The following is a 144,179-nucleotide window of genomic DNA, read 5'->3' as shown; positions in this document are numbered from 1 at the left end:
TCTCAAATCACTCCAGAATTACTTATACAATTCCTACTTTTTATTATACCATTCTTTTTATGACAACAAATAAAAACTAGTCTCTTAACATAAACCGTAATCTGAGAACAGCTGGGCAGATAGAACACAACAAATATTGAGTGATTGATTAGAATACTTTATTAAAATGGTACAGATTTGTTTTATTTTTAAATTTATAATGGACGATGTGGAAGTTTAGAAAGAATAATCATTCTGAAGATAGAGAATGTGGTTAGTGTAAAATAACATTAAATGAGTTGTGTATTCTGTGCATACAACACTGTTTCCTTTCATGTCCTTTAGGAAGCTCCGTTTGTTAATTTCCTTTTAGAAAGGGTGGCGTGAAATTGTGGAGAAGTTAATTTCCAAATTCAATTATTTTTCTTAACTCTAACTTATTTAGTATTGTTTGCAAACCTGGATGATTTTATATTTTCCTGTCATGTACATGAGTTTTCTCTGACTGCTGTTAACAAATTACCATACTTGCTAGCTTGAAACAATACAAATTTATCATCCTACCATCTCATTGTTTGGATTTGTGGAGGTCAAAAGTCCAACATAGGTCTCCCTGGGCTAAAACCAAGATGAGGTCAGGGTTGCATTCCTTTCTGGAGGTTCTAGGACAGAACGTGTTTTCTTGCCTTCTCCAACTTCTAAAGGTTGCTCCACATCACTTGGCTCAGGCCCCCTTCCCTCTCAAAGCTGGCAATGGCTATTCAAGTCTTTTTCACATTGTGTAATTCTGACACTGACTCTTCTGCCTCCTTCTTTAAGGACCCCTTGTGATTAAATGGGCCCATCTGGATAATCCAGGATAATCTCTCTATTTTAAAGTCAGCTGATCAACAACCTTCATTCTATCTGCACAGTTAATTCCCCTTTGCCATGTAAAGCAATACATTCACAGGTTCTGAGGATTAGGATTTAGACCTCCCTTGGGGACCCATTATTCTGCTTTCCACATCATTTTGTTGGAACCATAGACTGAAATGGAATAGAGAGAATCAGAGAGATGATCAAATTTTTAAAAGATCACACTCTAAATTGTCAGTTCTTATATTATTTGTTTAAATTTTGCTTTCAAGGGAGAAAACTGTGTTCCTGATTATGAAATAAAGACAATTAAAATAAAAACAAGAGCTGGTTATTTACAAAGATACTAAATATTCTTTGAGATACATGATTTATAAAATTTACTTTGAGATGTTGACATCAGAAATATGCATAGTCCCAAACTCTATAATTATTCATATTGGTGATTATCCCTGAATTATTGCCCCCTTTTAACCAATTTATATTTTAGAGATTTCTTTTACTATATATACTTAAAAAGTAGATATATTTGCCCTTCAGATAAAAGGGTGATTTAATGCAAAATGAATAATTACTTTCTCTGAAGTATATTCTGTTGGCAAAGAATTGTTACAAACCTGTCCAGAGTCTTATTTATCTTCTCCTCTCATCACTGGTTACATCTGCTGTGGATACACTGAGATAGCTATAGTACACTTCCTTAGGCAACATCTACACAGTTCAATGTACTCTCAAAAAAAAAAAAAAAAAAAGATGTTAAGCACCCCCTGCCCCAGTTTTTCTGTTGCATGAAATAAATGGATGAAATGGAAGGCTGTGCTTGGACACCATTTGTGCTTCTCAGAGGTCTCAGGAGTCTTGTTTATACTACTCTTGGGAGCAGTAAGAACTACGGGGAGAGTGCACAAAACTTGTGGTCCTTGCACCTGTTATAGCTGTCCTTAAATCACCTACTTCATCTCTGTTTCATTTTCCTAATTTGAAAAATAGAGAGATTGATGGCCTGTACTTCAAGTTATCTTCCAGTTCTAAAATCCTATTATTTAAAGATTTTTTTTTTTTTAAGACTAAATTCTACTTAGTCTAGAAATTGACAGTTATGGTCATAGTTATCTAAATAATTCTTCTCACTATGACTATATCATCCTTACTAATTGTCAGTGGGAAGGACTACTGTCTTCTCAAAAGCGAGTGATCTAGGAGATACTTTTTTCCAGGTAAGAAAATCCCAAGCATACAGAATATCCCTTAACATGTTTTGAGCAATGGTTTTCTTGCAATTTCATGGACACTATTCCATGCCTTTGCTTTCCTAAGCTGGCCCTATCTCTGTCAGCCCAGGGAGCGACAAAACCTACCACTCATAGAGAGATCTCTGCCCTGCAGGTCTTTAAGGACAAAATCTCTCTCGGTGAAGCTTACTGTCTTTGTGGGCTTTTCCAAAAAGGAAAGCTAGCACATCCTGCCTTGAGGGTAATATTGGTCTCTGTGTGAGAAGATAAACAAGGAAAAGTTTTCAGCTTGTTTTTGGAGTTATTTGGTCAGTGTCAATAAATACATTTATCTCACTACACACACAAAACACAAAAACCAAAACAGAAAAGAAACTTTCCATTATTCATGGGAAGAAACAAGGGGGCTTTTCTATATACTGGTGCTTTCCCAGTGTGGGAGCCATGGGTGGCGGGGGGGGGGGGGGGGGGGGGCGGAATCTCTGTTCATCAGCTTTCTGGGAACCTAGGGAGAAGTATATCTTTGTTACTTCTCACATTCATGTTGCCTCTCTCCAAGATTTTAAAATTCTTTCCTTTCTGCATGTTCCAGGGATTCATTTTGCTTTTCCTTCCTGTCAGGAAAACAGCAACTACTCACTTTGTACTTAGAGGACTCCTTTCTTCACAAATTTGACTGATAGGTGGAATGCAAATATCCTTTATAGTAAACACACATTTATTCACTCATTTATTCATTTGCTTGTTCAGCTTATACCTTAACTCCCTAACTCCTTTGAGCCATTTGCTCTCTCACTACATTTTCCCTAAATGGATTTCTATTCATACCTCAAATATGCCAAGCTCCTTTTCACCTCAAATCATATCTCGTGCTATTTCAACTGTCTGGATTGCTCTTCCCTTTTGCTGTTTGCAAGGCTGACTTCTTATCCTAAATGCTACATTCATGGGAAGGGCTTCTCTGACAACCTTCCGCAGTACAATTTATCTTTATCCCTACAAGTTAGGCCTGCTATATTACCTTTCACTTTCAGGTAGAATCCTATCGGTTTATAAGATCTACCAGGTTGGCATCTCATACCTGAACACTCACTCAAGGAAGCAGGGTCGGCCTGTCTGATTTACCGAGTCTCAAGCCTTTGAAATCATCACTGAATAATGTTCCGAGATGTACTCATCTGTTCCACTTAAAGCTCTGCCAGGGATTTGTGTGACCGTAAACTCTCTATTTTTTCCCTCTTTCCATTTTCAGTGACTTTGACCTCCCTCTCCTCCTCTTTCCAAATTAGCATCATTAATTTCAGTAATACAGTGGGGTTGCATCTCAACAAACTGTTCTAACTAGGGCTCCAAAATTTCTTCCTCTGGGACAAGTTCAGAATTACCTATAATTTTATGTCTTCCTGGTTTTCACAAAAGACTGGACAGCACACTCTTCTGACCCTTCTACGAGACGAGCCTGTTTTTCTGGGGGTGTGCCCTTAACACTTTAAGAAGGTTTGTCAGGCTGTAAGAGGTAGGCCATTCTTACATAGTTTTTCCTTTCTTTAAAACAACAACAACAAAAAAAAAACTGAGTGTCTGAGGTGGTGTTTAAAAATCACTTTCTATACATCCTTCTTTACAAGAGCTCCTGGGAGACTACAGAGGAATTAGGATGGTCAGAAGCTCTATCATAACTGCGTTCATGTTATTCCCACTTGATCCTCTAGTCAAGTGCTTTATGTCTGCATAACGGCTTAAAGAAGAGACTGGAAAGTCCCCATATTAGTCACCATCTCAACTGTCTGGTATTTCCCAAGCTTGGACTAATGTTGAGAACCTATGTCACAACTCTTGCGTCTGTTCTCAAAGAATGGCATAGCCATTATTTCAAAAACTCATTGCAGCTATTTTTAGGGATGGCAGTCATTAGTCCTTGTGTAGATAGATATGCTTCACATTAGAATTAAGGACAGCTCAAGGTTGAATTTGGACGTTTTATCAAGCTCTGGGATTTAATTGTCTTGTTCAACAAACCTGAAATTGATGAGGCACAAAAACATGAATATGTTTTACTTTTTCTCTTTATCACCATTTAAAGAGGTTTATGTAGACTCTAGAACTTTCCCAATTTGATAGAAAGGTCTAGTCTGATCTAGAAGAGCTTAGCATTTTAATCTCCTTTCTGATCTAGCACTCTCTTTTCTCCTCCCCTTATTGATCAGCCTAAAACAATGATATGTGAGGGTAGGGCTGGGGAAAGCTATAATCAGAGACACTATCTCCTTCCTATTAGGTTGGGATGACAAGAGTTACCAAAAACAAAACTAAACTAACTAAAAAAAGCAAAACATCTAGTAAGATTTGAGTTTAGTACTTCCTAGTACATAGTTATGCTAATTGTTTTGTTACTGTTGATCCGAAATTCAAATTTAACTGGGCATTTTGTGTTTTATCTGGGGACCCTACTTTTATAACCTCTGGATCCTCCAGAGTGTTGGCGCTTGGAAAAGGGAAAGAAAGAGAAAAATATCTTTTGTGTAATTGAGCACATGTTAGGCGATTTCTTCTTGATAGATTCCTTAGGTTCTTCTTTGCTTACCTGAGTGGCAGAAGCTCATATCGAGGTCCTTTCATGGGGCGCATGCGGAGTCTTGGAGGCTCTGCAGGTGATGTCCCAGTGTTCAGTTCCTTGACCCAGGGAGTGAGTTCTTGTTTGACACCTACTGAGTTCCCTCAGGTCCATCCTCTGACAGGAGACCCCACAGCATAGAGGGAAGATAGCAAGTCCACTGAAAAATCAGAAGTCCAAAGTTGTTCAGAAATCCATTTCCCCTATTGACTGAATCTAATCTCTTTGAGTGGTTTTCTTAAAGTCCCCCTCACATGGTTTTGGTAGACATTAGTTTAAGTGACAATAAGAAATAGATATCACATTCAAAATGGTCAAATGAGAAGAAGTTTACAAAATTTAAAAAGGGACAAAATAACTACTCTATATTTAAGGTTGATGATATTCCATTGTGTGTGTATATGTGTGTGTGAGCGTGCACGTGTGCGCGCGCGCGCGCGTGTGTGTGTGTGTATATAAAACATTTCATAGTATTTAGCTGTGATGGGCATGGGTTGTTTCTATGTTTGTTTTAGCTATTATAAACAATGTATTAGAAACATGGGTATACGAATATTTCTTTGAGGCCTTGCTTTCAGTTCTTGTGGGTGTATACTTAGAATTACATATGGTAATTGTATTTTTGTTTTTTTAGGAACTGTCATATGTTTTCCACAGTGGCTGTACCATTTTAGATTTCTACCAACAGTGCACAGCATTCCAGTTTCTCCACATCTTCACCTGTACTTTTTTTTTTTTAATAGCCATTTTAATGGGTTGTAAGGTGATATCTCATTATGGCTTTTCATGTGTGTGTTTGGTCATTTATATATGTTCTTGGGAGAAATGTCTATATAAGCCTTTTGCTGTTTTTTTTTTTTAATTGAATTGTCTGCATTTTTGGTAGTGAGTTTTTATAGTTCTACATATTTCTGGATATTAATTCCTTATCAGATATATGACTTATAAATATTTTATCCCATTCTATGATTGCTCTTTTTAAAAAATTTATTTATTTGAACAGAGACCACAAGTAGGCAGAGAGGCAGGCAGAGAGAAAGGAAGGGAAGCAGGCTCCCCTCTGAGGAGAGAGCCGGATGCAGTACTCGATCCCAGGACCCTGGGATCATGACCTGAGCTGAAGGCAGAGGCTTTAACCCACTGAGCCATCCAGGCGCCCCTTATGATTGCTTTTTTAGAGACAGGAAGTAAACTGGTGGTTGCCAGGGTGGGTGGGAGGAGGGAAAAGGGACAGTTATTGTTTAATGTGTAGAGGGTTTCAGTTTTGCCAGATTTTATGTAAAGAGTTCTGGAACTGTATGATGGTGATGGTTGCACAATGATACAAATGTATTTGAAACCGCTGAAATGTACACCTAAAAGTGATTAAGATAGTCAATGCTGTGCATTTTTATCATTTTTATCACACACAAAAAATTAGAAAACAAAAACTCTCCTGGGAAAACCTACGGATGAGAAAGTAAGAATTTAACTTGTTATAAAATGATCAAAGTAAAACAATAAATTTCATTTACTCATTAAAACATGACTATTTAAAAAGATGTGAAAGGGATATGAGAAAATCAGAGAGAAGCATTCAGTACCCTTAAATTCTTACAGTCACTATCCCTGAGACTGAAATACTAAGGAGAAAGTGTTTGCTGACGCTGGTCATATTGATGAGCTGTGTCCTTCACCTGCTAGGTACAGTCAGCTTTTGGTAACACAATAATTCTCCTTCCTCTTGTCAATTTCAAGCTCTTTGCTCTCAACAGTGGCACCCACAATAGCCAGAAGGCCTGAGAACCCATTGATGTAGTCCACACTCGTCAACATCTCCAGGGTAGGGGTTCTGGGGTGGAGAGGAGGGGCTTGGTGATTTAGGGGTAGGGTGGAGAAGGGTTGGAAGGTGGACCTGCTGGGGAGGAGAAAAGCACATTATATTCTCTCCTTAGGCAAATGACTCTTGATTCTTACTCATTCTGTTTGTATTTTTTAGTCTGCTTTTATGTAAGTCTGTAAGGGTGTGTAATGTTTGGAACAGCAGACAGAACCGTTAGTGGGCACATGGAGATGTGTGTGTTGGCAGTCTCTACAGCGTGTGATCTTAGTACTGATAGTCCTCGGCTTTGGGACATTAGCAGAAATCTCAAACGATTGGAAGACCCTTATTCAACATCCTGATTCAGGTAAAAATTAAAAAATATATATATTATTAATACACCACTTGGAGCAAGATACACCACTTGAAGCCTGAAGTTTATCTAATTTTGTAGAAACTCTTTATGAAAAGGATATAAAAGTGTGAATACAAATGTAGCTATGAAGGAAACTACTGATATGGAATTCAAAAACCACAACACATTTTAAATAGCTGACTGATGCTGAGGACATCACAAAATCCCCACACCACTGAGATCTTGTTTTCTATCCCTTTGGGATGAATACTCTGAACACTTTTTTATTTAAGAAATTTTAAATAGTATTTTCTATAAAATACAGAAAGATAATTCAGCCCTTCCTCTGAGATAGTTGATTAAAGTTTTTTTTTTTTTTAAGATTTTTATTTATTTATTTGACAGAGAGAGATCACAAGTAGGCAGAGAGGCAGGCAGAGAGAGAGGAAGGGAAGCAGGCTCCCTGCTGAGCAGAGAGCCTGATGCGGGGCTCGATCCCAGGACCCCAAGATCATGACCCGAGCCGAAGGCAGTGGCTTAACCCACTGAGCCACCCAGGTGCCCCTAAAGTTTGTTTTTATTGATATTTTCACCACTTAGCACTGATACCATCATGCCAGTTTTTAGAATTTAAGAAAACCATTATATTGTATTTATAATTGTATGCACTTACCCATCAAGCATATTCTTGACACAAGTCAATTCTTTTTGACTAGATTCAGTCCTTCCTCTGAGATAGTTGATTAAAATTTGTTTTTATTGATATTTTCACCACTTACCATTGATAACATCATGCCAGTTTTTAGAATTTAAGAAAACCTCTACATTGTATTTATAATTGTATGCACTTACCCATCAAGCATATGCTTAATGTAAGTCAATTATTTTTGACTAGATGTCAAAGTGAATTAAATTCTCTGCCTACAATTTTAACTTACGATTAGAAAATTTTCCCACAGTCCACCTTCTGGTTGTGTACACTTCACATCTTGCTTCTTTTCTGCTCAAATACTCTGGTTCCAGGTGCTATAGAACTTGCTCACATTGTGATTTGACTTTTGGATCTGTATGTTTGTGTTATGAAACCAGGTGTGTCTATATAATAGTGTGTTCCTAAAGGCCTCTCCCAGCTGTCAATAACCTAATCACACACATGAATGATTGAGAACCACAGAAATCTATCTTATTAAACTCAATGTACCTGACTCAATTTCTACTTCATTGTATCTCAAACATGCCTGTAACCACCCCAACTCCAGAGAAGGCTGGGAAGTAAGGAAGTGGTAGTCTATAGTAGTTGAGGTTAAATATCTTATTTCTACTAAATTTCCCAAAATTCATGACATGTGAACACTTCTTTAGACTCTTTCAGCATATTGAGGGCCCTTGAAGCTTAAATCTCATTTGCTTCATGGTAAACCCATCTCTGTTTCTCGACCTTTTCATCGTGGAACACACAATTGCTTCCTGTATGGTTGGATGTGGTGAGTTCTCCTGCCATGCTCAGGTCATCTTATTATTCCAGCATCCTTTGGTGTCTTCTTCAGCCTTTATAAAGTCAGCTCTCTCAGGGAAATAGCATCTGTGAATATTGGGTCCCTTGGCTCCTCTGCTCCCAGCCCCATAGTCTTTAGCAGTTATTTAGAAGGACAAAGTTGTAAGTTTCATTTTTCCTCCAGAAGGCATTCAGCTCTCAGGTAAACCTGCAGGTATAACTTGATACTTGGGGGTGAAGTCACCTATGTAATGCAGAGATTTGATTCCTAGTCTCCTGTTGGCCAGGAAACCCAGACACATGATTGACATAGGAAACCTCAGGATGACTAAGACCAGGATGCCTCAGACTGTCTATCTGCTCAGGTGACAACCATCAGGAGGGCTCTTAGAATAATGTTGGCCAATATTGCTTATATATTGCACATCTTTATATTAATCTCATTTTTAGTCATGTGGATGAAGACTTAAATATTGAAATCACTTTGGACTACTGATGATTTTACTGTTAAGTCATTTGAATGATCTGATAATGCTTGTAATTTTAAGTGAGACCAGCATCTAAGGAATCTCAGATTAAAATTGTTGTTTCTTTATTCCGCCAAATTATGAGAAGAATATCAAAGTAAAAAAGTCTTTGATTCTGAGAATAATATGTTCCTCATCATATGAAAATCTGCTGTTGCTTATTTTGCACTTTTAAATTTGTGATTTAAATCATGATGTCATACAAATACGCAGATGTGTGCTGCATATATGACATGCATATAAAGGATTTCTGTTTTTTCAGCCTTTTAAACAAAACCAATATTATGTTCTTACTAGCAGTGAATGGTCTTCCCATACAACTAGCCATACTAGTGTTCAGATGTTTAAGACAGAGATTAAGGTGAGACCGCTAATACTTCAACTATAACTTGAGACACATATACATATAAAGTGAATTCTTTATGACTTCCCTACCAGGTTAAGTTCAGACTTTTTTCTTTCATTGTCCAGAGAAAAGAACAAGCAAAATGCTAGATGACAGCAAAAAGAAAAATTAGAATACAGGGGATGCTTAAGATGTATAATAATTACTAGCTTACCTATAATATATGGGTGTTGTGACAGTCTAATAAGGTGGAGTACATTAAAACATTTTGGAAAATGTTAAAATGCTATAGCCAAACATAACTATGCTTGTGTTTTACAATTATGTTTTGCTCTATATAAATATAAATATTGACCCAATAATCTGTGCATAGCAGGAGTTCTTATTTTAAAAATTCACAAAGATTTAAATGGATTAAAAAAATTTCTTGGAAACCTCATGGTTCTAATTATTCCCATTAAGTTGAATGTGGTTTTCTAAAAATACTTCACTTGAGAACTATGCAGATTTTAGCAAATATTATGTTTGAAGATCATTTTTACTGGGAAAAAAATTAAGACCAATAAAGACATACTTTTGAACAGGCTTGAATAAATCCAGTGGAATAAAATGCAAGGTAAAGATTTACTTCAATACAGTGTTAGCTTATGTTTTACATTTTCCACCCATTTTTATCTGCCTGCTTGTTAACAATATTGACAATGTTAATTTCCCATAAATTTTATTAAAACATTCTTCTCTGTAATGGAAGACAGTGATCACAGATGTTGATAGCTCCTGGTTATATTTTTCCCCAAACTTCACTTTGATATTCTGAATGAATTCCACAGGATTAATATCCAGAAAAAAAAAAAAAGAAAAAACTCCAATTCTGATTATTGCATATGCCTATATGTGGTTCATATGTCTACAAATTGTCAAACTTTGGATTTGGCTTACAAATTGTATAATATACACACTATTGTTAACTTTTAGTGTGCAACATAATTAATATATATTTAAATGTGGATGAATATATACATATGTATAAACAATAAATGTCTACCTATATTTGTGTAAATAAATTTTTAAACATTGGACCATAAAAGATGAGACCTCTATTTTGCTATCTTAGGATGATGTCCCAGTATTAAGAGTAAAGTATACTTTATATATAAAGCATTTTATTTATCAGATTACTTGAACTGTGGAAAAAAATAATCCCTTTGCTTAAAATTATTGAGGTCTAACACCTGTAAATACTTTTTAAACCATAAATATAACAGAGTTGCTCTCACAGCTGAAGATCAAGGGAGTGTATCAAACTAAAAAACAGACATCACATCTGATTTTTAATTCTAGCAAGACACAGTCCATATTTTGGTTTACGTCTTTTCTGATTGATCCAGCAGGCCTGATGCCGAACTGCATATAATATCACCAGTTTGATGAGGTGTGACCTGTCCTAAGGTCACTGAATAACTGTAAAAAAAAACTCTGCACATACTTTCTCAAGTCTTGGGCTTCAAAATTGGATGGTATTATTTGAAAATATATTAAAAAATGATGTTGCCAATTGCTAATCGCTTTTAAGGTTTCCTTTGCTGAAAAGAATATTCTTTGGAGTAAATAGCAATATTAGAGACAGAACCAGGGAACATTCGTAATAGGAAATATTGAATTACTGTAGTGCAGCAATGATTTTGGCATTTCATTAATGAAACAAAAATTCCTTTGCTCTAAAATAGACAGTTGAGTTAGAGAATTATGTCATTTTCTTTCTAGCTCTCAAAGTCTATAAGTAAACAATAAAGATCAATACTGTAGAAAGAAAAGCAGCAGAGCCCAATAGAGGCTTCCTTCTCATACATTGTAACTTGGATCTTTGTTCTAGCTTTCCCTTTCAAATCATGTTTTCTGTCAGTGTATTAAGTCCTGAACAAGAATCATCAAGCTTAAATCAAGCAAAAACGTGGTAATGAGATAAACCAGTAGATATTCAGAAAGGTAGCTGATGTGTTTATAGTCATATCATTTTTGTTCATTCTCCTTTGAAAATGGAGTTATTTGTATGTCACTAGCAAAATCCTTAGCAAAATAACCTCTGAATCTGTTTTAAAGTGTTGAAAGGGAAGAGCAAAAAATGATTTGATTTCCACTCTCTCTGATATTTTCCCTTCCATTAAAAAATCCATTAAAAAAGTGTTTAAAAGCTCTTGTTTTTGACAGCATTGCCAAGGCAGGTCCTACAGCTGCACTCGCACAACTGTCAGAGAGCAGGACCCAGGAGCATCTGGTTGAATAAATCTCCAGAATGATCCAAAATGATTATTTGCAACAAGTCATTTTTCCACCCTAGCATCCTGGTCTGTAGTGTAGAATGACTTTCCTGTCTGAAGATGTTTTCTAAAATCCTTGATAAGCAGAGGTGATGTGGGCAGAGATCATTATAAAAGAAGCATAATCTTCATAAAAACTATGCTAATATCCATGCTTGGAAATGGATATGATTTACTCTGATATATTTGTGTTTGCTCTCTGGTATGTCTCTCAGTTCATGCAACATTTCTAAGTTGAGCATAGAAAATAGAGCCCTAGAAGCAAAGGGGAGGAGAATTTGGTAGGAAAATTTGCATCCTAATAATAGAATAAAACACTCCCGCCTCTCTGAAATATATTTAAGTTTTGTAACCACTTCTAAGAAATAGTTAATTAAAAAAATGCCCAATGGAAAGTGATGTGCAACATTTGCACATTATCAGTTTCTTCCCTAAAGTTTTCTTGATAGAGAGATTATTTTTCTATAAAGATCAAGGAAATACTTATTATAAAAACATTCCAAGCAAGATAAATTACAAAACTGCTTAGAGTAGCATGGCCTAAAATATAATTTTATCAAGAGTATAGCACTGTAGCACTAATTTTCAATTATGAAAGTTTCAGTTATGAACATCATAGATATTAAATATACAATCTGGTAACTAAATTAAATCATCCTTAGGAATATTATTTTACCAATCTTTTGAAAATTATACAGAATATTTAGGGATTTTTGATAGGGTTTAGAAATGAGTCGGGATTGTGTCAACCCACCCATTTTGTAGATGAGAAAATTGAGATGGTGGCAAGATAAATCATCTGCCTCATATCCTAACAGGACTTGTTGTTAGGGCAACAAGACCGTTGTTCATGGATTACACTCACTCTCTACAGCAGGAATCCTTCTAGGATGTAAGACTGACATAGTAATATGTATCAAATGTAAATCCAGTGCCAGGAAATTTTTACCTAACTTCATATTGAAAATGCGTGTAATATTTCACAGTCACTCTGATGTAACATAAGTAAAATATTTTATGATTCTTATGAGGGTTTTGATTCATAGCACAATACTTTCTAAATACTGAGGTGATTTGTTATTTGAACGTTGCACACTCCTCATGTCATCGCACATTCTATTTCAGTTATCAGATGCACAGCATAAATGTGTTAGCGGATAGAAGGTATGCTTTTGCTTTTGAACTTACACCTCTTCAATGGAGAGAAAGAAATAATTTCACAATTATACAATATTTAGTATATTTAGGAGTTCGAATATTGTAATCAAATTTTAAAAAATCGTTTTGTTTGATAAGAGTATCATTTTTGGGACATGTTGGCCAAATTGTAGCTTCCTGATGCAGGTGTCCTCAGAAACTTACAATCTATTATAAATTGGAGCGTTGTAGAGAACAACAACTGAGATTTCAGATACAGTTGCTACTTCCTAAAAATCCAATAGAGAGATTAACAGGTATGTTTCCAAGCGTACTTCTCAATCCAAAGGGAAAAAAAATGAAGAATATTAAGAGGTCAGGGATTATCCAGGTAGGTTAGATATTGAAAAGAGGTGAAGTAATCTTCAGAAAGCTTCAGAAAATGGGTGGATGTTGAAAGACACAATTAGACATAAGATGGGAGATGCATTCTTGGAAGTTGTTCTAGAAGTAAGGAAGAGCTTGTGAATGGACTCAAAGGTGTTAGAAGCAAGAAAACATACTGTCAGAGAGGGTATGAAATGGAGGTTAGTGAGAAAAAAATACCATAGGAATAGAACTGTATGGGAAGGGAATTGGATGTTAGAAAAATGGGCGTCCTCTCTCATGCTCATGATTTCTAATTTCATATAATTCACATATATAATGTGACATGTAATGTCACGGAATTATGGACAACAGCAGATTCTGGGAACTTCATAACTTAAGTGCTCTTTCTAACTTTAAAATGTGGAGAACAATTCCACTTACCAAATAGTACTTTTTGAAATCTTATAATGAGCCAAGGTATAAACACTTTTCATATATCAACTTGTTAGACCTCAGGATAACTCCCCGAGGAAACTTCTAATGCTCTTGTTATGAAGATTAAAGGGACAATTAAATTTCCTGCATTTAAGTGAACGTAAAAAGTTGCCAAAAGGTTAACAGTTAGGGTCATCTTAGTGAGATGGTCTTCAAATTATAAAAGACATACATTTAATCCAAATCTAGCAAGTCATTGTTAGTCGTGATATTGCCAATGTCAAGAGAGTAAATGAACAGTTACAGCTAGAATTATTTGTGAATTTGAACTTCATTATAGTATCTGAAAGTCAAAATAAATCATCCCATCAATGTGGTGAAGCTTCACATTTGTAGGTCAACTATTTTTATTTGTTCCTTGTTTTTCAGGAAGTATCTATTTCACTGTACACAGATATGCCTTGAGGATAGGTTTTCTAATGAATACATTTTTGTTCTTGGCTAGTTGGTTCTGTTTAAAATAAATGTAATTTGCAATAAAATGTGTTAATCTTATGGTGGAATTTAGTTGATTCCTTAAGGATTTACACTCCTGTCCACAGTTGTTTTGATGATCTTTTTTCACTGTGGCAAGGCCTATCAGAAAATCTCAATCTTCATACCAGAACTCTGTGAAATAATTTGGGCCAAGGTTCTCCAACATGTTGGAACAGGTGCTGATTCTAAGGGACTGAGTGTAATGAGTTTAGATGAAGCTGAGATTTGCTTCCACATCTCTCTGGTCTGTGACATAGAGCAGCTAGGGTTAAGTAAGGTAAATATACTAATCTACTATAACATACATGAACTGGTGCCTATATCAATTGCAAATGAAGAAAAAGGCAAAGGTCAATTTCTCCTGAAGAATTACCCTAGATAAGAAAGAAATAGATTTGTCTTTCATATTAGATTTTGTGGTTTTTTTGATTGAGGTGTAATTGTCACTTTAAAATCTTTAGCTTTTTTTTGTTTTGTTTTGAGATATTGGTATATTATAATTTAGTCAGCTGAATAACTATTAATCAGTAAATGCAATATGAAGTACAAGATAAAGTGATTTGCCAATTAGGCACATGATTACTCTCTTGGAGAAAACTATAATTGTGCAAATATTAGGGATATATTTTATTTTATTTTATTTTATTTTAGAAGAATGTACCTTTTTTTATTTAGTTGAGAGAGAGCACTAGAGAGAGAGCCAGCATGAGTGGGGTACAGAGGGAAAGGGAGAAGCAGACTCCCTGCTGAGCACAGGAGCCCAACACGGGGCTCCATCCCAGGACCCTAAGATCATGACCTAAGCTAAAGGCAGACACTTAACCGACTGAGCCACCCAGGCAACACAGGATATATTTTAGATTCCTTTTCTAAGTAGGGGAATAGTATGAATCCCTGGCTACAAAATATCCTTGGAGATTATTGGGTGTTAATTAATACAATACATTCAACTCAACTATTTTTTTTTTTTGTCTATTTCTGTTATGATTACGTTGCAACTTTTTTGGGCTTAACTATTAGAGATAATATGCTAACCTGAAGAACATATTATAAAAGAGAAATTAAGCTCTGATACTTTTCAGAAACCCAAAAAATGAAGAAGAGGAAATAAATTTTGAAAGATGTTTGGCTAAAATAATGATCTGAGTAAAAATGCAGGAATAAAATATAGGTTGTGCTCCTATAAACTAGTAACCTCCTTGGCTGGGCTTCAAGTAATGCTCTTTCTGATTGAACATTTTTTCTTTAACAAGATGTAATATACGTGTTGACTTATTGGACTAATAAATCCCTCTAGAATCCATTGATGCTGATTCAACTCTTAACTCTGAGAGCATTATATGAGATCTGATATACTCATCCTGAAGGCTTTTTCATACAGAGGATGTTATCTCCATTCTTATTTTAATTTCTTTCTCGGTACAGAGAATCTATTTTGACTCAAGTGGGTTTTTTTCTAGCCTTCTTTTCAGTGTGGTCTATATTCTTTTGAGAGTGGCTCTTTCAGTTGTTGACTCACTAACTTAGTCAACTTTATAAGTCAGTTTCTACTTGGAGCCAACCTGAATTTTAAGTGGTTATACTGATGATTTTTATGCCATCCCTTTAACATCAGAATGGATGACCGCCTTCTACAGTGATACAGAGAATGTTTTGCTGCAAAGCTATATTTGAAGTTTGTACATTTTATAAGAAACAAAAACAAAACATTTGTCTTTATGAGCAATTGTATAGAATAACAATACTTTCACACATATTTCAAATACTAATTTGTCTCTAAGGATTTAAGAAATAATGTGGTTCTAGACTTCAAGATTCTTTGAAAATAATGTTCAGTCTTCTACAGTTGAAGAGGCCATATAGCAGAGTACCAAGAATAGACTTTGGAGAGAGCTCTAAGTTCAAATCGCTTCTAATGAGGCTTTCTAACCATCTGTCAGGATCCTTAAGCTCTCTGAAACTCTACTTCCTCATCTGTAAAACAGGGATTGTAGTATATCTCCCATAAAGTCATTGGGAGCATCATACGGGATATGTGTGATTAAGCAGAATAAAACAGTATAATGACAAGATATGACAGTTCTGGGAGAGAAGAAAAATTCATCAAATTACAATGACAAGTTTGCAGCTTTTTTCATTATAGAAGATATTCCATTCATACTTGGCCTTGCTCTGTGAGAATTGAGAAGTAAAGTAAATAATCTAGCTATGTGTAAACATTTTTGGAAGGCCTACAAACTACCTGTTTCTGCCTGTGGAGTGTAGTAGAGGGGAGCATTCTGTTCATATGGCTGTAGAAGTTTGTAATGAATGATTGGGCCCTGGTCTGGCTCTCAACAGAACAAAAGTGAAAACATCAATTTAAATAGGGTACCTGAATGCCTTTGACATTGTTCTAGGCAAAGAGATAGAGCAATGAATAAAAGAGACAAAATTTCCTGATTTCTCAGAGTTTATAATCAGATGAAGAGGACAAACAGTAGATAAGATAAATAGGTAATTTTAAATTTATAATAGAAATGGAAGAAGTTCTTTGAAGAAAAAACTGAACGTGGTAAGGAATGCTCATTGGGTAAAGAGGGAAGGCCTTTTGCTTAAGATGTGAAAGAGGGAAGGCGCTGGTAAATCTCTGGGGCTGTGTTCCAGACAGAAGAGCACAGGTAAATCCTCTGAGGCACAAAGGAACTGCATTCCCACCATTAGCAGGAAGAGCAACAGGGGAAGAGACTAAAGGGGATGAGGAGTAAATGCCCTCAGAGAGACTGCAGAAACTTCTAGGCCATTGTAAGGACTTCTGCTTTCACTTGGCATGAGTTAGAAACCAGAGGAGAGACCTGATAGGACTTAACATTTTAACTTAACCACAACACTCTGGCTTCTGTGTTTCAGATTCTCAGTGATCTATGAAGATGATAGGGAAGATGATTTATTTAAAATCTTAAAATTTGTGTGGTGCCTGGGTGGCTCAGTCAATTAAACGTCTGACCCATGGTTTTGGCTCCAGTCATGATCTCAGGGTCATGAGATCGAGCACTGAATTGGACTATATGCTCATTGCAGAGTCTGTTTGAGATCTCTCTCTCTCCCTCTGCCCCTCCACCTACTCACACACACACACTCTCTCTCTCTCAAATAGATAAATAAAATAAATCTTAAAAATCTTAAAATTTAAACTCGAAGAGTAAATGATAAAAGTAGTAGCATATATTTTTTTAAAGATTTACCCTATGGTTAAATCTTGCATAGATTTCATGTTACATAATCTCATTTAATCCTCACTAATGTAAGAGGTGGTGCATATATTATCCGCATTTCACAGATGGGAAAATGAGTTTACAACTCATCACAACTAAGATCATAGTGCTAATGAGTCTCATGGAGAAGATTTGATTCTAGAGTCAGGACTTGAATATGCCTCTCTTTGTAGGACATTAGGTGAGATTTTGAAATCTTATGTGTATATGTGTTTATGTGATTTATATGTATATATATTTAAATTTTTTCTTTTTTTTTAAAGATTTTATTTATTTATATGACAGATAGAGATCACAAGTAGGCAGAGAGGCAGGCAAAGAGAGAGGGGGAAGCAGGCTCCCCGCTGAGCAGAAAGCCTGATTCAGGGCTCCATCCTAGGACCCTGATATCATGACCTGAGCTGAAGGCAGAGGCTTAACCCACTGAGCAACCCAGGTGCCCCTAAATTTTTTTTTTTAATTCTATCTTCTTTCTTCTATGAGGTCTAGTTATTAGTTTTTAATAAAATACATTGTCTTTCATATTAATAACCATGAGTACATGAAAATATTTTCACATTTCCACCTAGTATATTTTGTCTCAAGGACTGAAGGTTAGCAGTTTTCTGTAAATCATATGAGATATTACTTAAATTAACATACAAATGCTAAACAACAGGAAGATATGTAAAGCATTGATTCATAAATGTATGCTCTTTATGTCTTGACAGTTGTTAGCTAGTATAGGTGAAACAGACATGCTGGGTTTTGATGTAAAGTGTATTCCTTTTTTTCATTTTGACACACAATTTGGCATCCTAATTAAGCCTTTCCAGGAAAACAGCAGATTTTGAAATGGCTTGAAGTGAATAGATATTTGCCTTTAATCTAAACCTCGTCTCATCTTTCAAATGTCTTCTGCCCAGGTTCTAGTATTATAGTTAAATTCCAAAGTGCAGTGACTGTTTTTCAAAACACTCAACGTTTTTTGAGAGCCCAGAGGAAGTGGTTTAGTTTATGTCCTAGGGAAAATATGAACATAATACCCACCATAGCTTTAAGCAAGTGGAAGGTGTATCTTACTTTGGCCTTCATACAAAAAGTTACTCTTTGTGTGCTCCATGTGGTAGGCTGAATAATATCCCCCCCTCAAAGATGTCCAAATCCTAGTCTGAACTTTGTAAATATGTTACCTTACACTGCAAAGAGGACTTTGAAGATGTAGCTAAGGATTTTAAGATGGGAAGTTTATCTGGGAGTATGTAGGTGGGACCAATGCAATCACAACGATCCTTAGAGGAGGGAGGCTGGAGATCAGAGAGGAGTAGTAGCTGTGATGACCAAAGCAACAGTTAGAGTGAGCAGAGAGTAGCCATGAGCCAAGAGAAGAAGGTGGCCTCTGGAAGCTGAACAAGGCAAGGGAAATGGATTGTCCCTTGCAGCCTACAGAAAGAATCAGCCCTGCTGACAGCTTGAGTTTAGCCCAGTGAGGCTATTGAATTCACTCCTGACTTCCAGATATGTGAGAGGATAAATTTGTGTCACTTTAAGCTGGTAAGTCTGTAGCAATTTACTATAGCAGTCTTAGGAAACTACCACACTCCTGTATTTCCCTCCAGTCTCTGTTCCAGTGTTCTCTCACCGCCGAAGTTTTTCCTGAACTTTATATATAGAATAGCCATGCTCTTCCTACCAATCCACCACCTCTGTAGCACCTTTCCTCTTCACTTGGTAGTCTGCTGTGGAGTCTCTCTTTAGTGCAGTGTAATCTTGGAAGGCAGCTTCATTTGGTTGCTTTCAGGAGTCCATGGGGTGAGGCTAGCTCAGCACAGTCACAACTTATTGTGACCCCGTTGCTGTCATCCATAGAGCGAAGCCTGCAGAGCCCACTTGAAGTTTTGTGTCTGTTTATAGCTGGCCTTAGGAAGCTTTCCAATGAGTATTTCTTGGCAATATTTGATTTCCCAAGTTCTCAAGGCCTTCAGAAATCCCCTGGGCCTTACCTCTATTTTCTCCTCAACAGTTTCAGATGCCATAGGGTTCTTCCCACTTTGGTGGTCTTGGAGCCACTGACTCATATTTTGGGATTTGTAATGATACTCTATCACTTCGTTTTGTTATAGATATTGTCTGAGGGTTTTGAGTCTTTGCTTGTTGTTTGTGGGGGATTCAGGGAGATTCCAAAACTATGCCTCCGCTACCATCTCTTCCCAGAATCTTCCAGTATCATTTTAAATATTCAGAAATCTGGGAATGGATCTTTGTATTGTTGTTTTGCTTTTTTTTTTGTTGTTTTGTTTTATTTTTTTAAAACAAGTTTTGGAGAAACACAGAAAAAACAAATATATATTACTTAGAGATTTTGCACCTAAAATTTTAAATTGACATTTACTAAATAAACTATTGGCCCAGTACAGACTTCTACTTAACATTTTCTTATGACAGACCACTCTTATTTAGAAGGGAAGTCAAAGCTATTTCATTTACTATATGTTAGGTGCTGTGTGGAGTAATTGGTGTACATTTGGTCACGTGTTCTACATAGCCTTATGAAGGTGTGTTAGCCACAGAAGACAGATAAAGAGACTTGGGCTGAGTATGTTTGGTTTGTGCAAGGGGGTCAGTGGGGATGTTTACAGAACCCTGGCTTCTGAGTGATGCAAAGACAAGGGCTCCCAAGAGAGATGTAGTCAGGGTAGGGCTCTAATTATAGCAGAAGAGAACATGTGAAGCAACAGGCAGAAAATTATTTGCATGGGCTGGGCTAGTATGTTACAGGCTTGGAACTTTAGTAACAGGATGGGCATGTGGATGAGCAGGAACCACTCTTGCTGGCCTACAGGGAAAATGGGACAAGGCTTTCTCATTCTAACTCCTGAGTGAGTGAGGCTGAAAATTCACAACTTGTCTTCTGTAGTGCCTGGAGTGATTAAGAGAGGGACAAGTGCTGTGGAGACAAAACAAAGCTAGTATGCTACAAACAGAGTGCTATATTATTGGTTTTTAGCAAGAATTAACAACCTGTTAGAAAAATCTATTGAATTAAAAAAAAACACCCTATTGAATTATTGTGTAATTACTCTTAAAATACATGGAGTGAGACTACTCTATCAGAGTAAACAAGAGGTGTTTTGGAAGTTTCCAGGCCAAAAAACAAGCAAAACAAAAGCAAAAACAAAACAAAATGAGACAAATAGACAAAAAGACCTTCCTACATATACCATACCATCATATGATTTTAGTTAGAAAATATGCCTTTAATGTGTGGACTTGTATCAGCCCCATCTGTACTTAGTATGAATGTCTTCAGTCAGATTGTTTTTTTGATTGTTATGTATAAAAGAATGGGAGTTTTCATTGGAGAAAGGATTATTTTCTGTTATGGGACACTTTAGTGAAAAGTGAATTTAGCTGGGGGATTTCAACAGACCAAAAATGTAACAAAATATTCAGCTAAAAGAGGGAAAAGGATGACCAAAGGATGTCAGCAATAAGTTTTCTCCTCATCTACCATTTTCCAAAGCGCGCCACGGGGAATCTTCTCTTGGGAAGACTCTGGATGCCACAGATTGCCTGTACTTCATCTTTGAAACCAGCAAAAATATTTTGATTCTGTCAAAATGATAAACATGGTTGCTTATGGTTTCTTTCTCTCTTATATTTAAAAAGTGTTGGAGATGAATGAGTTATTATAATTAGACACTTTCCTCATATGGCATTCTCAATGAAAATGACCACAAAACATGCAGTCATGTGTATATTTTCAAAGAATGAGCTTCTTCATTCTTTCTTTCCTCTTTCCCTCCCTTTCCTTCCTTCCTTCTTTCCTTCCTTCCTTCCTTCCTTCCTTCCTTCCTTCCTTCCTTCCTTCCTTCCTTCCTTCTTCCCTACTGTTCTTCCTTTCTTCTTTCTTAAAATGCAAACTAGCATTGACTCAGTTTGTTAGAAAATGATATATGACACTAACAGGTACAGTTTGAATCCTTATTTCTTTGGCATGTTGAATACCAAAACTTTGAAGTTATCATTGGTCAAATTTCATATCATTTTTATTGAGAAATCCACGACACCAAAATGTGAAATAATTAGTTATGACAAATGCACTGAATGTTGCAGCTGGATACATGCATTCTGACTTGACATTAGTGGAGGGAAAAGCCTTCTTTGCCAAATTAAAAACTTACTCCCAATTTACAGGAATGTAAATTTAAGTTATTGTCAATCATGTTGCATTTGAGCATATAATCCCTAAGCATAGCATAACTACCGGTATTAATTCAGTATTTTAACATACTCTGAGTCTGAAGTCAGCTTTACTTCTCATCTTCCCTTTTTCAACCTTCTCATGAACATCTGTCAGGTCTTGATACTTTTTGCTTTAACATTTTTCAAAAAGGGTTGGTTCCGGATTTGTTGACACTTTCCCAGGCCATGATACATGTTTTGGTTAGCTCCAGCCTAGCTTTCTTTCTTGGTTCTTTCTCAAGACATTGTGCATTGGATCACCGTAGGGTTGGATGGACAGACTGCTAAGTTGTGGTTTGCTCATTAAGTTGGGCGATTGACCACTTCAGAGTTTCCATGGAAGGCGGAACAAATGTACCACACTGATGTTTCATTTGGTTGTCATTTCAGTGGTTACTTTAGCTATTCTCACGTTTACTACCCTCATCTTTTCAACCAACACCTCTCCTCCCGCCCACACCCCCCCCCCACCCACCCCGCCAACAGACTTGGACAATGCATTTAACTTCCAGGAGTCGTCATTATGCCTGCATTTCTGAGGTTTCTGACATGGCTTGTCTATTATCCAAAGTCTTAACATTATTTTTATTTTTTCCTCATATTGTATTTTTGTCATATATTAGACGTTTTATTACTATTTTAGAAAATGATGGGTACACACAACACATATGTAGTGTTAGATATAAACCTGTATTTGTTGGAGGGAATTCCATTATAATTATTTTAATAAAGCACTTTTACTACAAGGCACTAGCCAGAATTTTAGACATATTATAGCACATTTTTCCTTTCAGTATTATTCCTTTGAGATTGATTTGTTTGCTTTTGCTTTATTCTTATGTACAATTATGCTTTAAAAATTGTAACAAGGAGGAAAAAAGAACCTGTTAGCTTAAGGGCGAGGAAGGAAGTCCTCTGCAGTGAAACAAATGAATTTCTTAAGTGTTGCTCAGGACCATTTGGTTTGTAGAATGCTGACTTTCGGTATAAATATAGTCTGAGCAAGGGGCACCTGGGTGACTTAGTCGGTTAAGTGTCTGACACTTTATTTCAGCTCAGGTTGTGATCTTGTGGTTGTGGGATCAAGCCCCATGTCAGGCTCTGTGCTCAGTGTTGAGTCTGCTTCAGACCCCCCAGTCCCCTGACCCTCCCTGCTTGAACTCTCTCTCTCAAGTAAATAGATGAAATCTTAAAAAGGAATAGTCTGGGCTAGGATTGAGGCAAAGGCAAACTGGTTCCTCTGAATGACAAAATAAGAAGTTAGAGTTTCTCTATACATCCTGAAAATGAGACAGAAGATGAAACTAGGTGAGGAAAGTCAGGACGGTTAGCAATTTCTATGTGGAAGGAGGGTGGCCAGGCAAATTTTCCAGTGCCAGGAGTAGCTAAGAGATTTGAAAAACATTTATGTCTAATGTTTAATTTCAAGTTGTTCTCTCTATTGCTCTGGTCGGTAACCCCCACCTCCAACTGTGATTGCACCAAAATTTCACTCTAGTCTTTTAGATGCATGTAAGTAGATAACTTTGGGTGGTTGCTATTTGGGTATGTGTGTGAAAGGGTTAGGGCAGTGTCCAAATAGGATGGGGTGAAGAGGGGAGGAAAATCAAAGTAGTAAGCAAAGGCCAAAATGTGATGTAAAATTCAGCGGAAGTAACCAGTGCCAATGGCAGTTGGCAGAAATACAGGTGCTGCCCTCTGCTCATTCCAAATCTGTATGTGACACACCTGATATGAGAGCTTTGGTAGGCCTTACTTAAGGGACAAGGGGACCTTAAAACTGTCAAGCACTTTTTGCATCCAGGGGCTGATGTTTGCATTGCTGTGCAATCTGTATGGAGGAAGATCTCTGCTTCTAGTAATACCATGATACAAGTTTTAAACTGTGCATGTATGAGTACTGAGGCCACAGAAGATAAAAAGGGACAGAAGGAGAAAGGTGAAAGAGAGAAGGAAAAAAAAAAAAAAAAAAAACAACGGGAGGGAGGAAAAGGCACGTCAAAGTTCTCCTGTGCTTTTAAAATTGATCATGAATGGGGTGCCTGGGTGGCTCAGTGGGTTAAAGCCTCTGCCTTTGGCTCAGATCATGATCCCCGAGTCCTGGGATCGAGCCCCGCATAGGGCTCTCTGCTTGGCAGGGAGCCTGCTTCCCCCTCTCTCCCTCTGCCTGCCTCCCTGCCTACTTGTGGTCTCTGTCTGTCAAATAAATAAATAAAATCTTTAAAAAAAAATTGATCATGAACTTGCCGGTGATGCTCTTCTCTCCTTCTCCTTTTATTCCCTTTTAACTTTCTCTTCTTTTTTCTCTTCTTTCATTCCCTCCTGCTCCATACGCTTCTGCTCTCATTTTCTTCTTTGCAATAAAAGGGAACAGACTGAGGGGTAGGAGTGACATGTAAGAATTTGGAAAGAAGATAACCTTCCATTGACGATCGCTGCTTCTCTTGGCTTTTTACTTACACGACACAAGGAAATAACTGTGTTGAGTGCCTATAGGAGTCTCTGCATATTAAATGGATGAAGTATATTTGGAAAATTTGAAGATGGAGGCCAGACACGGGCTCATTATGAAAGAATAGATCAGGATGTGGGGAAGAAAGGGTTAAGAGGGAGGAAAGGGCTGAGTAAAGCCTATAGGGGTATGGCCTTGGCTTCCTGAGACAAGCTGTATGGGGCGACTGGAGCAAGGTAAAACGATGGCTGGAAACTGAGAGTGTTCTTAGGCCTTCTTGCGGGACCTCATCCCTGACTCTTAGATCTCTCCCCTGTCATTTTGACTCCCAGAAGATTCCTTTTGGTATGTATTATAATTGTAATTAATTTATTAGTTGTTCCTTCTCTACTAGCTTGTAATCTTCATGAAAGTAGGAATTATGGAGTGCTTACACAGTTTCTGGACATAACATCACCATCATCCACTAAATATTCCCACCTAGTATAATGTGTATCACATGGAGATATTTATTGAATATTTGCTGAAGGAAGAAATGAATGGACAGAGGCTCAGGAGGAAAGCACAGATTGAAGAGGTCAATGAATGGACCTGGGTCTTCCAAAGTGGATATTCTCATCTAAGGGCTCTATATAGTCAGGTATGTGACTGTATGGTATTTATATGCCTTCAAAGGATGTTCAAAGTGGAAGAAGGATTTATTTAGCAAAATTAATTCAAATATTTACTAACATAAACATATTTGAAAAGTAATTCAGTTTTAGCAAATGAATTTTATAAGTTTTGATTTTACAATTTATTTACGGTTCTTTGTGACACCTGCTATCATGAGTCAGCCATTTTATAGAAATTGTTTAGGCAAATTCTGACTCTGAATTTTATATGGAGATTTTCATATAACAATGACTGAATTAGCTAGGCTTGATTTCACAATTCATTAGTTGTTTTGCTTAATAGATGAATATGTAAATTTATTTATGTTCTAGACAGGATTCCACCCTTCCCTCCCTTCAGGAATGCTTTCATTTTATTTGCAATTATTCTCTTGCAAATTCCTTTAATAAGCTTTTTTTCCCAGTACAGAATATGAAGTACAGCATCTCTAAAAAATTATTCCAATGATTGCTGGCATAAGCCATACTGTAGAGATGCCGTCAGTAGTAATGAAGGGTGTATCCTTTTCAGAGATTATAAGATTTCCTGCTTCTTGAAAGAGGAAGGAGTAGAAATCCAAGTTGAGACTTGCCCGTAGCTATTGTGATGACTCTATATCATGGTTGAAATCAAAGCACATACTTTTTTTTACAGTATCAATTATTGAAATGGAAATACCATGAGAATCATGGTAGTTCAGTTGTACACATGACCCATATTTAAATGTATAAGTTACATTTATAATTTCCCCTTCATTGCTTCTGAAATTTTCTCTGGAGCTCACACATTTTCAAAAAAATTGCAATAGAAAAATTGAAGATTTTAATTACTTTAAGTGTTTTGAAATTGCTCATCTATGAATGATTTTAGTTTGTTTAGTTTTAATATAACCTGAACCATCTGTTATAAAAAAGTACTTTCTGCTATTCCCTGATGACTGATAAAAAATTTATATTATAGGAGGACGAGTAGTCTTACCAAAATCTCTTTCATGTCACAGTTTAGGCTAAGTTGAGTCAAATAGTTACTAACAAAACTGGACATATTTTACCATTCCAAGGATTCCAGTGATTCCCTTCTATGTGTGCTACAAATTCTTACTAGAGCTAATCATGGTTACTGGGACTTTAGGTAAAGGTTAAGATGGCAAATTATTTTGTTACAGACTTCAATGAAATTTTATTGTTGAAATAATTCAGACCTACAGAAAAATTTAAAAAATAATGTAACAAACACAGGGTACACAATTTGGATTGAACAGGTATTATTATTTTTTTAAGATTTTATTTATTTATTTGACAGAGAGAGATCACAAGCAGGCAGAGAGGCAGGCAGAGGGAGAGGAGGAAGCAGGCTCCCTGCTGAGCAGAGAGCCCGATGTGGGGCTCGATCCCAGGACCCCGAGATCATGACCTGAGCCGAAGGCAGCAGCTTAACCCACTGAGCCACCCAGGAGCCCCTGAACAGGTATTATTTTATCATGTTTCCTTTTCACACCTTATTTTTATTTGAAAGAAATGAAACATTAAAGATCCCCACAAAACCTCATCCTTGTAACCTTTTCCTCTTTTGCCTCCTCAAAGGTAAATGGGAAACCACTCTTCACAGTTAGTTGTACCCCTCTATGTGTTTTTGGTTTTTTATTACACATGGACTAGATTCATAAAGAATATGCAAAATTGTATTGTGTACTTAAAAAAGTTATTTATTTGAGAAAGTGTGTGAGCTGGGGGAGGGTCAGGAGAGCGTAGGATTCTTTTATTTATTTATTTATTTATTCATTTATTTATTTATTTGACAGAGAGAAATCACAAGTAGGCAGAGAGGCAGGCAGAGAGAGAGGAGGAAGCAGGCTCCCTGCTGAGCAGAAAGCCCGATGTGGGGCTTGAACCCAGGACCTGGGATCATGACCTGAGCCGAAGGCAGCGGCTTAACCCACTGAGCCACCCAGGCGCCCCAGAGCGTAGGATTCTTGCCCTGGTGAGCACTAGCCCAATGTGGGGCTTGATCTCATGACACTGAGATCATTGCCCAAGATGAAACCAAGAATTGAACACTTAACTGACAGCCCCCCAGGTATTATGTATTATGTACTTTCAAACTTTACATAAATGGCATATACTGTGTGAATCCTACTGCAACTTCATTTTTCTCATGTAAGCTTATGTTTTGGAGATATTAATGCATGCAAACTTAGTTCACACATCCTATCAGTTGTGTAGAATAAACTGCAACTTATCCATCTCCTTATGATGAATATATGGACATTTCCACATTTTTGCTGTTGTAAGCAATAGTGCAGGGAATGGTCCCCTTGTACTTGTCTCCTTTGAGCAGTTGTATGGGAATTATGAAATGAAATTTGTAACTCATAGGGCAAGTGCGACTTTAACTTTTTTAGGTATTTCTACATAGTTCTCTAAAGTTGTATAAATTTTATGCTCTCGGATTAACATTAAGGCTTACTTTTCCCCATATCTACAGCAACATGTGGAAGTTATCCATCTTTTTTTTTTTTAAGATTTTATTTATTTATTTGACAGACAGAGATCACAAGTAGGCAGAGAGGCAGGCAGAGAGAGACGGAGAAGCAGGCTCCCTGCTGAGCCGAAGGCAGCGGCTTAACCCACTGAGCCACCCAGGCGCCCCTAAAACCCTGAATTTTAAGGTGTTTATCATTTCCTTGTTTTCTAGGAAATGTGCATTTGTGTGTGTGTTTGCTTTAGCTTTTTTGAACATCATGAAGAGAGTATCATATTGAACAATTTGGGAGACTTAATTTTACTTACCATTATATAAGATTCATCCATGTTGTTGCAAGCAGTTATAGTTTCTACTTTCTCGCATTCCATTGTGTGAATAAAACACAATTTTATTTTTTTTATAAAATGTAATTTTAAAAATATTCTCCAGCAGAGGGAATTTGCATTGTTTGTAATGTTTTGCTTTTTTTTTTTTTTTTAAAGATTTTATTTATTTCTTTGACAGACAGAAATCACATGTAGGCAGAGAGGCAGGCAGAGAGAGAGAGAGAGAGAGAGAGAGAGAGAGAGAGAGGAGGAGGAAGCAGGCTCTCCACTGAGCAGAGAGCCCGATGTGGGGCTCGATCCCAGGACCCTGAGATCATGACCTGAGCCGAAGGCAGAGGCTTTAACCCACTGAGCCACCCAGGTGCCCTGTAATGTTTGCTTTTTGATTGTTTTTGTGAACATTTCATACTGCACATGTGTGAGCAATGCTCTTAGCTAAACTGCTATGAGTAGAACTGACCAGTTGTATGGTATGCAAGTTACCAACTGTACTAATCTTTGTGAGTTTAGTAAGACTCACCTGTGAAACCATCTTGATCTATGTTACTCTCTTAAGCTTTTGCAACTCTCCAGTTTCCTTAATAGTTACAGTACCGTTCAGACATTTCATGTCATCACAGGTTAGTTTCGTTAGGCTAGCTTTCTCTAATATTTGTCACCTAGGTTTTCGTTACATTTGAATAGGTTGTTGATAATAGTCACATATTACCTTTTTAATTTCAATTGCATTATTAGTATTCTGTCTCCTTTATCATTCATATTGTTTATGTATTCCCTTTCTCTTCTTATCCCTCAGCATTACAAGAGGTTATACTTCTATGTTGTCACCTTTCAGAGATCTGACTTATACAGTGTATGGAGCATCCCTATTTCATCTTTCTAATGATTTCCTTTACTTTCTGTGAGCTTGTTATTTGTTTCTAATTTTTTGTTAGATGTTTAGTCTAATTCTTTGTCTTCTTTTCTAACATGAACAGTTAAGGCTGTGTATTCTCTTCAGTGAGACCTTAACCAATGTCCATAAGTTTAAATATAGCATTTTTATTTTTATTAATTAATTTCATTTTTATTAATCTCTACAAATTTTTAAATTTCTTATCATTTATGTTGTGACCAATGAGTTCTTAATGGGTCTTTATACTTCCTATGCGCGACTTATAATTTAATTGTGTTGTGGTCAGAGAACATGACCTGTATGATACCTTTCATCTGAAAAATTGTGGGATTTGTTTTATGGCCTAGTGTGTGGTCAGCTGTGGTAATCATTGCATATGTATTCAAGAAGAATGTGTTTTTTCCTTCTGATTCTATTTTGGATGAAACTATGTTAGCCTAGGGTGGGTGAGGAAGTTGGATGAAGTTAGTTCATGTCTAGGCGTAACACAGGGTAACTTGCAATCATATTGTAGATTGTATACTTCTGAGATTGATGAGATAAACCTGGCCCAGATGAGGTGGTTTTGGCACTTACCCAGATTAGTTCACATGTAGGAGAAGTCCAGGATTATTTATGTCAGGCGAGGTCTGGAGAGTGGATGTCATGCAAACAGAAAGCCAGGGGGGACCTCTCTCATTCATATGTTCTGTTCTGCCCCTGGTAAGCTGGACCCTCCATCGCTGTTGAAGAATGTAGCTGACGTCTCTGAGGTAGGTCTTGGATGCACTCGCTTCCTTCTCTGTGTTTTAGGTAGGTAAGCCTCACTTGATTTTTTGAAGTGGTGCTGGAAGTGGCAAATTTACTATTACCATTTGTCCCATTTGTCAGTAAAGTGGTTGTGTACCTAACGTGGTACACATTTTCATGTTACTTGCCTGGTAGATCTTCTTTTCTGTGACTAGTCTAATTAAATCTTATCTTTCATCATTCTTCTTTTCTTATAGATTTGCACATATCTTTATATATTTTGGACTTTAAGTCCTTCTCTTAGGGGAATGTAAATATCTGTCAGATATGGTTTATTTCTATGTTTATGAAGATTTTTATAGAAAAATTTTAGCTCACTGTGGTAAATTTATTAATACTTTTTAAAGCTTTTTTGTATTTTTATAATTCTACAAATGTTATTGAGAGAATACTATGTATGAGCTTCTAGATCTTGGGAACAGAGGACTGAACACTATAAAGTTCCTACTCCCATCTCAACCGTGGTTAGTACCACAGTTTCTGTGATGACAACTAAAACAAGATAATAATATAGACAATATCAAGCATCAAGAATGGGGACCAGTATTCTATATCTGGTGGCCAAAGAAGGCCTTTATTATAAAGTAACATTAGAGCAGAGAACTCATCAAATGCGGAAGTAAGCCATGTAGATATCTTTCTTGTGTAAGAAATCTTTCACTATGCGGTGACATAAAATTTACTCCTATATATTCTTGTAAAATATCCTTTAAATGTGATTTTTATTGTTTAAAGCTTTATCTGTTGAAAATATTTGTGTGTGTGTGTGTGTGTGCGCGCGCGCACATGTGTGTGTGGTGTGAGGTAAGGGTATAATTTCAACCTTTTCTGCATAGATATCTTTTCCTACACTGTGCATTAAACAGACCACTCTGTCTCCACTGTGCTGTAGTGCTACCTGTCAAATACCAATACTCTGTATATAATTAAGTCTTTTTAATAAGCTATCTGTTCTCTTCCACTGGTCTGTTTGTTTTTGTACCAGTATCTTATGAATTTAATCACCATATGTTTTTAATAAGTCATGCCTTCCAGTTGGTTGAATCCTCTTCATACTAGTTTTTTGTTTGTTTGTTTGTTTGTTTTAATGTGTCCTGGATATTTCTGGCTTTTCATCATAACGTAAATTTGAGGATGAGCTATCTAATTTCATAAAATGCTAAGTTTTGATTTTATTTTGATATAGCAGTTCTCATTTAGTGAGAACTGACATCTTTAAAATAAAGAGTTTTGTCATTCAAGAAGAGGGTATAGGTCTGCTCAATAAATCTTGTAAGTCAGTAAGTACTACAGTTTTTTTCCTAAAATTTGAACTTACTTTTAGGTATTCTGCATTTTTAAAAAATCATTAATGATACATTTTTTTTTAGAAGGGGTAACTTGACATTTCACTTTTGATTGCTTGCTAGGTGGAAATAATATATATTTCCTTATATTGGCATATTTAATTCTCTGCCACAGACCCATCACTTAGCAAATTTCAATTTATGATACTTTTTAAAGGATTATATTTTATAGTTATTTGTTTTATGTTTAGAAATGTAATTTTTTTATAATGATCTTATATCCAGCAACTGTGCTGAAAATTCTTATTACTTTTAATATTCTGATTTGTAGGTTCTCTTGGGCTTTTTGTTTAGACAGTAATATCACCTGTGAATAACCAGGATATTTTAAAAATAATTTTTATACTTTCAATTTCCTTTTCTGTCCTTTTTGTGTTGGTTATGAATTCCAATAAAATACTGAATAGAATATGTATGTGTATATTTTACTATATAAGCATATATAAAATAACATACATAAAAATGTGAAATTTATAATTTTTAGCATCCACTAATTACATAATTTAAAATTTGCACTGATTTTTCTGTTGTTAAACTAACTTTATATTATTGAGATCACATGATTTGATTATTGTGAATTGTTTAATACATTATTGATTATAGTTAACTAATATTTAATGATTTATGTTAACACTTCAGCATGCATTTATCTGTGTTTCAAGTAAAACTGGACCCTCATTTTCCTTGTTTCTACTGTCTATTTTTTTTTTTTTTTGGAGATTAGTTTTTCTCTTTCTCCTTTGGGTAACAATTTGCTTAAGACAGAAAGTATTTTTTTTTTAAGATTTTATTTATTTATTTGACAGAGATCACAAGTAGGCGGGGGTGGGGGGAAGCAAGCTCCTTGCTGAGCAGAGAGCCTGATGTGGAGCTCCATCCCATGACCCTGGGATCATGACTAGAGCCAAAGGCAAAGGCTTAACCCACTGAGCCACCCAGGCGCCACCACAAAGTATGTTTTATTTGAATGTAGATTTTCCTATATTTACAAAATATATGTATATTTTTTGTTCATTCATTATATATGATTTTTAAACTGCTGATTAGTTTCTAACTATTAAAGAATTCAAAATTTCTATTCTTGAGTCATTTCGGTGATGGTGATTTTTCTAGAAAGTTGGGTTTAATATGATTTTTTTCAAATGAATTAGCTTGAATTTGGACCACTTTATTAGTTTTTAAACCTGTATTTTGTTGGTAGTTAAGACCCCTATATTTCTTTCATGAAGATTTGCTTTTACCTTGTTGTTTATACCTTAATCCGTCCTGTCAAAAGTATACTTAGCTTGTCAGTTTTTCATAGAACCATATAATGTTTCTTTTGTTTGTTATTATCATCATTTATGCCGATTTCTGTTATTGCCTTATCTTCTTTTTTTCTACATTTTTGAACTTTCTCCATTGTACTTTGTTAAAATTGTTGTTGTTGCAGGGGCGCCTGGGTGGCTCAGTGGATTAAGCCACTGCCTTCGGCTAAGGTCGTGATCTCAGGGTCCTGGGATCAAGTCCCGAATCGGGCTCTCTGCTCAGCAGGGTGCCTGCTTCCCTCTCTCTCTCTCTGCCTGCCTCTCCGTCTACATGTGATCTCTCTCTGTCAAATAAATAAATAAAATCTTTAAAAAAAAATAAATAAAATAAAATTGTTGTTGCTACAATAATTATTCATTCACAGTGATTAAATATCAAATGGCACTGAAAAAAGTATATAGTGAGAATTTCTTTCCTACTTTGACCCCATCTACTCAATTTCCATGCGGAGATTTTATGTAGTCATATTTATACACACACCCACACACTGATTGTTCTTCCTTTGTTACTTTATTAGCATATATAATTTAGAAATCTATGTATCTTGACATTAAGAAATTTGAAGGTTGGGGTTTTTAAAAATAGCTGGCTAGTATTCTGTTGTATATTTGGATAATTATTTGATCATTCCAGTTCCGATGGGCATTGATGTTTTGAAACATTGGCTACCACAAACTATAACACAATGTTAATATTTTACTGCATTTCACTTATCTCTCTTTACACATATTTTTGCTGAACCACTTAGAAATACATTGGATACATCGTGATACCTTACCCATATATATTATATATTCAGTTGTGAAGAAAAATTATATTCTCCCATGTAATCACAATTTTATTGTCATACTTAAGAAAATTAACAAAATTCCATATATTATCCAAAACATAATTGTTATTCAAACTTCCTCAGTTGTTGCAAATATATTTCGTATATCCTTTTTTAAAAATCTGAGGATCAGTCAAGTTTCACAGACTGCCTTAGGTTGTAATATCTCTTTAATTTCTTCTAATATAGAATAGTCCCCTGCCTCCCTTGTCTTGTATCACCTTGAATTAAAAAAAAAAAAAAACATAGGCTACTTGTTAAATAAATGTTGTCTGATTATGGATGTTTCTAATTATTCCCCCATCACTGAATTCAGGTTAAATATTTTGGGCTAGAATTCTACATAGGTAATATTGGATTATCAGTATTGGTTACATCTATAGGCCCTATTGATGGTATTTACTTTGAACACTTAATTAAGGTAGTGACAGTCATATCTCTGTGTTGTAAAAGGTCTGTTTCCTTCTTTGAAAATTATAAATATTTTTTGGGGAGGTAATTCAGGCTTATGTAAATATTCTGTCTTTCAACAAGCTTTCACCTGGTGGTTTTTGCACTCATAATGATTGTTATATGAATCAATTATTGCATTGAATTGCAAAATAACTGATTTTCTAATTCTTCACTCCTTTTACGTATATTAGCTGTGATTCCTTAAAGAACAAATTTCCTTTTTTTTTCTTCTCTCCCTTCTCTCTTTCTCTCCTAGGAAAACTACACTTAATCATTTTTAAAAATGATTTAAAAGTTATTTTAAAAATTATTTTTCTTTGCAATCATTATCTTTCATGATGCTCAAATTATTCCAAGTTTGAACAGTAAAAGCTGCTTCAAGAAGGCTTCTCTTCTTGACCAGCTCTACTTATTATTAAGCACATCCTTGATTTATGGAATTGCATTTCTCTCAATATGAGTAAGCTTGAGCGTCTTTTCATATGTATGAAAGCCATTTGAATTTTCTTTTCTGTGAAGAATTTATTAATATCCTTTGCTAATTTTCTATTAGGTTTGATATCTTTTTTCCTATTGATTTGTATAAAGTTGTTAAATTTAAAGAGACTAGATCTTTGGCTGTAATATTAAAAATATCATCCCATTTTCATTTTTTACTATTTTTTTTTGCAACATGGATTTTAAAATTTGTATTCTCCTAATATTATGATTTTTTTTAATGGCTTCTGGATTTTGTGTCATTTATTTATTTATTTATTTTTTTAAAGATTTTATTTATTTATTTGACAGAGAGAGATCACAAGTAGGCAGAGAGGCAGGCAGAGAGAGAGGAAGGGAAGCAGGCTTCCTGCTGAGCAGAGAGCCCGATGCGGAACTCGATCCCAGGACCCTGGGATCACGACCTGAGCCGAAGGCAGTGGCTTAACCCACTGAGCCACCCAGGCGCCCTGGATTTTGTGTCATTTAGATAAGCTTTCTCCACTCTTAGATTCTACAGGAATTCTACTATGTTTTGTTATAGGACTTCTGTAATTTCATTTTTACATTGACACCCTTAATCCTATTAGGATTTTATTTCTGTTGTAAGATGTGTAGGACTGATTCAACTTTATGTTTTTCTAAATGATTATCTAGCTTTCTTCACTTCATTATTGAATAGTTCATATTTTCCTTTCTAGTTTGAGATGATGCTTTCATCACTTGATAAAGTTCTGAATGTATTTAGGTCAATTCCTGGGTTTTGTATTCTATTCTATAACTCTGTTTTTAAAAATACTGATGCCTCAAAGTTTTAACTACTAAAGAGTTATAATACATCTTGATAGTCTAGAATTCCCTCAATGCTCTTATTTTTCAGGATTAAGAGACAGCATTCTCATATAACTGCAGAATCACTTTTTCTAGTTAAATATTTGGCATTTTCACTTGGATTGTGTTCTATTTTCAAATTAATTATAAAAATTGGCAGCTTTATATTAGTCTTCCAATCCAAGAACATAACATACATTTTCATTTGCTCAAGCTGGTTTTTTAAGTGTATGCTTTACCAATTTCTTGTTAATTTCATTTTAGTTTTAAATTCATCATTGTTATTTTAAATGACATAAGTGCTTTAATTATTTCATATAATTGTTTTTATATATAAACACACATATATACAATGTATGAAATTTACTGCTTTTCTGTTCATTTATTTTTATTCATTACCTTACAATACTTTGATTATGGTAGCAATTTTTCATTGTTGTTGTTAAATGTTTTATTTTTTCCAGGTAATTAAAAAATAGTGAGAATTTTTGCCTTCGTGTTTCATGTTTTAATGCCTAAGTTCTTTTTCTTATCTAATTGAAGTGGCTAGTACCAAATAGATATTAAATGATAACAGTGACAGTGAATTTGTCTTATTCCTGACATTAAGAGGAATGTTTCTACTGTTCCCAAATACCAAAGAGCTTGTGCAAAGCAGTGCATCCCTTTCCAACTGTGTTTTATCCCAGTTCACCTCAGGGGAAAGTCTTAGCAATTGCAATACAACAGCCTGACAGTTGATGTAAGTATTCTACTTGCCTCTAATGTTGGTGTCCTTACTGCTATTTGACAGGTGAGTGAGTAAACTACAAATCTTTCCTAGAGTTCGGATTCTAGACTACTTTCAATATCAACCATCTTAGATCAGATTCTCCAGACAAATACTGTGTGATGAAGAATCACATACAAGTGATCTACTAAAAAACGTTTTAATGAGTACTCGTAAAAACATACAGAAAGCAGGTCAGGGAGGATACATAAAATAAAGATACAATTTCAGATAAAATTCTTGCCTGTTCCTACAGTAAGAATTTTAAGTCTCTTAAATAACTTCTCTAAGAAAGGAATTATTTAGTTCATGAAAATTTGGTAGGTCTTACATGTAAAACAAGTAGGGCCTAATTTTTATTTGTTGTTGTTTGGTTTTTCTGAGTCAAGCCTTTCTTTGATTATCACTTTAAATTGTTATTCAATTTTTCTTATTTATTCAATGTTTCTATTTCAGTGCCATTTCAAATTCTAATATTTGTTTTCCAGAATATGTCCATTTACACTAGGTTTTCGTATTATTTGCCATATAGTTGTTCATTATATCCCTTTGTTATTTAAAAACTGTCTAGCTCTCCACGATATTTTCTTTTTCATTCCAGATATAATTAACTTCCTAATTTTTCTTTGTTTACTTTTGTCAGACTTTTATCTATATTGGTCTTTACAAATAATTAAAATTTGCTTGTGGGAATATTTTCGTTCATCTTTTCGTTCTTAATTTCTTGATTCCTTGAATTATCTTTTTTTCTTCTTTAAATATAGTCTTTTTCTCCCAAATTCTGTGTTGGATATTTGGCTTATTTGATCTAAATTTTTCCTATTTTTAATTTTTTAAATAAAAAAAATAATTCCAGCATAGTTACCATACAGTGTTGCATTAGTTGCAGGTATACAACATAGCGATCTAAACGTTACCCAGTGCTCATCCTGATAAGTGTACTTTTAATCTCTGCACCTATTTCACCTATCTGCCCTTCCACTTCCTCTCTGGTAATCATCAGTTTGTTCTCTATAGTTAGGAGTCTGATTTTTGGTTAATCTTTTTTTTTTTAATTTTGTTCATTTGTTTTGTTTCTTAAATCCTGCATATGAGTGAAATCATGGAGTATTTGTATTTCTTGGGCGATTTATTTCACTTAGTGTTATACCCTCTAGATCTATCCATGTTGTACAAATGGCATAATTCCATTCTTTTTTATGGCTGAACAATAGTCTATTATATATATGTATATATGTCTCCTATATATATGTATATATATGAACATATATATTAATATATCCCCTCTTTATCCATAGACATGTAGGCTGCTTCTATAATTTGGCTATTGGAAATAACGCTGCAGTAAACATAGAGGAGCATATATCTTTTTGAATTAGTGTTTTCATATTCTTTCAACAAATAATCAGTAGTCGAATTACTGGATCCTTTGGTAATTCTATTTTTAATTTTTTGAGGAACCTCCATATTGTTTCCCACAGTATTTGCACAAATTTGCACTTCCCCCAACAGTGCTTAAGTGTTTCTTCTTTTTTGATTAATGTAACTTATAGCTTTGAATTTTTTCTTTATTTTTTTACTGAGTCTCACAATTTTTTTTTTAAGATTTTATTTATTTATTTGACAGACAGAGATCACAGGTAGGCAGAGAGGCAGGCAGAGAGAGGAAGGGAAGCAGGCTCCCTGCTGAGTAGAGAGCCCTATGTGCGGCTCTATCCCAGGACCCTGGGATCACGACCTGAGCCGAAGGCAGAGGCTTTAACCCACTGAGCCACCCAGGCGCCCGAGTCTCACAAATTTGAACGTATACTTTCTTATTTATTTTTAAGTAATTTGTATATTTTTTTCATGTTTCTTCTTCAATGTAAAGATACATTGATAATATATTTTTAAATTAAATTAAAATTAAAATTAAATTAAATTACTATAAATTAATGTACATTTTTTACTTTCACAGTTGTTATTTTAAATTTTGTTGCATTGTGATAAGAATGTAGTGTTGGTGTTAGTTCTTTGGAATGTATTAGGGTTTCCTTTTATCAGAGATCTACACGGTTTCTTCTGTGAAAGCTTTATATACACTTTAAAATAATCTGTATTTTCTATTTGGTGGGTAGGAAGTTCTCTAGAGAGCTACTATCTTAAGTTTATTAATTATATTCTTCAGATTTTTCTCATGTTTTGCTTATTTAACCTGCTTCATCTGCCTTTGAGAGGCTATTATAAATTTTCAACTGAAATGCTTATTTTTTTTGAAAAATCGAGTTTTGACATAGATACAGTAAAGTACAAAAATGCAAGTATACAGCCCAGTGAATTATCACAAAGTTGAAGGACTACTGTAATTACTACCAAATTTGTTGAATAGTACATGACTAGGACCCTGAAACTGCCTTTGTGTCACCCCCAATCACTAGAATCCAGTTATCTCCAAAGACAACCATCAGAGTTTTTACCCTATAGAGTCATTTGCTTGTTTTTTTAATATGTTAATTAAATTATAAAGTATTTTATTTTGTGTACATTGTCTAATATTATGTGAGAGTTATCCATATTATTGTACACAGCTGTTGTTCCTTTTTTACTGTCTTGTTGTATTTCACTGAATAAATACAATACATTTGAGTTATTTTTATTATTTGGCATTATAAATAAAGCTACTATGAATATTTTTGATCCATATCTTTTGGCATATGAATGTCCTGCATTTTTTGGTTTATATTCCTAGAAATGGAATTTATTGGTCAAAGCGTATGTGTACATTTAACTTTAGTAGGTTTTACTAGTTGTGCCACACTCCTACTGTCCCAGGTATTGTCATCTTTCTCATGTGGGCCACTATGATCGTGGGAATTAATACCACATTGTAGTTTTAGTTTTAATTCCCCTAATGACTAAAGTGGTTTTGCAGTTTTTAAAAAAATTCATTGGGCGTTTATCAAGTGTCTGTTCAGATTTCTTGTGGATTTTCTATTAGGTTGCCCATCTTATTACTATTGATTTATAGGAATTTATTATTTATTCTGGATATGAGATCTTTGCCACTTGGAAATACTCCCTCTTATTTTATGGTTCACTTTTACAATTTCTCAATCATGTCTTTTGATGAACTGAAATTCTTAATTTTAATATATTTCAATATATCTTGTTTTTGTGATTAGTACTTTGTATGTCCCTTTTAAGAAATACCTTCTTATACCTGTTGAGAACATATGTTATGTTTTTTCTAGATCAGCACTGTCTATTAGAGATATAATGGGAGCCAGATATTTGTACCACATATATAATTTTATCTATCTATTTATTTGAGAGAGGGTAAGAGAGAGAAGGTGTGGGGGTGGGAGGGGCAGAGGGAGAGAGAGAAAATCTTAAGTAGACTCCATGCCTACTGTAGAGCCCAACATGGGGCTCGATTTCACAACTCTGAGACTGTGACCAGAGGTACAATCAAGAGTTGGATGTTTAACCGACTGAGCCACTCAGGTGCTCCATGTACCACATGTATAATTTTAATTTTAAGTAGCCTCTTTAAAAAAAAATAGTGAAATAAGTCAATCAGAGAAAGACAACTATCATATGATCTCCCTGATATGAGGTAGTGGAGATGCAACATGGGGGGTTAGGGGGTAGGAGAAGAATAAATGAAACAAGATGGGATTGGGAGGGAGACAAACCATAAGTGACTCTTAATCTCACAAAATGAACTGAGGGTTGATGGGGGGAGGGGGGTTGGGAGAAGGGGGGGTGGGGTTATGGACATTGGGGAGGGTATGTGCTATGGTGAGTGCTGTGAAGTGTGTAAACCTGGCAATTCACAGACCTGTACCCCTGGGGATAAAAATATATTGTATGTTTATAAAAAATAAAAAAATAAATAAATTTTAAAAAAATAGGAACAGGTGAAATTAATATGAATGACTATTTTACACGTATAGTGTATCCCAGTTGGCCTAGCCATGCTTCAGTTGCTGATAATCCCATGTGCTAATAATCCCATGTGCTAATGAGCATCATAAATCAACCCATTTGAGAAGCTTTAATGATAACGCATTTACATTTAGCTCTACCACCCATGTCGCTGTTTTGTGTGTGTGGTGTGAGATAGCATATCTAACGAGGAAACTATGTAGCTTCTAGAATTGAAGGAAAATCTTCAAGACCTCGAGCCAACCTGGGTCCCTTTGGAACGAAATCAGACCTTGATGATTCGGGACTTTGAAAGTGTCTCTCATCTCTGCATATTCTCTTTTGTTTCATGAGGACTTACTCAACATGGCAGGGCACATGGTCACCATTTGATCTGGTCACATCTTTACAACTTCCACTGGTTGAGATAAGATAAATCTCATTCTGTTTAGTAATGTCCTGGCTCAGGTTACATTCCTATACCTGGCAGCCAGGAAGAGGATTATTTTTGGCCACATCATTACATGCACATATTTATTTTTATTTCTTTATTTTTTTTAGCATTTTTTAAAGATTTTTTTTTTTAATTTTTATTTATTTGTTAGAGAGAGCGAGCATGGGCAGATAGAGTGGTAGGCAGAGGCAGAGGGAGAAGCAGGCTCCCTGCCGAGCAAGGAGCCCGATGTGGGACTCGATCCCAGGACGCTGGGATCATGACCTGAGCCAAAGGCAGCCACTTAACCAACTGAGCCACCCAGGCGTTCCTATACGCACATATTTATAATCATGGGACAGAAATTATTACCAGAAAAGGGAACCAACCACAGTATATCACATTTGTTTCTTTCCTAAGATACTTTTAGAGAGCTGGGGGTATCCATTGTGCATAAAGAGCACTAGCTAAATATTTGTAAATAGCACTAATTTGACAGGAATGCTTAAAATGCAGACTGAATTAGGAGGAATATAAATGCACTGGCTTAGGACTCATTTTTATGATACACACGTATTTGAAGACTATAAATTCTTAGTTTACAAAGTTTAGGACTGTAGATTATAAGAGTTCATTAATGTTGATGTTTACTCAACATTTTCTTTAGAACCTGAAATTTCTGCAAATTTATGGGTGGTTGGAAGAGGTATGTTGTGTCTCTGGTGATTATCTGCAGCTTTGCAAAATTTTTGAATATGGCTCTCTTATATGATAGTACAGTCTCTTCGGTCATTAGTCAAACTTCAAGTTTTTCATAATACTACAAAAGAGGAGAAAGTTATTTGATATTAAAAGAACATTTTTTTCTTCTTTTAGAATTTACCTGACTTCCTGTCTGAGTGGGGTCATAGTCTCAATTTAGTAGTTCAGTCATTTAGCACAAAATTTAAAATCAAAGTGTCGTTCCGTGTGAGGTAAAGATAAAAAGTTATTCCCTGGGATTTCTAGTGTTCTAATTTTAACTTATATTTCTTCAGCACTAATCAGTTCTCTTTTTGGGGGAAACAGAAAACTCTCTCCTCACTTGTGTGAGGGGAAGGACAGGTAGGGAGAGAAGTGAAGAAGAATCTTCCTTTAGCTTCCTTTTTTTTAGGAGTGTCCACAGATTAAATGAGGGAAACTACCCATTTTTACTTTATGAAAGGCGTAACAACTGGGAAAAATTTTTTATTTTGGCTGTATAAAAACCCTGACTTGGGATACCCAAAGCAAATTAGATAGGATTTAGGTGGGATAATATACAAAGGAAGTGATAAAGGCTCAATTATTTGGATGGAAGAGCATGGAGGTGGTAGAATTTTCTCAGGTGCCAAAATAACAGAAATGATTCTGACCTTCTCTGTGCTACTTTCCTAGTGGCTGTTTCTTTCCTGCACCCTCCTGAACCTCCCACCTACCTCATCTCCACCTCTCTCTCACAGTTTTTGTTTGTTATTCCTGTTCAGACATTTAGAAGTGTATTTAATGGTGTTTGTAAATGTAGCTTCAGGGTAATGATAATGTTAAATTCTCACTGAATCCGAAACCATCTATAACCACAGCCAAAAGGAATCTAGGATTTTTTTTTTTTTTTTTTTTTTTTTTGGTTTTTGTTTTATGGACACTAAATTAAGAAAGTTAGTGGGGTTTGAAATGTTTTGTCTTTCTTACTGTTTTGAATAAACATTTTAACATTAACTTATATTACCAATTCATTTTAAATTTATAATCACGATATAACAAAGTTTATACACTTTAGAAAAAAAAATCATACATATCACACTTCCCAAAACTATTATTCTATGTGTTCCTTTCCAGGTTTTTGCTATATGCATAGTTTTATGTCATTGTAATCATTGCTTAATTTTGAAGTTAATTGTTTTGGAAATTCAATGAAACAACATGCAAATGAAGAATATGTATCTTTTAGTTAGTTTTTGGGGATCACCTAGAGTTTAGGAGAATCAGAAAATGGCTATTTTCTGGAGTCACTATGATTTTTAAATCTCTTACACTCAGGTGGTGGTTTTAAATACACATTTATTACAGGTAGCAAGAAATCATTTTTATTTTTTAATGTTGAGTAAGTCTCACAACTACTCTGTGCATGACAGCCGCTATGCAGAATCATCCTAGCTTCGTAAAAACTAGATTTGACTATATTACTCAGATACCCTCCCCCCTCCAAAAAAAAAAAACTCAGCAGGAAATGTTATGAAATCTAAAACCTTTTTGTCATAAACAATGCAGCTTTGGGTTGTGTTCTATTATCAAAGCAGTTGCATGTGAAATGTTTCACCCGTAAGTTAAAAAAGAAACTCCTCACAAAGCAGTGATCATTTCCTGTTTCATTTTTCATTTTCTTTTCCCATGAATAGCTTTTGTCCCTCACTAGGAGTTGCTTTAAATCTCTGAGAAGGTCTGTTCCGAATTTACTACTTCTGGATTGGTTAAGATCCCTTTAAAGTGTGTGCTTTGTTCTCTGAAAAGCTTAGGTCAGTTGAGCAACATGCTGCTGGTTTTTTTTGTTTTTTTTTTTTAAAGAGCTGAGTAATGCTGGAGACTTCTCATGTGGCTGATGCAAACCTGGAGAATTTGCATCATCATTAAGCTGGAATAAGTTGGTGTGACAGGCAGGAGCTTAAATACCAGCCCCTGAGGAAGCTGAGCTGGTTTGTAATCATAGGGCAGTAACAGCAGCCGCAGCAGCAGAGGTAGTCTGAGGTGGTGGAGGAGCAGGAGCACCATGAACACACAGGTGTTTCTGAGGAGTAATTAGATAGCTGTGAAGGAGAAAATACACCTTTGAGTTCCTACCTGTGAACACAATAGCGCTGAAAGAGACAGTCTGAAAGCAGAGAGGAAGAGGTTTGGTCAGTCCCACCAAGAGACACAAAGTTGAAAGTTTGGGGTTTTTATTTTTATTTTTTTTCCTCCATTTCATTTTTTCCTGTGTGTCACTACAATGGTCAGAAAGCCTGTCGTGTCCACCATCTCCAGTGGAGGTTACCTGCAGGGGAATGTTAATGGGAAGCTGCCTTCCTTGGGTGGCAAGGAGCCCCCTGGGCAGGAGAAAGTGGTGCTGAAGAAGAAAATCACTTTGCTGAGGGGCATCTCCATCATCATTGGCACAATCATTGGAGCAGGAATCTTCATCTCTCCCAAGGGCGTGCTCCAGAACACGGGCAGCGTGGGCATGTCTCTGATTATCTGGACAGTCTGTGGGGTCCTGTCACTATTTGGTGAGTGCAGCTTCTTCTCTGGGGGGTATGTCTGTGGTGCTGGGAAGTTTACTTTCTGAGAAAGCAAAGAGTCATTTTTAAGGAGTGAATGAATGGCACAGACAACGTCAAACTTTCTGATTTTTGTTTAAGTGTGCGAACTGCCCAAACACGGTGTTCACTGTTGGCAGGACCCTGAATTCCACCACGTTGCTTCCTGCAGCCCGGAGTCCCTTTTCCTGACTAAGACAGACTGTTTTCTGATTTCCCTGTGGCGGTGAGAGCGAAAGCTAACTGATGACCCAGTAAAATCCGTGCGAACTTGCTGTACCAGGCAGTATGCTTCCTTACGTATGTTTGAGGCGTCCTGGAAGCCGGCACGCTGAATGAAACACCTGTGAAGTGAAACCTGGCGTGGCCTGTTTAGACACAGAACTGAGCATTCAGCAGAAGTGTTATCGTGTTTTTATTGCCAAAACAAACCAGGAGGGATGGGGTGCAGTCTTTTTAACTTTTTAACCTCGCGTGCTTGTCAGTTCCTAATGTTTTCTCAACAGTCCTTGCCATGATAGTGTGTGTGGTGGCACATAACTTGATTCCTGTGATAGGTGGGAATATTGCAAGGGTCTGAGCATATTTCAATTTTTTTCAATCTTTTATCTCTCCCTAACACCTGTAAACTTTTAAAGTATAAACAGTAAAATTGGAATTGGGTGTTCTCTTGCTGTGCTCTGTTTCCTTCATTTATAGTTCACTGGGTCTTCGGGGACATGGATAACCTGTCCACCTGTCTACCTGTCCGCCAAGTCAGTCTGAACAGAACCACTACTAGATGTATGATGATCAATTTTGCTTCTAAATCTAGATCTCTTTTATTGATTGATGTTAATAGCAAATAATAAATGTCTTTTATGGGGTTGGCAAATTACTAGAAACCTACCTGAGGTAGTTATAAAGGTGACAAAAACTGGTGGACGGTCAAAAAAATTTAAGTTTTGCTTACACTCTGCAGTAAATGTCTAAGATATATTTGCTCTTTTGTGGCAACTAGTGTGTTTTAATTCTAAAAGGCTCTACTCTGTAAAGGTACTAACCCAAAGCTTTGCCCTAACTCTAGGGTTGAGTCCTATCTCTTGGTCCTACGGGTACCCATCCCTCCATTCTTAAGGCCTTGTCATGTTTTAATGTGTTACTTTGGGTGTTCATCTAGAGAACCTAAATATCCATTATTAGGAAGAAAGTATTTCAAGGAAAACTTGTCAAAACAGAGACTTAGTATAGAAAGATCTGTAGAATTGTTTTTCAGTTTTTAGAAAGTTTGTGGTATTCTGTGTGGGTCTGGCATGTACATCAATAGACAAACAGAAACCTAACTCTTGTGCTTTTTAAATGACTTTGTGCACCATCAGCCTTTAATTGTCTATAAATACTTGGTAAATTGAGAATAAATCGATGTCTAATAGGAAAAAACATAACCAATTTCCTGGAGTTTTCATACTTCTATACATGCAGCTCCTACTCTGTGATTTGATGTGTGTACAAAATAAAAAGTTATTCAGGTATAATAAAATGCATTGGGCTGAGGATTGAACTAGTTAAAATGCTATTGTGCTATGAAAATATGGTTCTGTGTAAGTATACCAACTCAAGCAGATGCTCAGGGGAAAAAAAATTAAAAGGACTAGCTAGGTGACACTTGAGTTGATATTCTTTGGTTACTAATCACAGGGTGCATGCTCCTGTATTAATCTACTTATCTGTATTTACATTTTGTCATTTAAGTTCCTAGGAGTTTTTGACAGGAGTACCTTCCTAACAGGAAGCAAAGCAAACTGTAAGGAAAACAAATCTTTTTCTTAAAACTCTAGAACTCTGGGACTAATAGTAAAGAATCTGTGTATTTGGTTTACAATTTTTTTAAAGCCAGGGTCAGTACATGGATTTTTACATCCTGTTCTGCACTTTTTTCATCTGGGTAAAATGGTTATGGAGCTTGAGACTTTTCAATGAAAATCTCATTCCTCCAGAACTCAATTTAAACCTAGGGCAACTATCCTGGAGTTTCAGCAAAGCATACACAGGTTAGGTACTGATTCTCTGGCAATAAATTCTGAGGTACTTAAGACTTTCCAATAACATTTTGTATTGGAAGCTTTTTTTGTACAGGCTACCAACATGGCGACGGGTTTCCAACAGAGTAAATTGCAGGTAGTTACAATTAGTTACAAATAAACAAGCTATATTAGTGATCCTCAATATCAATCTGTAGATTAGTTACCTTTAAAATCATCTGTACAAATTTTAAAATAATAGATTTCTCTGGATCCCTCTATTGGAGATCTGGACTCACTTGGTAGAGAACAGGTGTGGGGCCTTAGAGTCTATTCCTTGTGTGTATTTAAATAAAAATTTACTTCCAGGTGATTCTGATACAGAGCTAAGTTCAAGAATAGGATAAATGATAGTAAGATTTCACTGAATATCCAAATTTTACTCCTTTTGGACAGTTCTGCCTAAAGCTTTTCTGATCAGTAATAATTTCCCACACTTTCAGACTCTGAAGTAGAGCAGCCAAAAATTGTGTTACATTTGAGTACTTTGCAATATGAACAGAATTTTTTACATAGTATCAAGATGTATTTTTCATGTTCTTGATAGTTAGTTACTCAAATTAATAAGTATATTTCAGGAAGTGTCCTCAATGTATCAGGCCCAGTACTGTCTTTGGAACCCATTATCACATATTTACATACAACTCTCTTATGAGGTGAGAATTGAGATTTTCCTTTTACCAAGGAAGAAATATAGTTTTGGGGAGGTTTCATAACTTGCTCAGGTCCATGTGAATTGTATTGATAAATGCTGAAATTGCTGACTGTTTATAATTAATTTTATCTAATATACATAAATTATAGCATCTCTTTTAAACAGTATGTTATTTCAACAACCCAGAAGTGTGCACTTCAAAAAAGTCCAAGAAAACCTTTTCTAGAAATAGAATATGGGGGTCAAAATTCATTTTGTTGATGAACCATATCCTACAAATTAAGTGAGGTCTTGCAAGGCCTAGAGTCTATATTTTTATGAAGAACAAATTAATCTTGTTAATTTTGATGTGCAACAGAAATATCATTAAAAGGATTCTTAATATAATGAGGTCAATTTGAGACAATTCCTTGTCTTGGTGTGAGTTCCTTTAAAAATAGGTTATAGGGGGCGCCTGGGTGGCTCAGTGGGTTAAGCCGCTGCCTTCGGCTCAGGTCATGATCCCAGGTCCTGGGTTCAAGCCCCACATCGGGCTGTCTGCTCAGTGGGGAGCCTGCTTCCTCCTCTCTCTCTGCCTACCTCTCTGCCTACTTGTGATTTCTCTCTGTCAAATAAAAAAAAAAAAATTGTATAAAAATAGGTTATAGGTTAGTGTTACTGGGATCTATCTTTTCTTCAGGTTTGAGATTAAAAATTCTTAATAATATGGTACTATTTTAGAAGTTTATCTTTACCATTGCAAACAAAATTATACTGTTTGAATACAATGAACTAGATCCCAAATATGAGAAAGATATAAAAAGATTTTGGTGGCTTCTAACAATCAAATGACTATTTCTTCTCCTGAAATAAGGATCTCATTCAGACCAAATGATGTAGGAACATCTCATATAACATAAACATTATTATATAAATTCTTCTACTGGATGACTTGGTACTATTTTAACTTTGTACCTTTTTATTATGTACATTTCACAGGAGCCTTGTCCTATGCCGAGTTGGGAACAAGTATAAAGAAATCTGGTGGTCATTATACATACATCCTGGAGGTCTTTGGCCCATTACCAGCTTTTGTACGAGTCTGGGTAGAACTGCTCATAATACGGTAAGAGCATAAATAAGAAAAAAAATATTAAGGAAAAATAAATCCATTTATTACACCCTTTCTAAATCATCTTAATTATTTTTAACTGATTAGGAATATGCATGTCATGTGACTATGTTGTAAACATGTCTGTTTCAGAGTTTGAAATGTGTATGAAATACCACTGTCAATTAATGTGTTTATACAGTATTGTCACTGGCAGTAGTTCTCTAACCATGCCAGACTTTTAAGGTAACTAATTTTCTTTAATGTTCAATTATTCTCTGACATTTCTAGAAAATATGTTGACCTGAAAGGATATGAAGCATGAAAATCTGACTTGATAAATCATACCTTTTGGCTGGCCAGACAAAATTGAATGCTATGCTAATAGTTTTCTTCTTGTAGATTACGTCATTCTTTAACTTTACTGTGTCGTGACCAGGAAACTTCTGTGCCTAACAACTTAGTGTGTCACTGAGTTTACTACTTTATAAAAAACAAAACAAAACAAAGCTTGAATGACTCACTTCCTCTTGTTAGGCAAACCAGTGAACTATAGTTGCGAAAAAAAAATTATTGCTGTAAGATACATTCTCCTTTCTAATTATCTTGGCTTAATTTCAAACCAAATAGTGCTAAGTCACTCTGAATAGCAAATTTCTTTTAACTTTTGTGAGAAATCTTTGATGTCATCTGAGAAGTGTAGAGTATCATAGTTTCTTAAGGCTGACTGCTACCATAAAATTTGACTTGCACATTCTGATTGCAGAGTTTAACAGAAATAACTGGAGAAACTTGCTCTTACTGTAAACTTATCAGACATATGCAGCTGATAGCTCCTGTGAGCTTTTATCCTAACACTTGGGGCATAAGGGACAAATGGAGAGCTAATAAGTATTGATTTGACACTAAGCATGATTTTTATAGTTGTAGGTATCTCTTTTCTAACAAAGAGCTTAGAATAGTATTTACTTCTAGAAGTCTGTTCTCATTTTAGACAATTCAGCATTATTTTAAACTCATTATAATGGAATAATGATAAAGAGGTATTTTTGTCCTTTTCTAAAATCTGGGATTTGCCTGGGATATATACCTTCTGCTCTTTTTTGATTTATCTGAATACTACTCTTCAAAGGCTAACTTAAATCCTGTCTTTTCCACAGTTCATTTCCTGTTCACCATAGTTTATATTTCTTTTCTCTCTTAATTCTTCTGAAAAAATGCAGGGTCTCCTTCTTTGACATTCAGCATATCTTGTATTCTTACTTAGTATTTCCAGGTGTCTGTGTTCTGTTTCTCCCATCAGAACTGCAGGCATTTGAAGTACATAAAACCAACTCTCACACTTTATGAAACCATTGTACTTCTTAATCAGTGTCTTGAGTGTCACAGATAGTAAATTCTTTTTGAGCGGCAGTATTAAATTCTTTTCAAGTAATTTAGTTCTTTTTGACCTGAAGTTTAAGTTTCAATATTTTGAATACAACATTCTCAGTATTCAAATGAGGACACTACTTATTCTGAGCACTGGCCTATCAGGATGGTGGGCTTTGTCGTCTGATATAGCTGCACTTGAATCCCTCTTCAGCTATGTATTTGTTGCATGGTTTTGGCTCATTGCTTAGCATTATAATGAACATGATCTCTCTGTTCACAGTAGCACAGATACAGTGCTCATTCACTTATTTATTCATTCTTTAAACAGCTACTGAGTGCTGAATGGTATGTTAAAGAGATCTTAAAGTGGAATGAGCCACAATTCCTGTTCCCAAGTAGCACATAATTAAACTTTAGTTTAACTGCATAAGATCTGCTTCATGGTGTGTGTGTGTGTGTGTTTGTACTGACAGAGGAAATAGCCTAGATATATTCTAGAAGCTTATTATGAAGGGTTCATCTATTCCTTTGTAATAAGGGACTCACAGTGCTTGGTTGGTCTTCCAAATAAGCAGAGTAATTAATGACTTGAGGATTGATGCCTAGGTACTTTAATATTTCTCATCTGTTGACAGCACCCATGGTGTCTAAATACTTAAAATGATGCTTCAGACTTGCCAGGAATAATCTGTAGAACACAGATTTCAAGAAAAAAAAAATCATACATCAGTACATAGCAGGGGTCATTAGGTTGAACTCACGCATTAACCATATATTTAAATATTTATTGGTTTTCTACTTAGGATAGATACTATACTAAACACTGGGGATAAAACAGTGATTAAAATGGACAGTCTTAGAGGCGCCTGGGTGGCTCAGTCGTTAAGCATCTGCCTTCAGCTCCGGTCATGATCCTGGCGCCCTGGGATCGAGTCCCATGTTGGGCTTCTGGCTCCGCTGGAAGCCTGCTTCTCAGTCTACCACTTCCCCCTGCTTGTGTTCCCTCTCCCATAGTGTCTCTCTCCGTCAAATAAATAAATAAAGGCTTACAAAACAAAAGATGGACAGAGTCTGGAATTCATTTAGCTTAGGGTCACATGAGGGAAATAGTTATCAATCAAGAATCACATACTGAGGACAAAGTTGCTACTGTAATCAGGACCATGAAAGGGAAACCATGAGACTCAGTAAGAGGGTATACTCATGGAACTCTCACCCAATCAGAAGATTAAAGGAACTTCCTTGAGCATAAAAAGATTGAACAAAGATATGAGGTATAAAAAAATTGTCAGTGAGTCGAAGGGGCTCCTGGCAAAGAGTACTCCACTCCTTCTAGTGGGAAGAAGCAAACCAAGAGGAAGGGAAAGCTTAGACCAGATGGAGCCGTAACTAAAGGATTTTGCATATCCTGAGCATGTTTTGAAAGCACTAAAATGATGTGATCAGACTTTAATTTATACATTAAAAATTTGCAAATGATGAAGAATAAGAAAAATCATCTTTTGAGGGTGGAAGAGGAGAGGGTCTTTAGGAAAAGAAGAAAATCAAAAAATATATTGTGCTGTCTAGTACAAGCAGGCCGACATTGGAACATAATGGTGGTCGGTTTTTCTGACAATCTAGGGATTGAGCATGGGTGCTGAGTAACTATGAGAAGAGAAGCTGAAAGTGAAGATTGGTATAAGAAATTAGATAATTCCATGAATTTGCCTGTGTATCTAAAGAGCATGCATTCTTATAGAAGTGTATTTAAAGGCACATGCAATTTTCTCTTAGAAATATTTGAAGAATTAAAGTAGAGTGGTTTGTTACCTCTTTTATTATAGACCTGAACTTATTTAATTTTCTTATCTCATGGGTATTTTCTCAGTTGTGTAAAATCATAACAGCATTTCTATTTTTCAACTTATACTTTGCATCTGAATGTTTCTATGAAATTAAGAATAAATCACTTGGCTCTTCAGGTTTTTGTCTGTACTGGAAAAAATAGGCAGAATACAATGTCAAGATCAAAAGCATATATTTTCAATGAGCACTTATTAATAATAATTTTTGAAGTTGGGTTTTGTATTCATTCTCCTGACCATGCTCCATTCATTAGCACTGTACCCTTACCCCATTTGTGCTTGTGGCTAGAGTTTAGTTGTTGACTTATTGAGAAGACTGCTTCTTGTAAAGCCCAGCTCCATCAGAATCTCAAATAATAAACTAGATTTTTAAGGGTGGGGGGAGTCAGATCTAGGAAAGCAGGGACAAAATTGATAGGACCCTGTCTTGCTTTCATGCATTTGAGAAGTTTAAGCTAACCACTAATGTTATAGGCCATATTTTACTCAGAATGTCTGTGACAACCTAATCAAGTATGAAGTTTGGAAAATTACAAGATTTTATATTTAACATGTTCTTTATGTTAAATAACATTACCTCAAGGTAGAAAAAGTTTAATGAAGATGCTATTTGTTTTTTCCTTTGTTAACCTATGTATTTTTTTTTTTTTTTTCCCAGCCCTGCAGCCACTGCTGTGATTTCTCTGGCCTTTGGACGCTACATTCTGGAACCCTTTTTTATTCAATGTGAAATTCCTGAACTTGCAATTAAGCTCATTACAGCTGTGGGCATAAGTGAGTATCATAGATATAAATAAGAAAAGGAGAAAAAAAAGCAAAAGTGATTAATGACAAAGTTTTTGTAGACTTTTTGCATGATGGGACTGTTCTCCACATCCTGCTCCTTTGGCTTCAGTTCTTTGCCAAATTCGTGTTGGAAAATAAAGGAAAAAAATAAGTATTCAGAGTGATCCCTGGTATTATATTACATGTTAGTTTTGCAGTGGATCAATAGATATGATGGGTAACCTTCTGATATGGTCAAACAAAAACCACCTTATTCGTAGGATTTTAAAGATGAAAACCCAACGATTTTATGGATTTTTGAATTAGAAATTATCCTTCCTCACTGATAATATGTTGAATGATAACTCCCTTATCTTCCTGGAGTGCTATTCATGTGTTGGTTGTGTATGTTGTATTTGTGCATTTTATAGTGTTAGCAGACTGTCACTCTCAGTATTGTAGTTTTAGCTGCCCATTGATGGTCATGATAAAATTCTACTTTTAATATGTGATTATTAGTACCACTTCTTAGATTAGGTCTCCAGATTGGGAATTTATTCATTTTTATCAATGTGCCCAAATATTAGACAATTTTTGAAAGAAATAAAAAAGAGGAAAATACATAGCATTACATAAGTGATATGAAGCCAAACCTTTGAATATTATGGGAGACAATAAATTAAGACCAGGTGCTAATTAAATCAGTTTTAAGAATCAATATGGTCATGTTTGAATAAGAACTATCTGGAAATAGTAAACAACGCAAGAATAACTGAATTGCATACTCATGAAAAAAATTTCAGTTATGCATGGCTAAAGTGTTTCAATAGAACAATGAAGAGAACAATGCACATTTGCCAGTAGAGAGCTGAGTGCTTTGTTTACAGGAAAGAGTTATTTACATATAAAAATATTTTATGTGTAGATACATATATTTTTGAACTTAGGCTCATTCTGGATTTGCTACTTTATCTACAAAACATGCACACACTATTATTCTGTGAAATCTTTGAAGAAAGACAAAGAAAAATACTCGAGATAGACATTTCTGAGTTCTGGAGAGGTAATGGCAAACTTAGCTCATCATGCCCTTAACATACACTACAGATGTGAGACTCAGGGACAAATCGTTGAACCTTTCCACACCTCAGTATTCTTACCTGTAAATCCTCCGGAGTCTTCATAGGGTGTTTTGTGAGGATTAAATGGTATTAACCAAGACAGCATATATATAGTGGTTTGGGTAATGCCTGCAGTTTCTTAAGAACAAATTGCAAAATGGTAACTATTGATACTCCTGTGAGAAAACATCATTGGAGGTTCCATGAGACCAAGGGCCCTTTCACTGCCGTATTTCCAGCCCTTCACATCGTTCTTTGTGTGGTATTTGTGTTTAATAAATATTTGTTGACTGATTCTATGAGAAGAGGTCGAAGAATTTTTCTCTAGCAGAAAAATCTACTTGTTAAACCTGGAGGACTACATATCTTCAGTTTTCTCAGGCAGTAGGACAATGGTGGTAAATTAAACAGAATTTGTTCAATGTGATCTTCGGATCTAATACCATGAGCTTTTGTAGGATGAACTGTCTTAGCATAGTAGTTACAGCTTTGGCTCTGAGGGCAAACAGGCTGGAATTGAAATTTATTCATGACAGTTTCTTAGTTTTGTGATTTGGAGCTAAATATTAAAACTTCTTAAGCATTACTTTTATTTATTGGTAAAATATCTGTGGAAAGATAATCTGTCTTAGATGACTGCAAAAAGGTGAAATTATGTCAGATTTTTAAGGCCTTTTGCAAAGTGCCTTATCTGTATAAAGTTCTTGATAAATCTGGTCTCCCACTTGGACTAACAGCCATTATTATAACCATTATATTCTTGTCTCTCAAATGACTGAGGCAGAATCACACCGTGATTGTTATATTTGAAAAGAAGATAGAGGTAATGTTTTGAGAGGTTTGTAAATTTACAATAGAAGTTTTTAAAAACTATATCTATCTTAGGCACATGTATTTATGTATTTATCAACTTAAGTAAAAGAATTAGCAAACTTTCAGTAGATTTTATGTAAACATTTACAAGTCTGCAAATATTACCTGCTTTGGACTTCAAATGAGACGGATAATCACGACATACTACTACATGCAAGAGTCTGGATGATTCCTTTTGTTTATCCCAGTGCTATTAACTTTTTGAAGGGAAAATTTATATTTTGGAGGAGAAAATGGAAACTGTGCAAAGCAAAATTTTAATGCAATTATAGGTGAGGCTAACTAAGCAAGTTGTGGTTTACCAAACTCTTGTAGTAGAGATTCATGATGGAAGAGTTCACAAAGCCTGAGTAAATCTTGAATGAACCTGAACATTTTCTTCATTTTTGGCATTAGTTATAACACTAGCTTATAAATCTTGATGTTCTGTAAGTTTGCAAGCTTGAGATGCTGAGGAAATATATTCCTATAATTAGAAGCACTGAAAGAGAAAACAAGGAATTGGTATGACGCAGTGGTAGGTAATGTAAGTCAGTGGCCTCACTGGGAGAGTGAGACCTTCTTTAAGAAGAATTTAGCTTTAATGGAGCAACGGGGTGGACATGGAGATGGAGAAGAAGAAATTTACCTGGGGCAAGTCTCTCCTATTCTGTATTCCTGAAAGTGAGTATCAGTGATTTTCTGCCTGTGAAGGATGGAAGGTTAGTCAGGTATGGAAACAGAGTTTAATTTCCTGGATTGCTTCCTTGTATTTCTTGGGGGAAGAAAGGGTTTGTGGTAGTTTGAAATCTCTAGTTCAAGTGTAGAAGAAGTGCAAACCTGAAGGATCTTGCTAGAATCAAGTCACAGAAGAAAAAGGGATTTCAGGTTTTGTGAAATGTTAACCAACCATTTGAGAAATGATAATGGGGTAGGAGTGGGTAGTTACTAAATACTCATTTATCTGCCCTTTGTTGAAAGTACTCGAAAGCACTCTGTCAGTTTAATAAGGATGGAAAGTTTTTGTTTATCTGAACTCCTATCCATTTGGGTAAAGATGTCAGGCACAGGGAAGTCTAGCTGGGAAATCTTACACATTCACATGAGGTGCTCTCCTCCAGCCCAGTCTGAACATCACACCTGTGCAACGCCAGCAAGTTTCCCTGCCCATGGAGCTTTGGCAAGCACTGAAGGATGTTCGATATGTAAAATGATATCCAATCTTCTGTTCTGGTCTCCTAAAACTCTTCCCTATATAGTATACACTTGAATGGCAGAATATTATAACGAAAATACTTTCTTTAAAATATGAACTCTCATCCCAGATCCATTCCTAACAGTCTCCGAGCATCATTTCCTTCCTCACTTACTGTGGGTATAGGTGAGTAAAGAGCCCCACCCTGCTTCTCATGCCTGGTGGGAATAATTAGAAGAAGCAAAGAAAATAACACTTGTGACTGCATTATAAGAAAAAAAAAAAAGCCAGTTCTATTCTATGTCACTATACTTGCTTTTCCCATACCCTTCTCCTGGCATCATTGAATTACATGAAAGAAAATAAAGGGTCAGTACTGGGCCAGCATTTCAAATACAGCATGTGGAGTGGTTTTGCTTAAATATTCTGAAGTCTGGCTCTACCCACCCCTTTTCTACCATACCTAGGTAGATATACATGGTATTGAAATATATAAGCACTGAAAATCAATAACCGTGTCCTTCAGGAGGATGACAAATAAAATGTAGGATCAAAGTATCTTGAAATCCTAGCCAAGATAAACATGTATCTTAGCAGAGAGGCAGGGCCACTAGGAGTTTGAAGGAACTAGGTATACTAGTGAGATCATGTGTGTCTTTTGAGCTACTTCCTCATTGTTACTTGCGAGCTTGGGATAAAAGTGTAGACTCTGAAGTCAGTTTACCTAGGCTCCAGGCCTATCTTTATGCTTACCTGTGTGAATGTAAGCCTGTTAAATACTAACCCAAGTTTCAGCTGCCCATCTGGAAGCTAAAGCCAATGATGGTGTCCCCATCATAGGGAGATGAGGACTAGATAACATTTTCCATGTAAAGTCTTCGTACAATGCCTGCCGTATAATAACAGTTTACAATTATTTAATGCGTACCAATTTTATTCTTAATACCAAGATCCTCGACATACACTGTCTGTCCTTTTTAAAGATGTTTATGGCTAGAGGTGTTTATCTTCTCTGAAATCAATACATCCAGGAAATGACTGCTAACAAAGAGAAAGGTAACCCAGGCAGCTGTTATAAAAAACCATGGAATGATCACTTTAACCCACCACATGGCATACCTATGGTATCCATATATTTTGTCAATTTAGCATGAAGCAGTCAGATGTAAGAAGCCAGAGAGAACCTGAACCTGGGAGAAAAACCCGTATATCCAGGCTCCGTAATCTTACTCAACAAATCCAAAGACGGATTTGAATTATAGAAGTACAGAAGGAAACACTTGCCAGTCCTTCACATTTCCTTAAAGATCCTCTTCAGAAACAGCTCTCTTCAAATATGTGTTTCTTATCTCCAGGATTTATACATATAGCTTTCATGGCTGGGTTTCAGTTCTTAGAAAACTGCACTATAAATAATTAAAAATTGTATCTCCCTGTATTTTTATTCTGGTAAGAAAAAAGAGGCCAAAATTAATATAAATATAGTCTTTAATGTGTGAATTTTGCATTTATTATTCAAAGGAAGTAAAGCTGGGGGGGACCACAGAACTTACTCAAATTTCTTTTATTACAATGTGGATAGATAGTCTATAAAAAACAAAATAGATATTACTCGTTGCAGAAACCCAGAAAGCTCTTGCATTTTGTGAATCCCAAAGCCCCTTTTCAATATTGTTGGATAAGCGACATATGTAGACTTAAATTTCTGTGTGAAGACACATGATGAAACAGCATTTCTAGTCACTTGAGGACCTGCATGGTCCCTCTATACTGGCTGGCTTGTTACTTGTTAAGCCATGTACATCTCAGCTGGAATTGGGTGTACCAAATAATTAGTATTCCACTCATTATTAAGTATCCTCCTTCACTTCCTCCTTCCTCTCCTCCCCTCCCCTTCTTTCCCTCTCCTCCCCTCCTCTCCCCTCTCCTCTCCTCTCTTTTCCTTTCCTTTCTTTTCCTTTCTCTCTTTCTCTTTCCTTTGTCCTTTTTTTTTCTCTCTATACAACAGCTCTTTTCTATTGTGAAGTACTTTCAGAAATAGTGTTTTAGGTTTTAAGAGCTCTATTTAAAAGGAAACAGTGCTCTTTTGTTGGTGGTGGGAACATGAGTCCAATTTTTTTCAGGCCAATGCTGAATCTCCTTAACTTAAAAAAAAAAAAATGCTTTTCATATGATGACTCATTTATCACAGAGTCATTTGCATAAAAAAAGAGAAGAATAACTGGATGATGAAGTGGGGAGCAGGGTTGCATTAAATTATTTTCAGCACATAAGTGCTTTATGTTGGAGAAAGAAAAATAATTTTATTTTTTATCCTTCTTCTGATAAAGTAAAGCACTCTGCCATTAACAATAGACCTGTCTTTCTTCATATGTTTAGCTTCAAACGTAGGTAAAATATTTCTGTTAGCCTTCCATGGAGATCATTTGAGGTTCCAGCCTTTCTGATCATTCTCATCATTACTTCTTTGAAACATTTCATCATTAGTAAACCCTTATTTAACTTTGTATGGGATCTTCTGATTTCTTATTTTCCCATCCTTGAATTTTTCAAAAGTTAAAATTGTCTTATTGATTTTCACTTAAAATGCTGCTTGTTCATTATAAAAATTATTAAATACAGAAAAATAAATAAAAATAAAACAAAATGCAACATTCTGTCATCTATAGATACCTTCTGTTAGTGTTTTGGTAAATACTCTTTCAGATTTCTTTCCTTTCATTTCTCTCTGTCTTTGTGGCCTTTATCTCTCTCTCTCTCTCTGTCCATCCATCCATCCATCCATCCATTCATCCTTCTCTCTGTAACTTGCTATACTGATCAGTAATATATCACAAACATCCTTTCATGCAATACATATTTAGCATGATTTTTAAATGGCTGCATAATAAATCATTAAAAAGCCTTCTTTTAGGGGCCCAGGTTATTTTAAAATTGTTGCCATTACTGTATATGTTATGTGTTGGTAACATTTGCACTGATTCTAAAGTTCTGAAATGAGCTAGTGATTATACAAGCCAATGGAGACTATGAAGATAATCGATGAATGTATAATAGGAAAACGTCCTATTGCAACTTGACTTATAAAAGTCCTGTGTGTTGTTTTGTCCCCTGAGAAATATGTTCATACATTTATTTGTTTAGGAGGGATACACCTTTTAAAAAAATAAAGCTTGTAGATGATAACTGCAAACGTCAGGTAGTTTGCAGGAAGTAGCTTTGGCAGGGGTGGGAGAGCTAACAATGAATATAAACTTCTGGAAAGAGCATTAAGTTGAAACCTGTGGTCTAGAAGAACCTCTGGAAGTCATTCCAGCTGAGTATAGAAGTCAGGTCTTAGAATATCATCATTCATTTCATGCCTTCTTAGCTGAAAGATAGTTTGTTTTAAACTGAAGATGCAACTCATTCATTTATTCAACAAAATTGTGTTGATTATCTTCTTGGGCCAAGCATGGAGATGGACACTAGCAATACAGAGATAGAAAATGCTTGTTCTGTCCTCCTGGTTATCATGGGCTACTATGTGGGGAAAGCAGATGGTTGAGTGTTACTCTAGAAACTGTAGATGGCATCATTTAGAAAGTCTGCTGGCTTCACACTCAAGGTATGCCCTAGTCCGGGAACACTTTAGGACTCATTACGTATAACTCTTTCTGTCTAAGTCCCTAAACACATCTTGGAAGCCTATATTTTTAGGGTAGGTTGAAAGTATCTCCTTCATGTGCTGATTAGAAGGTGGAGTGGAAAACCAGAGTGCTCACTAGGGCTAGTTCTGAGAGTGAAGAATAAGGTACTGCCAAATTCTTGACATCTTTCTTGAGTCTTTCCATTCTTTTCCATTCTGGCAGGTGCATATGTGTAACATCATTACAGTAGGAAAGAGTTACCTGACTTACCAAGCTGGAGAGTCATGTTCAGCAATTTGATTGCATATTATGATGACTTCAGGATTTGGTTAGAAGATATTTTTATATGATTTTTAGGAAACTATAATATATGCCCACTCTATTGACATAAACAAAGACCAAGAAATGAAATTTTACTGTCTGATAGTTTTATCCAATCTTCTCAAACTTCAATGTGCATAAAAATCACCTAGACATCTTGTTGAAATGTATCTGTTAGGTCTAGTGCAGTGCCTGAAATTCTGCATTCCAAAATGCCTCCAGGTAATGCCAATTATGCTGGTTAATGGGTGGCATTTGAATAGCAAGGACTTAAGATGTCTTCATGCCAATGAGAATTCACCTTCTGTAACTTCATCTGTTTGTTTGCAGCTGTAGTGATGGTCCTAAACAGCATGAGTGTCAGCTGGAGTGCCCGGATTCAGATTTTCCTAACCTTTTGCAAGCTCACAGCAATTCTGATAATTATAGTCCCTGGAGTTATGCAGCTAATTAAAGGTATGGACTGGAAAGTAAATGCTTTTTAAAACACGTATCTGCTTTTGATCTTTCCTAGCACTAACTTTCACTTGTACTAGCAGAATCTCTTAATTAGTCTCTGTTTGTGGAACTTAGACTCTACACTGTCATCTAATTGATTTGAAAGACTGCTGCATTGGGGGTGCATTGGTATTTACAGCTGAATGGCAACAAGAGAATTAAGACTGGGCCAAGCAACAAAATAAGGCATCAGTGAATTCTCTCCAAATAAATGCTTTGGAGTGAAAACTCAAAGTGGAAAAACAAATCTGCCATTAGTTTTAACTACAGATAACCATATCCTCTTGTATTTACTTTAAAATCATTCACTAATAGTAATAAAGACTAAAGAAAAAAGGATAACTGGAAAAGAAGATGACCAAAAATTCTTTTACTCTATGGCTATTATAACTTTTACCTTGAGAATAGTCTTGAATGAAGGGAAGGCAGATATGGGAGTAACATTCTTAAAAATCAAATATCTGACCAAAAAAAAAGTTGTAAAAACTTAATTTTTATTGTTACATTATTTTTTTCTTTTCTTTTTTTTTCATTTTATTTTATTTTCAGTGTTCCAAAATTCATTGTTTATGCGCCACACCCAGTGCTCCATATAATACGTGCCCTCCTTAATACCCACCACCAGGCTCACCCAATTTCCCATCACCCCCTTCCCCTCCAAAACCCTCGGTTTGTTTCTCAGAGTCCACAGTCTCTCATGGTTTGTCTCCCACTCTGATTTCCCCCAACTCACTTCTCCTCTCCATCTCCCAATGTCCTCCGTGTTATTCCTTATGCTTCTCAAGTAAGTGAAACCATATGATAATTGACTCTCTCTGCTAGACTTATTTCGCTCAGCATAATCTCTTCCAGTCCCATCCATGTTGATTCAAAAGTTGGGTATTCATCCTTTCTGATGGAGGCATAATACTCCATTTTATATATGGACCATATCTTCTTTATCCATTCATCCATTGAAAGGCATCTTGGTTACATTATTTTTAGAGTAAAATATGCATTTCTATGGGAATGTAATATCATTTAGGGGGAGTATTTGTAGAGTTGACTAGTAGGAAAAGATGAGATGGTTGAGCAGGTGATGTTATTTAGAGTTACAGCTGTTATAGGGAAGAAGGAACATGTGATTCCTTGGATTCAGTGGAAGTTGTTGGAAGAATAGGAGGTCCAGGTGAATTGTTTAGTTAACAATGGGTTTGATAGTGGGAATTAGGAAAATGAGGTGAAATTATGAAAGAGTGACATATAACTTGGGCAGTTAAGTATGTAATGTTTATATTGATATGGTCTGTTCCAGGAAAGGGAATTTAGGGAGAAATTTTGTAAAGTTGCAGGAGAAGAATTACACAAGACAAAAGGAAACACTGAAATTTAGCAAAATCATAGCTGATGGTAGAGACATCAAACAATAACACAGAAAGATCTGTCATTCTGTAGTTAGGGAAAGAGAGCGGCTATGGTCCATTTACTAATGGAAAATCTTAGAACTCTCTTGGCTAAATGGTTGTATCAAATCCAACAACTTCAGCCAACTCAGAGTAAACACAATAAAGATTTTAATGCTATGGCTTTCACTAAAGAGAAGACGTGAGCTTGTTCTTCTAATTCACATTGGCCGTCACAGAGCTGGCCTGCTCATTTTATCTGATCCCTTAGAAATGTAGAGAACATTATTAGTGCTTCCTTTTTACAGGCTAACTCTTTAGTCTTTTCTTCCATTTTTGTAAGGCATTTTTTCCATTTTTGGAAAATGCAGAGACCCTGACTCATTGACCCTACTTAAGTTCTAGTTTAGGTTACAAAAGATGATATACTATCCTTTAAAACTAAGATTTTTTTTTTTTTGTCTAATGTAAGACTGTAGTCATTTTTTACCACCTATTTATATATGAATGTGAGATGAGGTAAGGTTTCCCAAATGTTATTTTATTGCAAATTCCTTAAGAGCAGAGATCATAATATATCTTTTGGATCTTTTTCAACACTAAAAATAGGATGATCCTTTAATTAATACTTATGATACCTATCAGTGTTTAATGTGATCAGGCTTCCTTTTATAGCCCACCTAACAGAGAACGGCAGTAAGAATATTACTATATTTAAAGTAAATTTTAATATTTTGGAGAATATTCTTAGTAAGCATATTTACTCTATTAATACAAAATGTTGATTTTTCTTTCTCTCTAACTCAATCACAAATTATTCACATTAATTTGTAACTCTAGGAAGAGAAAAACTTTACTAATACAGAGAGTACATTTATTTCCACTCTAATCAGATCCTGAAAACAGTTGTATGTTCTGCATTTACTTATGAGGATTTGTTAAACTTTCCTTTGAATATTATGACTCTCATATTTTTGAGACCTCTGTTATTCATCCAAAATATTCCTGAAGTCTAGAAAAGCCTCTCTTTTGTAATACTCTCAAAATGACCTTTTTTTTTTAAGGATTTATGCTTTAGGACCTGATCTTTAATAAAGTTTGGTTTTTCTTATTGCTTATTCAGTACTCTACTCTTAGAATATTATCTCTTTAGGCCAAGGAGACCATATGTCATGATAAAAGAATATTCAACAGATGTTTTTATCTGAGCTCCAGTATTTATATTTCCCCTCTATGAGGATACAGAGATGTTTTAGTAAAATAGGCATTTTTTAATTCACTCTGTCATTTTTCTTAAATGAACTATATTTTGGAATTGGATACTTTGAGGCAAAATTATTTATTGTACAATTCAACCTTCTCCATTTTTGGTCTCAAAGCTCATACATATTGTATTAATATAAATTGTTGTCTGTACAACCCAGGCAACAACTGAGGTTTCAGTGAAGAGAGAGCATCATAATCAGATACATTATCTACCTTCCAACCCTTTTTTTCCCCAGATAAACAATGGATTTTATTTTATATAAGTGTATTTCAAATATTACATGGGACACAGTTAAACTAAAAAAATGATTTCTACAGAAAAATAACATAGTGATAAATATTCTGAATCTTTCATATACTCACCCCTCTTTTATTTACTTGAGTGAAGACCAGTTTTGAAGCAAAGTCACATTTCCCATTTGGGTGATCTCATTTGCTATTTTCTTCGAGAAAGAGACTTTTTATGCTTAACTTTGAATATTGTCTAAGTCTGAATTTTTTTTAATCATCCAAAGGATATATAAGAAAAGGCCCAGTATGATTCACAAAATAGGGAAAAATGTTATGAATTAAAGCATTCAATCTACATGTTGATGTAAAATTTGCTAAGATCTATCTGTTCCAAAATTCAGTATAATTTCTTTTCAGTGTTTCTAGAAGGAAACCATGCCATTCTCTAAGACAGAGTCAGTGGACTTCCTCTGTAAAGGGCAAGTTAGTAAATATTTTCAACTTTGCTTGCCATACAGTCTCTGTCACAACTACCCAACTCTGCCATTTCAAAGTGAAATCAGCCATAGACTGATAATATCAATCCTAAGACACAACTAAGTGGGCCTGGCTGTGTGCCAATGAAACTTATTTTTCAAAAGAAGCTTTGGAAGGCAGATTTGGTCCACAGGGTTTTGTACCACTGGGCATACTTAATAGACTATAGGGGAAAACAGAAAACAGAAAGAAAGTTTAATGATATGAGAAGGTGGTTCTTGGGTTTTTTGCTATCTTCTCATTGAGAGTAGACCTGTTGATATTTCTTTCCAAGTGTAGATGCCCAAGACAGTCTGCCCCAAGATGGGCCACTTTGATATGAACATTATTTTGAGTTAAAGCAATCAAATCCCAGCAGATTCAGGAAAAGCTCTTTACCTCCCCCTCAACTACCTGCTTATACCAGGAAGAGAGCTAATTACAGAGATTCCTCTTTACTTAAGAGACTCGTCTTACATAGTAGGGCAACTTTTGTTTTCCCAAACTCTCCTTCTACCTTCCCGCTAATGTTCTTTCTCCTCTTTATACCCTCAGAACCCTACCCCTCTTCTTAGTTCATGTAACTATCATATTGCTTCTCTGTCTTCAGAATTTCCATCTCTGTGGGGGTTCCCCATATGTACAGTATTAAATTTGATTTTCTCCAGCTAATCTGTCTTATGTTAGTTTGATTCTTAGTCCAGCTAGAAGGATCTTGGAGGGCAGAGAAAATTCTTTTTCCACAACACAAGCATTATATTATCTTTAGTTAAAAGAATTCTATCATACTCCTATCAACTATAGCTTACAGGGTATTCTTTAGTCCCCTTTCATGCTCAAACTCTGTAAGAATAGAGGCACTCTCAGACAGAAACCATTTTGCTCTATGCTATAATTTTATTAAAAGAGAAATATGAAATAGCATCAATGGTGAGCAATATGCTTTTGGGACTCCTCCTCTAGAGTGGACAGTTTTAATAGATGAATCTGGCAATGATCAGGGAATGAGAAATATGAATCTGAAACAGTATAGTTCATCCCCAAACCTTATATTTCTTTCTCCATGTTTATGGTTAAAGTATGAATAATAAACAATTCTTTGAAAAGTCCTAAAATCTTTCTGTTCTCATTGCAGGGCAAACACATCACTTTAAAGATGCCTTCTCAGGAAGAGATGCGAGTATTATGGGGTTGCCACTGGCTTTTTATTATGGAATGTATGCATACGCTGGCTGGTAAGTTGATATCTCTAGATCTGGTGGTTTGCATGTTTCATTAATTCCTTCATTTACTTTGGTTAAGTGCCAAGCAAGGTGCTAGATGGGTGTGAATAGCCACAATCCAGCACAATCTGCCTTTCTTGAAGTGGGGAAGATGGTGCTGCTTCCTCCACCTGGCCAGTTACTATGCATATGACTTAATGTAAGCATAACTGAGTTTTTTAGTCAAGTTGACCATTAGATTTAGCCTGATATAAAAAACAAACACATCTAGGTCTTAATGTTGCCAAAAGATCTGTGGGAGACACTAACTCAGGAAACAAATGGGGAGCCCTGGTGCACATTGCCAGTGCCAACTGCTCCATCTTGGGGAATCCTGAGGGGACTGGGCAAATTGGAAGCTCCTGGCTGGGCTTGCCAATATCGTTGCTGAACAAACTCTGATGAACTTGTTGCTAGAGAAACCAACAACTCAAACAATGAGGGTTTGGAAAAGAGAAAGAGAGAAATTTATTTCAGATGCTGGCACCTGGGGGAGGAGCAGGCTCAAGCCTTAACAACTGACCTCTGCCTATAAGATGGACACCTAGAGTTTTACAGGGAGAGGTTCAGGGTGGGGGGTAAGTGCAAGAGCAGACAGGGTACACATAATCATGGGTGGGGTGGGAATGTGTTCAGCCCATGATCATGGGTAGGGATGAAGACGTGTGGGTTTGTGGTCTTCTAGCATTCTGTTGCTATCAGGACTTTTCTGGTCCAGTGGTTAGAATGTTCTGGTCATTGCAAAATGTCTTTGTGCCTCAAGAAAGTACAAGAAATAAGCACAATAGGTTTTAGTTAGAGCATGAGTTAAGTGGTTTTATTTCCGGTTTTAACTGTTAGGGTCTACAACTGAGCAAGGGAACTCACTGACCAAAAAACAAATCACTTATAAGTCTGTATCAGTGAAGATATAATAGTGCCATGAGAAATTAAAGATTAATTTTTTGCTTGTCAAAAGGTCTTTCAGTTGAAGCTCCAATTCACTATTTGTGAATAGTGATTAATTGATTTTTCTCTACTTTCCCATGAGAATGAAATAATTCAGATATAGAAATAAGTAAGATGTTCTCAGGAGGTAAAATGATACTCTAAAAGCAGGGTAGGAAGAACTAAGATAGTGAAATCAGGTATACTAGATAATGTGACATTAAAGGTTCTTACAAATTCTTTAAAATTTCCTCAACATTTGAAAAACAAAATATGTAGCAAAGATGATTAAAATCACTATACCATGGGTTCATTTCCTTTGTGCATGTTCAACTGTGATAATCATTCTGGTTGATGCATTAGAACTTTGTATTAATGACTTATTTTATTCAGGAATTTGAATAACAATAATCATGGATAAGAGTGATTTTTTTTTACTAATTAAATTTTATTGACCTAAGAGTCAGTGGGAATGACTGTTACAAGAAAGCCCACTAGGTAGAAGAGTGTTGCTTAAACATCAAAATCTTTGTAATAAAATTATATTTCACTATTTTGGAGTAATTAGTAGCCAAATCTCTTTTTAAAAATGATTTATAGAGCTAATACTTGTAGAGCTTTAGCTGTGAAAATGTTCTATGAACATAAAAATAATATCAAAACCACACTAACTCAAAAATTATACAAATGCATTTAATATAAAATCTATTTACTTCTGTTCCTTTAGTTTTTAGATTCTTACCTTCCAGCTAGTGCATGGAATATAAATATATGTTTCAAAATAAATAGAGTATTTACCCTATTAATCTCACTGAATTGTGAAAATATAGCATTAGAAGAAAATTAAGAGGGTATAGGAATTTAAAACTTCAACCTAGCTTTTGAAGCAAAGTACGTTTGAAAGGTGTTAGGAGATTGTAGCTCTAAATGATATAGTATAAAATATTTGTATATTCAGGAAATATTCTTACAGCCATTGTGTGTAAGTATTAATCTTGAATCACACAGTACATTTGAAGTCTTTTTATTTTTGTCCAAAGCACAATGTGGTGCTGGGCAGGGAAGAACAGAGTTGTGATCACAGGGTTAGTAGCAGAATCAACTATTCTATGGCTATTCAGCCTGGATCAAAGCTCTGGTGCCCTGAGGCAGCAGCCAAGCTACTGGGAGGGTAACCCAGAGACCAGAGTGAAGTGGGGAGGTGGTAAAAGCTTTCAGCTAGAGCCAAGTGTTGGGAGCCCAGCAATATTCAATCAGGAATGTGGAATGTGGAGATAGTCACAAGGGAGATCTGATTAATTCTATTGAATGAAGTTTCTTTTGCCTGTGAGTGTCGTGCATCTGTTCCCACGGAATCTTAAAATATTCTTCTATCCAGCTCACTCTCCTGCTCCCAGCACCAGATATTCAGGTCAGCAGCTTCACGTTGAGAAAACCTTCTCTACTTCTCTCAGCTTTGGAGGGCTGAGAGAGTTTTCTGTTTCTCTCTTTTCATTTTGAATTATCTTATTATCTTAATATTTCATTTTATTGATGCTGAACCTAAAGTGCTACTCGTGTTAAAATAATTTAAAAAATAATTTAGGTGATACAGGCAGACTTTATTTAACAATTCATGAAGTGGGCAGTCTCTACTCTAAAGAATCTCCAAAACCACAAAATGGGGTGGAAGACAGGAAGCTTTTATAGGATAGGCTTTTATAGAATTCTTTCAAAGAATAAGGGACAAGGAAGAGAAAAATAGAAAATGAATAAGGAACAAGGAAATAAGTATAGATCCCAGAGTTGGCGTTTGGGGACTAAGTGGCCCCGTTTTGGGCCTAGAAATATAGTTCAGCACTCTCTTTACAGGGAACGCGGGGGTTACGTGAACTATTGTTTATACTGTTACCCATGTGATCTTTCTCTCCACTCCCTATTTTAAAGAAGAGAAAACTGTTGATTTCTCATCGTTTCCTCATCCCTCTCTAAGGGAGGTTCAATTACAGTGCTGGTAATGAAGGATGGGATTTTAAATGAAATGTTATCTGATACAAGTGCCTCCTGCAGAGACAGAAAAGTAACTTGCCTTTCTCTATCGGGGTGGTTATGCTACCCAGATGCTGCTTTGTGGATAGGTAGAAATAATCTGATTGTTAATCTACGGCCATCAGTTTTAGAAAAAAGGAAGCCATGTCTAGAGGAAATACTCTGTTGGTTCAGAGTTCCAGAGGAAAAGCTAATGTCTGCTTGTAAATGGAACAAGATGGAGACGAAAGGAGTTCACAGAGAGGGTTATTCATTCCCTTCCCAAATGTGATCCTGCCTGTCTGACCTCTCTCTGTCTTTCACAGTATAATGACAAGACTAGATGGTGGAATTATAAATGGGGCACCGTAAATGAGTCTTCACTCCCGGTGCTGCTGCCCTGACAACGTTTGATGCAAATAAAACGTGTGGGGGGCGTTGCAAATAAGTCAGACAGAAGCAGCTACTGTCATCAGAACTTAACCACCTAGGGTGTAAGTAAAAGCAGCGAGACCTTTGTTTTCCAGGAGGCCTTGCTCTGTTAGCAATTCAACTTCTACATGGTGAATTCAGGAAAAAGACCCTGCCAACACTTGGGTCTGAATAGAGCAGGCTTTTGGCTATGAGGAGAGCAGAACCTTTTTAGAATGATGAAAACTCCTTCACAGAAACATGATTAGGGGGAAAGAAATCATTAACCCAGCCCAGGTCACAGAGTTGGGTCAGAGCAACTTTAATATTATTGCCAATGTCTGCATTCAGAGAGATATGTCTGCTAGTCTTCCTCGTGGCCCAAGGGAACTCAACCAATTTCAGTCCCATATCCTGATCCAAAGCTAAATATTGCTTCGTGGGGTTTTTTAAAACTGTGTAATAGAAAGTTTTTCAGTGTCTTTTTTCCTCCCTTTTAAATTCTATCCTCGGTAGATTTAGTCTTTCTAAAGCACCTGCTGAGATTATTTTGTACCATTGTGTCAAATCTAATCTAAAGAATAAGCTTCTTTTTAAAAATAATTCACATCGTTGGGTACTGGAATGCATTGCAGGCTTTGTGGTACTTTTTATACACCATTATGGAAAAGCTGAAACAATAGATCTTGTGAACGTTCTCTAGAGGCCTTGAGGAGATGTAAAGCAAGGAGAATGCTATGGACTCATTGCTGGAGACTAGGAAAGCATAAAGGTGTATTTCCCACAGGATGTGAATGTTTGGACCAAAATAAGAAGCTTTCTCCTTCACACCCCCACCCTGCCCCAAGCCCTTTCCTTTTCTCTATTCTCTGGAGCTATGGCAAGTATTTGAAATTGTGTTCCTTTTTTCACAAATATTTCCTTTCTTGCTATAAACATTGTTGGAAAACACCAGTTTTTAAAACAACTATTAAGAAGGAACTGGATTATTTTTGACATGAGAAGCCTGGAAACATTTCTGTGTGTGCACGTGTTTATTTTATGTTGTGTTTTTTTTCTTTCTTTTTTTGCCTACATGTTCTTCCTGTACTTCCCATTGCTTAAGCCTTATAACAAACACATAAAATCCCTCAGAGTGCATAGCCTAGACATAAGTATTGATTGTTGCTTGCCTTCCTGGTATAACCATAGCCTCTATCTTTAGAAAACTTACTTTCTAGTCATTAAAAAATACCCTTGATTGCTAACTTTTTAGATCACCTTACTGCTCCTGTTCTGTCAGCTATTCAAATATTTCTACTTAAGACATAGTCCTTAAAATATTAGATGCCTTAACCCTGTTAAAAGATAAACTGAAGCCTATTAAAATGTTTAAGAGTTTATTTGAGCAAAAGTTGATTTCAATCAGGCAGCATTTCATCTAGCAGATAGAAAGGAGCTCTGAGGAACTGTACAAAATGAGACTTTTATAGGCAGGAGGGAGCAGGAACAAAGAATTTTGTGTAGGAAAGAAAGCAGGTTGGTTTTTGCAAGGTTATTTTCATGTAAGCAATGGCGGGGATCTGTCAGGTGGATTACCTAACTAGTACCAATCAAGTGATTCCTGATTGGTTCAAAATTCCTTTACTGGGAGAGCAGAAACTGTAATTGTCTTGGCTTGGTGCTGCAGGGCTTAGCATTAGCACTCCATTTTGGACTTATTGTCTAGTTTTTGACAACCATGAACGTCAACTTCCTAGTTGTGAATTTAGATGGGTTTTTACAAAATTGAGATAAAACAGTTTTCTATTTCTTATTTTAAATTATGAGATACTTTAAATATATTTAAGTCTGTTGGGCTAATATTCTAGCCATTTGGTTTTAGGTAGAAGAAAATTCATACTTACAGACCCAAGCTTCTGTGTACATATAATGGCTGTTTTACCTTCTGCAGAATGGTAAGAGAACAGAAGAATGTTTTGAAAATATGACTTTTTTATTTTGTGGAAATGGCCTAAACCTATCAAATGAAGAGGTAGAAATGTGTTTGTCTTTATATGTTTAGCTTTCCCATTATGAGCCCTTAGTTTTCCCATCTTCATAATTCAGTCATCTATGAATGCTTATTTGAGGATGGAATCTGCCTCAACTGTACATCTTGGAACCTTGAAAAAGAACTATATGTTGGCTAACTGAAAATAATAATAATAAAAAAAAAAGAACTATAAAGGCTTCAAAGAATCTCCAGCCATCCCTTTTGATTGGAAAAATAAGGGTGAAAGGTGGTAGACATTTTCTGGGTGGGACAAGTAAAGTCACAAAGTGAAAAAAAGGAATCTGAATTTCTCTAGGGTCATAACTTTAGGGTAACAGTTGTAATCTTATGAAACTTGAAAGGGAAATATTGTATGTCTAGAATACCTTTTGTCCTTTAAACGGCCCATAAAAGTCTTCAGAACTTGGCAGAAGTGTCCAAAATATTTTGTTCTTTACTTATCCACTAATAATGTAATGACTAACAATGTGTGAAAAAACAACTTTATAATCTTGTGACTTGAGGTTATTTGGATGAGCATATACCAGAAAACATTGCATGGAAAGGAAAAAGTGCACCTTGAGAATCTAATATCTTTGATACCATTGTCAGTTCCTACTTGCCTTTTGTGTTTATATATCGCCAACTCCCTAAAACTGAGAAATGCTATTGTGTTGTAATCCTTCTCTTGCCCTACAAGCTTTGACTGACTTGCCAACACCACTAAAATCTGGATTCCTGGAAGCCAACGGCCATCTGGTACTTAAATTCTGTTCTTACTGCTTCTGCCACACTTTGCATTGTAAAATATTGTACATTGTTGCTCACACCCCTGTGCTCATGCAGTGTACTGAGTCTCGACAGTCCTTACACCACTTCACTAGGGCTAGATGTTAAGCATCTTTGGAGACTCCACTTGGGTGATGCCTTCTCTAGAAAACCTTCCCAACTTGCCAGTCTGGGTTAGGCCTTGTCCCTGGCTCTCATTGTGCCCTGTGCTGGTCCAGCACTGACACCTGCGCTGTGTCCCACTATTCTATAGGCTATTCCATAAACTGTGAGCTCCTTGAGGAGAAATACTGTGGATACCCAACTTTGTCTTCCACTGAAACATGATAATCTCCTATATTGCTGGGAGTGCAAAAATGGGAAAACAAATAGCTTGGTAGTAAACATACATCTACCCCGTAACCCAGTGATTGTATTCTGAGTATATGTTGAAATGATTGCATGGTCCCCCAAAAACATGTACAAGCATATTTATGGTATCTATTTATAATAGCTCTATGGAAGTAATCCAAAACCATCAACAGTAGAATGGATGGTGTAATAAAATGTGCAATGTCAATAAAAATAATGAATTATTGCTACATAAAACAGCATGGATAAGACTCCCAAAGAAAAGTCCAGAAAAAAAGCCAGGCACACACATGTAATTATTGTATAGTAGTAATACAAGCAAATGTTTAGTCTACTTTTTTTTTAAGATTGTATTTACTTATTCAACAGAAAGAGAGAGAGCACAAGTAGGCAGAGAGAGGGAGAAGCAGACTAAGCAGGGAGCCTGATGGGGGACTCGATCTCAGGACCCTGGGATCATGACCTGAGCTGAAGGCAGACACTTAACTGACTGAGTCACCCAGGTGCCCCAAATTAGTCTGTTTTGATGAAACAAGTAAAACTAATTAAAGGTGATAAAAGTCAAAATAATGGTTGCCTTGACAACAGAATGGTACTGACTAGAAAGGGCCATAAGGGAAACTTCCAGGGTTCTACGAATGTTTCATCTCTTGATCTTTTTGTTGGTTCTATAAGTGTATAAATATGTGAAGACTCATCAAGTTGTAGATTAAGATTTGTGCACTTTACTGTTCATGTTATACCTCTATAAAAATGTTAAAAAATAAAAAACAACTCCATGCATATGGTTTAATAGAAAAATGATTTGTGGGAGCTTTGATTGTTGGAGATTTTTATCTTATAATAAGTATTGGTTTTTAAATATTTTATAATTCTGAATTGGAAGGTTCATGTTTAAAATTTGACACTTTGGGTTATAATTGTAAAATATATTGATGATTTATAATTCATTTATATCTTTTTAGGTTTTATCTCAATTTTGTTACTGAAGAAGTAGAAAATCCTGAAAAGTAAGTGACCATATTTACTCTGAAATATTTATGAGGAATAAAATGTAAGTTTAGACAGTTGAAAAAACAGAGCTAAAGAATGTCCTCAGTGTGGGCTATTTAACTTTATCCTTTTCCTCCTCATCATCATCATTTTCTTAGGTAGATAAATTTTATTTGACTGTGTTGTAAATGAGATGTAAAAAACTTTATTGTACATTCCACATTCAAAACTAAATTATCTGATAACCTGAAAGTATAAACTAATAAAGTTGTATTTTAGGTAGTCCATCTCATGAAAGCTTGCATACAACTTAACATGGACTTTCAGTTGCCCACAAATGTTCCATGAGACATGAACTCTAAAAATTGATTATTTTTAATAATTCATGTGAATTTTTCATAACTGTTCAATTAAAGAGAATAATGCAATTAATGAATAGCTGGTTATTTGAAAGCCGAGAAGTAAGTGCAGAATACTGTAAGAACTTGTAAATTTTTGTAGCTGGATGATTGCTTTTGCTTTTTGTTTGTAGGTAATACTTTTGATGATGAGGTAATTTAATGATGATTTATATATTGCTCCTAAATTGAATAATTTTTTAACTCAGAACTTAGATAAGTGAATTTTGTGATTTGTATAAAAACATTTGACTCTATACAGGAAAGCAACATAATCTATGGGCAGAAGAGGGAAATTTTAAGAAGTGCCGCATAAGATATGGACTGAATTATAAAGTAATTTAACTCATCTGGCATTCATTAAACATCTACCATGTTTCAACCATTGTGCTAGGAACTTCTTACCTGATGAATAAGACTTGTGTTTATGATTTCATGGTCTAGTCAGTTAGTCGAATGTGAAAACAAAAGAAAGTAACATCATATGATGCCATAATAGATTTTTAACTTAGTTTGACAGAGTAAAGGGGTAAATACTTAACTCTGTCTAAGGAGATATGCTTATTATATAGAGTATCAAATGATGAACAGGTGTTTTTGGTAAAAAAGAGTGAGGAAGGGTGAGGGTGAGAGAGAGAGAAAGAAAAAGGGAGAAAGACGTTCAAGAAATAAAACATGTACAAAGGTGAGTCAGTATGAAATTGCCTAAGTATCAGAGAATAAATTCAAGTGTTCACAGTTCACATTAAGGTAGACAAATTGTGGCACTAAGTATATCAGGAGGGAGATGGTAAGCCAGTTAGATCTTGCCACGTACCAGGGTTGTCAGAATTTTGAACTTGCAAACCAGCAATTGAGGTTAAAATGATGTTTCATACTATCTGATTCAACTGCTATGCAAATCAATATGTGATTTAAACATGTGAAAAGGTTATTTTATTGAGAAACATGAGAAATTTATCACAGTACTTTCCTATTTATAACTGGGATTGTGGTAGAGAACACACATTTACCAGGAACTAGTTTCTTTTAGCATTACTTTGAAATAATAAGCCAGTTGATGACTCTAAATCTATTAATTATGGAGATAAGTAGGTTGCCCCATTTTTACTGTTTTTGAGAATAGTGTGTAAGTGGTAACACGAACATACTGCTCATACAAGATTTTATATATGTATATGTAAAATATGTATTGAGTTTTCATTTTATAAAAGAGATTACTATGGTTTATGTCTTTTAAATCTAAAGATTCTTTAGAGCCCAGTTACTAAAATCTAGTATCAGAGAATATTTCTTGGGGGAAAAAATGGCAAGATATAAATTTGTGGATGGGACCTATAGTGTGATATTTTCTATATGGTACATTAGTGGCATAGATATAGCTCAGATTTTCTTGTAATGATATTTTAACAGTTTTGGTTTTTTTTAAAGGATTTTATTTATTGACAGAGATCACAAGCAGGCAGAGAGGCAGGCAGAGAGAGAAGGGGAAGCAAGCTCCCCGCTGAGCAGAGAGCCCCATGCGGGGCTCGATCCCAGGACCCTGGGATCATGATCTGAGCGGAAGGCAGAGGTTTTAACCCACTGAGCCACCCAGGCACCCGGATATTTAACAGTTTAAGTCCAGTTTTACTTGCTGTACATATAATAGTATTGTATATATTAAACATATTTTAAAATTATTTATGCCATGATTACCTCTCTTGAAAACCTCAAGGATTTCTCTCTCTCTCTCTCTCTCTCTCTCTCTCTCTTTTTCTTAATTTAAGGGTCTTAGTTTCACATATTGATGATGTCTGTGATTCAATATGTACAACTACTAGAGAACAGTTTAGTATTGATTCAGTGTTTTGTCATTGTTGTTGCAAAGAAGTTTCAAAAGAAGTTTCAAAAAAGTGAGAATAATTACAGCACTTACCTCATTGGGTTGTGGTAATGAGTTAATGTGTACAAAGTACCTAGATTAGTGACTGTACTTTTTAACCTCTACATAATTGGTTGTTGTTACTGTAATTATATTCTGATTTTAAAAACAACATAAAGTATTACTCATATAAGAGTATTTCCTTAGTTTACAATATCCTAAGCAATTCTCCTTCTTTAGTATTTTTGAAGGAAATATGAAAAATTATTTCATACCATATTGAAGCCTATTCCATACACTTTCAGGACTGAAATTGAATATGCATTTTATGATCTCTCCTCTTGTGTACAGATTTTGTTTAATTTTTTTATATTTAGAGAAAAAATGTATTTTTAAAAGAATAAATAAGATATGAGTGTCATAATAATTTAAAAGTAACTATCAAAGCTGATTTAGACTGATTATCACTGGTTATGCCAGATGAAATATTTTCATTTTCTGGAAATCATGATTCTGCAAACGTCATGAAATATTTCTGGAATACTTTTAGTTTGATATTTTAAGGTCTTAAACTGAGGAACTTCTCAGGATAGCTTAAGTAAGAATCTATGGAATTTTAGGTCAAGATAATTAGTAATTGCTAAGACTCATGCAGAAAAAAGAAACCTCTGGTACTTTTTGTTTTGCTATCCTAGGTACTTGAGTATTCAATTTTTGCCCAAAAGATTCTGTGTAAAACTTAGATAATATGTTTATTTTCTCAAAATCAGAATGTGAGAAATACACAAAATCCCCTTAATGAGAAGCAAAGATTAAATTTGTACTGTGTACTTATCAACCAAAGAAATTCAGGGTTTTAAACAATTTATTCAGTGACTTAATTTTAAAAGTAACATTTCCCTATAACGTTGACAATCAGTCCAGGTCTTTAAAAACTAAATCTTATTTTTTAGACACAAGGAAAAATTTGGGAAATATTTATGGTTGAACATAGAGAACAGATGGTAAAATTACGTGAACCTCGTCCACATGTGTAATTTGTATTATTTTGTACGTAGATACAGCTCCAAAATATCTTTAGTTACAAGGGAGAATAATTATAATTCCATCTCCTTTGTGATATGCCAAGATAAATGTGTTTTCCAATCAGTCACGAATGCATGTGTCCAGGTGTGCTGCAACGTGTAACTTTCTGGCAGCTGGTGAAATGCACCTTTTACTCTCCTCCTCCAACTAGGCAATACAATTTTGCTAAAATTGTGACCTAATAGGAAAAGTGATCATTAATTTATATCACTGAAAATAACAATGTGATATTAAATATACAGAATGTAAAATAAGGTTCCATGATCACAATTGACTACCCTTTACATATAATTTAATTTCAGTGGAAATCTTTCAGATTACCTAATGCCACTCCATGGAGTAATTCCAGAACTGCTATTACAAGCCTGACTTATAGAACAGTTCCCTAAGTGTTAGAACAAGTGAGAGATAAACTGGGAGATTAATAGAAGCAAAATAACTAGCTCATGACTTCTTTCTTGTATTATGTCTCACTTTCTCTTTAAAGCTTGTAAAGCACTAATCTTAAAAATTGGGGCGAAATTCCTGCTAAATGTTTACATTTATAAGGCTATAAATGTTCCCAGTGTCTTTTTATAATGTTTTCTTCTCTAAGAGTGGTTTTGGGTCAATGGAAGTAGCAATCCTTTAAGAGGCATTTAACATATTTATGTAAAATGACAGTAATTATCATGGAAATTTTTGTAACAATTTGTAATTATCTATAACATGGTGGCTGACTCCATAAGAGTAAAAATAGTATTTTGAGGAGCAAGTATGTTCAAAGTTTGGACCAGGAAATTGATAGGATCCCAAAGAATATCTGAATTTTGAAATTTCCCCCATCAAATGAAATGCCCAGTAGTAGTAAGGATGGCTAATGTGTACCTTTGTTTTTAAAGAGTAAAGTGTTTTTCTTTGTAAATATAATGAGTTTTGCCTTATGATATTACTCGCATGGCGACTGTGCAATCTATCATTGTTCCCAAAGTTACACAGTGCAAAGAACATATCATTGAGATGTATAATGTTTGTAATCCTGCTCTTTGATTGATCAGTCATGTCTTGTGTTGATGAAAGCCAAGAAATGAATTGCTTTACTTTGACCTTGGGGGTCTGAGATTAGTCTTTTTGTCTATTAGACTTGTGCCAGTGTTCTTCTCACTTCATTTATTCCCTCTGTCTTCAAGAGTTGGAAACAGTCGACTTGGTGGAAGTCAGTAAAGCTTGATATCATCAGTCATTTTTAAAGAACAGGCTATCAACATGGTCTGAATAATCAACTTTAATAGAAGGTTTAAATAATCAGAGTGTCATGTTTAATTAATACTTTGCCTGCTTCCAATTTATATTAATTGATGCCTGAAAGTCATCACACCTTGTACCAATGATAACTTAGAAGAAGAGAAACTTGGCTTGGGAAAGATATCCAAAGACCTTTATTTAGGGCAGTGTGATCGATCAGACTGGATCATAAAGGGTCCATAATCATGTTATTTGCATTCAGTTCAGATATAGCCATTTTAAATTCTTAGTATATGTGTTTCTATCCTTATTGATTTGTATTAAGTCAGTAAAGGCATTTCTTAATAACAGTATACTGTTTTATAAGGCCTATTGTTTATAGGACATGTAAAACTGTTAAACTGATTAAAGACACAGCAAAACAAACCAATCTAAAAATCTTACCCAAATGCACTATAGCTAGGTTGCAGGACAGAACATTAAAGGCTGATTTGAGGTCTTTTTTTTGCATTTTGTCATTTTAGGGATTCAGTTTTCTATGAGAGACAAATCTTCATCTTTATATACATTGTAGCTTTCTACCTTAACAGTTGCTAGAAAATAGCATATAATGTTTTGACTATATATGTGTGGACTACAGAAGTATTATGTGTTGTGATTTTTTTTTAATTATAAAACAATGTTATCTGCATTCTTAGAATATTTCTAAAGTTTATTTTACAAATACTCAAGTGATATATGTTCTTAAGTAATGTAAACTAATTTTCACAGAAAATTTTCACAGAAAATTAGCTCACTGAAAATAAATGCTTATAGAAAAATCTGGATTATTAAACAGAATTAATTTGTAAAAGTATTTGCTGAATGAATTTCTTAAAAGTGATGTCTCCTAATTGAGTTAATTTATAAACATTTTTTAAAGATTAGACAGTGCATGAGCAGGGGGAAGTGGGAGAAGCAGGGTTCCCGCTGAGCAGAAAGCCCGATGTGGGACTTGATCCTAGGGTCCTGGGATCATGACCCAATCTGAAAGCAGATGCCCAACCAAATGAGTGACCCAGGTGCTCCTAAATTGAATTTATACTCAAGTTACAAAGATTTCTTTGGCAAAATGAGGTATCTCTTTATTAATAACAATAAGGAATTTTTAGAATTATCTTAATATGTGACAATGGTTCTCTTCAATTATTGAAATAATTGATGTCTAAATTAAAATAATTATATTTCGTGCATTCCTTTTGGAAATATATTTTAAATTTGGCATATCCATTTTTAAGTATGTTTCAAAATGCATATATAATTACACTGGTTGGGCCACTGATGTCACAGAGAGGAGATGGTTCTATGTTCAGAGAACAAGGTCACTAAGTTACTCTTTCTGCCTTTGCTTAGTCTAAAAATTTGTCAGTGATGGAACATGTGGTTGATGAAACCTGGGATCAAAATTCTTGCATTTCTCAGCTTCACATATGCATAAAAATACATTTGGCTCAAAAATAGTTTGTTCATATAAAGCTGAAGTGTCAAATAAGTGGTGCAGAAATTATAGGATTATATTATAATATTTTATCAAGCAGTAATTAAGGAAAACATATTAATACTTCAAGTGCTTTGTGGAAGCCTTTTAGTTGTTTAGGTTTTGTTTTTTGTGTTTTTTTTGTTGTTGTTTTCTTTTGCTTTTTAAGGATTATAATCCCATTATGTGGCAAAAATTTGAAGGTCAGTGCTTTTGACAGTTTTACGTCCTTTCATATTACTTGTTTCTAAATTTTAATTTTAATTTTAATTTTATTGAAGTTTATATTTTGAGTTTAGAATCATGAACTTATGTTTTAGGTGAAGTAATAGTTGCTGATTTAAATTTACCCTATGTTTCTGTTTCCTTTAGTTATTCATAAAATAAAAGACCAAAAATGGTATAATGAGTAGAATGAAGTTTCAGAATTAGGAGGGTTCCTGGACACTGTAATCTAGCTTTCCACTAGATGCATGAATCTCCTCTATAATATCTTTATACAGATGTAACTTACATAAAGTAAAATGAGAAACTGGCTATACCTTCCGTAAACTGGGCTACCAATATTTTTTGCTTTCACATGTTGATTAGCAACCTGTTCATTTCTGTGACATTTTAAGCTTTGATAAATTGTAGGTTGGGTGGCACAGGGAGGGTAGGGCAGATGTTTTGACTGTAATAGGTACAACCCAAAGGAAAAATTAAATGACACATCAGAGGTTACAGAGTTAGAATCCTTTTATCTGAAAGGAAGTAGGTTTTGCAATCAGAAGTAAATGTCAGTCATTAGATTGTCTCCTGCTTTTGAGTTCACAGTTTAGTGATTCCCTTATCCATATTCTCATTTATGCAAATAAGCTACTTTTCTCTGTGCCTGGATTTGAATGTTAATGATTGTACCCAAAAAGTAGCTCACAAATACGTTTTCCATGCTGGGTTATACTTGGTGAACAATTTCTTTAGACCACTAATAGCTAGTGTGTGGGCTGCTGCTGGCATTCATTCAGATTCAGTGTTGTGTCAGATTCTCTCAAAAGTAGAATAATAGCCCATGTTGTTCTTTATGCACAGAGACAAGATGTATCCAGGCCATTATATTTACACTGGTCATGCACTGGCATAATTTTGATAATTTTATTCTAGTCATAATCAAACATTGACTCAGCTCATCGATCTACTCAGGAAAATGAGTCACTTTTGAATTTGTATGGGCACAAGCTAAAACTGTATTACCAATGTAAACATCTAAAATGAAGCAAATGAAGTTGAGACTTTTCAGTGAAGAAAGATTTCCTTCAGTTTTATGAACTGTGAAAATATTTACTTACTGGGTCTTTGAAAATAGCACTAGTTTAGAAAATCAAAATGCTAAGACTGTCTCCTCTTAACTAGTTATTTGACCTTGGGCAGGCCTCTAAGTTGCCTCCAAATCTTTGTTTGCCAGTTTTAAATAGAGGGTGTTAATTCCCATATTAGAGTTCTCATGGGGTTGTGAGGATGAAATATATGAAATTCAAAAATGTTAATGAGCTTGACAAGTAATATGCAAACGCCATCTGCAACCCAAACCTATATTCTTGAAAGATTAGAATATTTTATAATTTTTGAAAAAAAGTTAGAGGATTAGCATAATTGTTTTATGAACAGGGGTGCCTTTTCTACACAAATGACCTACTAATCAGCTTGAAAAGTTGTTCTGCATCATCAGCAAAGTACCCAATTATTAGTTGTTAAAAGGTTCAAAAGATGATGAGAACTGCTTTTTATTTAGTAGTCTCTAATCTCCCTTAGGTGGCAATATGCTCACGCATCATAATCAGGATAAATTTCTTGGCAGATTTTTTTTTTCCTTCTAAACCAAATATTTGTGTGCCCACACCTACACTGTCACCAGCATACTGTGGGCTGATGGTGCTGATATAATGGATGGACTGTTTGTACTTCCACTGTAGTCACTTATTTTTAGGTTCAGTGTCTTACCAAGAAACTCCTTTATGAAATCTGACAAACAAGGGTTGATTTGAGTGACTGGCATCATGTATTTAAATTTTTATTCTTATTTCCAGAAAAGAAGTTATTGAGTTGGTATAAGACAGGAGGACACAAGTGTTAGTTTACACCCCCATGTTTTTTTTCTTTAATGGATTTTTGCCTAACTGAAAATGGATAGCCTTTATTAAAAATATAAATAGTATTTGTTATCTGAGTAATAGATGGATTACGAAGTAGCACTTCAGATTATTTTCAGTAATATGATGTGTATTGTTTCATTCTTTTTTTTTTTTTTTTTTTTAACATGAGGCCCAAACTCATTACCCCCAAATCAAGAGTCAGATGCTCTATCCACTGAACCAGTCAGGTGCCCCTATTTCCATTCTTCAGTTGAGAAAATTAAAGTGAAGTGAAGTAATTTTTCACAGCTGTGTAATTAGTGAGAAGATTAGGATTATAATCCATGGTTAATATAGTGCATGGACTGTTCGGCTTTAGAGCTTGTACTCTTTACAGCATGCCCGCTGGTGTCTTTAAGAGGCAAAGCAGAAGTGACTTGTGTGTACAAAGTGTTGTAATGGCTAAGAAAGTAACTTTGCTGTAGAAGAGGAAGTTGGAAGAAAAGTAGGACTTACAAAGGCAGAATAGAGAAGTAAAGCCATCTCAGATGGGGATGGGCATACACAAATCCATAGTTTCAAGGAATAATGTGTAGACTTCTCTAGGTTTAGCAAAAGATTGTAAAAAAGAGTAGAAGGCAAAATGGTAGTAAGATGTGGATGCTGATATGGGGTGAGCCTCCATTGTAAGTGTTTTAGACCTGATCCAGTAGCCAATGGGATGGGGTGAGTGGGGGTATGTTGTAAGTTTGGGGTATATATGAAATGTTGTTTAGGGAAGATGAAACTATTGGTAGTTTCAGTGGAGTTTCTTTTTGAGACATATGTACAGTTTAAAGAGAGTTAACATCCACAAAGTCACATTTCAGTCTTCTTTTATACATTTATTTTCAATAAAAGCAAATATTTTTGAAAAGTTAATTGCCTTCTGGACCTGAACACTACTATAGTCAGACATGGTGACAGATAATGTGCCAGAAAATTCTATCAAATAGCATCATAATGGCCACATTGTCCCAGCTCAAATATATGAACCAAACTGCTTAGAGAAAATGGATGAGTCAACATGATGTTTACATACTCTCTTAAAAAATAGAGTGGTCCTTTTTTTTTTTTTTAAATGAAAAAAAAATGGGATCATTTTTTCTCTATGCCAGAAGAGCAAATGAGATCAAGTTAAATGAGAAGAAAGTTCATTTTAAGATAAAATTATATTCAAAAGCATTGAAACAAGAGAATTTGGTTAGGCATTGGAAATTGCAAAAGAGAGATCAAAGAAATGATCATTTAGCCATGATTCTTTAGATACTCAGGTGGAAAAATGAGGGAGACCATTGCTTAAGCTTGATTCTAATTCTATAATATTTTGGTTCTATTTTTATATTGTGAGTATATGGGAGCCCATGTGGGGAATCATGTACTACCGTACAGGTCTATGTTACCAGAGAGAGGTGTCGTATGCTAGGAAGATAAAGGAAATCCTTACTTAAAATTTAAGGCCAAATAGAATCCTCAGCCAAAGTTTGGAAATATTTCAAATAAGATGTGTCAAAGCCTGGCTTTCAAACATTTAGTATTCGAGGAAAGGGTAGGTTAAGGAGGAGAAGGAAATAGCAATGCCAGTACAGGGAAAGATTTAGGCTGGAAAGCAACTGGCACTACCAAGCACAGTGAGATTCACATTGGTGTTGTGGAAAGAGCTGTGTACCTGGAGTCAAGTGACTAAGGTTCTACTTCCAGTTCTGGAGATACATAATTTTGTGACCAAGCTATGTTCTTTATCCTCTCTGGGCCTCTGACTTCTCAGCTGTGGAAATGGAACAGTAGAGTATCAAATCCTGAGTTTCCTTCCAACTCTATTATGTTCTATGCTTCTTGTAGATGACTTGCAATTACCTACCTTGACATGAAGATATCATTTGGGAATATGGCCAATGAAGAGAAACTCAGACAAGAGACCTGTCTCAGGAAGAAAAACACACACACATTTGCAGCCAATTTCTAGATATCATGATGATTGGGAGATTAAGTAGGACTAAAACTTTCTAAGTTATTTCAGGAAATGATAAGAAGTTTGAATGGACAAATGGTGGGGGAGGGGAGGGAGAACAAAGCCAGAGGGATACTCTACCACATGAGAGCTTAATTTTTAGATCTGAAGATCAAAGATTAGAACCAAGCTGTGGAATCTAATTTAGTGGGATCACATGAAGTACAAAATCTTGTGATATGTAGAGTGTACCAAGAAGGACATCGGTAGGTGCTAATATACTTGTTAATGTATAGTAACATGTGTGATGGTGAATCCAGGATTCTGCTTGCCATTTTTATCCTATGTGCCTGTAGAAGGTATAAAATGGTCTATAACCTTCTGTGGTACATGCACAATGTTGTTCATACTAGTCTTTTTCTATGCATTTCATATTTTCTCAAGAAAAATTAAACAGATATTGTGAGGGAATTGCCTATGCAGAGAGGTATCATCTCTGATAGGTCTAATACTTTAAACATTAGACATTTCTAATAGTATGGTTAGATTTAATTAATTAATTTATAATAATAAATATTTTATGTTGCCTACCTAAGGAGAGAAAGAAAGGGTAAGGAAGAAAGAGAGATTTGTAATAACTTGTAAAAATGTTTATTAATTCCTATAGTCATCTGTTAAATGGACACTCTAATGTTTATGTTACAGAATTTTTGTGAGAATTAGAAATTATATACTGATGTCTCTGACAATAATTTGCTCATAGTAGACAAGTTGACATAGTAGACATAGTAGACATAGTTTGCTCAGGACAGACCGTTTACTTTTATTTTTTTTTATTAAATGTGTCATTAGCTCATTTGTAATCCAAGAGGGATTATCAGATCAGGGTTTGGTGAAACTGTTTCTTTTTTTTCTGCACTGCTTAAACGTTGGATTTGAAATTCATTATGACAAGGGAAAAGACACCCTTGTTTGAAACACCTTGCCAAGGGAAGCAGAAAAATTATCTCAGTCTCAGAAGTAGGCATTTTTAATCTCTTATATTGAAGGTTCCTTTTCCAAAACATATAGAACTTGTTGATTTTCAAAGAGATGAGCTCATAGCTTTTAATAGTCAGATGGTTTTCCCAGCTAATTGTTTACTACTGTGTCATTTTCTCATTTGTCCCTTTTCTCATTCTCTCTCTTATTTTTTTAAGATTTATTTCTTTTAGGGAGAGAGAGAGAGTGCAAGCAGGAGGATGGGCAGAAAGAGAGGGAGACAACTAGACTCCATGCTGAGTGGGGAGCCAGACAGGGGGCTCAATCCCATGACCCAGAGATCATGACCTGAGCAGAAACCAAGAGTCAGCTGTTTAATCGACTGAGCCATCAAGGCACTCCCCCCACCTTTCTATCTCTTTTAAAGTTAGATATGTGGAACAGATAGGGAGAGCTATCTGTGACAAAAGCTTAATATCAATCAATACTAATGCATTTAGTTGAGAATGCAGTGATAAAACATCATGGCTACTGTTTTATATGGTAAGATATTGTATGGAAAAGGGTTTATGAAATTAACTCTATGGCATAACACTCAAATATTTCATAATATGTAGAACTAAAGTTTATAATATATAGTCATAAAACATAACACAAGAGATTAAAAACTATAATATTTGACTTTGTAAGTAGAGTTATTTGTAGAGCCTGGTTGGTTGGCTGTCACAGAGCTTTTTATAGACATTTCATGTCCCATCTCCTCCAAAGTGTCTCTCCTGTTGGCCTTCCATGATGTCATTTTTTTTTTTTCCTTTCTTCCCAACATTCTATTGTCATGGTCATTCTCTTAGGGATAGATAGCAAAGGATGTGATAATGTCTCTAAATTTCTAAATTGTTTCAGTGTTCATGTTACCTGTGTGGACAAATAGTTCTCCACACATTCACCTTCCACCAGTCACACAATGGTATGGTTGGCCTAGTTTATTAGACTAACTACCTGTTATAATTAAAAACACAATGGACTTGACCTTGAGAAAATATATCACAAAGCCTGAGATTTTTGAGTTGGGAGAGAAGTAGCCATCAAATTTTCTATCCCTTTCATTGTAAAGATAAAGAATCGAAACCAGAGAGAGGGATTAATTTGTCTATGTTTATGTTTGTTTATATTTAAAATACTGATCCCTTTCTCGTCCTCTTTTCAAACACTTAGTGTTGTTGAATACAAATCTAAGAGTGATGGATATGGCAAGATTTTAGCCTCGAAATTAGCTGAGGGAAGAATGTAATCATTAGGAGTGAACTGAATGTTATTTGAGAATGAAACAAAACTGCTTTTAAAAATGTATAAAAGCATTAACATTTGCCTGCATTCGACTTTCTAAAGCTGTTTTTCAAACACATAATGAAAGGGGTCCTAGGCTAGCTGAATTAAATAATGTATTCCAGGTTGTTTATTGAAGGTCATTTGGTTACATGATTAAAAGAGAAACTTTATGATGAGGAAATGCTGAAATTCTAGTATATTGTAAGGAAATAGTTGCTTTTTATTTTCTCTAAGATTTTTACTGACATGCTGATTCTCAAAATAGTTCTGATATTTCTTTGGGGGGGCAATATTTAATTTTCCTATATTGATATTATCAAACAATCAAGATCTCACTTGCATATTCTGGCCTGAGGCAAGCAAAAGAGAAATTGGTATAGAAGACACAATTAATTTTGTTTTGAGCCAGAAAACGACAAAAGAAATGAGTAAGATAGATCATAAGAGAAGTTTATGCTTCTAAACTACTGATTTGTAGTTGCTCAGGTTCTGGTGGAGGAAAGGTTAAATGTGTTTTAAATGTACGTAAGTATTTCACTATTTGATCCTCTTCTTGCCTGGTCTCTGGCCAAGGAGAGGTGATCAGTGGCAAATGCTCGGAGAAGACAACTGCAAATTGAACTCCGCGATGTCCCTCTCTGGTAACACGGAGCCCTTTGTCTTTTTGTGGAGCCACAACCTGAACTCTGAACTGCAGTGAGGGAGACAGTGTCAGCCTGGGCATGGAGGTGTTTTCCAACTGTCAAGTTTCTGATGCAAGTCTGACGAGGCAGAACCACAGGTTCCTGTTCTCCAAAAGACAGGGCTGCTTCTGCTCCTGTAGTTACCATTTCGAAGGCATCTCCCTGCAGACTTCCCTTCATCTCTTGAGCCTGGCCTCCCCCGCTCCACAGCTCAGATCCGGGGGCTCCCGGGAGCGCAAGACAGCCTGACGATCTCCTTCTCCTATTTCTCCTAACAGACACCTCTTGTTGGAGCCATTTTTAAATGGCTAGGGTGCAAATTTCCACCTAGCAGTTATGGTCAAATGATCTATTTAATCAAGTTATAGAAATGAAAACTTCTGTGTTTTCTATACCTTTATGATTTTCATACTATTTTCATAAACAGTATGGGGTCTTTCTCCCTTTTATTTTAATAATAGTTGATAATCAGATTTTAAAATACCAAAAACTATGTAGAAGAAAATGAAAATCACCTGTTATCTCATAATCACATCACATAGAAGTCCTTCTTCTATCCTGATGTTTTGCTTTCTCCCCTCTGTATGTAATGTGCTTTGCACGTATGTATTGCATTATATTACTTGAGATAAATGTACATATGCACTTTTCTTCATCATTCTGGCATTACATTATGAGTTTACTTGTTTATGTATTATCTGTTTCCCCTGCGAGGGCCGGGCCTCCATCTGTGTCATTCATTGCTCTATGCCCAACTGCTTAAAGGCACCGGGAAGTCCGTCCTGCCATCCTGATTTGTTCGATCTCAAGCTCAGCTCTAATGCTTTTGATTCATCTGGATCTATGCTGCTTTTTTCACTTAACATTTCATTAGATTTTTGTAGATCTTGTGAATTTTAGCAAACACCGTTATAATGGTGGGTAGGTGTACCAGCATTTACTCATCTATCTGTTAGTCGTGGAAAATGTTTCCAATTTCTTTTAGTGTAATAATGCTGTGTTATACATTTAATAGATAAATCTTTGTACATATTAAATTATTTTCTTAGGAAAATTGCTGGATCAAAATTACTACGTCAAATGCAATAAACTTTTAGAAAGTATCCCTTTGTATTACCAAGATGCTTTCCAAAGCATGTACATTGGTTTCCTCACTCAATAGTAATAGTTAAGAATACTTAATCAGCATTGAGTGTCATTATTTACAAAAATCTTTGTTAATTGAAAAGTAAAGGTCATACCTCCTTGTTTTAAAAGGCATTTTTAAAAATCACATATGAAGATCACATATGAAGCTTAATATTTCCCCCATGTTTAGTAGCTGGGTGTGGTTGACATTTTGGGGCATGAATATTTGTGATTCAAAAGAATTCTTTGTATAGTACGGGTACTAATTATTATATTGGTTGCCAAATTCTGTCACAGTTTTTCATGCAACTAAGTTTTCGTAATGATTCAGTTCATAGAACTTTGAATTTATATATCATAATTTAATTAGTTAACTAAGTTTACTATATTTAAATATAAGTTTTTAAACTATTTCTGTGTATTGGTTTTCTGTTATAAATCTTTTTGCAACATCACTCATATTTTTTGTCTGTTTGTTTGTTCCTGATTTCTTTTTGACATTAAGCTTTTTCACTTATCTGGAATGGATTTCTTTTAGCGTGATATAATGTAGGCTTTTGATTTCTCCTGCAATTTTTCAATATCTCTGCATTTATTGAACAGTCTTATTATCCCTTAGTTTATTATATTTATTTACTTAGCTTATAATGCTAACTCATAAATTACGACAATTGTCGTATATTGTTTTTATGTTATATACTAAGTTGTATTTCAAGGTAATTTATTCTACTTGACTTATCTTTCTATTGATATGTCAGCGAATTACTATATAATTTTTATTGAAAGTTGTAATACTCTTTCTTTCTTTTTTTTTTTTTTGTAATACTCTTTCTTATCTGGACAGAAAGATAGCCTTGCTTACTACTTTTTCTCTCTGAATAAATCAATATTTAGTATAACATATTTGTACAAAAGCAGTTTCTACTCTTGGCTTTTCATGAATAGGAAGAAAACCTGTATAATGCTTTGAAATTTAAGACTCAGTTTTTCAAATTATCTTGGTAGTATTATCTTATAGTATAATCTGCCCTGTATATAAAGATATATTCTACATGTATGGCTAAATCCTTTATAGTCCAAACATTTCTTTTCCTGTATCCTACAGATAATTATTAACTTGTTTTCTTCTCTTTCTTCTTCCACATTTTGAAAATACTAATTAAAGTAACCTACAAGTTACCTGTCAGAGATATTAGTCTCACTCTTTTCCCCTTTTCACCTTTCTTTTTTAATCCCTGAACTCTACTAATGGAGCTCCTTTTATAATGATTTTTTATTTCCCAGAATATTTTTTTAACAAAACAGCAAATGTCAAAATATTAGTGGAAATAGCAATGGAAACATGCAAAAAAATTTCCTCATGATCTTTATAATTGTTGAAACTGCCCTGTAAGGGATTAAACATAAATGAAGTTAATTATTTTATATATGTATTTATGTATTATGTATATTATATTGTATTATATTTGAACCAGTTGAATTTATATTCCTGAGAAAAAATCCTTTACCACATAGGTTATAAATATGGTAATAAACACAGTTCCTAAGAAAACATACATTAGAAAGAATAAGATACATTTTTTTTGACATCTTTCTTATCTTTGAACCAAGTATCTGTTGAAAAATATTGGAGTCACATTTTAGACATCTTTTAGCAGTTTACTCCTTTTTTTTTCTTTTAACAGAACAAGAATGGCAATGATGGAATATTTTATTACTAGCCTCTGTTTTCTTATGGTGGTTCCCATTCACTTGGTATATTCTAAATTTATGCATCAAATTCAACACAAAAGCACAATTGCGTTGCTCTCTGAAGTCTAACAGCCAACCAGGAAGCTCAGTGTTTTGACCAGGACTGTGAATTGGCTGCCGTAGTATATTTAGAAACGAGTCTTCCTTGAGCCCCTTTGCCTTCCTCATTGACATCAGCTCAGTCTGTCCATTTCCATTGGCCGCTTTGTTTTGATTGCGAGGCCTGATCCCTCCCATGGTTCCAACACCCTGTTTGTTTGTTCTGCTGACACCCCACTGATGGCTGCCAGCTGATTGTGCCATGTTGTGTTTGTGTTTTATGGGGAAATGTTCATGTGTGGCTGCTGTGTTTGATATTAAATCTGAGATGAACTTCAGGAGGTTTCATGCTTTTTATTAAAAATGATTTTGGCTAGGGGCTGTGTTATCCTGTTCGTAAATCAGGTGTTCTCCAAGATTTAATAATTTAGAATTCTCATGAGGTTTTGGTGGAATAAACATTTCATTTTTCTCTGTTAAAGCTGCCTCTTAACTTTTTAAATTTCCTTTTTCCTCTTCACTTCCATTTATTTATTACATTTATTTCCATTCACTTCCATTCATTTCACTTCATTCCATTCATTTCATTCACTTCCATTTATTTTTTTAAAGTCTTCTTTGGAAGGTTTGTGCAGTTCTATCTCATGGCTGTGAAAATAGTGTAAAAGAAAGTCAAAATGATAGCTTCGTTTGGTTGAAGTAATTTAAATTTGGTAACTTTTTAAGTCCTCCCATCCCTATTGTAAACAAGTTTCTATTTTAAAAATTTCTTAAATCCTATGTTGTATCTTCCAAAATAGTTCTCTTTTCTCCCTATTTTAATGAACCACATGTCCTAGAAATAAAAGATTGATTAGAAAAAAAAAAAAGAAGAAGAAGAAGAAGCCAAGGAAGCTGGGAACTCTTTCCATATGTGGTTACAAGCTAAATGAAAAGCAGAGGTATCTTTGAGGGTAATAAGGAGTCCCGTAAATTCCTCTCAAAAATGTTTGCACTATAGATTTAAAGGAAACACTTTGAGGGCACTTTACAATACTCAGTGAATGGCCTTAAATTCCTTGTAAAATTAGGAGAGTATGAATAGATGGAGATTACAAGTGATAATAGTACTACAAATGTCCTCCTAAAATTCAGATGATTTGTAAAAATGTGTTTACAATAAAGTTTTCATAAAAGCTGAGGGATAAAATATAGTGACTTGCAAAGACATTTCATGAGAGTCTGTGATAAAATGGTCTTATAAGGTGGCCTTCCAGAGTTCTGACCTGATCTACAGATATCATTTTAGAATCTGGAAGAATGGACAAACCTTTTCCTTTAAGTGGTCTTTAGTAATGATCAATATTTTCAGCCAGGATGACACTTTGAAGTTGCAATGATAGAAGGTGCTTTGATGTGCTGGTATTCCTGGCTGAGGATAGAATCATAATCTCCAGAGCCCAGGAAAAGAGATTGTAAAGTCAGCAGCATCCTATTCCTGCCTCCAAACAACAGAACAAGGCAATGGCAGGCATTTCTTTAGAATGCTCTGGTACATGAGCAAGTGCTCCATTGAGTTTTTAAAATATTCTGTTGAACAATCTTTACGGATTAGCTTTATTTGCTAAAGTGTTTGAATAATAAACTTTCAGGTAAAATAGACTTTAGACTCTATTCACTCAATACCCTTTAAAAAAAAAATAAAGATTTACTTACTTATTCGAGAGAGACAGAGTGCACACATGTGCAAGTTTGTGTGTTCATGAGTCAAGGGAGGGCAGAGGGAGAGAATCTCAAATAGACTCCCTGCTGAGCATGGAGCCTGACTTGGAGCTCAGTCTCAGGGCCCATGAGATCATGACCTGAACCAAAACCAAGAGTCTGAGGCTCAAATGACCGAGCCACCCAGGTGCCCCAATTCAATACTCTTTTTAGCTGATATGGAAGTTTAAACCTAGAGAGATCCAGGTATCTCCTTGAGTCCCTGCAAGTGATCAGAATGTGATTAGACCTAGCCTTCGGATTGGGGTCCAGAACATTTTTCAAAACTCTATGAGCTGAAGGCAAAATCAAAGGCAAAAGTACAGAGAAAAGATGTTGTGAAAAGGTAATTTACAACTGGGATTATATATATATATATATATATATATATATATATATATATAGAGAGAGAGAGAGAGAGAGAGAGACAGGTATATATATTGGTTGTAGGATTTGGGGAAATGGGGCTGAAAATATAAAGGAAAGGGGGGATTATAAGGTGGGCAAATGTTAGGACTGCTTCTATTTTCCTAGTCCCTCAGCCACTACACAATATAGTTGATTTAAGAAAACTATTCCTAGAGAGAGGTTTGCCTAAGAATCCTTGTAGTCTAAAAAAGGACTTTAGTAAATATGAACTACAACACAAAAACTTATTGTTCAGAGGGTTTAACTTCTGAGCCGAAAGATAAAAGATTACAAAATTTCCATTTCTGCTGCAAGTAGGAATCTCGGTGAACTGACAACCTGCAGAGAGGAGAGGGACGGCTTGCAGGAAATTCTGCCATTCTCTGGGCCTTTGTGACCTTTTCGGGGAGCTGTGAACTGTTCCAATCAGGAGTCTTCATCATCACTTTCTTGACAATGACCTCTCTCAACTGGCAGGGTACTTGGCCCATCAACTCTATGTCTTCTCATTGTTGCCTTTCTCTACTGCTTCATCAGCCTGCTGTGTCATGTTCTCATGTGGATTTACCACTGACTGAAGCCGGGCCATAGTTCTTGGCTCATCTATCAACCTTGTACCCTTCCTACTAAGAATGACCCTATGAGTAAGGAGTTTAAATAGGAACTTGTTACAGTAACAGACATTATTTTCAACTTTATAAGATCAAATATATACATACATACCTGTATAATCATTCATATATAGCTACTTTATGGAAATAATCCATATATTTTCAAAAGTGTACTTTAGGAAGCCAGTATTGGGTCCAAAAAAGAATCTGAAGACATAATTCAACTTGTAGAATATAGAACAGTGATCTTAAAACTATTCGAAATCCTCAGTTGTGTGGCAGAATATCAACGCATAAAACAAATAAGAGGGGATGGGATGTGGTTGGAGTGAGTGAGAACAGGGTGGTCTGTAATCTTTCCAGGTGTCCCGTTTCTGTTCTGATTCCCAGAGCACCCAACTGGAAAGTCACTTATCTATATGACCACCTGATACCTATGTGAAATTATTACTAAGGATTAGATTGGTCATTGTTGGTCGGAAATGTCGAAGGCAATTTTTGGTGGTAGGAGCAGTAGTTTATTCGTCATGGCTGAATGTCTCCATGTTTATCTGTTCCATTTCTTATCACGTGGCTGATCAGAAATGCGCCTGGACCTGATTTATGCATGGAGAGTAGGAGAAATGTTGTCTGTTCCTTCCAAGATAGTGCTTCTGGCCTGAGGGAATTTTGATTCTAATTCTCATTTGCTATGCCAAAGTGGGTATATTTATTTATGTGGCCTTTTCCTGGCATAAAAGTATATTTATTTAACATTGCATTGTGTTATTGTATGTCCTTGGTCAAAACAAGAAGCAGTTGTGCTTTGATCTTTGTTGGATTGGTGGCAATTGTTATAAGTGCAGGAGATTTTATATTTTAAAGTGGCAAACAAGGCAATCTATCTTTGCTCTGTTTCTGGGAAGTTTGAATAATGACTAATTTTTACTATTCTCAGATATGAATGTTTTCATTTGGCTTTTGTAATTTGGGACATTGTTTGAAGAATTTTATATCAGATACTGATCCCTTATAAAACAATGTAATATAGGAGACAATTTAATGAGGACCCATTTTAACTCTTATACAAAAGAATTAATTAAAATCTTGATATAATGAGGACTTCCATTCTTTTATTAGTTAGGATAATGCCAACTTCAACAGTAGACACACTGCAAGTTTTTAATGGCTTTAAACAATCAAAAATTTAATTTTATATCATGTAACAGTCCAATGTTGGTGTCTCTGGCTAACTGATGGGCCTTCATCCACATGTTAGTTCTGTGACCTAGATTCCTCTCATTGTGTGGCTTTGCCTCTCTATAGATCCTTTGCGATTAGCGGTCAGTTAGGCAAAGTGGGTGACGAGGTGGCCCACTTCTTATGCAGCTGGACCTTTAACTGCCACATCAATTGACATCAAGGTTAAGGCACCGTCTCACCTAAATACAAGAGCATCTGGCAAATGTGGCCTATGTGGGTAGCTCTTCTCAAGAACAGTTTGAACTGTGGAGGTACACAATGGTGTGGTAGGTAGTTAATGTTTCAGCCATACATCTGAATTTCAGGGACTCTGTTACAAAAAATGGTTCATTTAGATGTTGAGTTATTGTAGTGTACATCAGTTCAAATCCTGAGGAAAATAATGAAATTTTAAAAGGCATATTGTAAAAACAGTTTTACCAACATAAGAATTGAATGAACATTGGTGTGAAATGTAATTTCTTGTTATTAAAAGAGTTTATCTTTTCAGTTATTTAATTGCTAACATTGTATTGGAAACCAATCATGTTTCTATACGTTCAAACTTGCCTTCTAATATCTTTATCGTTACCCATGGTAAACATGAATAATTGTAATGTATCTGAAAGACATACTCGAAATCTCTGGAAAATGAGAAAAAGTGTTACATGTTACTTTTTTTGAATGAAATTCAAGCAAATGAAAATTCACTCTCAAGCTTAATTTTATTTAGTGATGAATTTAAATAGGATAAAAATTTAAGTGTTTTTAGGGATTGAATGGTTATACTAATGCTTCTAATTGCTTCTCACCCTATGTTTCTGAATTGTAAGTTTCCATTTTAGTTCTTTGTTCTTGGTGTGGCTGTACCTACTTCCCTCCTTACATTTTCCCACAAGCCTCCTTCAGCCCTGCAGTCTTTTAATCTGTGTCTGTTCATTTCTTACATCTCTCTACAGGTCTCTCTGTCTTCTCTTTCTGTTTATGGACTTCTTCATCTGTGGACAATGGAGAATGGTGAGATTTAGATTAGACATCAGTGGTATTGAAATTTAAAATGTTTCAATGAAAACATCCATAGCCTTGCTGTGATCCTGTAAGGAGCAGAGGGCAGGTGTTTAATGCCTGAAATCAGTGGGATGACTGTGTACCTTTATGTGACAATCTGCTTGTCATATCTCTGCATTCATCCTTGGCCCAGAAATTGTTCTTAAGTTAGATGTTTCCTCTGCTACATTTTTTTTCTCTTTCAGTGACAACCCACACATTTCCCTCAACTACTTGTTATGTCTCCTTAAGTGCATTTCTTTTATGTTACTAACAGCCCAATTCCCACTCACCATGGATAACTAGAGATATAGTGACAACATTAAATGACAATGAGGCAAAATCACTGAAAACACACAAAGGAATTTGTGATTCCAGCCATCTGTAATCTAATTGTTTCAATTCTGGAAAGCTATCAAAAACACTTATTTGTAATTCAATCCCTGCTAGAAATGTCAGAAATCACATAGCCGGGGACGCCTGGGTGGCTCAGTTGGTTAAGCATCTGCCCTCTGCTCAGGTCATGATGGAATCCTGCATCGGGATCCCTGTTTAGAGGGGAGACTGCTTCTCCCTCCCCCACTTTCTCTGCTTGTGTTCCCTTTCTCGCTGAGTCTCTGTCAAATAAATAAATAAAACCTAAAAAGAAGAAAAAAGAAAAAAGAAAGAAATCACATGGCCAGATAGGATGATTCTGTGCCCAGAGCTCTCTAGGGGATTTGGTATGAGCAAGAGTCAGGGAAAGTATACAAAAATGTATGGGGGAAAAATCATGTGAATGAAAAATATGGATTGATTTTCTTTAAGATACACTATTACTTATCTTTTTGTCTATAACTCATGACTGAAGTTTGAGGAGTGAGATAAAATTAATACCAGTGTAGAAACAGAGTGATTCAGCAAAAATTAATTAATTGATTGTTGGATACAAAAGAGAAATAAAAGAGGTGCTTGAGTCATTTCTGTGTCAGAGCTATAGAAAAGCTTTCAAGGTCTTTATAGTGTAATTATAAAGAAAATGTGAAACAAGTATGATTCTAAAAAACTTGGAATCAAGAGGTACTTAATATAATTTTAAAATACTTTGTGTTGAGATGAATCACACTTACATTTCAATTTTATATGAATAAATAGTGCCTAGTTTATTAATAGAAATGAAAAATATTTTGAAAGTTGTCTTACTTTTCTTTTTGCCTCTCACATATTAAGTTTACCATTTTCTTACACTTCTGAATCCCTCCTTCCCCTGATCCTTTCTCCTGAATGTCACATACATGTGTTAAAATATTAATGATTTTTAAATAGAAAGTGTGAAGCATCAGTCACTTCCCTCAGAAGATTCTTGAACGTAAAAGAACAGGCTTTAACAGAACTGACTGTCCTCACACCCAGTCCCCCGTCTCAAAGACAACTTTAGATGCCCCAGGATGAGTGAGTTCTGTGGTCCCCATTGTATGTATGCAACACTGGGGAGTGTGTGGAACTTATTTTCGTTCACACCAATCTTAGAAAATTTTGATTAAGTTATAAAACAATGTTAGGAATATTCTAAATTCAAGTGATGACTAGATGACTCATATGGTTTGAAAATCAGAAATCCCTGAAACCTTCAGATGTCCTCAAATCTCTTCTGGAGAATCAAGCTAGCTTGTGACGCATTCTGTGTTTGCAGCAAGGAGTCTTTCTAGCCAATATAAAGCATTGGAGACAATGGTCATTTCTGATGCTCTACTGTATAGTTGCAAAACATATTAAGAAATGAATCCCATGCTGCATTACTTGTAAGTTTATTTGCAATGGCTATTCCATGCATGGAGAAATACACTTGGCATAAAATGTGTCACATTTTTACATTCAGCCATCAGGTATTTATATTACTTATACAAAATAAAACAGGTTTGTCAGCTCATGAGAATCCTAGGGACCTTGTCCACAAGAGTTAAAGCAGGCACAAAGCAGCCATGATATCATGGCGGGATATACAGTGAATGTGGAACTTAGAGTGGAAAGAACAGGCTCACCTTTCAGCCCTCCCACTTAACTGTTTTTATGACCTTGGCCACATAATTTAACTTTCGGAGTCTTGGTTCCCTTATTTGAAAATGGGGTGAACAGCTTCAGCAACCTCTTGTTTCATTCAGTTGATGTGAATTTTGTTTGTTATTCATTCATACTCTCTCTCATTCCACAAAGGATTTGGAATGGCATGTGTATATTTGAAGATAAAGTGTATTTGTCAGTGCTTTGTAGATTATACAAATATAAGCTACCAGCCATTACTTTTGGGACCATTTGGATTCCTGGGAAGGTCTATTCCTTAGAATGAAATGCTTTTAAGCAGATGTTGCAGAGACCTCCATTTAATAATTTCAAAGAAAACAAATATCCACGTGTGACATAGACGGGTTATGGGTACCAATTTAAAGTAAGCCCACAGGAAAAGAGGACTATCCAAGACCTTTTGATTGAAACTAAGTGCAGCTAATAATGTGATTGGATTCCCACATACTTAATGGCCTTTAATTGAAAAGACTTTGCATAACGACTAGAGGTTTTAAGGATTAAGTAACTCCTTTTAATACATATGTATTTTGTTAATATAACAAATGTGCACAAACATTCAAAAAAGAGTGGAACTCATAGGTATGGGTCATTTTTATTCTGCTTAAAGACAGTGCTTTTGTTGCACTTAGAATTGGAGGATACCTCACAATAACACAGAGGCTTTGAAATATCAGTGGTCTACTAGTCCCTTTAATTCATTTTATTATCCTGTGCCATTTGCCTTAATCTTTAGTTACTAACCATGCTTATCTGCCCTCTGCATCTAAAGCCTCCAGAAAGATCGCTCTGGCATGGCCTAATAGCTTTTATCAGCTCATCCAGTGGCTCTTAAGCTTTGATGCTTGAAACCCAGGAGTTAACCACATGGTGCCAAGCCCTTCTGAACACGTCAACTGCTTTCCTTGGTAATTGATTGCTGTTTATGCCAAGGCAGCCACAAACTCTTCTCCTCCTTCCCTTTGTCGGAGTGAAATGGGACCTGGGGACAGAAGATAGTGGCTCTTTTGCCACACCCCTTCCAATTCTCATGGCTTAATTTACTTAGAGAGGAATTCCTGGGCATGTTATAAATTGCAACAAGGTTGGACCCTTTCTCAATTTTGTCTTGTATTTTAAGCTCCTTTGATTTTTTCCCTCTGGTATCTGCATAGTATATCTGGCTGATGATGAAATTGTTAATAACCTGTACATTTCAGCTTCTCTGACAAACATACCTGCTCTTCCTCCTTTCCTGCAAAAACTGTCCAGGGAAATTTACTAAGTTAGCTTCTGTTGTCTTTTAAATCTAAACAAAACAAAACAAAACCCTTTTCTAAAAATTGAAACTTTTGAAAACATTCACTTGACATTACAGTTCGTGTCATGCAGAAAAATGATAAAAATCATGAAATAACTCTTTTTCCTCCTTTCTGGTAAATAAAACTGCATTTTCAGTGACTACATGAGAAATAGTCTTGCTAGGAGATTTGCAGTAAGCATACTCAACAGTTATGATTTCTCTGAAAATTAAGAGTGGAGAGATTGAGGATCCACACGCATGAGAGGGAGAGAAAGAGAGAGAGAGTACGCTTTCATGGTTAAACTGCTGTGACTTCTGCGAGGATCGATCGGCTGACTTCCGGGTTCCCGTTTGCCAGTTGTATATCCTTAAACAGCTATTTAGACTCTCGAAGACTTCATGTCCTCACATATTAAGATGGCAATGATGCTCCTAACTCACAGCATTTTCCAAAGATTAAATGAGGCAAATATGGAAAGTACGTAATAAAATATCCGGCACATAACGGCCACCGAGTAAACGGCAGCAGCTATTTGCTATAGTTTTTGTCATTGACAAACGGAGAAAAAAAAAAGTTGGATTTTTTTTTTAGGATTCCTTCTGCTAAAATCAATTTAGAAAACTTCCCTCAGATGTACCATAATCTTGAAGCAGGAGGCGGGGAGGTTTCCTTGGAAGAGCTGAGCGGAGGCTAGAGTTTGCTGGGAGGGCCACAGCCCCTGTTTCAGACTGACTTGTCCCTGCTAATTTGCAGCACCGGACGATGTGACAGGACTACCTGTCCCGGACAGGTTAGTTGCTTCACTGCACTTAACAATGTCACCTCAGTTTTTATTAACAGAAACTTTACACTTCTTAATCCCGAATCCTTGCAAGGAATAGAGACTCTCTCTCTCCTCCTCTCCCTCTCTGCTGCTCTCCTCCAGAGAAGGAGTTTAACACACCATTTGGGATGTTATAAAAACAGAAAAGATTCAAGTTTAAAATAATACTGTGAGTGGTTGAAAAACTGCACATATACCTTCATGTTTGCCTTCTTAGCCCTTTGCATTTACATCTCGTCTTTCTCTCAGAGAAACAGAATTCATCTTTAATATGTCTTACGCCACTCACTCCTTTGTGTTTAATTGGCCCAGTGATTTCCTCTCCTTAAATTTAGCATTTATCAATCACAACTAGCAATGCATGTTATGGTGTTAACAGAAAATTCCACAGGACCCTCTTCACACTGGGGAAGGGGAACATCTGCTACTTTTGTATTAGGATGCCAGGATTTAGAGGTCGATGTGTTTCCCCATCAAGGCTTAAGACTTCGGGGATCAGGGGAAGTGTCAGGCTCCAAGCAGCATAATGAATGGCAGTTGCTGACTGGCTAGATTTGCCCGTTCTCAATGGGGGATAGTGCTGTTCAGCATAATGAGCTGGGACTTTGTGTCCTAAACATACCCAGCTTGGGGAGTGAGGCAGGCTGTGCCTCTTCCCACCCCCCTCCCAGTTCTGAACTGTATTTTCATCTTGGAAGAAATGATATTGAGGTCTTCATTAGTGGCACCCAGCAGGGTTAAGGCTCCATGAGGGCTGATAAGCTGTATGGCTAAAAAATCCATCAGCCTTTGTGCAGGGAGCTGAAGGTTTAAGTTGCTTGAACTGGAAAGAGTCTGAAGAGGTGATTATGTTAAGCAAGTAATGTGTATCGGTAACATGGAATCAAATTATTAGGGTCAGTAACTCCTGGCTTTCTCGGTGCATTAAATGAAGACATAACTTTGCATTTGTGCCCGGTACTTGTGGCTGCCACAGAGTGTCAGCACGGTCCGGTCATATGTACTTCACAGCATGTCACCTCTAATTTCATGGGATTATCTGCACTGTTGCTTTAATAGATACTCATGATGTTGAGCTTCCTTTGAACTCACAGCAGGGCAGTGCAAAGTCATTATTGCGAGTCCTTCTGTGCTTTTTGTGTTACATATAAAATTATCATTACTATCATTTGGAATGATAGATACATCTTGCTCTCATACATTCAGAAATGTACAACTTACTTGCTGATAAGGAAGTTACTGAAGGGGAAAAGCTGAATGTGACTTTCCTGGGGTCTAGGATTAGAAAGGTGTCAAGGCAGTAAATTAGTATTCGAAAGGTATATGGGCCCATGGTTCTCAAAGTTTGGGTCCCTGGCCAGCAGCAGCTCAATTGCAGAGGAACTTGTTAGAAATGCAAATCCCGGGGCGCCTTGGTGGCTCAGTGGGTTAGGCTGCTGCCTTCGGCTCAGGTCATGATCTCAGAGTCCTGGGATCGAGCCCCACATCGGGCTCTCTGCTCAGCGGGGAGCCTGCTTCCTCCTCTCTCTCTGCCTGCCTCTCTGCCTGCTTGTGATCTCTCTGTCAAATAAATAAATAAAATCTTAAAAAAAAAAAAAAAAGAAATGCAAATCCCACTGAGTCAGAAACTCTGAGATGGGATCAGCAAACTGTGTTTCAACAAGCCCTCTAGGTGATGCATGATCAAGTGTGAGAAACACTATAGCATTTATGGAGCACAAGAATGGGACGGACCCATGTGTTCTGGGGGTAGAGCAGCAGACAAGACAAATGAAGTATCTGGTCCCATGACCTTATTAAATTACAAAGGACTCTGTAGTACTTCACCCTGATAAAATATGCATACCTAACAGAGCCTGTAATTATCATGATACTATTTTATTCTTTATTTGAATTAGCCTGTTATCGGATCATCTTTGCTGTCAGAGAATAACTAACAAAAGAGGACTAATAAACAATTCCTTTGTGCATTTCAGAAACATCCCCCTTGCCATATGTATATCCATGGTCATCGTCACCATTGGCTATGTGCTAACAAATGTGGCCTACTTTACGACCATTAGTGCTGAGGAGCTGTTGCTTTCAAATGCAGTGGCGGTGGTAAGTCCAAGTTGGAAAAATGCCCGTTTGAATTTAGGCTAATGAGTTGATGCAATTTCATAGTAGTTCCCTCCAGCAGCAAGTGTTTTGAAATTCAGTAATCTTTTCTTGACCTGAATGATCATGAGCATTTAAAACATTAGGGCACACCTTGGCATACTCCATTTGACTGATATAGCCCAAATCCTATATGATTTCTCTGCATTGTTCATTTCATGTAAAACGTTTCCCCATATTCATGCTTGAAAACACATTTTTATTATGTGTGCATGTTGAATGGAAGATAGTGTTCTTCCAACATGACTTTCAGGATAGGTGGGCAGTTGGGCAGTTCCTGACTTTAAATGAAGGTATTTTTTGGTATGTAAATTGTAATTTATTCTGTACCCTTTCCTGTTTGTAAACTTTTCAAATGCTAACTTAAAGTCTTTTTTTCCCAAAGTACCACTTAAGGGTTTCCAAGGGATGACTATGTATATTTGTTTGTTCTAGTATATTTTTTGAATACCAGTAATGGGATATTATTAATTTTTGGAATTATTGAGTTATTCAAAGTTAAACAGATGTCATTGCTATAGCACTTATCAGAATGTTAAGGATACTAATGTGCAATTTAGCTCTGTAAGAAGTGGATACTCATAATTTTACAGCATTTTCCAAAATTTATTTGACTTCAGGACTGTCTTTGCTTTCAAAGTTCATGTTATTGGATTGTTATTCTGTGACACATTTTTTTTTTTTTTTGTATAAAAACTTAGCTGGTAAGGGGGCATTTATTCATAACCTCATAACAATGAAGGGTGAAAAAATAACTTCCCATCACTAGATGTCATTTCTTTTTAAAATAGTCACTATTACCTCATATTGGCAATACCCATGGGGAACAAATTATCTCATTTCATGTGAACCTATGTACGTGTCCACTGTATTAAAAAAAGAATTTGCCACTCCTATAATTCCTATCAGAAACCCAGTGTCCAGAGCTTGCTGATGTTAGGTCAGTCATCTCAGCTTAGTAGATAAAGGGCAGCATTTACTCTGTGAGCGTAATGTGGTTCATTAATTACACAGCACCAGCCTCATCAAGGACAACTCAAAGAATCCCATGTAGTTTGTGTGTGTGTGTATGTTTTTTTTTTTTTAAATACATCCTTTATGGAAATTTGCAGTGTTGCCTTGGCCGTGGCATAAAAGGAAATTCCAGAAGTTTTGTTGTTTATCTTTTGTATTTTCTGTGGCTTGATTTTCCCAGACTTGTATTTGTATTCTAGCCTTTTTATAGGAAGCCACAGAAGGAACTGGCAAGTACCTGAGAGGGAGGAGGGGACTCAATAAACAGACATTCAGCTACTGTGATTATTTGGAGCAAAAGATTTTCAGAACTGCTCGTGTATGCAGTATAAATGATTGAGTCATCAGTCATGTCTCACTGGTATTTCTGTGTCATAACAGGAGGGCTGGTGTAAGAAACAAGTATCTGTGATACTTCTCAGTGGACATTTGTATTTCACTATCAAAATGTGGCTTTCCAGGCTACAGAGAAGGCATTTTGCAGAAGGATTTCTGTTTCTAATAGGTGAACCTCTGAACTAAGCTTTTTCTACTTACCAGAATCAGAGAATGTGGATACCACAGTTGATAAAGATTCAATAAATGGATCGTTGCTTTTTGAACGTGGAGAGAAGGTGCTTGTTTAGACCTTTGCCCATAGTTTTGCAAGAAGCAATGCCATGGTACTTGCTTTTGATTATTGTCTAAGAAGTTAGTCTGACCCTAACCAAAAAGAAGAATTATAAAACATACACGTATCAGCAGGCTAAAAGAAAGTCATAGAGCGAGTTTGGCCTAAATTGCTTCATTTTATTCCACTTTCTGGCAGAGCATTAATTTGCTTCGTTCTGTCTTTCACTAGACCTTTTCTGAGCGGCTACTGGGAAATTTCTCATTAGCAGTTCCGATCTTTGTTGCCCTTTCCTGCTTTGGCTCCATGAATGGTGGTGTGTTTGCTGTCTCCAGGTGAGTGAGTTCAAGCATTTCCAGAAATGCATTTCTGTTTTTGAGATTGGATGTGATAAGGGTAGGTTTAAAAAGAAAAGAAATAGTGCCTCCAAACCTGTTGTTTTTAAAGAGACATGTAAGATCGAAGTCTTGGTCCAAGTAGCAACAGCACGTCCCGTTCTGCCCATTAGAGGGCACTGCTTGTCTACTCATAGCCCATGCTGAAGCCAGGCATGGAGCTTTTCTTTTTCTTTTTTCTTTCCTTTTTTTTTTTTTTTTTTTTTTTTTTTTTAACAGTATGTCTACAGAGTCTAACAACAGCATTTTATTTCTGGTGATAAAATCTTTCGTTTCTCTAAAGGTGACAAGAAAAAAAGTAGAGTAAGAGACACCAGAAATCACCACCCCATCATCCATATACCTTTTGTTTTGATGACAAATTCCCTTTTATTTTAACATAAGATTAAGATCCAATCAGAAAAATGTAAATGGTGTGTGTACATGGGCATGTCTGTGTTTGTACGTGTGTGTGTATGTGTGCATGTGTTTGTATATTGGGCTGGATTGGATTGATAGCGCACATACAATCCTGGGAATCCAGAGCTATTTATATGTAGCGAGAGCCATGCTGAGTCGGATGTTGCTATTGTTTCTCCTCAAAGAATAAGAGAATACGTTGGCAGATTTTATACAATTTGAAGTCCGATTTCTCTTGATGATTCTCTGCCTTACCTGAACAGTGAAACGGAAGTAATCACCTCAGAAATACCAAACCTTTTGGTATCAAATTAGATGCAAGTTTTCTCATAGATTTCTGGATTTTTCCCTTTGAAATGATCAATTATACAGTCAATTCCACCCACATTTTTCTCCCATCAGGTTATTCTATGTTGCGTCTCGAGAGGGTCACCTTCCAGAAATCCTCTCCATGATTCATGTCCGCAAGCACACTCCTCTGCCAGCTGTTATTGTTTTGGTAATGCATATTAAAAAGTATACCTAGATATAAGCTTGAATAACAGGTTAGCAAGGAGGATTTCAAAGCAGATGTTAGATAGTGCTTTACTTTCTCATTCATTGATGAACTGGCTCTGTGTGTACCTTGGTGGAGTTTGGGTCGCAGGATATTTTCCATCGCTTCCCTTTATTCAGTATTTCCGATGCATATTTGATGCTATGGGGTAATAACCACACCACTTCTTTTTTGCCTTTGTCGAAATTTGCGAGGTCTAAGGGAAGTGATTACCTAGGCTCCTGTCAGTGACCCAGAGCCGCTCAGGAAACGATATAGAGCAACAAGTCCCAATTCTGTGTACTGAAAGTGGAGCTAAAAGCCACAGTACAGGAGCTAAAAGCCTAGATGTACAATACAGTATCATAGGCCCCTTATAAGGAAATGCATGCAAAATTAACAGAAAAAATTGCTTGAAGTCCTAGACAGTGCAGGAATTCCATGATTAAAAGTGAGGTATTTGAGACCAACTCTTAAAGGGAAGAAATAAAAGCACCCAAACTGAAATTTGTAGAATTGTGAAAGATTGTAGAGTTTTAGATTTCTTAAAGCAAAGTCTTTGTGAAGCATGGGATGCAAAAAAAAAAAAAAACTGCGTAGGGTATAAAAATCTGATCTAATACCCATTGGCAATGTTATATTCATTTTCACCTACTATTTTTGTAACATTTTTGTCAAATGGACTTTGCTGTCAGGAACCCCATAGACTACATTGGACATTTTGTTTCATGCATTTAATCTCTTTCAGAATGTTTCCTTGAAATCTCTTTGTAAAGTCTGCGGACTCTCTGCATGGAATCTGGAAGTTAACGTCACTTGTGGGAACAGAATGTATTATTTGGTGGAGAGAGCTTTCATTTTAAGCCTCTCCCATCAGTTGTGCTGTCCTTGGCATGTGCAGCTGCAGAAACTTGCTATGCTGATCTCTGAGCTCCATTCTTTTCTGCGGTCTTGAGGGTCACACATGGCCAGCACACGGGGAGAGTAAATGTGGAGGAAGGAAAGGTCACTATTTTGCATTCAGGGGATGACAGAGTCACCTCAAAGTGGCTGTGTTTCATGCCTGTGCGTAGCCAAGGCCTTGTCAGTAACCATTTACAGAGGGCTCGGCGAATTTTCTAATTGGGTACACTTTTGATTCTTTGTATTAGCTATTTGCTAATCATCTCAATCTCTGGGCCTTTAAATTTAAGTCATGGAATATCCTGTGTTTCACTCTCTGAAAACATGTTCTCTTCTCTCAAATGAAAAAACAACTAAGAACTAAACATCCATGTGACATTCCATCTGATTAAGTGGTAATGATGATGACCTTCTCATGCCGTCACTGGTGCGTAATGGGGTATAAGAGCAGAATATAGATAGGAAGTTAGTTGAATATAGGTTTTAATCACTGCGGTAGTTTATCAGTATAAATATCATATGAAAAAGATGATCATAATGTGTAGTGATTTGATTGTTTTATCAGCTGTGCTCTCTTTTAACTCACCCAGCCTGGTCTCTCTCCCTCTTGCTTCCCCCTAGCACCCTTTGACGATGATAATGCTCTTCTCTGGGGACCTCTACAGTCTTCTGAATTTCCTCAGTTTTGCCAGGTGGCTTTTTATTGGGCTGGCGGTTGCTGGGCTGATTTATCTTCGATACAAACGCCCAGATATGCATCGTCCTTTCAAGGTAACCTCAGTAATCTTGATGGGTTTACATAAATCTTTCTTCTAATACCTAGTCCTCCCTTTGTCATAACTTGATGATGAGGAGCTTGGGCGGGGGGCAGCATCCTCTGGAAAAAAATGTTTAACTCTTGCAGGTAATGCCTTCATGTTGAATTTATTTGAGCTTGGAAAAATAATTCATCCTGGTGTTTATGTGACGGACTCAACTCTGTATGTCACATCTCTGAAAAGGGGTAGATACACAGGGTATTTGTTATGTTGCTTTTTCTTGGATGTGTCTAACGACCTGATGTGTTCAAAGTGTGGGATACTTGTATCTTTATGCTGAGTAATTGTGGGTAGCCATGCTGAGAAAGAGGGAGGCAGACCCGTGTGGAATTGTCACTAACTGAAACTCTAAAAAGGACGCTGCTTTACAAAATGGGCGTTTTAAGTATTCTTAAATGTTATGACTTGGGACATTGCTCTTTTTTTACATTATATATTCTAGAAGGAATATATAAAGGAATAAAAGTGTAACTACGTAGGAAAGTGAAGGTGTATGAATGTACCACTTAATAGAATACCCTTTACTCTAACTAAGCATTTCCTTTTGGGAGAGCTGGTGAATATATTTCTCATCTCCTTTAGCCATGAACGTTCATTGATTGATTTGACCTCACTGTTTATTTGCTTTTAAGAAATAACACAGATAATGTTGTCAGTCATGTTGTCAGAATTTGTTTCTGATTACATCCGTTGTCTAATGTGAGCAACATCTTTATTAGCGGTTGAATAGGAGTTGGTCTGTTTTATTCCTGTCAGTTCTTATTGTGAATCTCTAACAGAAAATCAATATGCACTGTAAGGCTTTAACATGTAACAAGCAGCCCGTGCTCTTGACTCTACATTAAAGCAGATTCTAATCATAATTATCAAAGAGCCAACCTGTTAAAATCAAAAACATAAATCATAATTGTACTTCTCTGGTCAAACCTTTTAAACAAAACATCTCTAATGAAACACATTTGTTTATCCTCGGGTTTTATTCTATTTAAAGATTTAAAAAAAAATTTAAGGGAGTATGTTTGCTACATTCTCTGTGCCTATCAAAAGCTGTTGCTGTTAAGGTAAGCTGGGATGGTGCCTGTTACCTGCTCACGTGACCAGTGGGATCATCTGATCCTTTGACTGATGTCCTTCTCTTGAATCCATCTTCTGTCTCTGGAACTGTTTGAAGTGATTTTTTTTCCCCCTATGCTGTGTTCCAGGTGCCGCTGTTCATCCCAGCTTTGTTTTCCTTCACGTGTCTCTTCATGGTTGCCCTTTCTCTGTATTCGGACCCATTTAGTACAGGAATTGGCTTCATCATTACTCTGACTGGGGTTCCTGCATACTATCTCTTTATTATATGGGACAAGAAACCCAAGTGGTTTAGAAGAATGTCAGGTAAGACTTTTATACAGTTTCAGGACCTCTTGAGAGACCATGTTGTAGAAAACCCATATGTGTGTACATCCCCTCCCCTCCTTAAAGTTTAAAAATATAAGTAAGGCAATTGCTAGTTCAAATACATTATTGCATTTTAATTAGAACTAGGAGATGGAAAGTGGGAAAGATGTTTAGGGTACAGCCACTCAATCCTTTCAGGATATTTAGTTTGAGCTGCTCTGATCACGTCTGAAGAGAACAGCTTTTTTAGATAGAATTTTATCAGCAGTTCTATAAATGACCTAATTGCTTTCCTAAATCCCTTACTAACCTATTTATTTTTTGTTTTGGGTTGAACTCAGTTTATTGATTCTATATCATAACATGCTATTTGCTGAGCGATTATGAAGCTTGGTAGGGAGTGAGACAGAGACCCACAGGGATCCTAAATATTAGGGTTATGACACAACCCTATTTAATAGGCATGTGAATCACAGAAAAGTCATAAGAACAGCAAGAACAATGAAGAGAAGAATAACAATTCACAATTTATTGTGTGGTTTCTGTGTGTTAGCACAGAATATGACCTTATTTCTTCATTATAATAACCTTCTGAGGTAGCAAAAGTTCTCATCCCCTTTTTAGAGATTTTTGAGTTATACCATGGAAGAATTCATGTGAGTTGTTCCAAGTCATGCGGATACTAAGTAGACCAGCTAGAATTCAAACTCAGGTAGTATTTTATTTTGTAAAAATCATGCTGGGTACAGTGAGGATGGATTAGAGAGGATCAAGACTCAGGATTGGTAGTAATCACAGTGACCCTACACAAGGATGAAGAAGGGTCTGAACATGGACGATGTTGGCAGGGTCCAAGAGAAAGTGAAAGCTGTTAAAGAAGAAAAACCCAAAGGGCTTGGTGACCAGGTAAGTTGGGGAAAGAGGAAATACAGGATATGAGTAGGTAGAAAGGGTGCCTAGGAGCAGTCTCTGTGGAAAGCCTACCTCTCTGTCAGGGGCTGTGCTGAGTGAGGCCTTTCACTCACATCAGCTCATCCCATCTTCCACAGTTCCCTGTGTGAGATACTGTTTGTTCTTTCTATACCTGGTGGGAAACCAGGACTCAGAAAGATATAGAATTTATTTTTAAGTGTACAGATTTTAAACCATTGAGCTAGGATTTGAGCCCACATCTGCTGGACTTCAAAGTCCATGCTCTTTCTAAAGTGGGTGCCTGGGGGACAAGAAAGAAGTAAAAAAAAAAAAGTAGCCAGAAGAACATCTATGTTCTTGCTGGTCAGTTTGGTGAGTTTAGTGAGTTTAGAAAACAACTATTGTTCTTATCTTTCATTTTAATTTACTTCTTTAACCATAATTAATTTTTAAAAGCCCAGTATGAAGTTCAGGGAGATTTCTGATATTTCTGGTAAAACTGCTAATAAATAATGTCAGTGTTAATAAAACTAAAAAACAAAAAAACCCTGAAATATGTATATATATATCTCTTGACCCTCCAGTGTGTTACCCAAACTCATTTAGAAGTCAGCCATTTAAAATAGACTTTTGCTACTACTCTTCATTAGCTTTTAATTGGTATTTGGTATCTTTAGACCTTATGCTACTATTTATATCTGAATTTTGTTTTCTAGCCAGCAACACTGAATCCCTGAAGAGGTATTACTCTAAAAGTTGGGCTCCTTAAGGTTAACCCGGGCACACTGCTTGTCTGACAGGGTATTTAATCTCTGTTTCCTGTTAGATCACACTAGTTATCTGTGGAATATTTTTAGTTACATTTTCTCTGTTGCAGGCAATAGATATAGAGGCTTTCCTAAAAAAAAAAAAAAAAAAAAAAGAATCTAGTTTAACAATAACTATTCCTGAGAATTGCTGTCCTCATTACCAATGTTGGGAACAGATAGGCATTCATCATTTCGAGGTCTGTGTCTGTCTCCTATCTTGGCTAGAGACATTTGAAACCCCTGAGCGCCATGGGAGAGCAGGTGAATTGATGAAGAGAGAGCTAGTATCCCTAGAGTTGGATGATGAGGAGGCAGAGGGTGATGAGAGAGCAGGTTCTGTGCTTTCTCCCGCGCAGTAGGCATTGTGCTCCTCCCATTGGGAGGCCGCCAACTCTAAGCATCCTTTCCTATCACTACCATGTACATATTGCACCCTTTCTTTGTCAGTGCCTACCAGCTGCCAGTTTTCATACTTGATCCTTCTTTGATGGTTTTCCATGCTTGTGTGATTTTGAAGGTTTTTGTTGCTTTTCCGTCTCTAATGATGTTTCAAACATCTCCAAGACTCCAAATTTAGTGTAGCCGTTTGTGAAAGCAGCCGCGATGCAGTAGTCCCATAATGGTTATTTGGATCTCAAAATGCCATTAAGTCTTACCAGGGAGCATGGCAATTCTGCCTTTAAATTGCGAGCCTTGTAACCCTTTATCTTTATAGCCGCCTTGAAAGTGAGTAGCAAAAAACAACAATCCTCCATAATTTTATTTGATTTTCCTCTTAGGCAGCATTCTTGTAGGAAAATAAAGAAAATTCATAATATTTATTGCTGCAATAGCAAGTAGTTTCCTCGCCTTTGGCCAAAACAAAACACTCATACATAGACACACAGAACAGCGGAGTCCTGCCCACCACCTTGCCTCTTTTCCCAACTGCCTCCTTGTTAGGAAAAAGCTCAGTGTGAACTTGGAGAGCTTCTGTGATTTCATATTAGATTTTTGTTGGTGTTGTTGGGTAACAGTCTCTAGAATTTCTATTATCTTTTGTTTTCACCCTGATGTATATGAATGCATTAGCCTTCTGAAATGAGAGTTGATCAAAACACATCTCACCTAAGGGGCTTTCACAACCAATGTGAAGCAGATGAACAGCCTTCAGGAAATGGTGAAGAGCTGCTTGGTACAGATAGCCAGGCATGTTCAGAACCGAGGATCTGAGATTTTCCGAGATTTGATGAATATCTCTGGCCACAGGATGCCAGTATTGAACCACGGTTTGTTTGATAGCATTCCTAGGATGAGGAGAAAATGTGCTCTTAAGGGAATAGTCAGATACACAGAACACAGTTCTCTGCCATCTGTGACAGAGTAGTGAATTTTTCTAGGTATTTACTTATTTACAGAAGCATGAGTTTCTCACCCAAGGAAAATTGGGGCGGACACCCCACTGACATACTCACATGCATGGAGGTAGCTAGACCTGGCAAACTCTGGTGAGGGCTTGCAGTAGGTGTTTGGCTTGGCTGCCTCCCTTTATCAGCCAGACCTTGTCACAGCTGAGATGAGTGGGATGACTGGAAGTCGGTCCCTCTTGCTAAAGCAAGATATGGGGGACAGCTGTGTTTAGGCAACATCTGTGGTGACAAAGAATCGTACTGGGGAGCACCAGCAAAATGGTCATAGTCCATTTCTGTAGACAATGACTTTGCAATTCCAGGGTCCTGAAAGCATATGATGCTAATGGTGTATCATGGGTAACATGAGCTTAGCTTATGAGAGATTCCGCACTGGAAGCTCCTGAATGCATTCGACTGGCTCTTCACAAAGTCTGCAGTGCAATATTTTAAATTAGTTAAGCTTGCCTACATCTCTTGGGGGCCTAAACCATCTTCATTGTAAAGATCAAAGGAGACCATACACGTGAAAAGGTTTGGAAGCCTTTTTTAAAAAATAGAAAAACAACATACCTACTATTATTTTCACTATGACCTGTGGGGAAGATTGGTTTTGTGCTAATACTTCTCAGAGTCACTCAGTTTGGCTGTAGGTCCTGTGCTTATACCAAGTGTGGTAGGGTAAATCCGATTTTGCAAGGTCAGTTGTTTGAACTGATTTCAAAAACTACTTTACTACTGAAAAGTAAAGCTAAAAATACTGCAATTGCTATTTGTTCTTGTAACATGCAGTTACTGAAAACACAGAGTGTAGACTCATTGGCTCAATTTTATTTAAAAGAATAGTATCATGGAGGGACGCCTGGGAAGCTCAGTCAATTAAGCGTCTGCCTTCGGCTCAGGTCATGATCCCAGGGTCCTGGGATTGAGCCCTGAGTGGGCTTCCTGCTCAGCGGGAAGTCTGCTTCTCCCTCTCCCTCTGCCCCTCCCCCTGCTTGTGCTCTCTCTCTTGCTTTCTCTCTCAAGTAAATAAAAAAGTTAAAAAAACATATATATATATTATATTATATGTTATATATTATATATTATATATATTATGTAGTATCATGGAGTTGATTATTCCCAAAGTCAAAATGTTTATATGAGCGTGGCTGCAGTTGAATAATACATGCCCCACATTTCTCCTGGGCAAGCAGGAACCTTCCATAGAGGCTTATTTGGGTCTGCTGAGTACGACTATCTGTAGATGACCTGGAAGAAAAAGCTGGTATAGTTCCAACAGCTTACTCAGGGCCAAAATCTGTCACTCTGGCCAAACCTCCATCACAATGAGAATTTTTCAAATCTTGAGATCCCAAGAGAGAACATAGGAAAGTCATAGGAGAAAATGTAATAGGACTGATTGAACATGGAAGAAGAGAAAGGGTGTGGAGAACCGGAATACAGAGTCTTTGGTCCCATATGTGCTGCTGAATAGAAGATCTAATTTGAGCTCACAAAGGAGAATGTCACACAAGCAAAGCTTCAAGATCTCTAAGTTGCTCTCTGTTTCTCTGGAATTGATGCAGTGTTGTGACATGGGTAAGGAAGATATCTAAGAAAGCAAAGGACTGGGGGCTCAAAACACAGAAACAGGCTTTCAGAAAAGGCTTTTGTTCAGTAGATACATGCATGAATAGTCTCACACACACACACAGTACACACACACACAAACACACAAACGTCAGTCATTTTAGAGATTAGTTCAGGGAGGAAGAGATGGAGAGGATATAAACTTAACCCCAATGCTTTGCAGGCCAGCATTGCAGATGCCTAAAATCTCCTACTGTTTCAACCTGTCAGATAGCCCTGGCTCCTTCTCGTATTACAAAATTCACATATTCCATACTATTGGTTGATACTTACTTTTCCACCATCTCTTTTTCTCGGATAATTTTACCACTTCTCTTTTCTGTAAGCATGGACTTTTATTACTCTTGAGCACTCCCTTGTGTTCCACCTGTATCTCAGTGTAGAGTGGGCTGTAATAAATATTCAAGAAAGATTTACATGGAGTTCATCACTTGCCTGCACTGTGCTGAGCTCTTGATAATTAATGTACATTATAAAAATTAGTGTGTGGAGAAAAACAACTTTGGGGAACACTGTTATAAAGCAACAGATGTATTAAAAAATACATCTTCTTTAGTGATGTGAAATACTGCTTGAAAGGGACCATTACAGGTGATAAGTCATGTAAGAGGAGAAACACTGCATGTCTGGATGAGAGACGATGTGGGTCTGAAACTGTTAAGAAGATAGGCTCCAGAGGTTCCAGGATCAGTAACATTTTAAGGAGATTCTGTAAGGATTGATTACAAAGATTAGAGATGAACAAGAACGAACTCTGGTAAACTAGCATCACAGAGTTCTAGGGCTGCCAAGATAAAATGACCTTAGAAATGATCCAGCCCACTGGTTTCTATATTTTAGTGTCTAGCAAAATCATAGATTTCTGAGCACTGCCTTCAGTTTCTGATTTAGTAGGTCTGGGATAGCACTTTGAAAAGTTGCATTTCTGAGAACTCAGGCTATGCTCATATTCCTAGTCCAGAGATTACACTTCGAGAACTACTTTCTAGTTCAAGCCCCTTCTTCTTCTCTCAGTTATCTTTTTCATTGAGCTATGATTTCCATTATGACATTATATAAGTTTAAGGTGTGTAATGTGTTGATTTGATATTGTTGTATATTGCAATATGATTACTACACTACCATTAGTTAATACCTTTTATAATGTCATTTATTTATCATTTCTTTTTTAGTGTTGAGAATGGTTCAGATTTAGTCCCTTAGCAATTTTTGTAATTTATTATATAGTATAGTCACTATGTTGTGCATTATATCTCCATACCTAAGTTTGTACCCTTAAGCAACATCTCCCCAATTTCCTAACCCTCTAGTCCTTGGTAATCATCATTCTACTCTCTATTTTAACAAGTTCATTTTTTGGATTCCATAATGTAAGTGGTATTATACAATATTTGTCTTTGTCTGAGGCATCTCACTTAGCATAATGTTGTTGCAAATGGCAGGATTTCCTTCTTTCCCATGGCTGAATATATTCCATAATCACATCTTCTTTATCCATTTGTCTGTTGATGAACACTTAGCTTGTTTCTGTATCTTGGCTATTGTGAATAATGTTGCGGTTAACCTAGGTGTGAAGATATTCCTTTGAGATACTGACTTAAACTTCTTTGCACACATAACCAGGAATAGGATTGCTGAATCATAGGTAGTTCAATGTTTACTTTTTTGAGGAACTGCCATTATGTTTTCCATAATGGTTATAGCAATTCATATTCCCACCAATAGTGTTCACATCCCCACCAATATTTGTTATTTCTTGTCTTTTTGATAAAAGCCATCCTGCCAGGTGTAATATCACATTATGGTTTTGATTTGCATTTTCCTGGTGATTACTGATGCTAAACATCTTTTCATATACCTGTTGGTCATTTGTATATAATCTTTGAAAAAATGTCTATTCAAGTTTTTGCTTATTTTTCATAGGGTTATTTTATTTTTTTGCTATTAAGTTGTATGAGTTCTTTATGTATTTTGGATAACAGCCCCTTATCAGACATGATTTGTGAATATTTTCTCTCATTCAATAGGTTGTTTTTCTCAATTTGTTGATTGTCTCTTTTGCTGTGCAGAGCTGTCCAGTTTAATATAGTCACATTTGTTTATTTTAGTTTTTATTCACTGTGCTTTTGGTGCCTTATCCAAGAAATCATTGCCCAGACCCCTATGTTTTTTTCTAGGAATTTTATGATCTCAGGTCTTACATTTTAATCTTTGATCCATTTTGAGTTCATTTTTGTGAATGATGTAAGGTACAGGTACAAGTTAAGGTTTCTTTTGCATGTGGAGATATATGTGTGTGTGTGTGTGTGTGTGTGTGTATATATATATATATATATATATATATATATATACACATATATGATATCTATTCCATTCCTCTATGTGCTTCTTTTTATGCCAGTACCATACCGTTTTGATTACTGTAGCTCTGTAATATGGCTTGAAATCAAGTATTGCGATGCCTCTGGCTTAGTTTTTCTTTCTCAAGATTGCTTTGGTTATTCAGGGTCTTTTGGGGTTCCAAATTAATTTTAGGATAGCTGTTCCTATATCTGTGAAAAATATCATTGGAATTTTGATTGGAATTGCACGGAATCTGTAGATCATTTTAGGTCATGTGGACATTTTCACAATATTAATTCTTCAAGTTTAGGAACATGAGATATCTTTCCATTTATTTTTATCTTTTCAATCTCTTTTATCAATGTCTTATAACTATCAGAATACATGTCTTTCAACTCCTTGGTTAAATTTATTCCTAAGTATTTTATTGTTTTCAATGCTATTGTAAATGGAATTGCTTTCATAATTTCTATTTCAGATAATTTGTTGTTACTCTATAGAAATACAATTGATTTGTATATGTTGATTTTGTATCCTGCAATTTTACTGAATTCATGTTAATAGTTAAAATAGTTTTTATTTAGTTGAGTTTTTAGGGTTTTCTGTATATGAGATCACCCATCTATTTTCTGTATATGAGATCACCCATCTGTAGGGTTTTCTGTATTTGAGATCATTTTACGTCCTTCCTTCTGATATGAGTGCCATTTATTTCTTTTTCTTGTTTAATTGATCTGGCTAGGACTTCCAGTATATGTTTAATGCATCCTTGCATCCCAGAGATAAATCCCACTTGACCATAAGTATTTGATCCTTTTATTGTGTTGCTGAATTTTACTTGCTAATATTTTTGAGAATTTTTACATGTATATTCATTAGAAATATTGGTCTATGATATTCTTTTCTTATAATGTCTTTGTCTGACTTTGGTGTCAGCATAATGCTGACCTCATAAAATGAGTTTGGGAGTTTTTCTTCATTTAGAATTTTTTGGAACAGTTCGAGAAGGATTAGTGTTAATATTTCCTTGCAGGTTTGCTAGAATTACCAGCACAAACTATTTATTCCTAGGCTTTTCTGTGTTGGGAGGTTTTTTATTACTGATTGAATCTCCTTATTTGATATCGGTTTATTTAGATTTACTATTTCTTCTTGATTTAATCTTTTTTTTTTAAAGATTTTATTTATTTATTTGACAGAGAGAAATCACAAGTAGGCAGAGAGGCAAGCAGAGAGAGAGGAGGAAGCAGGCTCCCCGCCGAGCGGAAAGCCCGATGTGGGGCTTGAACCCAGGACCTGGGATCATGACCTGAGCCGAAGGCAGCGGCTTAACCCACTGAGCCACCCAGGCGCCCCTTGATTTAATCTTGAGAGAGCATATGTTTCTAGGATTTATCTAGTTATTCCAGGTTATTCAGTTTGTTGGTATATAAGTGTTCATAGAAGTCTCTCATAATCCTTTGTATTTCTGTGGTAGCAGTTGTACTGTCTTCTTTCTTTCTTTCTTTTTTCTTTCTCTCCTTTTCTTTCTTTCTGAAAGGGGGACAGAGGGAGAGAAAGGGGTAGTGAAGGGGCAGAAGGAGAAAGAGAAAGAGAATTTTAAGTAGGCTACATGCCCAGTGTGAAGTCCAATGCAGGGTTCCATCTCATGACCGTGAGATCAAGACCCTAGCTGAAATCGAGTCAGATGCTTAACCACCACCCAAACACCCCTCCTCTTTCTTTTTGACTTTATTTTTTGAATCCTCTTCTTAGTTAATCTAGATAAAGTTTTAGCTTTTCAAATAATCAGTTCTTAATTTCCTTGATTTTTTTTTTGTTGTTTTTCTGTCTCTATTTCGTTTATTTCTCCTTGGATCAACACAAGAGTATTTTGAATTTGACTATAGATTCATCCTCACCAGTGAATTTTCTACTTTCGTATATTTTCATGTTACTATACATATGGTTGAAGAACTCTCTTTAGCATTTCTTGTAGGAGGGTCTATTGGCTATAAATTCCCTCAGCTTTTGTTTGTCTGGGAAAGTCTTTACCTCTCCTTTGTTTCCGAATGACAGCTTTTCTGGATGAAGTATTCTTGATTGATGCAGCTTTTTTTTTTTTTTTTTTTCCTTTGAGTCCCTTGACTATATAATCCTATTCTCTTCTGGCCTGCAAGTTTTCTGCTGAGAAATCTGCTGATAGCCTTACTGGGATATTTATGTCCATGGGAGGAAGCTCTAGTTAAGGAGTCCCTCCTTGGCACCTGGTCAGTCATGCTGACCCTCAGAGCCCTCTGAGCAGTATTGGAGCTGCTATCCTAGGATCAGATTTATATGAAACCATCACAGTGCCTGGATCCTGGGGCATAGGTGTGCTTTCTGTGGCTCCTACACTAATGTCTGGAGTGTGAGAATATGCAGATATCCCATGTAACTGGTACCTGGGTCTCAAAGACCACTATGACTCATCCTGGTAGGAGGGAATGCAGCAGTGGCAAGCGTCCTGGAATAACAAGATGTGATGGTAGCATAGCCTAAGGATGTGGGTGAAAGCCTCAATTCTGGCACCAGGACACTCACAAAATAGCAACAGCACAAGTCCGGTAGTGGTCTTTTTAAAGTACATGTGGGGACCCAGGGATCTGGGCACAAAACAGTAGCAGCACTGCCCTGGCAATGACATTTCGGAGCTGCAACCCAGGACCTGGGGGGTAGGATTAAGGGCAGCAGTAGCCTTGTCCCAGCAATCATGGGTCAGAACCTCAACTTGAAACTTGAGAGGTGTGGCCCAGGGTAGTGTCAGTGCCTATAGCAATGAAGAATCAGAACTGTGACCTGGAACCCACAGGACAGAGATCAGGGCAGTAAGAGTCCATCTCAGGAATGACAGCTCAGTCTTGAGCTGAGATGGGGGTTCTCAGAGCAGCACAGTTCTGATAATAGTAGGCAACATATGACTCAGGACATACTAAGTTAGTGACACTTAGGGTAGTGGCAATGCCCCTGGCAATGATAAGTCTGAGCGGGGACCTAGAACCCAGGGGAGGATTCACGACAGTAACAGACTGACTTAGTAATTATGGTTCAGAGTCTTGTTGGAGGAGGGCTCAGGGTGACAGTAACACAGTCCCAAAAATGGCAGCCAAAGAGTAACTTGGGATCCTGAGGGCAGGGCTCAAGTGAGGAGAGGCTGCCTCAGTAATTATGGGGCAAAGCCCCAGTCTGGGGCTGGAGTGGGCAAAGAATAATAGTATCTCCAGTCTTGTATAAGTGATGTGTTGTGGCACCCAGTCCTTGAGAATGGTCACATCAACAACCAAGACCCCAGCAACAGCCCCAGCCTCTGGGACCAGATGCAGAGTGGGGGCACTCCAGGCTACTCCATCAGCTGGGACCAGGGTCATTGAGGAGGACCGTGGAAGACCTTTGTAGCAAAAGCTGCATACATCCACAACACTGAGGCTTGCTGGGGTTTTCCAGCTTCTGACTGAGGGATGGGGTGATACAGGCAAAATTCTTTCTTTACTTTTCTGGGCAGATATCCTCAATGTTTTAGCTCTGCCAGACTTTTGCCCTCTTTTCTTTGTTGTTTAGAATTTCCCTGATCTGTTATCTTCAGTTTATATCTATTTATTTATTGTTCTTGGTGTATTTTTTGGTTCCCTTGTCTTTTCGTTTTTTTGTTTTGTTTTGTTTTGTTTTGTGGAGAGGCAAGTGTTGGGACCTCCTAGCCCTCTATCTTGCTGATGGCACTCCCAAGTCCCTCATTCTGCAGATGAGGAAATAAGGCCTTGGGACATAACGTGTTTTACTCAGTAATATGTGACAAGTTTAAGGCCAGACATTATAGTATGAGTCTTTTGATTTTTCTGAGGAATTGTTTGTAATCTCATAGGTACTAAAATAATAATTTCAAAGGGAATAGGAAGTGTATTTTTAAAATTTATTTATCTTGGTTCTATTGCCTTGAAATATTTTCAGCCTCCTGGTTTATGAATAGAAGTTCTTATTTGAATACAAAATATTAATGTATTCTTGCTGAGAAGCCATCATGGGAAGTTACAGAAGTGACAAATAATTAATTGAGCATGATGGGATTCTAATGAAGTAAACAGTTCTTGAAAGTGCTCTATGAAATAGGCGGTTATGTGTTTTCAGTATTCAACCCCAAATAATTCACATTTTGCTGTTTTTACGCATTTCTGAGTTCTGTGCATTTTTAATTTCTCTTTTTTATTTCTTTGTAGACAGAATAACCAGAACATTGCAAATAATACTGGAAGTTGTACCAGAAGAAGATTGTCGTAAATTATGAATTAATGCATCTGAAATCTTGGCAATCTATTCTTGGCCTTGTGTCTGCCCAGAGGGCTGAAACAAAATGTGCATCTTCAGGCATTTTATGAAAATCCAGAGGATTGCAACTTTGGTTTTGGACTAAAGGAATCAGTTGTTGCTATTCCTATCTTTTAATGTGTTCAAGCTGGTTTCTAAGAAATTTAGTTTTAACTCCAGGTAGTTACTGAAAGCAGATGTGTTATGCAAGTATTCAATGAGTTCACATGATTTTGGAAGTTCTGATACCTACGTGAAGTGAGAGGAAAAAGATTACCGAGTGAACAATTCCTTTAGTGATCTTTGTAACATATCTCATCATGAACACCGAGATGTTTTCTGTGTATATGGCTTTTATAGAAATAATTTTTATATACTGTAGATGACTATACTGTGAAAAGTGTTTTCTGCTCTTCTGGGGGGGGAAATTGTACATCATCATTCTGAACTGAGGAAAGAAAGAAATACATTTTATGTTGGCATTGCATTGCTTCCTCTTAGACACCAACTTAGATATCACTCATCTTTTACTGCATTACACCCAGAGCATTCTGAACAAACGACAGAGAGGAAATGCCTAATTTTAATGAATACATTAAAGAAGAGTTTCCAGGGGCTATTGTTTATGAGAAAAATCCAGGAATTTTGTCTAAAAATTCTGATAATTGATTATGTTAAGATTTTTTTTTTTTTACACTCTTTATCAGGAAAACCCACTTTGTTTTCATGGCAGCCCACTTGATCATGAGAGGATGTAACATCTTTCTTAGAGAAAGCAATAGTCAATTTGTTATTAAAGCCTCTTAAGCACAATCATTTGTTTCCCTAATAACTTACCCCTTGATAATATAGCTAAATATATGCATTTTTAAATCTTCAAATTGCAATTTCCTTATAAGACAGAAATCAACAAGGAGAATACCCAAAATATTATGCCCAACCCTGTAATCATATCTATTTGCAGTGTTAGTGATTATGAACAATTTTTAATCTCATAGCTATTTTTACATGGTAATAAATTTTGACAGTTTGTACATTTCCTTTATATATTTTATATTCTGTTAAAATATCTCTTCAGATGAAACTGTCCAGATTAATTAGGAAAAGGCATATATTTGCATAAAAATTGAGGAAGAAATGTCACCGCTAAATAAGATTTACAACTGATGTTTCTAAAAATTTTCCACTTCTTTATCTTAGCTTTGTCAGTTATTTCCTCACCTTAATTATCATTCAGCTTGCAAAAGAGATAACTGATAACAAATTCACTAAAAGAAGGAGAAACTGTGTGTGTGTATTCAGACAGGTGTTTTATGCTAGGTTTAGAAAATATTGTGGAATTTTCAAATAGGGTAATATAATGATGGAATGTGTAAACCATTATTTACATACATCTAAGATCAAATAGTCATACCAGAGTATGTTTCATCCTCTAATTTTAAAAGTAACAATTTTTGAAAGAACTACACTGATTAAAATCATTGAGCTGATACAGAGTTTATAGAAAATTGACCAAAGCAGAAACGATAATTTATAATTTGAGGCAATTCCGTCACTAATTTCAGTTTTTGCTCTTGATAACATTTAATACACATTCAAGATTGACATTATTTTCAGCCAAACCTGGTGTTTGGGTCTTTAAGTGAATTCATAAAAATTCCTTCCCTTTTCTCTTCCCATCTGGTTTTCAAATTTGATCTGTAGTCTCTGCTTCTTATATCCATTTGTCTGTATCTCTTGCCACTCTGTTGCTGAGGTAGAAATAGATTGTGTTTATATTCCCCCCCCTTTTTTTTAACCGTCTAGGCCCATGTAATATAAACCAGAAAACTCTTCTTAAGGGTTTTTATGGGGTTTGTTTGTTTTTTGTTTGTTTGTTTTGTCTAATGAAAAAAAAAATAGATCACATGGAGAGGTTTACATAGTTCTTGATTATTCCTGAGAATTATGTGCTTATAACCACAGTGACAGATAGGTCTCATTTTATTTTGTTATTTTTTGTTTTAATTTCTTTTCAAATATAACATCGTAAGAGCTAACTAGGATGCATTTCATTATTTTTCCCATCATTTTAAAAAAATGATTTTTGCATTGTTAAATTTCTAATGCTACTATAATTTTTAACCTGACAGAGAGTAAGTCAGTCGGTAATTTTTTTAAAAGTAATAAAGACTAAGTTGTACTTCAATTTATTTTTAGGATATACCACGACAAGGTGCAGGGTTTCAATAATCTGGAAATCGATATTCATAATTTTTATTCAGATAATATCAAATCAAGACAACTCTATTTGAAAACTCTCCTGAACACTAATATGTATATTTTTATTTATACTAAGTAAAATTTTTTCTCATATATTTAAAATTATATATAGAGACAATTATATATAAACCATTACATTATACCCGCACCATTGTGGATATTCAAATGTTTATATACATATTATGAGTTTATTATAACACAAAAAGTAAAAGTGGCCAATACAGTTTAAGACAACAAATATACTATTTTCAGATGTACTACTTTTTGAGTAACATGGAGTCTCAAGTATTTAATTGCAAATTAAACGGATTTAGTAAAGACTTCCAAAGCTATAACAATTTGATTTAAAAAATGGACTGATTCTCCTTATGCAATTACAAATATTTCAGTAAATGTTTTTGACTCACTTTTAAAAATGTTAGATTATTGCTGCTAGATTATTTTCCTGAGATTTTTCTTTGGTCAGTTGAGGAAAATTGGACTATTATGAATGTTTAGGTCGGCTGGAAATAGATCTTGTTCTTGTCTTTCTTCAGGAGATTAAAGATTTGTCTTAGAAAAGATGGCGGACTCCAATACGCAACATAAATGTTAGGTGTGTGCACCCACAAATGTACATGTGTGCTTATACTGTATTCTTTCCCATCTCTGCTGGGACAAAAGTAAGATAGATTATTAGGTTACATTAGCAATGCATAGCTGTTTCTCTAACACTAAAACAGGTATGTCGAAACAAATTTCTGGATTATTTTATGTGTCTGGTGAAAGTGTTTCCCCAGTTGCTATTTGGAATATTAACAGACAGTTAACCTGAGTATAATTACTTAACTCAACATAATTTTTATGAACTGTAATCAGTCTTCAGGAAACTCATTATTTTACCTCTATTTGTAGATGAATGTAATACCAACCAAGAAAGAGGGCATCGACCTATAGAGGATTTCTTATAATTGAGGTATAGGTTATGAGAATATAGAATACTGAAGGCCTGAGTAGCAGGAAATGAAAGATAGCATATGACTGGAAGTAATGATATTTCGATGTAACTTATTATGCCGCATGGTCAGAGAAGTATTAAAAATTAATTGTCTGTTGTGCATAAGTGGATATCCCAAGTAACTAATGAAATGTGGCTTCAGTGCCCCTCACTTAGACATGTCCCTTCCTAATGTTGCATTTGGAAATTTATATTAATTTTTTTGAAGAAGATCAGAAAAATTGTATACATTTCTGGCCCTACAAAATCTGCATCTGTCCCTGTGAGTATAGTAAAATAACTTCCATTACTTTTTCTAGTAGAAATAAACACAGGCCACTTATAGAATATATCTTTAAATAATAAAGTTTTGAGTTAATTGAAGTATCTATGTATAATTTTACATGGCTGTCATATATTTTTATATTTTGTGATATATAAGGAGAGCGTTCACTTTTGATATATTTTATGATTCAGTTCTGAGTGACAGAAAAGCAACAAATAGGGTTTTAATTGTAATTATTTTTCTTAGGAAAGAAATATAGTGAGATTTGGAATTTGAATGCAGATGAGTAAAAGATTGATTTTACTTAAATGTAATCTTGCTTCATTTTACCCCACATGATATGCTGTATGTTGGTGCTGATAATGTTTACAGAGTCACATTTTACTTTGTTAACAATTTTAACAATTCAAAGTCAGGAATTAAAGCATGACATTGTTTAACTGGCAAGAAACTTGTGGCGGATATATAGGTAATGAGACATCTTGACAGCTTCTGTTTACATAATTTATATGTAAGGTAAAAATTTATTACCTATAAGTGTATTTTAGGTTAATTTTCTCATAAACAGTATTTTAAATGTATCTCAATATATATAATACCTCAAAGTATAAAATCTAGGTAGTTTTAATACTGTTCTTAAAAAGTTATCTTAACATCCAAATTTTGAAGATAATCCTTACCTCTTTTTGTTGCATTTTCAAATTAGTTGGTGTCTAAAGTAAATGCTTGGTCTATTTTCAGATTCACAACAAATTCACAAAGGTGTAAATCCCAGTCTCACAGAAAGTTCACCAGGTCTCCATGTTGTGAGATATTGTCTGTCTTTACAACCTCCTAAGGATATTAGCTTGATCTATTTGAACCATTTCTGTTTTTTCTTTTAAATGAATCCATGATTTCCTTTGTTTTATTTGTCATATTTTGACATGATATCCTCGAGATGGGAGTGAGTCTTAATTTGAACTAACACAATGACCCTAAATATCCTTAGTGTGAAACTGCCCCTTGGTTTATTTCCTTGAGAGTCCTCACCTCTCTTGTCTTTGTTACCATTGGCCTTAAAATATCAGTGGGAGATGGTTATCTCAATAGTTATCTATTACATGTGTGTATTTCAAGTACTTAGATCAAGGGTGCATTTATGGTATCAGTAACAGCCTTAACAGTTGTACAGAGAAAAATTCTCTCAAGAAAACTGTGGAGTAGTAGGCATCTGAGAGCCATGCAGATGGACACAGTGGTTTGAAAATGAATATACTTGTTCTTCCCTCCACCTATACACTACTGACTTTTTTTTTTTTAAGTATGACTTTCAAGCACATTAATTTATTGGTTAGAAGACTTGTTTGCTGAGTCCTTCCTTATTACCTCTTGAAGTCTTTAGAGGTCATGCTGAAAGCTACAGAAACAAACAAAAAAGACTGAATCACAGTTATGTCTTTTGCAGAAGGGATTGTATTTTGAGCACCTTGGGTGACAGTGTACTTTGCACAAAATCTTATAGGAAAACTTATTAGGCCTTTGGGTGTTACATGTGTATAACTGGTTGGGTTGGGAGGGATTTGACTTAGATGATGATTATGAAAGATAGACCTCACTTACTCCTACTAGTTAGTAATCTTCAGTACATGCTCGGAAGCTCATTTGTATCAGACCTGGAGGCAATGCAATGTAGTTCCTTGTTTTTTATTTGAACTGTCTTATTTTGAAAGATTTTGGAATAATTTTTTTTCCCTAGAATTTCTCCTTCATTCAAAATTTTCATTTACTGACTAATGTAATATAAAGAAAATTATCTTAACGTAAAGTAATACTTTGGGGAAATAAAAGATTGTTTCAAATGAATGTATGTGCTTTTAACAGAATAGGAGTAATCTACATTAAACTACTGTTGTTTTAAGAATTTCATACACTACCATATAGCACTTTTCAATTGCTCTGGAAGCAAAAAAAAAAGACCCCCATATATATCTATGGTTATCACATAAACCACAAGAATCCTCCAAAAATTTTAAGTAGTCTTGGACTTTTTTTTTAATCCTCTCCTTGAAGAAATTTTTTACTTAATAGTTTTCCCTTGTGGATAGTAGTACCAATGCTATAAATCTGGAACTAAACTGTTGATACTTAAACGTTGAAAACCAGGTTCTTCTTTTGACATTATCCATGAACAGAGAGCGATATATGACTACTTTTTCAGGATATTTGAGGCCAATGTTATTTTGAACACAAGCATGAGCCTCAAGTTTCTATTTCTTTTTAGATGTGTTGCAATGTAATAGTAATGAGTTTTCAGTGATACCCCTCAACGTTTTGAAAACTGTGGAAACATAAGCGCTAGATGTGTTAGGAGTTCATTGTTTAGTACCATAAAATATAGTCTTCTCTCTGTGCCAAATTGGTGAACAGACATGTAGTTGTGTTTTATTAATATTAAATGTTTGCTACCTGTGTTTTTATAATAAGCACAAGTCAGAAAAAGGCAAGACAAATGGCATCTTGCATTGAATGCTTGACAAACTTTACTTGTCCTACTTTTCTGACAAATATTTGACTCCAGATTTCATAGAGTTTTTTTTTTTTTTTAATGTATTGTAGGGTGGATTAGGTGGTAGTGATGCACTGGTAGAGATGGCGTTTAGTTATTGACTCAGAATTCATGTCATGATGAGTTTTTTGTGTCTTCTTATTGTATGTATATCTGTATTTACTTTATATAAAAATGGATTTAGTGAGCTTTGTGCTAAATCTGCCTAGTAACAGTGACTTCTTTTTCAATTATCAAGGGATAGAAAATATGTGTGTCGGTATGTTCATATTAACATATTATTAGGTACTGTATATGAATGTGTTTAAATGCTTCTGACATTATATATGGCAAGCATCAATAATTTTCACCCACGGAATCAGGTTAGACCAGTGGAAAAAGTGATAGTCAAAATCCTCTGGAGGATTGTGCTGACAGCCATCTTTTTGATGTGTATTTCAATTGTAATTTATAGACCAGCTCTAACCCCTAACATGAATCTGGAATGCATTTATCATGACCTTGTACCATTCCCCTAACTGAGGGGTGGGGGTATAGCATTTGGCTAGGTCATCTAAAATATAGGAACAGAACAATCCATTTGGGGAAGAATGAGTCTCAGTATCCTAAATGGACCTCATCTATGGTGGGGTTTCTTCACTCTGACAGTATGATGATAAAACTTGGTAAAGGGGTCTGTGTATATTTTGTGCAAATTTTACAAAATGTTTTATATTGATAAATGCTTAAATAGCAAAATCCCTTTTCTGTGTCTATATTCCAACCATATTAGGAGTACTGATTTATTTAGATATTTAACTATGAAAAAAAAATGGCACAAAGGGACTTTCATCTGTGGATTGTGTTATGTTTCTTAAGGTTCTCTGGCACTGATGCCTATACCATCATGAGATATGTGAAATAAAATGGATTTTTGTACAATTTAATGATTTCCCTCTGGGGAGAGTTCTGGTGCAGCAATTACACTGCCAGATGGTGTTTATGGGCTATTTGTGTGAGTGGTAAGATACTATGAAATAAGAGTGCTTTCATCTGATGGAAAGTCTTGACACATGTGTTTTTGTATGGAACAAATTTTGGTGCAATATGACGTAACAATTTTGCAATGAATTTAATTTCATTTGTATTATGTATCTGTATACCCATCATGCTTCTAGTTGCTTCAACCCTTGTACATGTATTTTTGTCCATATTTTTTACTTGAAAATATTTTAAATGGAAATGAAATAAACATTTGATAGTTACATAAGAAAAGTCATGTTTTACTTTTTTTTTTTAAGCAGAATGCATGTTTTGCTTTTTTTTTTTTTTTTTAAAGCAGTGTACATCCCAACAAGTTGAAGCCTTTGGTTTTGATGATTGGATTTATCTATCATTGATTCTGTGAATTTGTTGGGTATTTCCCTTGGCATCAATTCTCTATACAAGAAACTGAAAGTGCTGGCAAACACTACAAAGACTACAGACATTCTTCTTCCTTAATGGATTATGTCCATCTGTGCTCTGGTCTGAAATATCGTACCAACTTCTCTCTTCTGTTGTCCCCTGTCGTAGTTCAGTCTTATTTCTTGCCTCTTAGCAGTCTCATGTCTTGTCTGTCTCTATTTCAACCTTCACATGTTTCCCCAGGATGTTCTTGCAGAAACACAAATACAGTAAAAGTCTTCAATGGCTTTACATTTACTTATTTATTTTTCTGGATAGATAAATCCAAACTCCTCTGCATAACACAGTGTTTTGCATAATCTGCTGTCCTTCTCTCTGCAGTTACAAATGGCCACTTCCGCATTCTCTGCAGCCATAGACAATGTTCTTTTTTTCCAGTAGTTTAACAACAACAACAACAAATGCTATTATTTCATTTGACACACTGTAGATTATAAGAATTACATTTTTCTTTGCCCATTGCTATCTTCTACATTCCACATAGTGAATTTCTACCCAACATTCAAGACCAAGTTTAAAAGTCACCTCTTCCAGAAACCTTCCCCAAGATTGATCCTTGAATATCTTCACCATCTTAGGTGCACATTTTCTATAGAACGCATCACGTCATTGAAATTGCAGTACTCGACTCCCTCCTCTGCCTAGATTTGAAATTGTCTGTGTGTGTATGTGTGTGTGCCTTTCACTGACTAAAGCATAGTAAGTACTCAATGTTTATTAAATTAATATATTCAGTGAATGAATGAATGAATGAGTGAATGGCTTATATTCGTTAGGTTTCATAGTAAGTTTTTCTCAGATGTGGTTTTTATTACCTCTAAATTTAAGCAATCCATTAGATTCTATGGAAAGAATATTTCCACAGACTATCTTAACGTCAGAATGTAAGAAAACTAAGGAGTTTTAGTCTCTGCCATCCCATGTTCTCCCCTCCCATTCTTTCTTTTTCTCTTTCTCCCCTTGCCCCCATCTCCGGTTCATGTCAGTAAGTGGGTTCTGAGAGAGGAAATGAAGAGTCAAATGACCTACTATGAACTTTTCCTGTGGAAAGACACTTAGGTTTGTTTTTTTTTTTTAATTTTCAACAAGGTATTGTTTTCATAATAAGTTGAAAAAATGCTCAGAAATGTAGAGCAGAAGGATCCTAAAGTTTTGATGACCAAAACTCTCTTTGAAGTAGATGCAGGAGGTTGGGTAGCACTTTTCCCTGCTGAAATGCTTTAGGAAAACAAAAAGTAAACTAATAACTTTGGCACCTGTTAAATTAAAACTATTTTGAAAAGGATTATAAACCATCCCATATGCCATATACTTATTTTAAAGTTAATGAATGTGACTGGAAATGTGTTTAGTAAAAATATACAGAAAAACTTAGATATTACATGATGGGTAATAATTTGCTTTTAAACTACCATTAGGTCCTTAAACATGCTGGTTTAGGTTTGCAAATCCTTTTGCTTCTGGAATACCTCTAATAATTTTCTACTTGAATTTTTGGGCTATGTCTAATGTATAAAGATTTGAGATCATTATATATGCTGGGATGGGGCCATTGGGCCATGGATAACTACTGTTGCTCTTGCCTCCACATGCCATAAAAATTATATTTGCAGACTTCCTGGAGATCTGGCTTTGAAGGTCAGGTCTTTATAGCCATCTTATTGTTTTTATAGTCTTAAGCTTAAGAACACCTGGTCACCAGCAGTCATGGGCTCATTCTTTCAAGAAATTTTTGATGTTTGAAAGAATTCAGAAATAAAACTGTAATTATGATTCAATACTTTTAAAAACTTTAGCTTTGAAGATTTATTAATCTCTGAAAGATGTGAAACAGGGTTTCAAAGTTATTAATTCAGGTTAAATACTACAAAAATTGAAATACCCTCTAGCTATAATAAAATAAAGTATAAATGAGGATAACCCTAAGAAAAATGTGAGCAAGCTAGTTATTTTCCTCTCATTTTATTTTTTCTTCAAAATAAGAGAAACAGATCTTACTTCTGTCATAGTAATTAACATTGTGATTCTATAACTGCATGTTCTTTTGTCATCATGCATTCTATTTCCTAAAATCTGAAGACACCATAAAAATTTCTTTCATATTCTGAATTCTGCCTTCAACTTATATTTACTTCTTATTCTCCCATTGTTATGTTCCTCTCAGAATTTGTTACTTAAGTAAGTAAAGTCAAAGTTTTAAGCAACTACCCAGTGCCAGCCATACGGTTGGTGCTAGAGATACAAAACGGTTGACAATTTGTATTACCTTGGCTTCTTGAAGCTGGGGGGTACAAATATTTTTTTTCCCTCCTAGTCATTCAAACATATTGATAAAATTAGGGTCTCAGGTGCTATAAAACAATATATTCAGATGTGATCAAGTCCTAGGACATTGGTGAAGGCTTTCCTAGAGATGTATTATTTGATATTGAAGGATGGGTGCACATTAATAGGTAAAGTAGAATCTGGATGAGGATATTGCATAGGCAATGCAAACTGTGATAAAGGCCCTGAGCCAGAAAAAGTAGGGCTTGTTTAAGGAAATAAATGCAGGACCAGTGGAACCAGAGTATGTGGACAAGATACATAATGTATCTCTAGAGAGGAGCACTTGTGGAAGACTCATTAGCCAATGTTCAAGACATTGGTTTTTACCCAGTGTTATGGAGATGGCTTAGACGAATGAAAATCACACATAATCTGCACATTGAACTTTATCAAAATTTCAGATCTTATCCTCTGTTAACATCTCTGAATAGAATCACTTCAAATAGTAAAACGTAATTTCCATTTTATTATTTATTTACTTGTTATTATTATTATTATCATTAGTAGTAGTAGTAGTATATTTTATCTAATTAGTTTACACTGCCCAAAGTGTTTGTAAACTGAAATAAGCTCAGGACATATATTTTGAAAAGGAAAGTAACTGCAGGAATTACATAATCAACAAATGGAAATCTTTTTTTTTTCCCCCCAAGAAATTTTATTGTTGTCTCTTCTTACCATGTTTTCCTTCCTTTTTCAAGTTAGATTACATCTGACCTATACTGTTAAGTGCTCACCAATGTTCATCTCAAGGCCAATTTATAATTTCTTTTTTTGAGAAATATTTCTCTGGTGCTACAATTTTTAAACCTAATCTTAACTTCTATTTTTTTTTTTTTGCTCAAGTGAAAACATTAAACAAAAACTACTTCACATGACATATTATTCAACAGAGTTATTATCTTAGAAGAAAAGAAAATCTTCACTTTATTATGAAAAAAGTGAGTACAGTAAAATTATTTGAAGTTTTTCTGGTTTTGTAGAAATAGAATGGATTTTTTTAAAATTTCTTTTTAGCATAACAGTATTCATTGTTTTTGCATCACACCCAGCGAATACCCACTACCTGGTTCCCCCAACCTCCGACCCCCTGTCCCTTCAAAACCCTCAGGTTGTTTTTCAGAGTCCATAGTCTCTCATGGTTCACCTCTCCTTCCAATTTCTCTCAACTCCCTTCTCCTCTCCATCTCCCCACGTCCACCATGTTATTTGTTATGCTCCACAAATAAGTGAAACCATATGATAATTGACTCTCTCTGCTTGATTTATTTCACTCAGAATGGATTTTTAGTGCTTTCTACTCTTTGATTCACAATGGATAAAAGGTGACTCTTCTAGCAAGATTACATTTGTTTAAGGAATTAGAAAAATACAGAAATTTGAGATTATTTAAAGAACACTTACTTGGAAAACAGGGAATTATCTGATAGAGTTCCCCCGCACCCTAGCTTTATTAAGATGTAATTGACAAATAATATTGCATAAGTTTAATGTATATAATGTGATGAAATGACATATGTAGATATTGTGAAAATGATCACCACATTAAGGTTAGTTATCACATCCATCACCTCATATAGTTACCACTTTTTTGTGGCAGCAACATTTAAGATTTACTTTCTTAGTAAATTTCATTTTCATCATCCATTCATCTGCCATCAGACACTTAGGTTGTTTTTATATTTTAGCAATTATAAATAATGGTGTAATGAACAAGGTTGTATAGATATATCTGGGAGATTCTGGTTTCTTCTCCTTTGTATGTACATCCAGAAGTGGGATTGCTGGATCATATTGTAATTCTTTTTTTTTTTTTTTTTTTTTTTTTTAAGAATCTCCAAACTGTTTTCCATAGTGACTGTACCAGTGTACATCCCTACCAACAGTGTACAGGGATACACTTCCTCCACATTTTCATCAATATTTGTTATTTCTTGTCTTTTTGATACTTGTCATTCTAACAAGTGTGAGGTGGTATCTCTTTGTGGTTTTGATTTGGATTTTCTTGATGATTAGTGATGTTGAGCACATTTGCATGTTCCTGTTGGCTATTTGTATAGAATTTTAGAAAATGTCTATTCAGGTCCTCGGCCCATTTTGTTTTATTTTGTTATTTTTTTTATTTATTTATTTATTTATTTATTTATTTATTATTTTGAGAGACCGAGAGAAAGAACATTAGTGGAGAGAGGAACAGAGGGAGAGAGAGAATCTCAAGCAGAATCTCAAGACTCCACTGAGCATGGAACCTGTCATGGGGTTCCATCTCAGGACCCTGAGGACATGACCTGAGCCAAAATTAAGAGTTAGACACCCAAATGACTTAGGCACCCCATGCCCTCTCTTCTGCTCGTTTTAAAAACAGATCTTAAAATATTTTGGGGAGATTTTTTTGCTATCGAGTTATAGGAATTCCTTATATATTTTTGACATTAACCCCTTATCAAATACATGGTTTACAAACATTTTTCTCCTATTTCACAGGTTGCCTTTACATTTTGTTGATTATTGCTTTTGCTGAGCAGAAACTTTTTATTTTATTGTAGCTCCACTTGTTTAATATGCTTTTGTTACTCCTGCTTTTGGTGTCATCTTCATAAAATTTTCACCAAGAACAATATCAAGGAAATTTTTCTTACTGTTTTCTTTGGGACTTTTATGGTTTTAAGATTTACATGTAAGTCTTTAATCTATTTTGAGTTAATTTTTAAAAAAGATTTCATTTATTTATTTGACAGAGAGAGCAGAGCAGGGTCGGGGTGGGGCAGAAAGAGAGGGAGAAGCAGACTTCCTGTTCAGCAGGAAGCTAGACCTGGGGCTTTACCTCAGGACTCTTAAATCATGACCTGAGCCAAAGGCAGATGTTTAGCCAACTGAGCCACCCAGGTGCCCCTTTCTTGAGTTAATTTGTGTGAGTGGTTTCAGATACAGGTTAAATTTATTATTCTGCAAGTGATTATCCTGATTTCTTAGCACCATTTATTGAAGATTATCTTTCCCTATTGAGCATTCTGGGTTTCCTTGTCAAATACAAGTTGGCTGTATCTACATGGATGTATTTCTGGGCTCTTGATTCTATTCCATTGGTCTATGTGTCCACTTTTATGCCAGTGCCATACTATTTGATTACTACAGCGCCATAATAAAGTGAGAAATCAGGAGTATGGTGCCTCCAGCTTCATTCTTCTTTCTCAAGATTGCTTTGGATATTTGGGATCTATTGTGGGTTCCATACAAATTTTAGAATTTTTTTCTTATTCTGTGAAATATGCCATTGGAGTTTTGGTATAGATTGCATTGAATCTATAGATTGCTTTGGGTTATAGGGACATTTGGCAATATTAATTCTTCTGACCCAATAATGACATATCTTCCCATTTATTTGTGTCTTCAGTTTCTTTAATCATTTTCTTAATTTTCAGTGTACAAATTTTTTATCTCCTTGATTAAACTTATTCTTAAGTTTTTAGTGTTTTCAATAATATTGTGAATATGATTGTTTTCTTTATTTTATTTTCAGATAATTTGTTGTTGGTGTACAGAAATGCAACAGATTTTTATGTATTGATTTTGTATCCTACTACTTTACTGAATTAGTTTATTAGATCTAATAGTTTTTTGAGAGAGTATTTAGAATTTAGTGAATATATGATCTTGTCATCTTCAAACAGAAAATTTTAGTTCTTCCTTTCTGATTTGGATTCCCTTTACTTCTTTTTCTTGCCTAACTACTCTAGCTAGGACTCCCAATACTATGCTGAATAAGAGTGGTGAGAGTTGCTGCTGGTCTTAGAAAAACTTTCAACATTTCACCATTAAAGTGACAACTGTGGTTTGTCATATAATAGCCTTTATTATGTCAAGATGTTTCTTCCATACTCAATTTGTTGAGAGTTTTTATCATTGAAGGATATTCTATTGTCAAATGCTTTTTCTGCATTTATTGAGATCATATGATTTTTACCTTTCATTTTATTAATGTGGTACATGACATTTATCGATTTGTGTATATTATACCATCTTTGCATCCCAAGAATAAATCCCACTTGGTCATTGTGTATGACCCTTTCAGTGTGCTTCTGAATTTGGTTTGCTAGCACTTTGTTGGTAATTTTTTTTTAAAGATTTTATTTATTTATTTGTCAGAGAGAGAGAGGGAGAGAGAGCAAGCACAGGCAGACAGAATGGCAGGCAGAGGCAGAGGGAGAAGCAGGCTCCCTGATGAGCAAGGAGCCCGATGTGGGACTCGATCCCAGGACGCTGGGATCATGACCTGAGCCGAAGGCAGCTGCTTAACCAACTGAGCCACCCAGGCGTCCCGGTAATTTTTGAATCTATGTTCATCTGACTTGGCTCCCCAGCCAGATGTAAGGTGCCACTGGCTAGACTCTGTATCTAGGCTGGGCTTCATGATTGGGCAGTATGCTGGCTATGCTCCACTCTTTGGCAGGGCTTCTGGCTGGGGTCCCTGGTCAAGCAGGGCTACCAGCTATGCCTTATACTTGTGTGGGGCTGTTGGCTATGCTCCACGATTGGGTGGGGTTGCTGGCTGGTCCCTGTGTCTGGAAGAGGCCACAGACTGTGGCAGTACATCAGTTCAGGTCCAAGTCTGCTTGGGTCACTGTTTGGGCTCCGTTGTAGACAGTGCCAGAGGTTATGCTCTGTAGTTGGGCAAGCCTGCTGACTTGACTCAGTCTGAGGAGGGCTACAGAACAGACTCCACAGGTGCCCAGAATCTCTGGCCAGGCTTGCTGCTGAAGCAGGACTAGAGAATATACTCAGCAATTGGATGGGGCACTGACTTTCCTCCCTGACCAGGAGGGCTCAAAGACGTGCTTGGTGGTTTTCTACAGTACTTGGATAAAAGATTTAAATCTTTGTCTGAGTTTTTTCTTGAGTGGAGATGTATAAACTTAACTGTTGTATAGCAGAGGTTAGTACCTGAAGAATAGGATTATTAAGAGTCACATAAAGTACAGAGATTAAGAAGTGGAGAAAGAATGTTTCCTGGTTTCCTGTAACTTTGCAGTTCAAGATTTGGGGCCCTTTCTGAGGCCAAACTAATAATGGATCTTTAAGACATGGCTATTTCCTTATCATATTCTCTCTTTTACTTTAATTATTTGAATTGGCTTCTGTTACTTACATCCAAAAGTTTTAGATAATATGATATAATACATCATAATGAACTTGTTAAGGCTGAGAGTATGTTTTTGACTGCTCCTGGTAGCAGAAGATAATACAATACAGTAACTGTCATTGGGCATATTTTTACTAACTACATACCTGAAAGTACAAAGTCCAGGATAACTGCCAACTTGAACAAAATATGAGAAATAGAGGATGACATCAAAGAAATGCAATATATAGTGTCATCATCCCAAACAGACATTCATCTTGTATTCAAAGTCTTAGGTTCTCACTGATCTTTTCCCTTTTAGTTTCTCTTCTTCCTTCCATTCCTCTCCAGATCATGCAAGCTTACTCCATGGTGGCTAAGCTCTTCTCTTTTACACTCTTCAATGGAAAGCCATCAGTTCCCATCATCTCCAACTGTCAATTTTATTTGCTTGTGTAATCAGAAAGTATTTGTTGAGTAACTGACATTTTCTAAGTACCATGCTTGAGTTAGATTATGGGTACAAAGGCAAAAGGCATGTTTTCTGAACTCAAGGTGCATTTCTATTCAGAATTCTCCTAAATGTGATGGGTAGGGGAGAAGAGGAGATGGTTCTTTCTTATATATGATATGTACTTCCATGTGGAAGCAGCCATGTTAGGGAAACACTCTTAGCCTCATTCTAGAAGAGATGCGTCCTAATTTTATTTGTGAGTTTGGAAAGAAAAAAAAAAAAAAAGACTAAACTAATTATGTGTCTTTTCTCTTTTGGGAGCCATCTGGACCTCAGAGGGCATGAATTCTACCATGCTGCTCCATACCTTTCCAGAGTCAGATATCCTTGAGATGAGGTATGAAATGGTACAATGCTTGTAATGGGATGGCCAAATCTTCCTAATTCTGGAGTTCAATATTAGAAAGTCCACTTGCCCTTAGCTATGAATCACACTCTTCTACATTAGCTGTATTAGCAATAAAGGTGATTTTTTAATACTCCTTTCTGCCTTACAATTTTGACTTATGGCTTCTTGATTTATAAGTCAAGTGGGGAAGAGAAGTGATATTTATCAGCCTCCCCAGGAATATTAACAATGTGTATCTTGAATCATCTCCTCTCACCTGAGTGCTTGCCTGTAACCTAATAATTAGGAGCTGTATCCAGATGGAATTTTCACTACCTCAAACTCAGCGCTTTGTCAATGGAAACGTGTTCAAATTTCCAATCACTTCATGAAAAGAAATCAGAAGTTTACCACCAAACATGCCTTATTCAGTGGCATCCTCCTCTCTTCATCAGCTCAATCAGGCTTGAAACCTAGGAGCCTCCTTGGACTTCTCCTCTTTATCCTCCATGATAAATCAAGCACAAACACTTGTTTTTTTCTCCAGAATTTCTAATTCATCTACCCTTTTATCTCTAATCACAATCTGGGCTTTATGCCTATATTTTGTAAAATACGCATCAGGTAGATTTTGCTGATCCTAGATTTCTCCTCATAAACTCTCTAGCAGAGCGGACAATATAACCTTGCTCAGTAGCCACTTTAACTGAATTATTCCCTTCAGAAATGCCTTCAGTGGCTTCGGTCTTCATATCAAACTCATTTTCCTAATCTAAAGGCTTTGCCATAAACAGACATGATACAATCAACTCTTCTGTATCAACAAGCCTTGAATTACCCAGACTTAACTCTTTTAGAAACCAAAAACATGGTATACTTGGCATACATGTCTTTTCTCAAATTGCAAACCACATGCACACATTATTGAAAATGAACTTCTACCCTTCTTACCATTTCCTCCAAATATTTAAGGACCAATGCAAAGCCCACTACTCATATGCTTTAGTGCATTTAGAGTTGTAACCCACAGTCTTATAGTTAATCACATGCTGATTTAAATTGTGTGTTTCTGTGCTTTATCACAGATTCTTCTTTATCCAAGCTGAATTACTGTGAGTTCCTAGGGCTGAAGAATTATGGTATATTTTCTATATCATAAAATGTATTATTAATTACATAGCAGATACAAAATAAATATTTAATGACTAATTAACTTACAAATAAAACAAAGTAATTGTCTTCACCTAAGAAATGTTTTGATTTAATAGTCTGAAATTTAAGAGTGACGATAATCTTAATTTCTACTCTGACCTCTTTGACTTTCTCTGTTGCTCTAGGCAAGTCTTTTAGCTATTCTGGATGCATTTTCTTAATCCTAAAATGGAAGTCAGACTTGTCATCTGTCTTACTCATAAAGAGTGGTGAGGAGTATTCTAGTCAATGCAAAGCACATGGCTAATACAAAGTTTAATGAAAATGATAAATAATGTCTATTACAAAATTGAACCATTGTTCAATTTCTTCTGCCCTTTCAGTTCTTTGATTCAATATTCTCTCACTGAAATCTGAGAGCTTTAATTTGAGAAAGTATTTTACTAATAATCATAGACTTTCTACATTAACCTTTTCTTAACATTAGGTACACCTGGATGATATCAAATTATTCTTTTAAGGAAATAAATATATCACTGTAAGTGCATAGAGAAACATCTGGTAATGGAACTTCAGGTAAGGCAAACCTGGGTATGAAAAAGCTGTATTAGAGCAAGATGACAAAAAAGATGGTTCCCAACTTAAATTCTCTTTGCAGAAAGAACAACTAGCAACTGCCTATAGAAGGGACGCCTTTGGAAGATTCCAGAACCTGAGGGTGAGGCTGAAGCACTCCCTTGGATAACAAAAACCAAGAAAAATCACATGAGAAGGGTAGGAGGGCTGATTTCATTTTGACCACATCTACCTTTCCTCAGGCCAGTGCGACACCTCATATAGGGTGGTCCCCTCGCCTACGAATTCTCTAGTGAGCAAAGGAAAGCTCAAGGTGGACACCTCACTTCCCCATCATTCTGGGAAGCTTCTTATGAACCCTACTTAGGTATTATCTCACAGGGATCACTGGGGAAATCTGCTAGAAACGGAGAAGGGGAGCAAGACTCACAATAACAAGCACATGGATCTTGGCAGACAATGTTCCTATCCGCAGTGGTGCCCATATGCAGACCGAATCCAGTGGCTGTGTCTAGCCATGGAGCATGGTTGGCAGTCTGCCTAGTTCAGAGCCAAAGCCATCAGGCTGTCCCAGTGCAGAGCCCATTCCATGACTCCACCCAGACACAAGCAAGTTAGCAGTTCCATTTAAGTACTAGACATAGCTTCCTGCTCTGCCCAACCACAAAGACTCAAATCTTTTGTCTGGCCAGATACCTGGAGAAGCCACAGGTCTTTTAGTCATAATGACATGTAACTAATTTTAACACCAAGCCGAATTCATTAATGGTCCTCAGGTCCCTGCACAAGTGCATGGGTTTTGAGGAAACAGAATTCCTAGTCGCTTTACTAACTGTAAAAGGTTTTCTCTGGACACATGTATACTGCCTCCCCCCAACAAACACAGATGTACATGCATATATAGCATGAATAAATTAAAAAATTAGAAAGAATAGAAAGTGTGAGATACAGCCAGAGACAAGATAAAAATAATTAATGTTTAACAAAGTGTGTACTATGTGCCTTTAGCATTATTGTCAGCACTAAGTAAAAAACAACTGATTTAATTCTCATGACAATTTTCTGAGGTCCACACTTTAAAAAAAGTATTTTTATCTATTTATTGGAGTGGAGAGGCAGGAAGGGCGTGGGAGAAACAGACTCCCCCTGAGCAGGGAGCCTGTTATGGGGCTCGATCCTAGGTCCCTGAGGTGATGGCCTGAGCTGAAGGCAGATGCTTAACCAATTAAGTCACCTAAATGTCCCAGAGATTTATTTATTTATTTTATTTTGAGAGAGAGAGAGAGAGAGAGAGAACCAACTGGAGAGGCAGAGGGAGAGAGAATCTCGAGCAAACTCCACACTGAGCTCAAATCCTGATGCAGGGCTTCATCTCCTAATCCTGAGATCTGAAATCAGGAGTCGGTTTCTTAACTCACTTTGCCACCCAGGCACCCCATTAGGTCCATCCTATTAGGAAGAAATGGAAGTAAGTTGAAGTCAAATAATTTGTTCAACATCACATAGGAAGTGATTGGCACACTTTAGGTGTCTTTAAATAAAGCATTTAAAAATTATTCCTATTCTCCAACCACCAAAGGTTTTATTTTCCACTCAGTTTTTAAGTATTGAAATTTCTTTGCATACTGGGCAAAGGGAAAAGAAAATTCCATCAACAAGAGTACTGCTGATGAATATTACTGATTTGTTAAGATATCTATAGGTAATGGGACATACTAGTGTTTACTTGGACAATGCCTTACTTAGCTGTGGGAAGATGTTAGGAGTGGAAGTGTAATTTGGGGCATTCTCTCATCACTGAAAAATCCTACAAATAGTAATGGAATTCAGGACAAATTACAGTCATCATTTCCACGTCCTGCCATGAAGCCATAACTAGTAAAAATGATTTCACATCTAATTAACAATTCCACATTCTTCTTAGTGTCTTGCTTCCAGAGTGGTTTTGTTTTTGTTTTTGTTTTGTTTTGTTTTTGGTAGGATACAGGTGACCTGTGGATAGAACAACAGGGAGATTTGGATGAATTACCAATTTTAGTTGGAGATTTTTAATGCTACTTCAGAAATTGTTTTGTTCAAGCCCATAAAACAGGAAGATATAGAATGTTTGAAAATCACAATTAATTATACATGTGATCATGTATTTATATATAATCACATATAGATTATATAATTATGTATAAAATTATGTGTGTATATATATATGTGATACCCAGTAGGGAAATATTATTTATAAAATGTATTTACATTATTATTAGTTGTTTATAATAATATTATTATTCATGGATCATTCACAAAAATTGAGTTTCTGTTGAGACTCGATGAAAACCAACTAAATTTCAAGGAATCAATATTTGGGAGACTATGACAATATATAGCAAAATTGGAAATCAATAATAAAAGGATAGCTTTAAAAAGTCTGTATATCTTGGGGCGCCTGGGTGGCTGAGTGGGTTAAGCCGCTGCCTTCAGCTCAGGTCATGATCTCAGGGTCCTGGGATTGAGTCCCGCATCGGGCTCTCTGCTTGACAGGAAGCCTGCTTCCCTCTCTCTCTCTGCCTGCCTCTCTGTCTACTTGTGATCTCTCTCTGTCAAATAAATAAATAAAATCTTTAAAAAAAAAAAAAGTCTGTATATCTTAAAAATAGACTGCTAAGAAACTCCCAGGTAGAAGAAATTTACAAAATACTTGGAATGAGGTAGTAATGAAGAAAACAAGCCAACATTTTTGGGCTGCAGCTAAAGCACTCTAAGGGGGAAATTTGGAAGGCAAGAGGAATGTAGAGTTAGGTATAGTGGAAAATCGCAAGGACAGCACAGCATAACAGCAGTGATAAAACCAGGAGGCCTACTGTCCCTTCTGATTATGAACTGAAGAACTAGCTAATAGTATTTTTAAAAGATAACAGTTTTGTGCGAATTAGCTGTAATAATGTAATAATAATATGTTCCATTAAAATCGGTTTTTAGAAAAGAAGGGAAGTTATTTAACAAGAAATTAAGGAGCGCCTGGGTGGTTCAGTTGGTTAAGTGACTAACTCTTGGTTTCAGATCCAGTCATGATCTCAGGGTTGTGAGATGAAGTCCCACTTCGGGCTGAGCACTCAGCATGGAGTCTGCTTGAAATTGTCTCTCTCCCTCTCCCTCTGCCCTTCCCCACCACTTGCACTCTTTCTCGTAAATAAATAAATACATAAATAAAACTTAAAAAAAAAGAAATTAAAATGTTGCTGAGGTGCAATGATGGAAATGCATTTACCGATGAGATCATTGTCAAGATATGTGGTGAAACACCCCAACTTTTTCAGTTATTCATGCATCTGAGATTCATAAATGAGAAAGGAAAAAATAAAGAAGAATAAGGATGGTTATTCTACTCAGCATAATCTCTTCAAGTCCCGTCCATGTTGATACAAAAGTTGGGTATTCTGCTGAGTGAAATAAGTCAAGCAGAGAGAGTCAATTATCATAGGGTTTCATCACTTAGTTGTGGAGCATAAGGAATAACACGGAGGACACTGGGAGATGGAGAGGAGAAGTGAGTTGGGGGAAATCAGAAGGGGAGATGAACCATGAGAGACTGTGGACTCTGAGAAACAAACTGAGGGTTTTGGAGGGGAGGGGAATGGGGTTTGGGTGAGCCTGGTGGTGGGTATTAAGGAGGGTATGTATTGCATGGAGGACTGGGTGTGGTGCATAAACAATGAATTCTGGAACACTGAAAAAAAAACAAAATAAAGTTAAAAAAAAAAAGGATGGTTAATCTATCTTACCTGTAGATCATTGCCATTCACTATTTCACTGTCCAGGGAAATCACTCCTGCTTTCCAGATTTCAGAGAAAAACCAAGTGTAGAACAAACTTTCTTACTTCTCAGTTTCCCTGACAGAATCTCTGACCTAATAATTACAAGTTTCTCTGTAGTATAATTTTTAAGTACTAGTATCATATGAATAATAAGATATTCTCCATAATTTACCTTTAATTCTATAGTAAAGGAAGAAAAAAAGAAGCCTTTAGATGGGTTTATTAACTTTTTAGCTATATAATAAGACAAATGTGGTAGTGGAAAATCATTTTAGAGACTTTCATTTGAGTTCCAGTATGAATATGGATTTTAAATTACTGCTTTATCCTATAAAGTCTTTTTCCTTCATTTACCAAACTTGAGTCTTATCTCCATAATGCAAGTGCAAAGGTAATTTATACTTTTAAACTGGAAATGGACAATTGCAACCCTGATTTGCTTTATACAACATTTCGTGTCATAGATGAATTTTCTAGGTTGTAAATAACAGAATAAGTTGTACTGTTTTATAACATGCATTCAAATTTCTTTTGCCAATGACATATGTTTCTATCACAGTTTCTCAGTATTATTCCAATTTGCTGCTAAATAAGCCCCTTCCCTTTGTTAGAAAATGAGAAATGTGAAATATGATGTAGTTTAATTCAAAAATTTAATTCATTCAACAAATAATAAACCACTAGGAAGGGTCAGGTTGAGTGTTGTGTATTCAAAGGTAAAGCCCAGTTTTGCTCAAGTAATTGAGTCTGATGATGAAAGAGACCCATAAACAGATCTAAGATAATATTTTAAGGGCCTGGTAGAAGCACATATGGTCATTATAATACTAATACCTAATTCCATCTAAGGAGAGTAGAGATGAAATCCTGGAGGGATAATTTGTAAACTGAGCATTAATGGCTAAGAACGCAAAGGGTTACAGGAAGGGTTGTGATTGTGGGAAGCATTTCAGCATGTGTACTACCAAGGAAGGGGGGAAGGAATTGTACAGAGTGCACGGGGACCTCAAGCTGAGTTTGAGGCAGAAAGAAAGACATGAGGCTGGAGAGAAATAGGCAAGGGCCAGGTTGTACAGGACCACATAGGCCCTATAACAATGGTGAGCATTGTTTATGTGACTCCTTTGGATGGTAAGCAAGGGGAAGCTTTCAGAAATGTCTATATTGAGCAGAGGCTAGATTCTAGAGAATCAACATGTAAGAAGGGTTACAAAGTGTTCCAGTGATGAGGAGAGCAAAACCAGGGCTGTGGGCATAGAGCTTGAGGTAAGTGAAATAAAGACTACTGGAGGAAAACCTCATTCAGGTGTGAGGTGTGGAGCATGTGGAGTTGGGGATAGCTGTTAAACTTCAAGCCAATAGGAGATGTCCAGCAGGTACGTTGCTATCTGAATCCGAAGCCTGGAGGAAAGCTGCATTGAGTTTTAGATTTGCCTGTTCTCAGTCTCTAGAGAGTAGAGATGAATCTATGTTGGAGGAAAATACACAGGAAGAGATTGATAATAGGAAGCACAAGAGGAAGCTAGCATTTACGGGTGTTTGGATAATGGTCAGCTCTCAACGTTGGGTGGGGAGGACTTGTCTGAAATGGAACATCTGGAGAAGAGGGTGTCTCAGAGCAGAACAATGGTGTTTCCCCTGTGCTTTTTCCCAAAGTCCCACTAGGGGTCGCTGCACTTCACAATAGAAAAGGGAGGGCATAGATGGGACTCCACAGCTCTCACCACAATTAGAGTAGCTGCTTTTATTTGGGTAATTGATTTATATTTTTCCCTGGGGTTTAACCTAAGTAACGCATTTTGCGATAAAACTGCATTTACATTTGGAAAACCTCTAGAGAGTTTGAAGTAGAGTGAATGATGAATGTCCCATGGTTGTTTGGCTAGAGCATCCTGCCAAAACTGTGCAGCTACTGATTGCTTGTGTGTATCTATATAATTGATGACGAGTGTCACTGCTTCCTGTGTTCTCAGAGCATCTTGGCTACAGTTCTAGCATGGCCCTTCTCACACTCCTTTTTTCCTTTTTGGTTTACCTTCTCTTCTCCCCCTGTAGACTGAAAACACACCAAAAATCTCTCCAGTGACTTTCCTCTTTGTATTGCAAGTGTAAAAAGATGAAGACCTCATCTTAACGAGAAAACTACTATCTTCAGATAGAGAGAGACAGACCTTATAAGCATGCTCAAACGTGATATGATGCGTCCTAAACTGCTGTGTAGGGGAAACGTTTTGTTCCTGAGGCAAAGGGAGAGGGAAAGGAAGAATGAACAAAGAATAAAGGAAAAAAGCAAGATCCTAAAGAGAAGGCAGATCTGATGATGCACCTTTGGTCCGTAAATTGTCAATAATGTTTCTATGCTTATAAATCCTTCTCTTTAAATTAATACTGATAGAAGCAATGAAGTTTTGGCTGAGCTGATATGGAGCAAAATAGAAAGTGTGTTCAGAGGAGGTATTTGACAAAAGTACCATGAAAATGTAATATACTGAGAATTTGAGGAGATTGTGAAGAGGCTTTTTACTGTAATAGGTGAAGGGTATTTGAAATAGGATATTTTAGGCCAGTGTTGCCCAATAAAAATATTATGTGAGTTACAAAAAGCAGCCACATATGTAATTTTAAATGTCCTTAACAGTTACATTGAAAAAGTAACAATAAAAAGTGGAGTTCATTTCAATAATAAATTTTATTTAACAAAATATATCCAAAATATTTTCATGCAAGCATTCAGTCATTATAAAAATTGTCAATGGAATGTTTTACTTTTTTTTTTTTTTGGTACTAAATCTTCAAAATCCGATGTGCATTTTATATTTGCTGTACATTTCATTTTGAACTGGCCACATTTCAAGGGCTCGATAGCCTCACGTGTTTAGTGGCCTCCATATTAGACATCTAAACTCTAGACCTCCATAGTATAGATAACCTGCAGCCCATATTAAGATTTCATTTTCAGTGCTCCTCTGCGATTGTTGAACTGAGACCAATTATGGAACTGCATCTTGTATGGTGTTTTTATCATCTTTGCAGCTGGGCTGTCAATGATTGCCTTTGGCAGTCTGTGGAGTTTTGGAGAATGGAATCTATGGATGCGTGGACATGGCTTTCTAGGCCATGTCATAAAAGCCGTTTGGCATGAAATGTATATATTTCATAATTAAAAGAGATTTCTTCTGTGTAAGGAGTGTAGTTACATCCATCCTTAGTGACATCATATATAATCAGTGCCAGAAGGTATTCTGATATGATGAGAAAGCATGAGGAAACACACCAGAGATTTTTTTTTTAAGATTTTATTTATTTATTTGACAGAGAGATAGCACAAGTAGGCAGAGTGGCAGGCAGAGGGAGAGGGAGAAGCAGACTCCCTGCTGAGCAGGGAACCCGATGTGGGACTCCATCCCAGGACCCTGGGATCATGACCTGAGCTGAAGGCAGTGGCTTAATCCACTGAGCCACCCAGGTGCCCCTGTGCCATGATTTTTTTTAAAAATTATTTTCATTAGCTTATAATGTATTATTTGCCCCAGGGGTACAGGTCTGTGAATCATCAGGCTTACACATTTCACAGCACTCACCATAGCACATATGCTCCCCAATGTCCATCATCCAACCACCTTCTCCCCCACCCCAACCCCCAGCAACCCTTAGTTTGTTTGTGAGATTAAGAGTCTCTCATGCCATGGATTATTTTAAAACTCAAAATTATTACTAAAGCTTGAAATTCTGATTCATGTGAGTCTGGTTTGATAGTTCAGTCCTTTTTTTTTATTAAGAGGATAGAATATTGAATATGAAGAAAATAAAGTCTGCAAAGATAAGCCTAATAACTTGGTTGTTAATATAGTCTCAATTATTAAGCAAGTACTTGACTGCTTAGAAAAGCTTACTTCAGCTATAGTGGTGCTGTTCTACATGGTAGTCATTAGCCACATATGGTTATTTAAATTTTAATTAATTAAAATTAAATAAAAATTCAGGTCTTTACTTGCACTAGCCATATCTAAAATATTCAATAGGTACATATGACTAGTGGCTGTTCTATGGGCAAGATGAATATCCTACATTCCCATCATAGCAGAAAGTTCTGTTGAACAACACTGCTCGATGAATTAAAGAAACAATTGAGAAATAGAATGTCACAAGCTAAAGAGAGATTTTGTTTTGAGTTAGAACATTCCAATAAAATAACGCAGAGATGTCAAGCATGCAACAAGGAAAATAATTTGTTTTGGTTTGAGGAGATGAAAGTGCAGGGAAGGTGAATATTCAAATGGGGAGAGAGGCAGGGAATGAGAGAGCTGGGAGAAGCCATATGTTCTGCCATGTCATTCAGTTCTTGTGGGTACTAAATGTTTAATAGCATTGCTGAATTTGAGAATAGGCAAAAATGTGTGTGTACATGCGTGCATGTGTGTGTAAATGTGTGCACTTCCTGTTAAAGGATCTAAGTTTCAGGTATGGATAGGTCTGGAAATAGATGGTGCCAGGAATAAGGAGGGCTCTGGAATCCCAGCAATTGTAAGAATGACTTGACTTTCCTAGTTTTTCAGAATTTGTGATTCAAGCCATGTATCTAGGTTTCTAAGAGAGACAAGGAAGATACATATAATATTTTAATTATATTAATACATGACATGGTATCTGGCATTAAATAAATCTTCAACATAATGGTCAAATAAATGAATTAATCCAGTACCAGTTGACTTTCTTGAAGCAATTTTTGTTCTTAGATAATTAGCAGTGTATGGAAGGTTAACACAACCTAATCTTTGACTTGCTTTGATTTTGCAATGACAACACAACTTTAGATCAATGGTAGTTCAGAGAGAATGACTTTTAGAAGCTGAAAGGTAGACTAGCTTGTACTGAAGGCCCCTTCACCTTTGGAAATCCATAATGTTTCTTTATGTTAGATTTATGGCTATCTTCAAAAGTCTGAAGTGTCTCAGTATGCCCTAATCTGCAGCACATCTTCTTAAACTACAGAATAAACCTTAAAAATGGAAAAGAACTTTGCAGACACCATCAAGTTGAAAAGTGCAAAAAAGTAGATGATATGAAGACACTGATCCTTTTGACTCATTCTAATAAAGACAACTCTAGAAGTGCATCTCAGTTTTGATCCCAGCAAACAGTCCTGAGGTCTGATTTTAGTGCCAAATTGTCTTGCCTGGAAGCTGGTTAGATTCAATGTTACTAAACTGTATAAAAAAGACTTCATAATGTTGGCTTTCATTTTATTTATGTCTTTGTCATTTCCTTCAGTGTTTAAGTGAAAATAACACATAGGAAATCATTGCTGACAGGCCTAGAATTTATCTTCTATTATTTATTGTGATAGTCCCCTCTCCACCCCCCATTACATTCTAACAAGTCAAATATCAGTTAAAGGGATGTTTAAGACCCTGTAATTCACCGCATGGTATCTGTTTTGACTATATTTAATGGCCAGCACTTACTCCAAATGAGTTAAAGCATATTATTGTGTAAGCATTTATTTTCACTGCTTTACTGCCTTGGTAAGACATTTTCCTATTTCTCCACTTTCTTTTTCTGTTCTCTTGTAAAATTAAATCACAGGATGTAACTAGCTAATGAACAGAATTAAACCCTATACCAACTAGGTTGATAAGTATACAAAATTACTATCGCACTGTTGTGTATGTATATCTTTATCCATTCGTCAGATACCCCATTGTCACATTTTTATGCATGTCCATAACTACACGAGACTTTTTCCCTTTTACTGAATCTGCTTGCCTTGGGTTTCCCTCTCTTAGAGAATGACATCACCATTTATCTTGTTGCTCACATCAGAAGTTTGGCTATCATTCTCAACTCTGTTTCATACATTGCATTCAGTGAATGTAGAATTTAATTGTATAGCATACAAGGTAATTAGGGCAAAGCTAAATTCTCTCACTTTACCCCCTTTTAGAATCATCTAGATTGTGTAAATGTGTACCATTTTTAGACGATTAATTCTGGGACTTCAGTTTTTCTTTTATTTACATTACTTTTGTTTCACAATTGAATTAATCGTGATCTTGACTTTGTAAAATCACATTGTGGTTAGTTATTGAATAAGGAGGGAAGTAAGAATTTGAATATATTAAAATATTGGCTTTTACTATTTTCCCTATAGTGTCTTCCAAAGAATTCTGATGAAAACCTGGTGGCCATCTGTGCCGAATGTAGAATAAAACTCAGTTCACATGCTGAAATTAGCCTTCCTATAAATACATGTAAATATTTATGCAGTTAGGTCACCCATATAGCAGCTACTGTTAAGAAAACGTTCCACCATCATTTCAGTTGTCCTTATGAGTCAGAGAAAAGCATGTTTATAGTACTATTTGGTTAGTTGGCTAGTTATAATTATTGTATGCATTAGCTCTGTGTAATTTACTGGAATAAGTATCAAGGGAAATTAAGAGAAAATAATGAACATAATATGTGCATATAAGGAGCTACAATCGAATGCAAAGTACAACACAAAAAGATATTTTAAATAAGTGAAATCCATAGTCAACTAAAGCTGTAAAATTACATTCCAAATTTGAGTATCAAAATGAAGATATTTATCATAGTGTCATTGATGATGATAAGCTATAGGAGACAACCTAGAAGTCAATAGCATAATAAGTAAATTAATGAGATAAGACATAACCATTAAAAATGTGCTTTCCCCTACCCCCTCGACCCCCCATGTTGCATCTCCTCTCCCTCATATCAGGGAGATCATATGATAGTTGTCTTTCTCCGATTGACTTATTTCGCTAAGCATGATACCCTCTAGTTCCATCCACGTCGTCGCAAATGGCAAGATTTCATTTCTTTTGATGGCTGCATAGTATTCCATTGTGTATATATACCACATCTTCTTTATCCATTCGTCTGTTGATGGACATCTAGGTTCTTTCCATAGTTTGGCTATTGTAGACATTGCTGCTATAAACATTCGGGTGCATGTGCCCCTTGGATCACTATGTTTGTATCTTTAGGGTAAATACCCAGCAGTGCAATTGCAGGGTCATAGGGTAGTTCTATTTTCAACATTTTGAGGAACCTCCATGCTGTTTTCCAGAGTGGTTGCACCAGCTTGCATTCCCACCAACAGTGTAGGAGGGTTCCCCTTTCTCCGCATCCTCGCCAGCATCTGTCATTTCCTGACTTGTTAATTTTGGCCATTCTGATTGGTGTGAGGTGATATCTCATGGTGGTTTTGATTTGTATTTCCCTGATGCCGAGTGATATGGAGCACTTTTTCATGTGTCTGTTGGCCATCTGGATGTCTTCTTTGCAGAAATGTCTGTTCATGTCCTCTGCCCATTTCTTGATTGGATTATTTGTTCTTTGGGTGTTGAGTTTGCTAAGTTCTTTATAGATTTTGGACACTAGCCCTTTATCTGATATGTCATTTGCAAATATCTTCTCCCATTCTGTCAGTTGTCTTTTGGTTTTGTTCACTGTTTCCTTTGCTGTGCAAAAGCTTTTGATCTTGATAAAATCCCAAAAGTTCATTTTTGCCCTTGCTTCCCTTGCCTTTGGTGATGTTCCTAGGGAGATGTTGCTGCGGCTGACGTCGAAGAGGTTGCTGCCTGTGTTCTCCTCGAGGATT

The 144,179-nt window shown here is 35.9% G+C and overlaps 1 protein-coding gene across 1 annotated transcript; it reads left to right on the top strand.

Annotated features, from left to right (window-relative positions):
- The first annotated feature begins 42,112 nt into the window (after positions 1 to 42,112).
- Positions 42,113 to 122,531, top strand: SLC7A11 (solute carrier family 7 member 11). The gene is made up of 12 exons (XM_047718450.1): positions 42,113 to 42,714; positions 46,438 to 46,564; positions 50,429 to 50,544; positions 57,984 to 58,109; positions 62,682 to 62,781; positions 70,273 to 70,317; positions 97,572 to 97,695; positions 99,608 to 99,711; positions 100,573 to 100,669; positions 102,230 to 102,379; positions 103,629 to 103,806; positions 115,123 to 122,531. The coding sequence occupies exons 1-12, from the start codon at positions 42,438 to 42,440 to the stop codon at positions 115,188 to 115,190; spliced, it is 1,512 nt and encodes a 503-aa protein (XP_047574406.1). The 5' UTR covers positions 42,113 to 42,437; the 3' UTR covers positions 115,191 to 122,531.
- Positions 122,532 to 144,179: the final 21,648 nt, after the last annotated feature.

This window comes from Lutra lutra, chromosome 2 (genome assembly GCF_902655055.1).
Source record: "Lutra lutra chromosome 2, mLutLut1.2, whole genome shotgun sequence".
Taxonomy (NCBI): Eukaryota; Metazoa; Chordata; class Mammalia; order Carnivora; family Mustelidae; genus Lutra; species Lutra lutra.
The sequence above is the reverse complement of the archived record's forward strand: the minus strand, read 5'-3'. Positions and strand labels throughout refer to the sequence as shown.

Coding starts and splice junctions, on each gene's coding strand:
- SLC7A11 (XM_047718450.1), top strand. CDS start 42,438: ATGGTCAGAAAGCCTGTCGTGTCCACCATCTCCAGTGGAGGTTACCTG. Junction 42,715..46,437: donor TGGGGTCCTGTCACTATTTG/GTGAGTGCAGCT, acceptor TACATTTCACAG/GAGCCTTGTCCTATGCCGAG. Junction 70,318..97,571: donor GAAGTAGAAAATCCTGAAAA/GTAAGTGACCAT, acceptor TGTGCATTTCAG/AAACATCCCCCTTGCCATAT.